General features: G+C 43.0%; 1 protein-coding gene across 1 annotated transcript; it reads left to right on the top strand.

Annotated features, from left to right (window-relative positions):
* The first annotated feature begins 27,163 nt into the window (after window positions 1-27,163).
* On the top strand, window positions 27,164-133,327 carry LOC115169388 (sterile alpha motif domain-containing protein 10-like). The gene is made up of 5 exons (XM_029724958.1): window positions 27,164-27,433; window positions 92,458-92,639; window positions 109,525-109,693; window positions 126,610-126,750; window positions 131,107-133,327. The coding sequence occupies exons 1-5, from the start codon at window positions 27,421-27,423 to the stop codon at window positions 131,127-131,129; spliced, it is 528 nt and encodes a 175-aa protein (XP_029580818.1). The 5' UTR covers window positions 27,164-27,420; the 3' UTR covers window positions 131,130-133,327.
* The last annotated feature ends 10,852 nt before the right edge of the window (window positions 133,328-144,179 follow it).

Here is a 144,179-nt window from a genome sequence, read left to right as displayed (position 1 = left end):
AAGAGATAATGACATTTGAACTTTGTGTTCATCTAGAAAACATGCTGTATTACTAGAAATACCTGTCATTAAATGTAGGCCTTTACTACCAATGAACAGCAACTTTATTATAATAGTTGGCATCAAATTGTCATTTCATATTGTAACAAAGAGAGTATGATCAGTGTCAAAGGCCCAAGATGTGATCTTGTCAACCAATCACAACAGGTTAAGGAAAGTTCCAGAGAGTGCTAGAGTTCATCACCCCTTGACTCTCAGTTTCTGCTTGAGAGTGCTGTAAAACAGTGAAGTCACCAGCAGGGGACTTCCTAACACAGGCTTCCTTAAATATTGTTGCAGATAGAGGATTTTGCAATAAATGTCCGTGGACAACTCTGCTCGGGGGGCTTCAGCGATGCATGGATTTCACCCCCAGGATAGGTCAAATTAATAAAGCTTACAGGCTAAAACATGTATTTTCATTTTCATTCATTTAATTTCTGATTTACTGAAATTGGATACCGTACTTTATTGTTGTCTCTGTATTCCCCCCCCCCCAATGTTTTAAGCAGGTTTCTCTACCAGTGGACCTTTTGAGCCAGCACCTACAGCTCCGCCAGTGCCTGCGTCTTTATCTGCTGTTCAGACTCCTCCATGGAGGAAGGCATTGAAGTTGTCGATGGTAAATATTACATGTTTTATCACATTATTTTTCCTCAACTGCTATGGTTCTGGAAGCCATGATAGAACACTGATTCAGATAATCCTTTTGACAGGTGACTTGGTTTCCTCCTCCATTCATTTTCTCTCTCTTTTGCAGTTAAATAAGCAAAGGATTTGTGGGCTCTCGTGTGTCTGCAGCAAGACCAAACTGTAACTTGGCAAGGAAGCCTGCTCAGATAAATAAAATACAGGCTATCCTGTCAAAAGCTTGGTTTGTATAACCTTAAATAACCTTAAAGCAACTAAACTCAGCAAAAAAATAAACGTCCTCTCACTGTCAACTGCGTTTATTTTCAGCAAACAAAACGTGTAAATATTTGTGTGAACATAACAAGATTCAACAACAGAGACATAAACTGAACAAGTTCCACAGACATGTGACTAACAGAAATGGAATAATTTGTCCCTGAACAAAGGGGGGATCAAAATCAAAAGTAACAGTCAGTATCTGGTGTGGCCACCAGCTGCATTAAGTACTGCAGTGCATCTCCTCCTCATTTTTCCAGTTCTTGCTGTGAGATGTTACCCCACTCTTCCACCAAGGCACCAAGTTCCCGTACATTTCTAGGGGGAATGGCCCAAGCCCTCACCCTCCGATCCAACAGGTTCCAAACGTGCTCAATGGGATTGAGATCCAGGCTCTTCGCTGGCCAAGGCAGAACACTGACTGTCTTGCAGGAAATCACACACAGAACGAGCAGTATGGCTGGTGGCATTGTCATGCTGGAGGGTCATGTCAGGATGAGCCTGCAGGAAGGGTACCACATGAGGGAGGAGGATGTCTTCCCTGTAACGCACAGTGTTGAGATTGCCTGCAATGACAACAAGCTCAGTTCGATGATGCTGTGATACACCGCCTCAGACCATGACGGAACCTCCACCTCCAAATCGATCCTGTTCCAGAGTACAGGCCTCGGTTAAAAGCTCATTCGACGATAAACGCAAATCCGACCATCACCCCTGATGAGACAAAACTGCGACTCTTCAGAGAAGAGCACTTTTTGCCAGTCCTGTCTGGTCCAGCGACGTTGGGTTTGTGCCCATAGGCAACGTTGCTGCTGGTGATGTCTGGTGAGGACCTGCCTTACAAAAGGCCTACAAGCCCTCAGTCCAGCCTCTCTCAGCCTATTGCGGACAGTCTGAGCACTGATGGAGGGATTGTGCGTTCCTGGTGTAACTCGGGCAGTTGTTGTTGCCATCCTGTACTTATCCCGCAGGTGTGATGTTCGGATGTACCGGTCCTGTGTAGGTGTTGTAATCAGCTGTCCGTCCTGTCTCCCTGTAGCGCTGTCTTAGGCATCTCACAGTACGGACATTGCAAATTATTGCCCTGGCCACATCTGCAGTCATCATGCCTCCTTGCAGCATGCCTAAGGCACGTTCACGCAGATGAGCAAGGACCCTGGGCATCTTTCTTTTGGTGTTTTTCAGAGTCAGTAGAACGGCCTCTTTACTGTCTTACGTTTTCATAACTGTGACCTTAATTGCCAACCGTCTGTAAGCTGTTAGTGTCTTGACAAATGTTCCAAAGGTGCATGTTCATTAATTGTTTATGGTTCATTGAACAAGCATGGGAAACAGTGGTTAAACCCTTTACAATGAAGATCTGTGAAGTTATTTGGATTTTTACCAATGATCTTTGAAAGACAGGGTCCTGAAAAAGGGACCCTGTGCCCCCACCCCTACACAGGGTCTGTGAGTGCCCCCACCCCTACACGGGGTCTGTGAGTGCCCCCACCCCTACATGGGGTCTGTGAGTGACCCCACCCCTAAACTGGGTCTGTGAGTGCCCCCACCCCTACACGGGATCTGTTAGTGCCCCCAACCCTACACGGGGACTGTTAGTGCCCCCACCCCTACACGGGGTCTGTGAGTGCCCCCACCCCTACACGGGGTCTGTGAGTGCCCCCATCCCTACACGGGGTCTGTTAGTGCCCCCACCCCTACACGGGGTCTGTGAGTGCCCCCACCCCTACACGGGGTCTGTGAGTGCCCCCACCCCTACACAGGGTCTGTTAGTGCCCCCACCCCTACACGGGGTCTGTGAGTGCCCCCACCCCTACACGGGGTCTGTTAGTGCCCCCACCCCAACACGGGGTCTGTTAGTGCCCCCACCCCTACACGGGGTCTGTGAGTGCCCCCACCCCTACAAGGGGTCTGTGAGTGCCCCCACCCCTACATGGGGTCTGTTAGTGCCCCCACCCCTACACAGGGTCTGGTAGTGTCCCCACCCCTACACGGGTCTGCGAGTGCCCCCAACCCTACACGGGGTCTGTGAGTGCCCCCACCCCTACACGGGGGTTTGTGAGTGCCCCCACCCCTACACGGGGTCTGTTAGTGCCCCCAACCCTACACGGGGTCTGTGAGTGCCCCCACCCCTACACGGGGTCTGTAAGTGCCCCCACCCCTACATGGGGTCTGTTAGTGCCACTCGGGGTCTGTTAGTGCCCCCAGCCCTACACGGGGTCTGTTAGTGCCCCCACCCCTAAACGGGGTCTGTGAGTGACCCCACCCCTACACTGGGTCTGTGAGTGCCCCCACCCCTACACGGGGTCTGTAAGTGCCCCCACCCCTACATGGGGTCTGTTAGTGCCACTCGGGGTCTGTTAGTGCCCCCAGCCCTACACGGGGTCTGTTAGTGCCCCCACCCCTACACGGGGTCTGTGAGTGCCCCCACCCCTAAACGGGGTCTGTGAGTGACCCCACCCCTACACTGGGTCTGTTAGTGCCCCCACCCCTACATGGGGTCTGTTAGTGCCCCCACCCCTACATGGGGTCTGTGAGTGCCCCCACCCCTACACGGGGTCTGTTAGTGCCCCCACCCCTACAAGGGGTCTGTTAGTGCCCCCACACCTACACTGGGTCTGTGAGTGCCCCCACCCCAACACGGGGTCTGTGAGTGCCCCAACCCCTACACGGGATCTGTGAGTGGCATTTTACCTACTACATCATGCACTGTTGTCATTTTAGAACTAATAGCTGGAACTTACATCAATCAAAACATGGAGAAAAACAGTTGTGTGTCATGCTTTAAACATCACATGACTGTATTCATATACATTTTTTCTTCATTTTTTTTTATTATTTCAGCATGATGTGCCTATGAAGCCTGTTCGGGTAAATATTGTAGCTTAACCTGTCAAGAGCTTGTTTGATTACATATATTTGTTTTTTAATACTGTTTACCCTCAAATTATTTTCATATTACGTTACATAATAATGTTATACCATTTCACCTTTCTCCCGGCCCCTCTCCAGCCCTGCTAAGGACCTCTGTGAAGACCACCTCACCTTTCTCCCGGCCCCTCTCCAGCCCTGCTAAGGACCTCTGTGAAGACCACCTCACCTTTCTCCCGGACCCTCTCCAGCCCTGCTAAGGACCACCTCACCTTTCTCCCGGACCCCTCTGCTACAGCCTATATGAAGACCACCACTGCCTCTGCTGTCTCTCAGGGCACCGCCAGCTCTGCTAGTCTCTGTAAATGCTCTCCTCTGCTATAGCCTCGAAGAGGAGCCTCAGTAAATAACATTTTGTCATTTCTTAACTTATATCATTACACCATTAGAACATGGCAGAAACAAAACACTGCTGACTTCTCTGCTGCCAGCCCCACCCAGGCGGCTCCCACTACAGTCCAAACTGCTTCCTGCAGTGCCAAGTCTGCTGCCACCAGTACTTGGCTTGCTTTACCCACAGCCCAATTGGCTGCCAGCCAACTCCACCCATTCAAAAAATGCGTCACTAGTTTCCATATAGACTCTGCTATACTCCAGCCCATTTTTAAATCTTATTTCTAAGAATAGGGGCTCTATTCAATCAGATCGAGCGTTAACCTGTGGTTGCTCTTGTGTGTCACAAACCACTCCCTTCCCACTGGGCACACTGGTTGAATCAACGTTGTTTCCACGTCAGTTCAATGCAATTACGTTGAACCAACGTGGAATAGACGTTGAATTGATGTCTGTCCCCAGTGGGATGTGACGTATTTATAATTATATCAGGTAATATGCAGTCCACAAGAAACCGCAACAGATAATTGATAATTTAAGATACTAACTGTATAAACAAGGTAACGGGAGTATTGTACAGTAATAAACCAACCTCATTAGAACAACAATTATTTTTTGTTAGGATTATGCTACAATAGTCGTTAATATCACTCAGGTGATATTAAATTCTTTATTTTTGGTTAGTGGTTGTTTATAAATGTTATTTCTGGTCGAGGAGGGATTCAACCAGGGGAGCTTCAGGTCCACTCTATCTCAAACACAAGAAAAAACTATACATTTCATGTTCATTGTTTTTCTGGTTATCATAAAAAATTCAGAATAATAAACACTTTTATATTATGAAGAAATTTTTTCTTTTTCCATAATTGTTTTTCTTTTTCTCATCTTTCCCTAATTTTTCCTCCCTTTACTTCTTCCCATTCTTTCTCCCTTCTTCCCCCCTTAACATACTATTGTTCCCCAGCTTTAGAGCTTGCAATACCAAGACAGTGGGTTTGATTCCCAGGACAACACAAATGTAATAAAAAATTATGCAAGTTAGACTAAGTTGCTTTGGATAAAAGTGACCTGCTAGGAAAACAAGATCCAGACCAAGGACCAGCGCATCGAGACCATGTCCAGATCAAGACCAGTTTAAATGGGGAAAAACAAGATCCAGACCAAGGACCAGCGTATCGAGACCATGTCCAGATCAAGACCAGTTTAAATGGGGAAAAACAAGATCCAGACCAAGGACCAGCGTATCGAGACCATGTCCAGATCAAGACCAGTTTAAATGGGGAAAAACAAGATCCAGACCAAGGACCAGCATATCGAGACCATGTCCAGACCAAGGACCAGTTTAGTATAGTTAGGTACACTACAGAATAGTTCAATACAGTAGAGTCCAGTAGAATACACTTTAGTATAGTTAGCTACACTACAGTATAGTTGAGTACATTAGATTCCAGTAGAGTACAGTTAAGGTAGAGTAGAGTATAGTTCAGTACAGTAGATTACAGTAGAGTTCAGTTAAGGTAGAGTATAGTTCAGTACAGTAGAGTCCAGTAGAGTACAGTTAAGGTAGAGTAGAGTATAGTTCAGTACAGTAGAGTCCAGTAGAGTACAGTTAAGGTAGAGTATAGTTCAGTACAGTACAGTACAGTAGAGTCCAGTAGAGTACAGTTAAGGTAGAGTAGAGTATAGCTCAGTACAGTACATTACAGTAGAGTTCAGTTAAGGTAGAGTATAGTTCAGTACAGTAGAGTCCAGTAGAGTACAGTTAAGGTAAAGTATAGTTCAGTACAGTACAGTACAGTACAGTAGAGTCCAGTAGAGTACAGTTAAGGTAGAGTAGAGTATAGTTCAGTACAGTAGAGTACAGTAGACTACAGTTAAGGTAGAGTATAGTTCAGTACAGTATATTACAGTAGAGTCAAGTAGAGTACAGTTAAGGTAGAGTAGAGTATAGTTCAGTACAGTACATTACAGTAGAGTCCAGTAGAGTACAGTTAAGGTAGAGTATAGTTCAGTACAGTACAGTACAGTAGAGTACAGTAGAGTACAGTTAAGGTAGAGTAGAGTATAGCTCAGTACAGTACATTACAGTAGAGTTCAGTTAAGGTAGAGTATAGTTCAGTACAGTAGAGTCCAGTAGAGTACAGTTAAGGTAAAGTATAGTTCAGTACAGTACAGTACAGTAGAGTCCAGTAGAGTACAGTTAAGGTAGAGTAGAGTATAGTGCAGTACAGTAGAGTACAGTAGAGTACAGTTAAGGTAGAGTATAGTTCAGTACAGTATATTACAGTAGAGTCAAGTAGAGTACAGTTAAGGTAGAGTAGAGTATAGTTCAGTACAGTACATTACAGTAGAGTTCAGTAGAGTACAGTTAAGGTAGAGTATAGTTCAGTACAGTACAGTACAGTACAGTAGAGTCCACAAGAGTACAGTTAAGGTAGAGTAGAGTATAGTTCAGTACAGTAGAGTCCAGTAGAGTACAGTTAAGGTAGAGTATAGTTCAGTTAAGTACAGTACAGTAAATTCCAGTAGAGTACAGTTAAGATAGAGTAGAGTATAGTTCAGTACAGTAAATTACAGTAGAGTTCAGTTAAGGTAGAGTATAGTTCAGTACAGTACAGTAGAGTACAGTAGAGTACAGTTAAGGTAGAGTAGAGTATAGTTCAGTACAGTAGAGTCCAGTAGAGTACAGTTAAGATGGAGTAAAGTATAATTCAGTACAGTAGAGTCCAGTTGAGTTCAGTTAAGGTAGAGTAGAGTATAGTTCATGACAGTAGAGTCCAGTAGAGTACAGTTAAGGTAGAGTATAGTTCAGTACAGTACATTACAGTAGAGTTCAGTAGAGTAGAGTTAAGTTAGAGTAGAGTATAGTTCAGTACAGTACATTACAGTAGAGTCCAGTAGAGTACAGTTAAGGTAGAGTATAGTTCAGTACAGTACAGTACAGTAGAGTCCAGTAGACTACAGTTAAGGTAGAGTAGAGTATAGTTCAGTACAGTACAGTAGAGTCCAGTAGAGTACAGTTAAGGTAGAGTAGAGTATAGTTCAGTACAGTACATTACAGTAGAGTCCAGTAGAGTACAGTTAAGGTAGAGTAGAGTATAGTTCAGTACAGTAGAGTCCAGTAGAGTACAGTTAATGTAGAGTATAGTTCAGTACATTACAGTAGAGTCCAGTAGAGTACAGTTAAGGTAGGATATAGTTCAGTACAGTACAGTACAGTACAGTAGAGTCCAGTAGAGTACAGTTAAGGTAGGGTAGAGTATAGTTCAGTACAGTACAGTACAGTAGAGTCCAGTAGAGTACAGTTAAGGTAGATTCGAGTATAGTTCAGTACAGTACATTACAGTAGAGTCCAGTAGAGTACAGTTAAGTTAGAGTATAGTTCAGTACATTACAGTACAGTAGAGTCCAGTAGAGTACAGTTAAGGTAGAGTAGAGTATAGTTCAGTACAGTACATTACAGTAGAGTTCAGATAAGGTAGAGTAGAGTATAGTTCAGTACAGTAGAGTTCAGTAGAGTACAGTTAAGGTAGAGTAGAGTATAGTTCAGTACAGTACATTACAGTAGAGTCCAGTAGAGTACAGTTAAGGTAGAGTATAGTTCAGTACAGTACAGTACAGTCCAGTAGAGTACAGTTAAGGTAGAGTAGAGTATAGTTCAGTACAGTACATTACAGTAGAGTACAGTTAAGGTAGAGTAGAGTATAGTTCAGTACAGTACATTACAGTAGAGTCCAGTAGAGTACAGTTAAGGTAGAGTATAGTTCAGTACAGTACAGTACAGTACAGTAGAGTCCAGTAGAGTACAGTTAAGGTAGAGTAGAGTATAGTTCAGTACAGTAGAGTCCAGTAGAGGACAGTTAAGGTAGAGTATAGTTCAGTTCAGTACAGTACAGTACAGTACAGTAGAGTCCAGTAGAGTACAGTTAAGGTAGAGTAGAGTATAGTTCAGTACAGTACATTACAGTAGAGTTCAGTTAAGGTAGAGTTTAGTTCAGTACAGTAGAATTCAGTAGAGTTCAGATAAGGTAGAGTATAGTTCAGTACAGTACAGTAGAGTCCATTAGAGTACAGTTAAGGTACAGTAGAGTATAGTTCAGTACAGTAGAGTCCAGTAGAGTACAGTTAAGGTAGAGTAAAGTATTGTTCAGTACAGTAGAGTCCAGTAGAGTTCAGTTAAGGTAGAGTAGAGTATAGTTCAGTACAGTAGAGTTGAGTAGAGTACAGTTAAGCTAGAGTATAGTTCAGTACAGTATATTACAGTAGAGTTCAGTAGAGTACAGTTAAGGTAGAGTAGAGTATAGTTCAATACAGTACATTACAGTAGAGTCCAGTAGAGCACAGTTAAGGTATAGTATAGTTCAGTACAGTAGAGTAGAGTCCAGTAGAGTACAGTTAAGGTAGAGTAGAGTATAGTTCAGTACAGTACATTACAGTAGAGTCCAGTAGAGTACAGTTAAGGTAGAGTATAGTTCAGTACAGTACAGTAGAGTACAGTAGAGTACAGTTAAGGTAGGTTAGTGTATAGTTCAGTACAGTACAGTACAGTAGAGTCCAGTAGAGTACAGTTAAGGTAGAGTAGAGTATAGTTCAGTACAGTACATTACAGTAGAGTCCAGTAGAGTACAGTTAAGGTAGAGTATAGTTCAGTACAGTACAGTACAGTAGAGTCCAGTAGAGTACAGTTAAGTTAGAGTAGAGTATAGTATAGTTCAGTACAGTACATTACAGTAGAGTTCAGTTAAGGTAGAGTTTAGTTCAGTACAGTAGAATTCAGTAGAGTTCAGTTAAGGTAGAGTAGAGTATAGTTCAGTACAGTAGAGTCCAGTAGAGTACAGTTAAGGTAGAGTAGAGTATAGTTCAGTACAGTAGAGTCCAGTAGAGTACAGTTAAGTTAGAGTATAGTTCAGTACAGTACAGTACAGTCCAGTAGAGTACAGTTAAGGTAGAGTAGAGTATAGTTCAGTACAGTAGAGTCCAGTTAAGGTAGAGTATAGTTCAGTACAGTACAGTAGAGTCCAGTAGAGTACAGTTAAGGTAGAGTATAGTTCAGTACAGTACAGTAGAGTCCAGTAGAGTACAGTTAAGGTAGAGTAGAGTATAGTTCAGTACAGTACATTACAGTATAGTTCAGTGAAGGTAGAGTATAGTTCAGTACAGTACAGTAGAGTCCAGTAAAGTACAGTTAAGGTACAGTAGAGTATATTTCAGTACAGTAGAGTCCAGTAGAGTACAGTTAAGGTAGAGTAGAGTATAGTTCAGTACAGTAGAGTCCAGTAGAGTACAGTTAAGGTAGAGTAAAGTATAGTTCAGTACAGTAGAGTCCAGTAGAGTACAGTTAAGGTAGAGTATATTTCAGTACAGTACATTACAGTAGAGTTCAGTAGAGTACAGTTAAGGTAGAGTAGAGTATAGTTCATGACAGTAGAGTCCAGTAGAGTACAGTTAAGGTAGAGTATAGTTCAGTACAGTACATTACAGTAGAGTTCAGTAGAGTAGAGTTAAGTTAGAGTAGAGTATAGTTCAGTACAGTACATTACAGTAGAGTCCAGTAGAGTACAGTTAAGGTAGAGTATAGTTCAGTACAGTACAGTACAGTAGAGTCCAGTAGAGTACAGTTAAGGTAGAGTAGAGTATAGTTCAGTACAGTACAGTAGAGTCCAGTAGAGTACAGTTAAGGTAGAGTAGAGTATAGTTCAGTACAGTACATTACAGTAGAGTCCAGTAGAGTACAGTTAAGGTAGAGTAGAGTATAGTTCAGTACAGTAGAGTCCAGTAGAGTACAGTTAATGTAGAGTATAGTTCAGTACATTACAGTAGAGTCCAGTAGAGTACAGTTAAGGTAGGGTATAGTTCAGTACAGTACAGTACAGTACAGTAGAGTCCAGTAGAGTACAGTTAAGGTAGGGTAGAGTATAGTTCAGTACAGTACAGTACAGTAGAGTCCAGTAGAGTACAGTTAAGGTAGAGTATAGTTCAGTACAGTACATTACAGTAGAGTCCAGTAGAGTACAGTTAAGTTAGAGTATAGTTCAGTACATTACAGTACAGTAGAGTCCAGTAGAGTACAGTTAAGGTAGAGTAGAGTATAGTTCAGTACAGTACATTACAGTAGAGTTCAGTTAAGGTAGAGTAGAGTATAGTTCAGTACAGTAGAGTTCAGTAGAGTACAGTTAAGGTAGAGTAGAGTATAGTTCAGTACAGTACATTACAGTAGAGTCCAGTAGAGTACAGTTAAGGTAGAGTATAGTTCAGTACAGTACAGTAGAGTCCAGTAGAGTACAGTTAAGGTAGAGTAGAGTATAGTTCAGTACAGTACAGTACAGTAGAGTACAGTTAAGGTAGAGTAGAGTATAGTTCAGTACAGTGCATTACAGTAGAGTCCAGTAGAGTACAGTTAAGGTAGAGTATAGTTCAGTACAGTACAGTACAGTACAGTAGAGTCCAGTAGAGTACAGTTAAGGTAGAGTAGAGTATAGTTCAGTACAGTAGAGTCCAGTAGAGTACAGTTAAGGTAGAGTATAGTTCAGTTCAGTACAGTACAGTACAGTACAGTAGAGTCCAGTAGAGTACAGTTAAGGTAGAGTAGAGTATAGTTCAGTACAGTACATTACAGTAGAGTTCAGTTAAGGTAGAGTTTAGTTCAGTACAGTAGAATTCAGTAGAGTTCAGATAAGGTAGAGTATAGTTCAGTACAGTACAGTAGAGTCCATTAGAGTACAGTTAAGGTACAGTAGAGTATAGTTCAGTACAGTAGAGTCCAGTAGAGTACAGTTAAGGTAGAGTAAAGTATTGTTCAGTACAGTAGAGTCCAGTAGAGTTCAGTTAAGGTAGAGTAGAGTATAGTTCAGTACAGTAGAGTTGAGTAGAGTACAGTTAAGCTAGAGTATAGTTCAGTACAGTATATTACAGTAGAGTTCAGTAGAGTACAGTTAAGGTAGAGTAGAGTATAGTTCAATACAGTACATTACAGTAGAGTCCAGTAGAGCACAGTTAAGGTATAGTATAGTTCAGTACAGTAGAGTAGAGTCCAGTAGAGTACAGTTAAGGTAGAGTAGAGTATAGGTCAGTACAGTACATTACAATAGAGTCCAGTAGAGTACAGTTAAGGTAGAGTATAGTTCAGTACAGTACAGTAGAGTACAGTAGAGTACAGTTAAGGTAGGTTAGTGTATAGTTCAGTACAGTACAGTACAGTAGAGTCCAGTAGAGTACAGTTAAGGTAGAGTAGAGTATAGTTCAGTACAGTACATTACAGTAGAGTCCAGTAGAGTACAGTTAAGGTAGAGTATAGTTCAGTACAGTACAGTACAGTAGAGTCCAGTAGAGTACAGTTAAGGTAGAGTAGAGTATAGTATAGTTCAGTACAGTACATTACAGTAGAGTTCAGTTAAGGTAGAGTTTAGTTCAGTACAGTAGAATTCAGTAGAGTTCAGTTAAGGTAGAGTAGCGTATAGTTCAGTACAGTAGAGTCCAGTAGAGTACAGTTAAGGTAGAGTAGAGTATAGTTCAGTACAGTAGAGTCCAGTAGAGTACAGTTAAGTTAGAGTATAGTTCAGTACAGTACAGTACAGTCCAGTAGAGTACAGTTAAGGTAGAGTAGAGTATAGTTCAGTACAGTAGAGTCCAGTTAAGGTAGAGTATAGTTCAGTACAGTACAGTAGAGTCCAGTAGAGTACAGTTAAGGTAGAGTATAGTTCAGTACAGTACAGTAGAGTCCAGTAGAGTACAGTTAAGGTAGAGTAGAGTATAGTTCAGTACAGTACATTACAGTATAGTTCAGTGAAGGTAGAGTATAGTTCAGTACAGTACAGTAGAGTCCAGTAAAGTACAGTTAAGGTACAGTAGAGTATATTTCAGTACAGTAGAGTCCAGTAGAGTACAGTTAAGGTAGAGTAGAGTATAGTTCAGTACAGTAGAGTCCAGTAGAGTACAGTTAAGGTAGAGTAAAGTATAGTTCAGTACAGTAGAGTCCAGTAGAGTACAGTTAAGGTAGAGTATATTTCAGTACAGTACATTACAGTAGAGTTCAGTAGAGTACAGTTAAGGTAGAGTAGAGTATAGTTCAGTACAGTGCGTTACAGTAGAGTCCAGTAGAGTACAGTTAAGGTAGAGTATAGTTCAGTACAGTAGAGTCCAGTAGAGTACAGTTAAGGTAGAGTATAGTTCAGTACAGTAGAGTCCAGTAGAGTACAGTTAAGGTAGAGTAGAGGTATAGTTCAGTACAGTACATTACAGTATAGTTCAGTGAAGGTAGAGTATAGTTCAGTACAGTACAGTAGAGTCCAGTAAAGTACAGTTAAGGTACAGTAGAGTATATTTCAGTACAGTAGAGTCCAGTAGAGTACAGTTAAGGTAGAGTAGAGTATAGTTCAGTACAGTAGAGTCCAGTAGAGTACAGTTAAGGTAGAGTAAAGTATAGTTCAGTACAGTAGAGTCCAGTAGAGTACAGTTAAGGTAGAGTAGAGTATAGTGCAGTACAGTAGAGTACAGTAGAGTACAGTTAAGGTAGAGTATAGTTCAGTACAGTATATTACAGTAGAGTCAAGTAGAGTACAGTTAAGGTAGAGTAGAGTATAGTTCAGTACAGTACATTACAGTAGAGTTCAGTAGAGTACAGTTAAGGTAGAGTATAGTTCAGTACAGTACAGTACAGTACAGTAGAGTCCACAAGAGTACAGTTAAGGTAGAGTAGAGTATAGTTCAGTACAGTAGAGTCCAGTAGAGTACAGTTAAGGTAGAGTATAGTTCAGTTAAGTACAGTACAGTAAATTCCAGTAGAGTACAGTTAAGATAGAGTAGAGTATAGTTCAGTACAGTAAATTACAGTAGAGTTCAGTTAAGGTAGAGTATAGTTCAGTACAGTACAGTAGAGTACAGTAGAGTACAGTTAAGGTAGAGTAGAGTATAGTTCAGTACAGTAGAGTCCAGTAGAGTACAGTTAAGGTGGAGTAAAGTATAATTCAGTACAGTAGAGTCCAGTTGAGTTCAGTTAAGGTAGAGTAGAGTATAGTTCATGACAGTAGAGTCCAGTAGAGTACAGTTAAGGTAGAGTATAGTTCAGTACAGTACATTACAGTAGAGTTCAGTAGAGTAGAGTTAAGTTAGAGTAGAGTATAGTTCAGTACAGTACATTACAGTAGAGTCCAGTAGAGTACAGTTAAGGTAGAGTATAGTTCAGTACAGTACAGTACAGTAGAGTCCAGTAGAGTACAGTTAAGGTAGAGTAGAGTATAGTTCAGTACAGTACAGTAGAGTCCAGTAGAGTACAGTTAAGGTAGAGTAGAGTATAGTTCAGTACAGTACATTACAGTAGAGTCCAGTAGAGTACAGTTAAGGTAGAGTAGAGTATAGTTCAGTACAGTAGAGTCCAGTAGAGTACAGTTAAGGTAGAGTATAGTTCAGTACATTACAGTAGAGTCCAGTAGAGTACAGTTAAGGTAGGATATAGTTCAGTACAGTACAGTACAGTACAGTAGAGTCCAGTAGAGTACAGTTAAGGTAGGGTAGAGTATAGTTCAGTACAGTACAGTACAGTAGAGTCCAGTAGAGTACAGTTAAGGTAGATTCGAGTATAGTTCAGTACAGTACATTACAGTAGAGTCCAGTAGAGTACAGTTAAGTTAGAGTATAGTTCAGTACATTACAGTACAGTAGAGTCCAGTAGAGTACAGTTAAGGTAGAGTAGAGTATAGTTCAGTACAGTACATTACAGTAGAGTTCAGATAAGGTAGAGTAGAGTATAGTTCAGTACAGTAGAGTTCAGTAGAGTACAGTTAAGGTAGAGTAGAGTATAGTTCAGTACAGTACATTACAGTAGAGTCCAGTAGAGTACAGTTAAGGTAGAGTATAGTTCAGTACAGTACAGTAGAGTCCAGTAGAGTACAGTTAAGGTAGAGTAGAGTATAGTTCAGTACAGTACATTACAGTAGAGTACAGTTAAGGTAGAGTAGAGTATAGTTCAGTACAGTGCATTACAGTAGAGTCCAGTAGAGTACAGTTAAGGTAGAGTATAGTTCAGTACAGTACAGTACAGTACAGTAGAGTCCAGTAGAGTACAGTTAAGGTAGAGTAGAGTATAGTTCAGTACAGTAGAGTCCAGTAGAGTACAGTTAAGGTAGAGTATAGTTCAGTTCAGTACAGTACAGTACAGTACAGTAGAGTCCAGTAGAGTACAGTTAAGGTAGAGTAGAGTATAGTTCAGTACAGTACATTACAGTAGAGTTCAGTTAAGGTAGAGTTTAGTTCAGTACAGTAGAATTCAGTAGAGTTCAGATAAGGTAGAGTATAGTTCAGTACAGTACAGTAGAGTCCATTAGAGTACAGTTAAGGTACAGTAGAGTATAGTTCAGTACAGTAGAGTCCAGTAGAGTACAGTTAAGGTAGAGTAAAGTATTGTTCAGTACAGTAGAGTCCAGTAGAGTTCAGTTAAGGTAGAGTAGAGTATAGTTCAGTACAGTAGAGTTGAGTAGAGTACAGTTAAGCTAGAGTATAGTTCAGTACAGTATATTACAGTAGAGTTCAGTAGAGTACAGTTAAGGTAGAGTAGAGTATAGTTCAATACAGTACATTACAGTAGAGTCCAGTAGAGCACAGTTAAGGTATAGTATAGTTCAGTACAGTAGAGTAGAGTCCAGTAGAGTACAGTTAAGGTAGAGTAGAGTATAGGTCAGTACAGTACATTACAATAGAGTCCAGTAGAGTACAGTTAAGGTAGAGTATAGTTCAGTACAGTACAGTAGAGTACAGTAGAGTACAGTTAAGGTAGGTTAGTGTATAGTTCAGTACAGTACAGTACAGTAGAGTCCAGTAGAGTACAGTTAAGGTAGAGTAGAGTATAGTTCAGTACAGTACATTACAGTAGAGTCCAGTAGAGTACAGTTAAGGTAGAGTATAGTTCAGTACAGTACAGTACAGTAGAGTCCAGTAGAGTACAGTTAAGTTAGAGTAGAGTATAGTATAGTTCAGTACAGTACATTACAGTAGAGTTCAGTTAAGGTAGAGTTTAGTTCAGTACAGTAGAATTCAGTAGAGTTCAGTTAAGGTAGAGTAGCGTATAGTTCAGTACAGTAGAGTCCAGTAGAGTACAGTTAAGGTAGAGTAGAGTATAGTTCAGTACAGTAGAGTCCAGTAGAGTACAGTTAAGTTAGAGTATAGTTCAGTACAGTACAGTACAGTCCAGTAGAGTACAGTTAAGGTAGAGTAGAGTATAGTTCAGTACAGTAGAGTCCAGTTAAGGTAGAGTATAGTTCAGTACAGTACAGTAGAGTCCAGTAGAGTACAGTTAAGGTAGAGTATAGTTCAGTACAGTACAGTAGAGTCCAGTAGAGTACAGTTAAGGTAGAGTAGAGTATAGTTCAGTACAGTACATTACAGTATAGTTCAGTGAAGGTAGAGTATAGTTCAGTACAGTACAGTAGAGTCCAGTAAAGTACAGTTAAGGTACAGTAGAGTATATTTCAGTACAGTAGAGTCCAGTAGAGTACAGTTAAGGTAGAGTAGAGTATAGTTCAGTACAGTAGAGTCCAGTAGAGTACAGTTAAGGTAGAGTAAAGTATAGTTCAGTACAGTAGAGTCCAGTAGAGTACAGTTAAGGTAGAGTATATTTCAGTACAGTACATTACAGTAGAGTTCAGTAGAGTACAGTTAAGGTAGAGTAGAGTATAGTTCATGACAGTAGAGTCCAGTAGAGTACAGTTAAGGTAGAGTATAGTTCAGTACAGTACATTACAGTAGAGTTCAGTAGAGTAGAGTTAAGTTAGAGTAGAGTATAGTTCAGTACAGTACATTACAGTAGAGTCCAGTAGAGTACAGTTAAGGTAGAGTATAGTTCAGTACAGTACAGTACAGTAGAGTCCAGTAGACTACAGTTAAGGTAGAGTAGAGTATAGTTCAGTACAGTACAGTAGAGTCCAGTAGAGTACAGTTAAGGTAGAGTAGAGTATAGTTCAGTACAGTACATTACAGTAGAGTCCAGTAGAGTACAGTTAAGGTAGAGTAGAGTATAGTTCAGTACAGTAGAGTCCAGTAGAGTACAGTTAATGTAGAGTATAGTTCAGTACATTACAGTAGAGTCCAGTAGAGTACAGTTAAGGTAGGATATAGTTCAGTACAGTACAGTACAGTACAGTAGAGTCCAGTAGAGTACAGTTAAGGTAGGGTAGAGTATAGTTCAGTACAGTACAGTACAGTAGAGTCCAGTAGAGTACAGTTAAGGTAGAGTAGAGTATAGTTCAGTACAGTACATTACAGTAGAGTCCAGTAGAGTACAGTTAAGTTAGAGTATAGTTCAGTACATTACAGTACAGTAGAGTCCAGTAGAGTACAGTTAAGGTAGAGTAGAGTATAGTTCAGTACAGTACATTACAGTAGAGTTCAGATAAGGTAGAGTAGAGTATAGTTCAGTACAGTAGAGTTCAGTAGAGTACAGTTAAGGTAGAGTAGAGTATAGTTCAGTACAGTACATTACAGTAGAGTCCAGTAGAGTACAGTTAAGGTAGAGTATAGTTCAGTACAGTACAGTAGAGTCCAGTAGAGTACAGTTAAGGTAGAGTAGAGTATAGTTCAGTACAGTACATTACAGTAGAGTACAGTTAAGGTAGAGTAGAGTATAGTTCAGTACAGTGCATTACAGTAGAGTCCAGTAGAGTACAGTTAAGGTAGAGTATAGTTCAGTACAGTACAGTACAGTACAGTAGAGTCCAGTAGAGTACAGTTAAGGTAGAGTAGAGTATAGTTCAGTACAGTAGAGTCCAGTAGAGGACAGTTAAGGTAGAGTATAGTTCAGTTCAGTACAGTACAGTACAGTACAGTAGAGTCCAGTAGAGTACAGTTAAGGTAGAGTAGAGTATAGTTCAGTACAGTACATTACAGTAGAGTTCAGTTAAGGTAGAGTTTAGTTCAGTACAGTAGAATTCAGTAGAGTTCAGATAAGGTAGAGTATAGTTCAGTACAGTACAGTAGAGTCCAGTAGAGTACAGTTAAGGTAGAGTAGAGTATAGTTCAGTACAGTAGAGTCCAGTAGAGTACAGTTAAGGTAGAGTAAAGTATTGTTCAGTACAGTAGAGTCCAGTAGAGTTCAGTTAAGGTAGAGTAGAGTATAGTTCAGTACAGTAGAGTTGAGTAGAGTACAGTTAAGCTAGAGTATAGTTCAGTACAGTATATTACAGTAGAGTTCAGTAGAGTACAGTTAAGGTAGAGTAGAGTATAGTTCAATACAGTACATTACAGTAGAGTCCAGTAGAGCACAGTTAAGGTATAGTATAGTTCAGTACAGTAGAGTAGAGTCCAGTAGAGTACAGTTAAGGTAGAGTAGAGTATAGGTCAGTACAGTACATTACAATAGAGTCCAGTAGAGTACAGTTAAGGTAGAGTATAGTTCAGTACAGTACAGTAGAGTCCAGTAGAGTACAGTTAAGGTAGGTTAGTGTATAGTTCAGTACAGTACAGTACAGTAGAGTCCAGTAGAGTACAGTTAAGGTAGAGTAGAGTATAGTTCAGTACAGTACATTACAGTAGAGTCCAGTAGAGTACAGTTAAGGTAGAGTATAGTTCAGTACAGTACAGTACAGTAGAGTCCAGTAGAGTACAGTTAAGTTAGAGTAGAGTATAGTATAGTTCAGTACAGTACATTACAGTAGAGTTCAGTTAAGGTAGAGTTTAGTTCAGTACAGTAGAATTCAGTAGAGTTCAGTTAAGGTAGAGTAGCGTATAGTTCAGTACAGTAGAGTCCAGTAGAGTACAGTTAAGGTAGAGTAGAGTATAGTTCAGTACAGTAGAGTCCAGTAGAGTACAGTTAAGTTAGAGTATAGTTCAGTACAGTACAGTACAGTCCAGTAGAGTACAGTTAAGGTAGAGTAGAGTATAGTTCAGTACAGTAGAGTCCAGTTAAGGTAGAGTATAGTTCAGTACAGTACAGTAGAGTCCAGTAGAGTACAGTTAAGGTAGAGTATAGTTCAGTACAGTACAGTAGAGTCCAGTAGAGTACAGTTAAGGTAGAGTAGAGTATAGTTCAGTACAGTACATTACAGTATAGTTCAGTGAAGGTAGAGTATAGTTCAGTACAGTACAGTAGAGTCCAGTAAAGTACAGTTAAGGTACAGTAGAGTATATTTCAGTACAGTAGAGTCCAGTAGAGTACAGTTAAGGTAGAGTAGAGTATAGTTCAGTACAGTAGAGTCCAGTAGAGTACAGTTAAGGTAGAGTAAAGTATAGTTCAGTACAGTAGAGTCCAGTAGAGTACAGTTAAGGTAGAGTATATTTCAGTACAGTACATTACAGTAGAGTTCAGTAGAGTACAGTTAAGGTAGAGTAGAGTATAGTTCAGTACAGTGCGTTACAGTAGAGTCCAGTAGAGTACAGTTAAGGTAGAGTATAGTTCAGTACAGTAGAGTCCAGTAGAGTACAGTTAAGGTAGAGTATAGTTCAGTACAGTAGAGTCCAGTAGAGTACAGTTAAGGTAGAGTAGAGGTATAGTTCAGTACAGTACATTACAGTATAGTTCAGTGAAGGTAGAGTATAGTTCAGTACAGTACAGTAGAGTCCAGTAAAGTACAGTTAAGGTACAGTAGAGTATATTTCAGTACAGTAGAGTCCAGTAGAGTACAGTTAAGGTAGAGTAGAGTATAGTTCAGTACAGTAGAGTCCAGTAGAGTACAGTTAAGGTAGAGTAAAGTATAGTTCAGTACAGTAGAGTCCAGTAGAGTACAGTTAAGGTAGAGTAGAGTATAGTGCAGTACAGTAGAGTACAGTAGAGTACAGTTAAGGTAGAGTATAGTTCAGTACAGTATATTACAGTAGAGTCAAGTAGAGTACAGTTAAGGTAGAGTAGAGTATAGTTCAGTACAGTACATTACAGTAGAGTTCAGTAGAGTACAGTTAAGGTAGAGTATAGTTCAGTACAGTACAGTACAGTACAGTAGAGTCCACAAGAGTACAGTTAAGGTAGAGTAGAGTATAGTTCAGTACAGTAGAGTCCAGTAGAGTACAGTTAAGGTAGAGTATAGTTCAGTTAAGTACAGTACAGTAAATTCCAGTAGAGTACAGTTAAGATAGAGTAGAGTATAGTTCAGTACAGTAAATTACAGTAGAGTTCAGTTAAGGTAGAGTATAGTTCAGTACAGTACAGTAGAGTACAGTAGAGTACAGTTAAGGTAGAGTAGAGTATAGTTCAGTACAGTAGAGTCCAGTAGAGTACAGTTAAGGTGGAGTAAAGTATAATTCAGTACAGTAGAGTCCAGTTGAGTTCAGTTAAGGTAGAGTAGAGTATAGTTCATGACAGTAGAGTCCAGTAGAGTACAGTTAAGGTAGAGTATAGTTCAGTACAGTACATTACAGTAGAGTTCAGTAGAGTAGAGTTAAGTTAGAGTAGAGTATAGTTCAGTACAGTACATTACAGTAGAGTCCAGTAGAGTACAGTTAAGGTAGAGTATAGTTCAGTACAGTACAGTACAGTAGAGTCCAGTAGACTACAGTTAAGGTAGAGTAGAGTATAGTTCAGTACAGTACAGTAGAGTCCAGTAGAGTACAGTTAAGGTAGAGTAGAGTATAGTTCAGTACAGTACATTACAGTAGAGTCCAGTAGAGTACAGTTAAGGTAGAGTAGAGTATAGTTCAGTACAGTAGAGTCCAGTAGAGTACAGTTAATGTAGAGTATAGTTCAGTACATTACAGTAGAGTCCAGTAGAGTACAGTTAAGGTAGGATATAGTTCAGTACAGTACAGTACAGTACAGTAGAGTCCAGTAGAGTACAGTTAAGGTAGGGTAGAGTATAGTTCAGTACAGTACAGTACAGTAGAGTCCAGTAGAGTACAGTTAAGGTAGATTCGAGTATAGTTCAGTACAGTACATTACAGTAGAGTCCAGTAGAGTACAGTTAAGTTAGAGTATAGTTCAGTACATTACAGTACAGTAGAGTCCAGTAGAGTACAGTTAAGGTAGAGTAGAGTATAGTTCAGTACAGTACATTACAGTAGAGTTCAGATAAGGTAGAGTAGAGTATAGTTCAGTACAGTAGAGTTCAGTAGAGTACAGTTAAGGTAGAGTAGAGTATAGTTCAGTACAGTACATTACAGTAGAGTCCAGTAGAGTACAGTTAAGGTAGAGTATAGTTCAGTACAGTACAGTAGAGTCCAGTAGAGTACAGTTAAGGTAGAGTAGAGTATAGTTCAGTACAGTACAGTAGAGTCCAGTAGAGTACAGTTAAGGTAGAGTAGAGTATAGTTCAGTACAGTGCATTACAGTAGAGTCCAGTAGAGTACAGTTAAGGTAGAGTATAGTTCAGTACAGTACAGTACAGTACAGTAGAGTCCAGTAGAGTACAGTTAAGGTAGAGTAGAGTATAGTTCAGTACAGTAGAGTCCAGTAGAGGACAGTTAAGGTAGAGTATAGTTCAGTTCAGTACAGTACAGTACAGTACAGTAGAGTCCAGTAGAGTACAGTTAAGGTAGAGTAGAGTATAGTTCAGTACAGTACATTACAGTAGAGTTCAGTTAAGGTAGAGTTTAGTTCAGTACAGTAGAATTCAGTAGAGTTCAGATAAGGTAGAGTATAGTTCAGTACAGTACAGTAGAGTCCATTAGAGTACAGTTAAGGTACAGTAGAGTATAGTTCAGTACAGTAGAGTCCAGTAGAGTACAGTTAAGGTAGAGTAAAGTATTGTTCAGTACAGTAGAGTCCAGTAGAGTTCAGTTAAGGTAGAGTAGAGTATAGTTCAGTACAGTAGAGTTGAGTAGAGTACAGTTAAGCTAGAGTATAGTTCAGTACAGTATATTACAGTAGAGTTCAGTAGAGTACAGTTAAGGTAGAGTAGAGTATAGTTCAATACAGTACATTACAGTAGAGTCCAGTAGAGCACAGTTAAGGTATAGTATAGTTCAGTACAGTAGAGTAGAGTCCAGTAGAGTACAGTTAAGGTAGAGTAGAGTATAGGTCAGTACAGTACATTACAATAGAGTCCAGTAGAGTACAGTTAAGGTAGAGTATAGTTCAGTACAGTACAGTAGAGTACAGTAGAGTACAGTTAAGGTAGGTTAGTGTATAGTTCAGTACAGTACAGTACAGTAGAGTCCAGTAGAGTACAGTTAAGGTAGAGTAGAGTATAGTTCAGTACAGTACATTACAGTAGAGTCCAGTAGAGTACAGTTAAGGTAGAGTATAGTTCAGTACAGTACAGTACAGTAGAGTCCAGTAGAGTACAGTTAAGTTAGAGTAGAGTATAGTATAGTTCAGTACAGTACATTACAGTAGAGTTCAGTTAAGGTAGAGTTTAGTTCAGTACAGTAGAATTCAGTAGAGTTCAGTTAAGGTAGAGTAGCGTATAGTTCAGTACAGTAGAGTCCAGTAGAGTACAGTTAATGTAGAGTAGAGTATAGTTCAGTACAGTAGAGTCCAGTAGAGTACAGTTAAGTTAGAGTATAGTTCAGTACAGTACAGTACAGTCCAGTAGAGTACAGTTAAGGTAGAGTAGAGTATAGTTCAGTACAGTAGAGTCCAGTTAAGGTAGAGTATAGTTCAGTACAGTACAGTAGAGTCCAGTAGAGTACAGTTAAGGTAGAGTATAGTTCAGTACAGTACAGTAGAGTCCAGTAGAGTACAGTTAAGGTAGAGTAGAGTATAGTTCAGTACAGTACATTACAGTATAGTTCAGTGAAGGTAGAGTATAGTTCAGTACAGTACAGTAGAGTCCAGTAAAGTACAGTTAAGGTACAGTAGAGTATATTTCAGTACAGTAGAGTCCAGTAGAGTACAGTTAAGGTAGAGTAGAGTATAGTTCAGTACAGTAGAGTCCAGTAGAGTACAGTTAAGGTAGAGTAAAGTATAGTTCAGTACAGTAGAGTCCAGTAGAGTACAGTTAAGGTAGAGTATATTTCAGTACAGTACATTACAGTAGAGTTCAGTAGAGTACAGTTAAGGTAGAGTAGAGTATAGTTCAGTACAGTGCGTTACAGTAGAGTCCAGTAGAGTACAGTTAAGGTAGAGTATAGTTCAGTACAGTAGAGTCCAGTAGAGTACAGTTAAGTTAGAGTAGAGTATAGTTCAGTACAGTACATTACATTACAGTAGAGTCTAGTAGAGTACAGTTAAGGTAGAGTATAGTTCAGTACAGTACAGTACAGTAGAGTCCAGTAGAGTACAGTTAAGTTAGAGTAGAGTATAGTATAGTTCAGTACAGTACATTACAGTAGAGTTCAGTTAAGGTAGAGTTTAGTTCAGTACAGTAGAATTCAGTAGAGTTCAGTTAAGGTAGAGTAGCGTATAGTTCAGTACAGTAGAGTCCAGTAGAGTACAGTTAAGGTAGAGTAGAGTATAGTTCAGTACAGTAGAGTCCAGTAGAGTACAGTTAAGTTAGAGTATAGTTCAGTACAGTACAGTAGAGTCCAGTAGAGTACAGTTAAGGTAGGGTAGAGTATAGTTCAGTACAGTGCAGTACAGTACAGTCCAGTAGAGTACAGTTACGGTAGAGTATAGTTCAGTACAGTACTGTACAGTAGAGTCCAGTAGACTACAGTTAAGGTATAGTAGAGTATAGTTCAGTACAGTACATTACAGTAGAGTTCAGTTAAGGTAGAGTTTAGTTCAGTACAGTAGAGTCCAGTAGAGTTCAGTTAAGTTAGAGTAGAGTATAGTTCAGTACAGTAGAGTCCAGTAGAGTACAGTTAAGGTAGAGTAGAGTATAGTTCAGTACAGTAGAGTCCAGTAGAGTACAGTTAAGGTAGAGTATAGTTCAGTACAGTAGAGTCCAGTAGAGTACAGTTAAGGTAGAGTAGAGGTATAGTTCAGTACAGTAGAGTCCAGTAGAGTACAGTTAAGGTAGAGTATAGGTCAGTACAGTACATTACAGTAGAGTTCAGTATTGTGTAGTTTAGTACAGTATTGTCGTGAGAATGCTAACCATAGCAATACAGAGGTAGCTATTCAAAATGGCCTTTCTCCTTTTCCAATTAAGCTACAAGAACAACTTTAAAACATTCACGATATCCTAACTTAAAATTCTTTACTTTTATCAACAAAAACGATATATATTTGCATAAAATAACTTACGAACAATAACTCTTTAACTGGTCAAGCTAGAGACACCAAACCAACTTGTACATGTTCAGGCTGTCCCATCTTCAAATTCTTAAAAACTTTAGCAACTAGACCTATGAATTTGCATACATTTTAATAAATTAACTCAACAACAATAACTCTTGAACCGTTTAAGCTAGACACCAAACCAACTTCCACATAGCTTCCAATTCTTCAAAAACTTGTATCAACTATAACTATAAAAATGTGCATAAATTAGCATAAAATAACTTACCAACAGTAATTGATCTCTCTCTCTTTTCTCCATCTCTCGCTCTCTTTTCTCCATCTCTCTCTCTCTTTTCTCCGTCTCTCTCTCTCATAAGGTCACCTTGGTGTTTGGACTAATATGACAGAGATTTACTATATTATCATACTGTATGTGACTGTCCACTTGAGGACTAATGTTTGATGTCTGATAATTCAGCCAGAGGACTTTTTAACCCTTCTGTAAGGTTATAGATTCTGAGTTCAAAGCTCATTTATTCCCACTTTGATGTTTATTTCTCTCCTCTGTGTTATATTCGGAGGGAAAACATAGCAGATAAATGAGCTTATTGACTGGAAGTCTTTTTCCTGTACTGGCTGTCTACAGGGCTCGCCTGAGTTATTCTGACGTGATAGAGCTGGCTAAGGTGGAATCTCTGTTCTTAATTCCCTCTGTGTGGATAAGTGGGGAGTGAAGAGGAGAATAGTTCCTGCACTTATCTGATTAGTTTTGACAGGTACGGCACAACACTGGCCCTAACTGGACAGGCAGGAGAGAGAGAGAAGCAGGGGGATGGATGGGAGGAAGAGGGAGAGGGAGAGAGGAGGGGAAAAGGGAGGGTGAGAGAGGGGAGCATGGGAAAGAGGGAGAGTTTAAGGATTTGGGAGTTGGCAAGATGGAGATATTGTGAAAGAGTGAAAGAGAGACAGAGGACAGAAAGAAAGTGAAAAGGAGAGAGACAGATATAAATAGCATCCTTCTGTTCCTGAGCAAGCGGACCTCATCCCTAAGGAGGAGCATGACAGAACTGAATAGCTGTATTTCTTCTTCAGAAGAGGGATGAACAAAACACTGCAATTGTCTGACATCTCTCGCTCTCTTACTCTCTCTCTCTCTCTCTCTCTCTCTCTCTCTCTGAGTAGTTGCCCCATCCCAGTTTCAATTATACCGTAGATGAGTAGAATTTGATTTACAGGCATCGTTGTTGGATTTCACTAGGGGAGAGTTGGAGGACTAAACAGGAATAAATCAATGAGATAAGACTGTGAGAATGGGTTGGCTATTTCTGCTGTCCGTAGGATTAACATCAGAACAGACAGATTTAAGTGTATGAACAACAACATCAAAACAGATGTAATCAGAATTTGCATTAGAGTGAGGCTTGGGACCAGGGTGTGAGTTGAATAAGAATGACCTCTGCCCTATCTTTCTCACAAAGCAGATACACACAGTGAGAGAGTATGGGGTGATGATGAGGGAGGAGTAGAGAAATCTATCTCTCAAATGGGTTCTGTCATCTTCTGATGCACCCCCTGAATAAATAGAGACTAGGAACACAACCCTTTCAGGAGAGGATTTGTGTTCAATATGTGTGTAGAATTAAGGAAAACAGGCACTTCCCTGAATCTGAAATCAGGCAAATCAAGTATTATTATTTTCCCAAGTAAGTTCATTGGCAACAAATTCTCATTTACAGCAATGACCTGGGGAATAGTTACAGGGGAGAGGAATGAGCCAACTGGAAGCTGGGGATGATTCGTTGACCATGATGGTATGAGGGGCAGATTGGGAATTTAGCCAGGACACCAGGGTTAACATACTCTTATGATAAGTGCCATGGGATCTTGAGTCAGGACACACGTTTAATGTCCCATCCAAAAGACAGCACCCTACACAGGGCAATGTCCTCAATCACTGCCATTAGGTATTGGGATATATATGTTTTTAGGGCAGAGGAAGAGTGCCTCCTACTGGCCCCACAAAACCAGTTCCAGAAGCATCTGGTCTCCCATCCAGGACCAACCCAGCTTAGCTTCAGAAGCAAGCTAGCTTTGGGATGCAGAGTGGTATGCTGCTGGCTGTCTCTCCTCTCTTCTCTTTTCTTCTCTTCACCATCTCCTCTTTCCTTTACTCTCCTCTCATTCACTGTGTCATATCTGTATGACAAGAAACACAACAGAGGAGTTGGCTAAAGCACAAACTGAACTGGGACCAGGCTTCTTGCCACCATCGTTGGCAGAGAAATACCATTGTCTTATCAATGGCCCACTATGCCCGTCCCGCTGCTGGCGAACCCCGATCTCTCCTTTGGTGGGGTTTGACAATGTCACAGCAATGGGTGACCATATGAGAGAAAATGACGCGATGAAAGTTGAATCTGCCGTCAGTTAGTTACAGGATAGCCCTGCCTATCTGGCTAGGCGTCTGGGAAATAATCTAGATAGTTTCACCATCCCAGGGAGAGACACACTGGGATAACAGTTTGGACCAGACAGTGATGATCACAGCACAGGAGGATCCATCTGATGTATTATTTATTTAATGGGTACATCTAATCAACGTTTTGGCACACAGTGCTTTCTTCAGGAAACTGGTCCGGTGTGTGTGCGCGCGCATGCCTGCGTCTGCTTGTGAGCGTGTGTGCTCTGGTCTCTTCCTGTCAACATGTGATGAAGCCTTGATGGGAGAGCGAGTACTTTGTTGTGTGTTTGTCTGTGAAGTCTGTAGTACTTAGATCTCTGTGCTGTACAACAAAAACCACTGATGCTCCATAGTTGGCTTCTTATATCTGAAAACCCACAGTATCAATTAGCACACTGAGTTGAGAGATTACATTAAAATAGTCCCTTTTCCACTTTCTTTCTTCGGCCTTTGTAGTCCCGTGTATCCCACTGTTTTTCATCCAACAGAAAAGACGCCCAGTGGCGTTCTAGTCATATAAAGTGACGGAGATAGTTGGTTTCAGTGTGTGGCTATTTGTTAATGGAGCTTTGCTGCAGGCCTTTTGTTTTCTCTCTGACTCAGTGCAGCTGCAGCAGTCAAGCTGAAGGCATCAGGGGCAGCAGGTAGCCTAGTGGTTAGAGCGTTGGGCCAGTAACTGCAAGGTCGCTAGATCAAATCCCTGAACTGACAAAGTAAAAATCTGTTGTTCTGCCCCTGAACGAGGCAGTTAACCCACTGTTCCTAGGTTGTCATTGTAAATAATGATTTGTTCTTTACTGACTTGCCCAGTTAAATAAAATCCGGGTCCTCTTTCACCATCCTGTTTTTCTACTATCATGCTGATTCTTTCATCAGGACTAATGGATCCAGGTGATGAACAACCATGTCCACACGTCCTCTGTATTCAGACAAATCTAGTTACTGGAACAACACAATGCCTGGAATTATCTCTGTTCCATTCATATAATTATTCTTCATCTAATCAAATGACCTCGCAATAGCCTACACTTTATAATTGTTTTATTTATTGCTATCTTGGTAATTGCAGCCATTGAGAAAGATTGAAGAGGACAGTTGTGTATCAGAATGGTCTACTCTAGGCTTCCCCCAATGGATACATATTTCTCTTATCATTGAATGAGCTATTTTTAGCATAAATTATTAGCCAATTAGGCTTCATATTTTATCCTTGGGGTCACGAATTTCCTTCTGCCATGGGCCATATTTTTCCTTGAGTGGATGGTCAGGGGGTCAGAACCATAGTAATAAATCATTTGTACACTGCAAATTGACCGGAAGAATCCCAAACAGATATAATTTCACACCTTTACATTAGGATGTGATCACATATGCCTCTATGCGTGGGAATACTCTGGAACAGATTTCCTAAATTAAAATCAATCTGAGCCGATATCCTGGTGATTTCACAGTCCAACAACGAAAAGTATCATAAAATAAACGGTCGTACGACCTTTTGTCCCTCGGCAGTCAGGTACGAAACGGGGAGGGGTAAACAACAAGAGAGTCGAAAACAAACGGTGGGACGAGACGGTGTGCTCTGTCTATCAGTGGACACCGTGCCTCATAAGCACCCAGTAGGCGAGTGACAAACCGTTCGCTCTCACACTTTGCCATCCAGCCAGATACAGACAAGCAATGGGAGACGATAACTGAGGCAACCACAAAGAGATACACACTGAGACCGACTATGGCTGTGGACGGTAAGAGCGCTGTTTTATTTGAATCGTTGGTATATTTTAGTAAAATAGAGGTAAGGGTATTTGTAACAGTCTATTTGTATTAAGCATTAGGTTACACTATCCCTCCCAGACCGGTGGTGGGGGTTCTCTTGTCAACATCAATAACATCTTTGCTTACTTAGCTTATTAGGGTGACTTTATGAGGACGTCAATAACTGGGGGACTTGTAAGATATCCTCTGTTCTTTGTAAATGTTGCATAAAGATCAACATCCGTTGTGGATAAATAACGTGGGACATTGCCATGTTAGAATTTCTAGGACGTTTGAACTGGTATATCAGTAGTTGGTCACTCACATATTGCGATTTGTTTCAGTAGCCTCAGTCCTTGAAGTTATCTTTCAGAAGAACCTTGAAGGGGTGGGTATAATTTGTGGAAAGTTCCAACAGGAATCTGTTCCAAAAACGTAAAGTACAAGGATTCCAACAAACAACACATACAAAGTAGCATGATCAATTCACCTAGTTAACTAGCTGCCGAATAGGCATCAACTCACCACATAGCTTATTCTTAATGTTTGTCCATAGGCAACCAGAGTGAGGACAGACATTTTTTGGAATAAACGTGGTGAGTGAAAAACTTAATGAAATAGCCCACTTCCTACCCGGTATCTTATTCTGCCGCTATACAACTTTGTATGTGTTGTTTGTTGGAAACCTTGTTATTTACGAAGTTTTCGGGAACAGATTCCTGTTGGAACTTTCCACAAATTATACCCACCCCTTGTCTGTGTCCTATTGGGTTTTGATGGGTGAATTTCACTGTATTAAAATAGCATTTCTGGGTTGAAAATTACAGATTACTTTCCCACAAACAGACAGCTCTCGGAGTTATTGACACGGTCACACATACACGGCTTCTGCACACCCCACGTGTGTTGGGGAATTGAACAGGGCCCGGTTTCCGATAGCTATTGAATTTAGGTTTAGGACTGTTTTTAACAATGCATCTTTCCTACAACGGCCGAAGTAACATGCGTTTCTCCAAATCACCAGGTAAAGAGACTGTTCGCTAAGTGCGTTGTTGAGGCATGTGTCAATATGAATAGGTTCCCGAAAGAAAGGCAGTTTACCCTAACATTATAATTATTCCACTATACTGATGACAGATCAGCTCCTAGAAAGATATTATCACATATTGCTGCAAATATTGCGGCGGCTTATTCTAATGTTTACTTTAGCCAACAGATCCGACCCACTTGCTTACAGTACGCCTCGATCACACGGACAATATTTTTGCGTTTTGGGACACCAGAAGTACATTCATTTCCATTGAAACGCTGCGTTTGCCTTACAACATTGGGTTGCAGAAGCAGTTCCAGTGTGTTCTCTGTGGTGCATTCTTTATCGAATGTATGCATGAAATTGTATGGGTAGATGGCTTGACAGAAATGGTAGCAGAAGGGGAATGTTGAACTTTTGTCGCACACATAAAAAGACTGTAGGTGTGATCGAGGCATTACAGCTGCACAAGGGTCGAACAGACTTCCTATGTAGACTAAGACAGAGCCGAGCCACGTTTTCTGAACCATATCTCGCGTCTGCTCTGCAATGTTTTCATCTACACAGGAAGCTTGTTCCACCCTAGTGCAGCTGTAAGCAAGAGGGTCGGATCTTCTGGGTAATACATACTTAGTAATATTGCACTAAATCAATATTTGGCAAATCATTGTGCACGTTACACATCATGAAATATTTTGAGGCAAAAATGACAGACGGTAGCCAACAATTAGCAAAATGGAACTCAATAGAATGAACATAAAATTGATTTAAATATTATTGAGTTATATAGGCCTATGTAGTAGGCTATTTATCTATTATTTGCAGTCATATTGGGTTTCATTTGAAACATATATTTATCCTTCGCTTGTTTGTCACAATTGCAAATACATTGCCAACTTTGTATTTGTAGTCAACTCCGTTGTGAAGTTATTTCCGGTTGTCATGTAAAAATCTTCCCAGCATGAAATAGTACGGAGAAGAAAAAAAAAAAAAAGAAATGAAATGAAATGTCTGCATTCACTACTGTAAGTCGCTCTGGATAAGAGCGTCTGCTAAATGACTAATATGTAATGTAAAATAGTTCCCAATCGTTCTGATTGTGTCGTGATTATGACGTCATGTTGTAACATTTCTCATGGTGTGAAAATGTTCCCGTTCAATAATTGCACGTGCGTCTCTTTATGTGGATGGCTGATCTTGTGCGTCTCTTTATGTGGATGGCTGATCTTGTGCCTCTATGTGGATGGCTGATCTTGTGCGTGTCTTTATGTGGATGGCTGATCTTGTGCCTCTATGTGGATGGCTGATCTTTTGCGTCGCTTTATGTGGATGGCTGATCTTGAGCGTCTCTTTATGTGGATGGCTGATCTTGTGCCTCTATGTGGATGGCTGATCTTTTGCGTCTCTTTATGTGGATGGCTGATCTTGTGCGTCTCTTTATGTGGATGGCTGATCTTGTGCGTCTCTTTATGTGGATGGCTGATCTTGTGCATCTCTTTATGTGGATGGCTGATCATGTGCCTCTATGTGGATGGCTGATCTTGTGCGTCTCTTTATGTGGATGGCTGATCTTGTGCGTCTCTTTACGTGGATGGCAGATCTTGTGCCTCTATGTGGATGGCTGATCTTGTGCCTCTATGTGGATGGCTGATCTTGTGCCTCTATGTGGATGGCTGATCTTGTGCGTCTCTTTTTTATGTGGATGGCTGATCTTGTGCGTCTCTTTATGTGGATGGCTGATCTTGTGCGTCTCTTTATGTGGATGGCTGATCTTGTGCGTCTCTTTATGTGGATGGCTGATCTTGTGCGAATGTTTCTTTCACACCCTCGCCCTTCATTTAGCTACACTGTAAAAAATATTGTGCCCCTTTTACTTGTAGGTAACTATCTGCATCAGATTTTTAAGTAAATCCAACAAGGAGGATCTTTTAAGTATAATAGACTTCGCTTTTAGTGTATTACAAACTCAGATATATAAAGTCCAAACAACTAACTTGATCTCAAAAATTCCTTTCATTCAACTTAATTTTATCAGGTTCAGAACATTTTTTTTTAAATTGACCTGCTTATATCCTTCAAGTCCCAGTACTAATGGTATACGTTTGATATACTTAATGTAATCAGTTACAGAACTAATATTGTAAGTTTAATTTGCTGAATTTACTCATTATCGTAATTGATATTCTATGTTTAATCTACAAATGTTTTCTTCTCAGTTACTTATGGTACACAGGTTAGTAAAATGTATTTAAATTGGGTTCCTACAACTCAAATATATACTCACAAGTTTACTTAAAAAGCTGATGCAAATAGTTACCTCAATATACTTGGGATAATTTACAAAAATATATAATTTCTATACAAGGGAATATGCAAAAATAAACAACAGTGTTCAACTTCAAACGTCAACACCTTTATTTTGAATAAAATAAATGTTTATAATTTTATAATTTTTTGCAAACTTCAACGTCAATTTGCCCCTTAAACCCTACTCCTTAGGCATTTGTGGAGAGCTCATTATTTTGTAATTTGTAACCATTCTGGGTATAACTCCACCTTGTCTCCTTAGGTAAAGTTACATCCAGATAGCTTGCACCTGACTCCAAATAATCTCAGATCTTCACAACAGCATAAAGTTTAGGTGATAGTTTGGGATTAGCACTTTGACCTCTCATCTTGTACAGTTTGGCAAGAATTATCTAGTGGTCTGTGTGCCCCTTAACAACAAAGCAATATTTTAACAGAAATGTAAATTAACGATTTGTCTTAATAGACTTTACACAAAGCACAATATGAACTTTAGCTCAAATACATAATTCAAACTGTTTTAGATTAATCAAAACATGGATTTTCAAAACATACATTGCTCATATTGTTATAAAATATATGCCAAATTGTCCATTAAACCCAACTCCATACACACTAGTGAAGCCCATATGGACATATTATTTTGACAGGTATAAGCATTCTGGGTATAACTTCACCTTGCCTCAGGTAAAGTTACAACCAGATAGCTTGCACCTGACAAATAATCTCAGATATCCATTAGTGCATAAAAAGCTGTTTTTAAACAGGAATTGACAATGTCTCTTATGACTTCACCTGACAAAGAGCATAATGTAAACTGTAGCTCCTATACCACCTAGCAACTAGCTTTTCAGTTTACTGAGTAGGGTTTAGACCACAGTTTGAGTGGCCCTTTGACAGTTGTCATAGATATCTTTAGATATCTCTGAAAACAAGTAACTTCATCTTTAGAGCATGGACCTGTGGGGAGGTACTGAGATCATCAAGTTCCAAGAATACTTTTTGGAACACCTCAAAGGTATATTTCAGTTCTTTAGGGTACCTTAGATTTAAGCGATAGATGAGGCCCATAAGCAAGGTACATGACTGTGTAACACTGCGAATACCAGCCAGGACCTCTGCTCCTTCGATGCAGATCCCATGCTCTATATTCTGGTGCAGATCCTTCACAGTGAACACTTTCATCACATGCTGAACAAGGTCCTCTCGGATCATGGTGTTGTCAGCATCCTGAGTGAAACAATGAAGAAATAACAGACTAGGCTACTAGATTAACTGTGCAACTTGAGAGGAGAGTGGGAAAGAAAGGAATATACCTCATATAAAAACCTTTAACTTGTCATGCCCTGACCATAGAGAGTATTTTATTCTCTATGTTGGTTAGGTCGGGGTGTGACTAGGGTGGGTAATCTAGGTTGTTCTATTTCTATGTTGGCCTGGTATGGTTTCCAATCAGAGGCAGCTGTTTATCGTTGTCTCTGATTGGGGATCATATTTAGGCAGACATTTCCCCACTGTGTTTTGTGGGATCTTGTTTTGTTTTTGTGTAGTTGCTTGTGAGCACTCCAGAACATCACGTTTCGTTTGTTGGTTTATTGTTTTGTATTTGCTGAAGTTTCACTTTATAACAAAGATGTGGAACGCTACGTACGCTGCGCCTTGGTCCAGTTCTTACGACGATCGTGACAGAAGATCCCACCACAACATCCTTGATGTCAAGACCAGATGGAACTCGCTCTATCTAATGATAGAGAGATTCATGCAGCAGCATTCAGCAATCCAAGCAGCAGCCTTGGACCCACGACCGAGAAAAGCAACGACCAAGGACAACCTGGACCGTCTGAAGGACGAGGACTTCCATAAGGCTGAGGAGTTGGTCCAGCTCATGAGAATCCTCTATACATCCATACTGTGTGTGTCATGTGAAGAGAATGCCACCCGTGGACAGATCAAACCCATCCTCCAAACACTGGAAGAGCACTTCACTGTGAAGCATGAAGATACAACGTTAGTGGTAACCATCAAAGAGAGGTGTGGGAGAAACTCTCCGAGTGCTATCAGGATGAGGACCTTCAAGCCTTCCTGCATGAGGCCACAGCAATGGACCCCAGATTTAAAGGGAGGCCGGTGAGTGACGCCACCTGGGACAGGCTGAGGAAGGCAGCTGTTGAGGCCAATGTGACCGGAGCAACACCAGGGCTGTCAGGGGTGCCGGAGCAGACACACAGAGCACCAGCAACATGAGTAGGAGTCTGAAGGAGAAGGAGAGGAAATGGAGGAGACAGTCCCTCCATTGTACAAAACAAGGAGTGCCTGGGAGGAGCTGTTCTCAGAGGAGGACAGGGAGTTGAGGTTGACGATCCAACAGGACACCTCGTCCATCACCCTCAGCAAGCGTTTTGACCTAGAGGTCAAGCTCTACAAAGGCCTGCCTCCCATCCCCATGGCTGAAGATCCTGTGATGTGGTGGTGGGAGAAGAGAGCTACTCTGCCCCTCCTCACAAACATTGCAACAAGCTACCTCTGTGCTCAAGCCTCCTCCACCCCTTGCGAGAGGGTATTTTTGACTGCAGGGAACACAATAAGCCAGGAGAGGTCCCGACTTCTGCCAGAGAAGGCAAATATGTTGATCTTTCTCCAGAAGAACTGCTAAGAACTGTTAGTCCTTTTGCAGCCTACCTGCATGCCCCACCCATTTTAGTCATTTAGCAGATGCTCTTATCCAGAGCGACTTACAGTAGAGTGCATACATTTTATTACATTTTTAAATACTGGCCCCCCGTGGGAATCAAACCCACAACCCTGGCGTTGCAAGTGCCATGCTCTACCAACTGAGCTACAGTGGGACCCATCGCATCCTGTGTTGTTCTATACCACTGTATTTTCTTTTGCAGGAAAATATTGTTTTTCATTTGTTTTACATTTCTATCATCACAACATTAGTCTACAATTGTGATATTTTCAAAACATTGCTCTTTCTTTTGCTGTAAATATTAATAAATAATAAATAAATAAATAATACTAAAATATATTTACATTTCAGAAAATAAAGCAATGTTAATTCTGTTCTTAATTTGTTTTCATAAAAAATAACCGTTAAAGTACCAGATGGATAAGCAGTATAGGTAAGAGTAGTAATACCGTGAAAATCTTAACGATACCCATCCCTAATGTTAACTGGATAACAGTCATTCAAGTTCTTGCTAGCTAACCAAATGACACCTGCATCTCTAGCTGTATACAGCCACTGAAAAACAATATGAGGGGAAAAAGTCAACCACTCACCCACTCCTCCAAAGGCATGACATGACATCCTCGTAGCAGCTAGCTAGCTATCTAGCTAACCTTAGGCTCCGTGTTTTTAGCTTGCTGCATAAATGGATACACTAGCATATTAGCCACGTTATGACTGACTTGTGATCATTACCCTTGCTAGTTTGATTGTGTTGTATCGGTTTTTTTGTAGCATAAACTGGAAATGTGATATTTTTGACTGATATTATTATTGTCCGTTTGTTTCCTATCTGCAAAGTAGTTAAAACGCTGTCTGTTCCACTTTAACCTTTAGGTCACCGGTTACTTTCCGTGCTAAATGTGAAATGTTTTTTGCAATGGAAAATAATAGTTGTACATTTAGATTGAGAAATGCTTAATGGTTGTGTTTTTGTATTCTTATGATTTGGACCTACTGGTTTATTATATCCAAGTTATGGACTGCTTATCCTTTAACATCATGCTGTATGTGACTGCTGTCTTTCCATCAGCCCTTGTAATGGTGTCTGGAGAAGTGTGTGTGTGTGTGTGTGTGTGTGTGTGTGTGTGTGTGTGTGTGTGTGTGTGTGTGTGTGTGTGTGTGTGTGTGTGTGTGTGTGTGTGTGCGCGCAATATGTGTGTGTGTATGTATATATCCCAAGCGATCTGCCGAAGGAAAGGCACCTCATGTGAAAATCCTGTTTTCCTATCGATTTCTCAGATTTTCAATAAAAAAAAAAAATGGTACAAAAAATACAAAAATGTGATGGTCTAAGTCCACAACAATGCTTAAACCAGATCAATATGATTGGGTGGGCCTGTCAGGGCCTGGCTCCCCAATGGGTGGGCCTGTCCACCCAGGCCCAGCCATGTCTATGCCCCTGATGCAAACAGCACGTGATGACTATTGCGCATCACAAATAGCCTACTAACCAACACTTCGGACTAAACTTTTTCTATGCCTGGTTTACATACCCATTGTTGTCTTAGGTAGCATTTACTGGTAGATATCATAAGTTGAAAGGTCTTTCCTACCCTACCGGCTACCGATGTCATTCTTCTGTGAGCTGCTCCACGCCAAAACCAGTTGAGAGCTTGTCACGACTCCCACCGAAGGTGGCGCCCGGCCTACACTGATTCCCTTTTTGTTTTCCCCCTTTCTGTTATTGTTTGCACCTGTCCTTAGTTGGGTTGATTAGCGGGGCTATATTAGCTAGTTGGCCCGCCTGCTCTTTGTGCGGGATTGTTTCCTCTGTGTGTTGCTTGGGTAAGCGCTGTCTGTATTTTGCGCTAGTGCATCGTGTTGCGCTCACTGTATTTTGTCCCCTGTGTTTGAGGCACTTTCATTTTGTGTGCGCTAAGTTCGCATGTTGGGTTGGTAGGTGTTTTGCTTTCGAGCATTAAAAGCTATAACCCTTCTCGCTGCTTCCTGCGTCTGTTTCCTCCTCCACTACGCCCGAGCCTTACAGAGCTGCACACTATTGCTGCCTGCAGATGATATTCTGCTGAAACTAGGCTGTGTGTGCGGCACCCATCTGAATATATTTCATGTGATGCCCACTGAAAAAAAGTGGGTATATGGTTTATACCTGCATTTACCCTCCACTATACCACTGGCCCTTTGTTTTTACAAAAAGTGCACTCCTACATGAGTGGGCTGGTATTACAGTTCTTTCAGAATCACAAACCTGGTCTCGAGGCCACATATTGAGTGAATAATCAGGAATATATTGTTCCTGGGACAGTAGCCTACTAGCCCTAGCTAAATAAGTAATCAGAGGAATAATCAGTTAGTCACCGGGACTTCACCCCTATAGGCCAGTGCTGTACCAGCCAGGTCCGTGTGTCTCTCCCTTTCTCTTCCTGCCTCCTGGAGCAGTTCACCTCTTCATTGATATGGCTGCTGGTAGAGGTAGGCTGCAGCAGAGAGACCGATTGTCCTATCTCTAGGTAATGACCAGTTTTACTTAAAACCTCTCTACTCAACAGCCAGTTGAATCCCGTGGCGCGTTGTTCAAATACCTTAGAAATGCTATTACTTGAATTTCTCAAACATATGACTATTTTACAGCATTTTAAAGACAAGACTCTCGTTAATCTAACCACACTGTCCGATTTCAAAAAGGCTTTACAACGAAAGCAAAAGATTAGATTATGTCAGCAGAGTACCCAGCCAGAAATAATCAGACACCCATTTTTCAAGCTAGCATATAATGTCACATAAACCCAAACCACAGCTAAATGCAGCACTAACCTTTGATGATCTTCATCAGATGACAATCTTAGGACATTATGTTATACAATACATGCATGTCTGTTCAATCAAGTTCATGTTTATATAAAAAAACAGCTTTTTACATTAGCAGATGACTAGCATGTGACTAGCATTCCCACCGAACACTTCCGGTGAATTTACTAAATTACTCACGATAAACGTTCACAAAAAACATAACAATTATTTTAAGAATTATAGATACAGAACTCCTCTATGCACTCGATATGTCCGATTTTAAAATAGCTTTTCGGTGAAAGCACATTTTGCAATATTCTAAGTAGATAGCCCGGCATCACAGGGCTAGCTATTTAGACACCCAGCAAGTTTAGCACTCACCAAAGTCAGATTTACTATAAGAAAAATGTTATTACCTTTGCTGTCTTCGTCAGAATGCACTCCCAGGACTTCTACTTCAATAACAAATGTTGGTTTTGTCCCAAATAATCCATTGTTATATCCAAATAGTTGCGTTTTGTTCGTGCGTTCAATTTTTTTGCTTTTACCTCCCTTATCTCACATCATTTGCTCACATTGTATATAGTCTTATTTTTTTTCTACTGTATTATTGACTGTATGTTGTTTACTCCATGTGTAACTCTGTGTTGTTGTATGTTGTCGAACTGCTTTGCTTTATCTTGGCCAGGTCGCAATTGTAAATGAGAACTTGTTCTCAACTTGCCTACCTGGTTAAATAAAGGTGAAATAAAAAATAAATTTAAAAAACACTATCCGAAAGGGTAAATAAGGGTTACGAGCATGACGCATTTCGTGACAAAAAAAATCTAAATATTCCATTACCGTACTTCGAAGCATGTCAACCGCTGTTTAAAATCAATTTTTATGCCATTTTTCTCGTAAAAAAGCGATAATATTCCGACCTGGGAAATCATTTTTTATTACAAAGAGAGTGAAAGTAAAAGCATGCTATCCCCTCATGCACGAGCCTCAGTCTGATGGCCCTCTGATAGAGCACTTGCCAAACGCGCTAGTGTGTTTCAGCCTGGGCCTTGAATTACGTCATTCAGCTTTTACCCGGGCTCTGAGAGCCTATGGGAGCCGTAGGAAGTGTCACGTCATGACAGAGATCCCCTGTTTTTGTTAGAGATGATCAAGGAGGGCAAGAAATGGTCAGACAGGCCACTTCCTGTAAGGAATCTTCTCAGGTTTTGGCCTGCCAAATGAGTTCTGTTATACTCACAGACACCATTCAAACAGTTTTAGAAACTTTAGGGTGTTTTCTATCCAAAGCCAATAATTATATGCATATTCTAGTTACTGGGCAGGAGTAGTAACCAGATTAAATCGGGTACATTTTTTATCCGGCCGTGCAAATACTGCCCCCTAGCCCCAACAGGTTAAGCATCCTTCATTTACGCTGCTGCAGACCCTAGAGCAGTAGTCACCAACCGGTCAATTGCCATCGACTGGTCAATCTCCAAGACATTGCTTTCCTATTACATTTTTTTTATTTGTCTCGCCATGTTGGCGGTTGGTGAACCTGATTCAGCTGCCCTTCGTGCCAGGTAGGTGAAGTGTTCCCATTTTGAACCATTTTATTTGTCTTAAGTTAAAAACTCTGCCCGGAGAGCAAATCAAGTGCACTATAGGCTTACCGCTGGCCAATCGGATGGCTCCGATTACCCTGTCTGCTATAAGGTAGCAAGCTAAAAATAAAAAAAACTACAGCAAAGCTGGTACTGTGAGATTTCAAAATGTTTAAGACCATGACTAGAGACACTGTCAACGAATATAGCAAAGAGCTTCTGTTTTTTTTGAGTGAGCTAATGTTTACCTTCTTACTCAGCAATATCAACACTTTATTAGCCATAACATTTCCACTCGCGCTACAACAAGCACTGCAGCTGTAATGAATGAGTAGGAAAGTGTATCTATAGGCTTGCATTATTATTAGCTGCTTGGGTCTTTTTCACTTTCTCTGTTCATGGGATTAACAACGTGAATTTGAGCATGACCTTGAGGTAGGCTATATGATCACACCGGTAATAGATCAGTTGTTTTATTACTTGTGAGGCACAGCTGAGTGAGCATACGTTTAATATTGACATTTTTATTTTACTGGGCTGATGGTGCCTGCATCTGATGGTCAGTCTCCCAAATTCACATATATATATTTTATTTTTTAAATGGCACGAACAATAGTGCATTGGCAGGGCAATTGGATTAAAGCCAATATGTAGTGATAATGTATTGGGCTTATAGCTTAGTGCACAAACCTCATTGCTAGGTAGGTTAATGTTGCATAGGCTTATGTTTTTTAAGTCATGTAAAAATACAATCTGAGTGGTAGATTTCGGCTTGCATTTTGACTCAAAGTAATCTTGACCCTAAAGCCATGGCATTACTCTGACAGTGTGTGTGTGCCTCTATCTTCAATGAGTGTAGCTAGTCTTGGTATAGGAAGGCTTTGTCAGCCCAGTAGTTGGAATCACAGTGTGTTGGTTAACTCTCTTGCATTCTCTGTGTGTCACTTCATTGATCCAGTCATGTGTGCCTCTGTATCTTTAATGAGTGTAGCTAGTCTTGGTATAGGAAGGCTTCGTCAGCCCAGTAGTTGGGATCACAGTGTGTTGGTTATCTCTCTGTGTGTCACTTCATTGATCCAGTCATGTCACTGATTGGCTCAGCGAGTGCTCACCTATTTCCAGTTCTGAATTAGCATTATACTGTTTTCTTTCTTTTCTGTTTTTACTTGATATCCGCCCTCATAGTTTAAGTTATGATATCTGGTTGAATCTCCAAGGACATCTGGCCGTATCGTCATGTCTCATAGGAGCAACAATACAAATGCTGACAAATCTTGAGACTATTTTCTCAATTGAACATTTCTCCCGACTGACTCTCCATGTACGAAGCAGAACATGGTGTGTATAAAGAAATCCCTTATCAGAGATAGAGCAGCACTGCTGCCCCCCCCCCCCCCCCCCCCTCCCCTATTACACACCACAAACCAGCTGGCGTGTGTGTGTCTGTTTTCATTCCAGGACAGGCCTGGGTAAGCCCAGAAGGCTGCAGGCAAAAGAGAGACTGGCTGGTGTGGAGAATGCTAAGCTGGCAACCATCCACCCATACTGGATAAATACCTAGAGGAACACACATACCCAGAGACATATACACACACACACTTGGAAAGGTTGTGTCCAGGGTTGTGGTAAATTCCATTTTTATTCAGTCAATTTAGGGGATGAATTGGACAGTTAGTACAACAGTATGAACAAGTTGTATAACCGTAGCAGGTAGATGTGACCTAGAGTCAGTGGCCATTCCGTAGTTATCCAATATAATAACCAACCCACGTATTGGGCAGATCAGTCATCTGCCCTGTGTGTGTGTGTGTGTGTGTGTGTGTGTGTGTGTGTGTGTGTGTGTGTGTGTGTGTGTGTGTGTGTGTGTGTGTGTGTGTGTGTGTGTGTGTGTGTGTGCGCGCGCGCACGTTTGCACGTGGGGAGCAGGGCCAAAAGAGGAACGAGTGTTAGCCTTGCAAAGACAAACACCTTTTTTGTTCTCCTTTTGGTTGGCGTTGCCAGCAGGAGGCCCCACTGGCCATTTGTTGGCTTTAGAGAGCTTGTGAAATGTGATACAGGAGACTACACGGGTGTGTGTGTGTGTTGCAATCTTCTTTCTGCAAATGTATGGATGGGTATGTGTTTAATGTCTTTAGTGTTAGCGACCAAATGCCACAGTTTCTGTCAAAGATGTCATAATGTCACGGATTAACTCTCCATCTCTCTGGCATCGGCCCTCTAGCACAGACAATGGCATTTGTTCAGGCTACAGTGTGTGTGTATTTAGTTACAGCATCTGTAACCTCTCTATCAGCAGGCTGGCTCATCTGTACTATGTTTAGCCTGGTTATCCAGTCTGTTCTGGCTCATCCTCTTACTACACACACACTGAACTGGTGGGTAATGGCATCTCATATGGCAATGAAATGCTGAGAGAGGGAGAGAGGGATGCTGAGAGAGGGAGGGAGAGAGGGATGCTGAGAGAGGGAGGGAGGGAGGGATGCTGAGAGAGGGAGGGAGGTAGGGATGCTGAGAGAGGGAGGGAGGGATGCTGAGAGAGGGAGGGAGGGAGGGATGCTGAGAGAGAGAGGGAGGGAGGGATGCTGAGAGAGAGAGGAGGGATGCTGAGAGAGAGAGAGAGAGAGAGAGAGAGATGCTGAGAGAGAGGGAGGGAGGGATGCTGAGAGAGAGGGAGGGAGGGATGCTGAGAGAGAGAGGGAGGGAGGGATGCTGAGAGAGAGAGGGAGGGATGCTGAGGGAGGGAGCGAGGGATGCTGAGAGCGAGAGCGTAGGGAATAGAGAGTGGTTAAAGCAAGCAGGTCACCCGTGTTAGAAGTCTGAGGACATCAGGAGATGACATGGAAACCGGCCACTAGGGACAACAGTGAGCACCATTACCTTCAAGTAGACTTTGGTTGTGGACCGGGATGGTGGATGGGTATAAGCATCTTCCTGTGGTTCCAAAGGTTGCATGTTCAAATCCAACGTTCGAAAGTCTTTTTTGATATTTTTGTTTTAAGACTATCCCAAACCTTAACCCTTACCTTAACCATTTGGAGTTCATGCCTAATCTTAAGAATTCAAAGTTAATGCCTGAACTTAACCTTGGAACGATACAGAGAAGTAACCAAACACATCTTGAGCTCTTGTTCACCCGACCTGGAGTCTGATGCTAAAGGGCTGATGCTAAAATGCCGACCCAACTATATGCCGAGGGAATTCACGTGTGTTATTATCACAGCTGTGTACATAGCGCCATAAGCAGCAACTCAAGAGGGAGCCACCAACACAGATAATAGTGAGATGCTGGATCGACGAGGTAGACTCAATGCTGCAGGACTGTTTTTGGAATACTGATTGCAATATGATCAAAGATTCATCCACCAAGTCTCAGCCAACAACATTAAGGAATATACATAGTCAGTCACCGGCTTCATTAGGAAATGTTTTGATGATGTTTTACCCACAACAACAATCAGGACATACCCTGAATCAACTGAGAAATCCTTACAATGCTGTTGTGTCTTGGCTATCATTAATGTGATGACAATTAGTTAATCAATTTGATAAAAAAATGTTTAATTATTACGATGATAAAATTAATCCTGTAACAATTAACTAATTTAGCAATCTTGGGGCACCACGGAAAAATAATTACCGTTTTCCAAATTAACTCTTAAAGATATGAATATCTCTTACATTTCAGTCATCAATCAGTCATTAATTAATTGTTGCCTTCTATCAGTCTCATTCTGAATGTCGCAAAATCTTTGGATCTTTGGATAAAGGATATCTTTGGATATTCTTTATCTAGCATAAAGGATGAATCAGCGAAATACAAATTTGCTTAATTAATTATTTATTTACTAACTAGCTAAATAATCACACAGAATTACATAAACACAAACAGAATAGCTTACACATTGATTACTACATAATGCAATGAAAGGTCCCTAGTGGACTAAACCGATATGATGGCTTGTTACACAAAATGAAAAGGGAGGGGCATGTAGGAAAGAGCAGGAGAAAAACAAAGGACTTCACTATCGTACGTACAGCTGATAACTATGCTGATGGAAATGCTAATATTTTGCACAAGAACTGCCGCTCATTCGAAAATAATTGCAATGTACATATTTACAGTTGTATGCCTTTTGTCTCTGGAATCACCGGTCCATTTTCTGGAGAGTCAGTCAACAAAGTCTCCGGTTGTCTACCAGAGGTCACCATGTCCTTTGTAGTCGTAGCTTGTTCACTTTTAGAGGGGGAGAGGAAAATCTGGTGCCTCTGATCCTCACCCAACAGGGCATTTATGAAAATGCTGAGAGCATTCAATGTGAGCAGAACGAACCCTGAAGACTTGGTGGCACATGACACGTACAATGCAAGCAGGTACGAGCTCCGCAAATCCGTTATGGACGCAAAAAATCGAATCGATGTTCGACAGATGAGCTTAACACATTCTATTCATGCTTCGAGGCAGACAATACCGAGCCATACAGGAAGACCCTCGCTGATCCGGAAGACCAGGTGCTTTCACTCTCCAAGGCTAATGTGGGCGAACGAGTGGCGCAGCAGTTTAAGGCAGTGCATCTCAGTGCTAGAGGCGTCACTACAGACCCTGGTTCGATTCCAGGCTGTATCACAACCGCCCGTAATTGGGAGTCCCATAGGGCGGCGTACAATTGGTCAAGCGTCGTCCGGTTAGGGTTTGGCTGAGGTAGGCCGCCATTGTAAATAATAATTTGTTCTTAACTGACTTGCCTAGTTAAATAAAGGTTACACACACACCAACCAAAAAGTTATTTTGTTGGCATTTACGTATGTCCCAATTACCAGTAAAACATAATCAAAACCTATTTCTTTCACTTACTTGCTGTGCTGTTTCGTTGTTCATTTGTTCAGTTGTTTCCTTCTCAACCAGGATTTCATCAAACATGTCAAGCAGGGAAGTTTCAGCTGTCTGTCTGTCCGTGGCCTCTCTTCCTCGGTGCGCACTGTCACTGTGTCCGTTTCCGTCTTGTCCAGTTTTGTTGAGCAGGCGTTTCAATGCCATGACAGAGGGTATCACGTCTGCTGCAGACGCAGTTGATTAGCTTATTTTTCCAGTCAGTTGGTCGAATGGCGCTAGGAGTGTGTTCATGTTTCCAAGTTTCAAATATGTCTCAAATGCCAATGAAATGGCAGCAGCGGTATGAGTACCAGCACATTCCTGAGCATGCAATACGATCTTCCTCAGTACGAAATCCTCGTCGACCCACTGTGCTGTCAGTCTCAACATGCTCATGTGGCTGACGTCGCTGGTCCAAATGTCAGTCGTGACGCCCATACCAAGCAACATAATGAATTCCATTATCTTGGTGTTAATGGATTTTGCCTTTAAGTTCTCGCTGACGTTTTCTTACCCTTTTTTCTTTCCCTTTCAAAAATGTTCATGTTGTTTGTCTGTAATTTTTCTAATGACTTGGTGCTGCCTGTCTTGGCCAGGACGCTCTTGAAAAAGAGATTTTAAATCTCAATGAGCCCTTCCTGGTTAAAGAAAGGTTAAATAAAAATAAAAAAATAAAAATGACTGCTCAACTTAAACTTGTTTAGTTGTTGGAAGTGTGCGCTTAGTATTTCTCTGCTTTTGTTCTGTGTAGAGCTGTATTTTTCGTGGCGTCATTACTACATCTACTAACCTTATATAGATATGCAGGTCAGCTTGGACATTGGTTTTGCACATCGGCGTTAAACTAGACAGGTCGATGTTGGCATTTTTAACAACTATCGGCTGATTTCCATATGCTCACCAATATATTGTGCATCCCTAGCAGTAACATAACAAAATGTAGAAAAAGTCAAGGGGTCAGAATATTTTCCGAATGCATATGTATAACTTAATATTATGTATCCAGAGAAACTTGGATTCAATTAAATGTTTTTTTTTTAGATTTGCCCTACAATAACTTAAGGTTACCTAACATAACCCCGGTTTTTATGAGTTTATATCTCTGCAGATGATCTGTCTATCTGGTTAAAATCACTGACACAGGTCAGGTTCCCCTCCACCCTCTGGTGGTATTGATAACTTGTTATTAAGTCTCCAGATAAACCTAGATTTAAAAGCTCCTATCTATTACTATAGATGGAATTAGGTATTTTTGCGAGGGGTCAAAATGACACCAAAGACCAATTTTAAAAGTCCATTGTCATGTGTGCTCCCTCTCCGGCCTCTAGGTCACCAGGCTGCTTGTTATGGCGCACACCTGTCACCATCGTTAAGCGCACCTGCGCATCATCAGACTCACCTGGACTCCATGACTACCCTGATAACCTTCCCTATATATGTCACTCCCTTTGGTTCCTTCCCCTGGCGGCAATGTTTGTTTCAGTTTCATGTTTGTGCATTGTTCGTGTTTCTTGTTTTGTTTTATGTTTTGTTTATTGATTAAATCACTCACTCCCTGAACTTGCTTCCTGACTCTCAGCGCACTTCGTTACATCCATATTGATATAGAAACACAAAATAATGATATTGATTTATTAAGAACAAGTTGATTGACAAACTCATGAAATATTGGAAAAATGTAATGAAACCACCTTTAGTCTATGATAAAAAATGACCCCAGTTGGTATTTTGAGGGATATTAGTAACAGAGAAAGTGTTCACATTTGATCTTCCTCTCTGGTCTTCAGGCTTGCAGGTGGTAACCTGGAACTAGGACAGACCGGAGTGGGAGGTCGGGATGACATGTCAGATCCTGCTTACCATAACTGACAGCTCCACAGTCTAGGCTACTAGGCTTCAGAGGCACTCAAGGGTTAGTTGAACTATGACTTAAAATAGTCATCTAGGCCTATATTAATCTAATCTATATTCAAACCTAGTGTCTTTGTACAACAGTAGCACTTTGGGTAGAGTTGTGTGCGGTACTCATGATACTATCAATGTAACTACATATTTTCAATAGTGTTCATTGATCTACAATGTTCTCCCTTCCCTTCTTCAGATCCTTCCTCCTCCCTTGTTGACAGAGAGAGAGTATGTGTACGGGTAGCAACATACGAAAAATGAAGGGCATAATAAATTAACTGTATAATAAATTGGCCCATAACAATTCCAGTGCTCGTCCAGTAACCAAATGATGATCATCAAATCAAATGCTATTTGTGACATGCGACGAATACAACAGGTGTAGACCTTACAGTGAAATGCTTACTTACAAGCACTTAACTAACAATGCAGTTAAAGAAAAATACAAAAGAAAATACAGAGTCAATGTGCGGGGAACTGGTTAATCGAGGTAATATGTACATGTAGGTAGAGATGTTAAAGTGACTACACATAGATAATAGGAGGTTAGCAGCAGCGTAAAAGAGGGGAAGAGGGATAATGCAAATAGTCTGGGTAGCCATTTAATTAGATGTTCAGGTGTCTTATGGTGATAGTCCCACTAAGCAAAAAAACAGATAGAATGGCATATCGCTGCAGAATGCTGTGGTAGCCATGCTGGTTAAGTGTGAATTCTAAATAAATCAAAGTGACAGTGTCACCAACAAAACACCCCCACACCATCACACGTCCTCCTGCATGCTTCACGGTGGGAACCACAGATGCAGAGATCATCTGTTCAAATTCCTTTTTAATTTGTCATATGTGCCAAGTACAACAGGTGTAGTAGACCTTACAGTGAAATGCTTACTTACGAGCCCTTACACAACAATGCCGTTTAAAAAATACAAATAAGAATAAGAAACAAAGGACAAGTAATTAAACAGCAGCAGTAAAATAACAATAGCGAGTCTATATACAGGTATTACCGGTACAGAGTCAATGTGCGGGGGCACTGCATAGTCGAGGTAATTGAGGTAATATGTATATTTAGGTAGAGTTGTTAAAGTGACTATGCATAGGTAATAATAGAGAGTAGCAGCGGCATAAAAGAGGGGGTGGGGGTGGGGGGGCAATGCAGTCTGGCTAGCCATTTGATTAGATGTTCAGGAGTCTTATGGCTTGGGGGTAGAAGCTGTTTAGAATCCTCTTGGACCTAGACTTGGCGCTCCGGTACCGCTTGTCATGCGGTAGCAGAGAGAACAGTCTATGACCAGGGTGGCTGGAGTCTTTGACAATTTTTAGGGCCTTCCTCTGACACTGCCTGGTATAGAGGTCCTGGATGGCAGGAAGCTTGGCCCCAGTGATGTACTGGGCCGTATGCACTACCCTCTGTAGTGCCTTGCGGTCGGAAGCCAAGCAGTTGCCATACCAGGCCATGATAAAACCCATCAAGATGCTCTCGATGGTGCAGCTGTAGAACCTTTTGAGGACCTGAGGACCCATGCCAAATATTTTCAGTCTCCTGAGGGGAATAGGTTTTGTCATTCCCTCTTCACAACTGTCTTGGTGTGCTTGGACCATGTTAGTTTGTTGGTGATGTGGACGCCAAGGAACTTGATGCTCTCAACCTGGTCCACTACAGCCCCATCGATGAGAATGGGTGCGGCCTCCTTTTCCTGTAGTCCACAATCATCTCCTTTGTCTTGATCACATTCAAGGAGAGGTTGTTGTCCTTGCACCACACGGTCAGATCTCTGACCTCCTCCCTATAGGCTGTCTCATTGTTGTCGGTGATCAGGCCTACCACTGTTGTGTCATCGGCAAACTTAATGATGGTGTTGGAGTTGTGCCTGCCCATGCAGTCATGAATGAACAGGGAGTACTGGAGGGGACTGAGCACGCACCCCTGAGGCCTCCGTGTTGAGGATCAGCGTGGCGGATGTGTTGTTACCTACCCTTACCACCTGGAGTTGGCCCGTCAGGAAGTCCAGGATCCAGTTGCAGAGGGAGGTGTTTTAGTCCCAGGGTCCTTAGTTTAGTGATGAGCTTTGAAGGCACTATGGTATTGAATGCTGAGCTGTAGTCAATGAATAGCATTCTCACAAAGGTTTTCCTTTAGTCCAGGTGTGAAAGGGCAGTGTGGAGTGCAATAGACATTGCATTATCTGTGGATCTGTTGGGGCGGTATGTAAATTGGATTGGGTCTAGGGTTTCTGGGATAATGGTGTTGATGTGAGCCATGACCAGCCTTTCAAAGCACTTCATGACTACAGACGTGAGTGCTATGGGTCGGTAGTCATTTAGGCAGATTACCTTCGTGTTCTTGGGCACAGGGACTATGGCGGTCTGCTTGAAACATGTTGGTATTACAGACTCAGACAGGGAGAGGTTGAAAATGTCAGTGAAGACACTTGCCAGTTGGTCAGCGCATGCTCAGAGTACACGTCCTGGTAATCCGTCTGGCCCTGTGGCCTTGTGAATGTTGATCTGTTTAACTAAAGGTCTTGCATATTGATCTTGCATATCTATGTGTGCACATTACCTTGTTTGTGTATGTGTTTATCTGATTTTGGCCACGGACTTCCATTAGGTTGGTAACTTAAGTAGTGTGTTGTGCGTGAGGGAAGAAATCTAAATTACATCCACCTAATAAGTATAACTGCCATTCCCGCTCTCTTGCTGTAGAACACCAATTAAAGGAGAGATATTGGATACGGGCCTGTGCGTTTTTTAATTCTAGAGGAGGTGAGGGGGATGAAGCAGAAGAGTAGAAGAAAGAGGAGGAGATTTGGAGCCAGAACAAAACCACTGGACCGGAACAGAGAGAGGCCTCATTGCTTCAGAAGAAATGAGTGAAATGGGAGAGAGAAGTGGAGAAGTGGAGAGAGAAGTGGAGGAGACGGTCTGATCGGAACGTCGAGAAGCTCTCCCTCATTGCCGACAATTATCCCAATCCCAACAAAGGTAATGTTTAACCACAAGACTGCCTGCACCGCTCAGAACACACGTCACTCCTATCATACGCACGGACTGATGTGTAAATGTTTCTCAGACACTCCCTCCCCTCACTGTTCTTTCTCTCTCTTCATCCTGCTCCCAGTCTTCCTCCCTGTGTCCTTAAGTTTTATTCGTCATATGTACAGGATTCACATGGTATACACCGTCCAACAAAATGCTTACTTACAGGGTCCTTCTCAACAAGGCAACAACAATAAAAAAAATAAATGGATAAGAATATGAACAAAGTAGATGGCTCAGTTGAATAGAATAACATTTTTAGCATACGTATAAAACAGAAAGGCACAATTGAAAGTACAATATTTACATATGTATCAGGAAAGGGGGGATTGGGGGCAAGTTTATAAATTGTACAGTACTAGCAATAGTAAACAAGAGTCTGGTAGCAGCAGTTCTGATGTGTATAGCATGAATGTACTGTATAGATATATGTGTGGGTGCGTGTGCATAAGTTAGGGCCTATTTGCTAAGGTGCAAAGAGTCAGTTCAGTTCAAGTGTTCAGCAGTCTGATGGCTTGTAAATAGAAACTGTCTCTGAGCCTGTTGGTGTCAGACCTCATGCTCTGATACAGTCTGATGGCTTGTAGATAGAAACTGTCTCTGAGCCTGTTGGTATCAGACCTCATGCTCTGATACAGTCTGATGGCTTGTAGATAGAAACGGTCTCTGAACCTGTTTGTATCAGACCTCATGCTCCGATATCGTCTGCCCGACGGTAAGGGAGAGAACTGCTCGTGGCTGAGGTGTGTGGGGTCCATGATGATCCTGCGGGACTTCCTCAGCACTGTTTCAAGTAGATGTGTGGGAACACGGCCCCATTGATGTACTGGGCCGTATACAACCCCTTTGTTTAGCTGACATTGAGGGATAGGTTGCTGTCCTGGCACCACGATGTCACTTACCTCCTCCCTACAGGCAGACCTGTCATCGTCGGTCAGGCCTACAACCATGGTGTCGTCAGCAAAACTTAATGGAGTTGGTGTCGTTCAAAGCCACACAGTCGTGGGTGAACAGGGAGTAAGGCAGAGGGCTGAGGACACATCTCTGGGGAGAGTCTGTGTAGAGGAGGTGTTGTTGCCTATCCTCACAGCCTGTGGTCTGCCTGTCAGGAAATGCAGGAATCAGTTGTAGAGGGACACTTCCAGACCCAGGGCTCTGAGCTTGATGGCGATCTTGAGGGAACAATAGTGTTTAGTGCTGAACTGTAGTCAATGAACAGCATTGATTTGCTAGGGCCATGTGAATAGCGATGGAAATGGCATCTTCCGTGGATCTGTAGGCAAATTGGAGTGGGTCTGGTGTGCCTTGAAGAAAGTGGAGACTACGGCCTGGAACAGGGACAAGTTGAAGATGTCTGAGAAGACGTCCACCGTTCAAGCGCACACTCTTAGGACACGGCCAGGGATGCCGTCTGGGCCGGCAGTTTTGTGAGTATTGACTCGAGAGTTTGTCCTTTTTTTTGTTACCTTTATTTAACTAGGCAAGGCAGTTAAGAAGAAATTCTTATTTAGAATGACTGCCTACCCCGGCCAAACCCGGACGATGCTGGATCAATTGTGTGCCGCACTGTGGGACTCTAGTTGACATTGCATGTCAGAGCAAAAAGCCATGAGGTTGAAGGAATTGTCCGTAGAGCTCCGAGACAGGATTGTGTTGAGGCACAGATCTGGGGAAGGGTACCAAAAAATGTCTGCAACATTGAAGGTCTCCAATAAAACAGTGGCCTCCGTCATTCTTAAATAGAAGTTTGGAACCACCAAGACTCTTCATACAGCTGGCCGCCCGGCCAAACTTAGCAATCGGGGGAGAATGACCTTGGTCAGGGAAGTGACCAAGAACCAGCTGATCGCTCTGACATAGCTCCAGAGATCCTCTGTGGAGATGGGAGAACCTTCCAGAAGGACAACCATCTTTGCAGCACTCTACCAATCAGTCCTTTATGGTAGTGGCAAGATGGAAGCCACTCCTCAGTAAAAGGCACATGACAGCCAGCTTGAAGCCAAAAGGCACCTAAAGGACTCTCACACCATGAGAAACAAGATATCTGGTCTGATGAAACCAAGATTGAACTATGTGGCCTGAATGCAAAGTGTCACGTCTGGAAGAAACCAGGCACAGCTCATCACCTGGCCAATTCCATCCCTACGGCAAAGCATGGTGGTGGCAGCATCATGCTTTGGGGATGTTTTTCAGGGGCAGAGACTTGGAGACTAGTCAGGGTCAAGGGAAAGATGAACGGATCAAAGTACAGCAATGAACCTTGAGTGGCCCGGACTTGAACCCGATTGAACATCTCTGGACAGACCTGAAAATAGTTGTGCAGCGACGCTGCCCATCCAACCTGACAGAGCTTGAGAGGATCTGCAGAGAATAATGGGAGAAACTCCCCAAATACAGGCTTGTAGTGTCATACCCAAGAAGACTTGAGGCTGTAATTGTGATATAAATGTGATATTTCAGGGTTTAAAAATACATTTTAAAAACTGTTTTTGCTTTGTCTTTATTGGGTATTGTTTGTAGATTTATGAGAGCTGTAACATAACAAAATGTAGAAAAAGTCCAGGGGTCTGAATACTTTCTGAAGGCACTGTATACTAAAGTATGTGGACACCCCTTCAAATTAGTTGATTCGGCTATTTCAGCCACTCTTGTTGGTGACATGTATAAAATCGAACACACAGCCATGCAATTTCCATAGACAAACATTGGCAGTAGAATGGCCTTACTGAAGAGCTCAGTGACTTTCAAATTGGATAGGATTCCACCTTTCCAACAAGTCAGTTTATCACATTTCTGACCTGCGAGAGCTGCCCCGGTCAACTGTAAGTGCTGTTATTGTGAAGTGGAAATATCTAGGTGCAACAACAGCTCAGCCGCAAAGTAGTAGGCCACACAAGCTCACAGAAAGGGACCGCTGAGTGCTGAAGCTCGTGTTTTCACCTGGGGTGTGGAGAGCAGAAGAAATTGACGTGTCTGTCTGACTAATAGTCCCTGGCTGACTGATAGTCACTCGTGAGTGAATTTATATAATAAACATAAAAAGGATTAAAGGGATCTAAAAATAATATGCGCAACAGATGGGATAAGATGCAGTGAATACAGTTGAAGTCGGAAGTTTACATACACCTGAGCCAAATACATTTAAACTCCGTTTTTCACAATTCCCGACATTTAATCCTAGTAAAAATTCCATGTTTTAGGATCACCACTTTATTTTAAGAATGTGAAAAGTCAGAATAATAGTAGCGAGAATAATTTATTTCAGCTTTTATTTTTTTCATCACATTCCCAATAGGTCAGAAGTTTACATACACTCAGTTAGTATTTGGTAGCATTGCCTTTAATTTGTTTAACTTGGGTCAAACGTTTCAGATAGCCTTCCACAAGCTTCCCACAATGAGTTGGGTGAAATTCGGCCCATTCCTCCTGACAGAGCTGATGTAACTGAGTCAGGTTTGTAGGCCTCCTTGCTCGCACATGCTTTTTCAGTTCTTCCCACACATTTTCTATAGGATTGAGATCAGGGCTTTGTGATGGCCACTCCAATACATTGACTTTGTTGTCCTTAAGCCATTTTGCCACAACTTTGGAAGTATGCTTGGGGTCATTGTCCATTTGGAAGACCTATTTGCGACCAAGCTTTAACTTCCTGACTGATGTGTTGAGATGTTGCTTCAATATATCCACAAATTTTCCTTTCTCATGATGCCATGTATTTTGTGAACTGCAACAGCCCCTCCTGCAGCAAAGCACCCCTACAACATGATTCTGCCACCCCCGTGCTTCACGGTTGGGATGGTGTTCTTCGGCTTGCAAGCCTTTTTCCTCCAAACATAACGATGGTCATTATGGCCAAACAGTTCTATTTTTATTTCATCAGACCAAAGGACATTTCTCCAAAGAGTACAATTGTTGTCCCCATGTGCAGTTGCAAACCGTAGTCTGGCTTTGTTATGGCGGTTTTTGGAGCAGTAGCTTCTTCCTTGCTGAGCGGCCTTTCAGGTTATGTCGATATAGGACTCGTTTTACTGTGGATATAGATACCTTTGTACCTGTTTTCTCCAGCATCTTCACAATGTCCTTTGCTGTTGTTCTGTGATTGATTTGCACTTTTCGCACCAAAGTACGTTCATCTCTAGGGACAGAACGCGTCTTCTTTCTGAGATTGATGATGGCTGCGTGGTCCCATGATGTTTATACTTGCGTACTATTGTTTGTACAGATGAACGAACCTTCAGGCATTTGGAAATTGCTCCCAAGGATGAACCAGACTTGTGGAGGTCTACAATTTCTTTTCTGAGGTCTTGGCTGATTTCTTAGGTTTTTCCCATGATGTCAAGGAAAGAGGCACTGAGTTTGAAGGTAGGCCTTGAAATACATCCACAGGTACACCTCCAATTGACTCAAATGATGTCAATTAGCCTATCAGAAGCTTCTAAAGCCATGACATCATTTTTGGAATTTTCCAAGCTGTTTAGAGGCACAGTCAACTTAGTGTATGTAAACTTCTGGCCTACTAGAATTGTGATACAGTGAATTATAAGTGAAATAATCTGTCTGTAAACAATTGTTGTAAAAATTACTTGTGTCATGCACAAAGTAGATGTCCTAACCGACTTGCCAAAACTATGGTTTTTTAACAAGAAATTTGTGGAGTGGTTGAAAAACGAGTTTTAATGACTCCAACCTAAGTGTATGTAAACTTCCGACTTCAACTGTAGTTTCTTACTTTCTCGTGTTCTTTTTTTATTTCTTGTGTGTTTTTGGTCCCACTTTAAATGAAGTGCAGCTTATATGACTTCATAAAGCTTTCATGAACACTAAATACATGTTACAAATCATCTGCTTTATTAACATTTATAAAATGTAGCATAACTGTGTGACAGAACCACCAATGTCAAATGTGACATAAACCTGTACTTCATAAAAGTTGGCATAAGCACCGCTTAAAAAAGGCGTCATGAATCCTATTAAATTGAGGCTTCATAGAGCCTTTACAACCCTGTCATGCATCTCGGTAGGGCATTGCAATGCTAGGTTAGTGGGTTTGATTCCAAGGACCACCCATACGTAAAAATGTATTCATGCATGACTGTAAGTCGCTTTGGATAAAAGTGTCTGCTAAATTGAATATATTTTACTCTAAACCATTTCTAGGATCGCCCAACCTCTTTCATAGTCAATATTGGACCTGACCTCAAGTTTCCTCAAAATGCTGTGCTGCAGGATGACACACACTCATGTATAGCAAAAAACGTTTGTGGGGCATTTTAAAATCCGTTAAAATGTTTTGCTTACTTCAGTTTTTTCCCAGATTTTGTTTTCTTGGTTTTGTTTTTCCAGGTTTCTGATTTCTCCCATTTGTTTTCTGGTTTTCATTTTTTTTACACTTAAAAAAAAATTGAAAACAGCATTACATTTTCTGTGTTCACAACATTGCTTAAACCATATTGGGATGAATATTGAGGTCTAGGAAAAATCTAGAAATCTTACATTTTTGAGTGTGTATGCTCTGCGCTGTTGTTTGGTTAGCGGGTTTTCTGTAGCACAGTAATGGCACGTGGTGATAATGTATTCCATATACAGTGATTTGCATTGTGGAGTAGAAGGCCAGCAACTTCTCCATATTATTCAGAATCCCAGAATGACAGCATATTGTATATACAGTACCAGTCAAAAGTTTGGACACACCTACTCATTCAAGGGTTTTAATTATTTCGATTTTTTTTACTATTTTCTACATTTTTGAATAATAGTGAAGACATCAACACTATGAAATAACACATATGGAATCATGTTGAAATTCCATATGTGTTAAACCAATCAAAATATATTTTATATTTAGATTCTTCAAAGTAGCCACCCTTTGCCTTGATAACAGCTTTGCACACCCTTTGCATTCTCTTTACCAGCTTCACGTGGAATGCTTTTCCAACAGTCTTGTAGGAGTTCCCACATATGCTGAGCATTTGTTGGCTGCCTTTCCTTCACTCTGCAGTCCAACTTATCCCAAACCATCTCAATTGGATTGAGGTCGGGTGATTGTGGAGGCCAGGATGCAGCACTCCATCACTCTCCTTCTTGGTCAAATAGCCCTTACACAGCCTGGAGGTGTGTTGGGTCATTGTCCTGTTGAAAAACAAATGATACTCCCCCTAAGCGTAAACCAAATGGGATGGCGTATTCTGCAGAATTCTGTGGTTGCCATGCTGGTTAAGTGTGCCTTGAATAAAAAAAAAATCACTGACAGTGTCACCAGCAAAGCACCCCCACCCATCACATCTCCTCCTCCATGCTTTGCGGTGGGAATCACACATGCGGAGATCATCCGTTCACCTGCTCTGCATCTCAAAGACACGGAAGTTGGGACCAAAAATCGCAAATTTGGACTCATCAGACCAAAGGACAGATTTCCAATGGTCTAATGTCCATTGCTCGTGTTTCTTGGCCCAAGCAAGTCTCTTCTTCTTATTGGTGTCCTTTAGTAGTGGTTTCTTTGCAGCAATTCGACAATGAAGGCCTGATTCACTGAACAGTTGATGTTGAGGTACAATTTCTGAGGCTGGTAACTCTAATGAACTTGTCCTCTGCAGCAGAGGTAACTCTGGATCATCCTTTCCTGTAGCGGTACTCATGAGAGCCAGTTTCATCATAGGGCTTGATGGTTTTTGCGACTGCACTTTAAGGTCCCAGAATGCCCGGTCCGCGGCCGTGGACCTGATGAACGGAACCTTTGTAGAGGTGAAGGCAGACGGGGGAGGCCAGGGTGCTGTAACCCCAGATAAAGTGGCAATAGAAGTTGGCGAACCCCAGGAAGCGTTGCAGCTGCACCCTGGACGTAGGCTGGGGCCAATCCACCACCACTTTCACCTTCTCGAGATCCATCTTGACGCTCCCAGCAGAGATGATATAGCCCAGAAATGGAATGGTGGAGCAATGGAACTCACACCTTTCCGCCTTAATGAATAACTGGTTCTCCAGAAGGCGCTGGAGAACCTGCCGGACATGGAGCACGTGCTCTTGGGGGGAGCGGAAGAAGACGAGGATGTCATCAATGTAGACAAAGACGAACCGGTTCAGCATGTCGCAGAGAACGTCATTTACCAGAGCCTGGAACACGGCAGGGGTGTTGGTGAGGCCAAAGGGCATGACCAAATGTTCGTAGTGGCCGCTGGCCATGTTGAAGGCAGTCTTCCACTTGTCCCCCTCTCGTATCCGCACCAGATGGTAGGTGTTGCGTAGATCCAGCTTGGAGAACACCATGGCCCCTTGGAGCGGCTCGAAGGCCGAGGAAATGAGAGGTAGCCGATAACGGTTCTTAACCGTGATGTCAGTGAGTCCCCAGTAGTCAATGCACGGGCGCAGGGTCTTGTCCTTATTCACCATGAAGAAGAACCCTGTGCCAGCGGGAGAGGAGGAAGGACGGTTAAATCCAGTAGCTAGAGAGTCCCCAATGTTTCAGGTCCTGACAGCGAGTACAGACGGCCCCGGGGCGGTGTGGTGCTAGGTAGAAGGTCAATCCCTCAGTCATAGGGGCGGTGCGGTGGAAGAGAAGTGACCTGGTACTTGCTGAACACCTCACGGAAATCCTGGTACTCCACGGGAATGGCGGAGAGATCCGGAACCACCTCAGGAAGAAGTCCCTGGGCCGGTTGAACCAACTTCAGACAATGGGCGTGGCAGAACGAACTCCAGCCCATGATGGCACCCGTAGACCAGTTGATGAGTGGGTTGTGTCACTGGAGCCAGGAGAATTCCAACACCACAGGAATCTGAGGGGACTTGATGAGCAGGGACTGAATTGGTCTCGCTGTGATTGCCTGACATACATAGGTTGATGGGAGTGGTGTTATGGGTGACCTGACCTATAGAGTGCCTGTCCAACGCTCTAACCTCCACGGGAATGGAGAGGGGCTGAGTGGAGATGTTCAGCTCGGAAGCCAGGGTGGAGTCCAAAAATCTCACATCGGCCCCCAAGTCAATGAGGGCCCGGAGAGATTTGGACTGGTTTCTCCACAGCAGAATGACATGAAGAGGTGCAGGGTGCGAGTAAGGGAAGCAGAGAAGTTCCCCATATGGCCCACCAGAGTACTCGCTCCCTGGTGAGCCTGGTCCTTTACCGGGCACGAGGACACAAAATGACAAAAAGACCCACAATACAGACAGCTCCTTGTGCTGATTCTTTGTTGCCGTTACCTGATGACAGCCCGGCTCTGCCTAGTTGCCTGGGCTCAGGAAACAGTGCCTCGACCCTCTTCGGTGACTCTTGAGGAAGGTTGGGAAACCTTGGGTGCTCTTGGCCACATTGGGGACTTCCGGGATGGCTCGGAGGCGAGGTGGAATTCCTGGACGTGTGAGTGACATCGAATTCCCTCTCCATCCGTTGTTCCCACAAACGCCCATTGATGTGGATGGTCAAAGTGATGAGGGAGTCAAGATCCGTGGGCAACTCTCGAGCCGCAAGCTTTCCTTAAAACCTGTTGAGGACAGACGTTCCGCTAGCGGAACCCCTAGCCAACAGCCAATGGCATCGCACGGCGCGAAATACAAAACCAACTAAAATACCACAATTCAATTTTCTCAAACAATGAACTATTTTACACCATTTTAAAGATAAGACTCTCGTTAATCTATCCACATTGTCCGATTTCAAAAAGGCTTTACAGCGAAAGCAAAACATTAGATTATGTCAGGAGAGTACCCTGCCAAAAAGAATCACACAGCCATTTTCAAAGCAAGCATATATGTCACAAAAACCCAAACCACAGCTAAATGCAGCACTAACCTTTGATGATCTTCATCAGATGACACTCCTAGCACATTATGTTAAAAAATACAAGCATGTTTTGTTCAATCAAGTTCATATTTATATCAAAAACCAGTTTTTTACATTAGCTTGTGATGTTCAGAACTAACATACCCACTGAAAACTTCCGGTGAATTTACTAAATTACTCATGATAAACGTTGACAAAATACATAACAATTATTTTAAGAATTATAGATACAGAACTCCTTTATGCAATCGCAATGTCCGATTTTAAAATAGCTTTTCGGCGAAAGCACATTTTGCAATATTCTGAGTACATAGCTCGGCCATCAAGGCTAGCTATTCAGACCCGCCAACGTCGGGCAGCCTAAACTCAGAATTACTATTAGAAAAATTGGATTACCTTTGCTGTTCTTCATCAGAATGCACTCCCAGGACTTCTACTTCAACAACAAATGTTGTTTTGGTTCCAAATAATCCATAGTTATATCCAAATACCTCCGTTTTGTTCGTGCGTTCAGGTCACTATCCGAAGGGTAGTGTCAAAATATTCTATTACCATACTTAGAACCATGTCAAACGCTGTTTAAAATCCATTTTTATGCTATTTTTCTCTTAAAATAGCGATAATATTCCAACCGGGCACCATTGTATTCATTCAAAGAGAGATAGAAAAACATGGCGAGTTCTCGTGACCGCGCATCTCCAGTCTCACTGTCCCCAGGCTGACCACTTACAAACTCTGCTCCTATACTTTGCCCAGAGACAGCAGACACCCCCTTCCACTTACTGGCGGCTTTAGAGAGCCAATGGAAGCCTTAGAAAGTGTCACGTTACAGCACAGATGCTGTAATTTCGATAGAGATGTAACAGAAGGACAACAAATTGTCAGACCGGGCATGGAATCTTCTTAGGTTTTGGCCTGCCATATGAGTTCTGTTATACTCATAGACACCATTCAAACAGTTTTAGAAACTTTATCGTGTTTTCTATCCAAATCTACTAATTATATGCATATTCTAGTTTCTGGGCAGGAGTAGTAACCAGATTAAATCGGGTACGTTTTTTATCCGGCCGTGAAAATACTGCCCCCTATCCCAAAGAAGTTAACCTCCTCCGAGACGCCGTGCAGGAACATGTCGAACAATGCTTCCGGGTTCCACGCACTCTCCGCTGCCAACAAGCAGAAAACCACCACATAGTTGGCCACTCTGCGAGCGTCTTGCCGGAGCTGGATTAGCTTCCGGGCAGCTTCTCTCCCGGAGAGCGGGGCATCAAAAACCTTCCTCACTTCTCCCACGAACCCCTCCAGGCTCACGCATATGGTCAGTTGCTGTTCCCATACGGCTGTAGCCCAGGTGAGAGCCCTTCCAGACATCAGCATGATGAGGTAGACTATTCTGGAGTGATGCAAGGGGAAGGAGGAGGTCTGAAGCTCAAATGAGGGCACACTAAAAATGCCTGACAGGTGTCGGCTCTCCATTAAAGCGTTCCGTAGGAGGTAACCGGGGCTCCCAGGAAGACAGAGTAGCCGGTGGGGTGGCGCTGCTAACCGCCGAATTACTGAGGGGTGGTGGGGTTACCACTGTGGCAGGCTGCCCCCCAGCCAACCCTCGGAATTGTTCCCGCAGCATGTCCAACTCCCCGTCATGGCACTCAGCCAACGTTTGGAGCCCCTCCATCAGCCCACAAAGCAATTCCTCGTGCCTACCAATGGAGGTTCCTTGGGAGGAGATGGCGTTGCGCAGCTGACCCGGGTCTGCAGCGTACGCTCAAACCGGTGTGATAGGAACGCTTATTTAGAACGTCTAGTTTCGATTGACGCAACAATAAGCATTTGAGCTGGAAACACAGTTTTCACAGAAACATTTTGCACAAACACAGTCCTGACAAAGTTAAGTCCTGAATGTGACCAGTTTATTTTTGAATGCAATGTTCAGAAATTCACATTAGTAGCTACAGCATAACACAATCATCCAAACCGTAAAATGTGGGCTACATTTGTCCTACCGCTAACTGAGGAAAGATTGACGTAACACAAGCTACCAGGTATGAAGGGAAGACCCAGATGCAGTCCACGTCGAATAAATAATGGTTTAATGTTCCAACGGCGCAAGCAGTAGACAGGTCAAGGCTGGCAGAGGTCGGTTATCCATAGGAGGGCAGAGGTACAGGTCGACAGGCAGGCTCAGGGACGGGCAGAGTGGTCAGGCAAGTGGGCTCAGAGTCAGGACAGGCAAGGGTCAAAACGGGGAGGGCAAGAAAAAGACTAGAAAAAGCAGGAGCTGAGACACAAAGGGCTTGTTGACTCAAACAAACAGGACAAACTGGCAACAGACAGACAGAGAACACAGCTATAAATACACATGGGATAATAGGGAAGATGGGCAATACCTGGATGGGGTGGAGACAATCACAAGGACAGGTGAAACAGATCAGGGTGTGACACAAGCAGTCATATTTAGATAACTCTCAGTTGACAGAAACTACAATATGAATTAGCGAACAGCAATTACTATTTATAATTAATCACATCATGGGTGAGCTCACCATTGATTGAAAATAATTGACACACTTTCTAGAAATCAAAATTAGTCCAATGATTTGGTAGTTTGTGCCGCGCCGCCATGTTTATTTTTTTGCATCAACCAAAGATAATAAGAGGAGACAAGATGAGATTGGTCTGTTTGAAGTATGCATATTGAAGGGGGTGTGTTATCTACCATCGGTCACATCTCATCATTCACTTCTGGAAGTTTGCTTGAAAAATGTGTCAAACCTCCCTCACCTCATTTTGTTATAACATTTTTGGTCCTACAGACGTTTACGTGAAACCCAGAATGCATTGAATGTCAGCAAACATGGCTCCACACACAGCTGGAATTAGCTTAGCTCATCATAATCAGTACAACCTTCAAAAAAGTATTTTACACACATAATATGTGACCATTACAATCTATGCAAGAATAGGAATGCATGATTTGTCACCATTACTTGAAAATGTAAATAGAACAGTAAATAAATAGATAATTACCACACAACATTTTCTGATAAAGATTTATTGATACAAGTGGCGCGTGCCGGCAGTCAATCACATAATCTCTCACTCCCACTCTGAGCCATTCAGTGTTGTTGTTTATCATTATTACATTTTACATTTTAGTCATTTAGCAGACGCTCTTAACCAGAGCGACTTACAGTAGTGAATGCATACATTTCATTTCATGCATATTTTTTTTTATATTTTATGTATGTAGCTAGTGAGATAAGCTGTAGCATTACCAATGTCTTTCAAAAGGAGACAACTCACAAATGCGGAAATTCTGGATATATTTTTTAAATTCTGACAATGAGTCTGATAGTCAGGAATCAGATTCTGACAGTGAGGAGCTGCCCCACAAACTTGTAGCCATTGAGAACCCTGAATCTGAGGTTCCCTTGTCCACTGACAAAGTCCCAGGTCCCTTTGAAAATGCTGGTGGTGATGTAGGCAGACCGACAGTGGATGAAGTACAGGAGTTCTGTGGTAGCTGGAAGGCCACCAGCCATTTCACCCCTCCTGGCCCTGCTGATTGCTTTGAGTCCCATTCTGGAGTGCAAAGCCCCTTGCCATTTCCCTCTGAGGCAGAGTGCTTCAAGCTGTTTCTGACAGAGAAGCAGGTGGGAGACATAGTGGAGGAGACAAATCGCTATGCCTTGGAGCTACAGGAGAAGAGAGAGACAGGAGTGAGGTGGAAACTCACTAAATGGGTGACAACCACAATTAGTCAAATGCATACCTTCCTGGTGACAGTCCTTCTCATGGGGATAGTAAAGAAGAACTCCCTAAGAGAATACTGGAGCACAGATCCTATGTTTGCAACTCCCTTCTTTGCCACCCTCTTTTCCCAAGATTGCTTCCTAGTTCTGCTGCGATGCCTGTATTTTGTCAACAATGCTACTGCCAACCTAAATGACCCGTTACACAAAACAAGAAATGTTCTGCCCAGCCTGACATCAGCATTTGGTCGGGTCTTTGTGCAATACAAGGACCTATGCATTGATGAGTCCCTGAGGTTATGGAAAGGTAGGCTGGCGTTCCGTCAATATATTCCCTCCAAAAAGCACAGGTTTGGGGTCAAGTTCTTTGTCATGTGCGACGTGAAGACAGGATTTATCCAGGACATTATAGTTTACACAGGGTCCACCACTGACATCCAACATTATGAGGGGCTTGGGGTGTCCGGGTCCACGGTCCACGGTGATGACCATGCTGGCTCCTCATCTCGGCAAGGGACACACTTTGTATGTGGACAATTGGTACAGCAGTCCCACAAACGTCCAGCATCTGCTCCTCAACAGCACAGGCGCCTGTGGCACAGTCAGGTCGAACAGGAAGGGGATGCCGGCAGTCGGATGAGAGAGGGGCGGTCAACAGCTGGCAGTAAAGTGGCATGACAAACGAGACGTCCATGTCCTCTCCACTGCCAATACAGAAACCATGTCGGCCACAGGGAAGGTGGACCACCTGACTGGAGAGAGAAGGATCAAACAAGTCTGTGTGCTTGACTATAACATCAAAATGGGGGCAGTGGATAAGGCGGACATGATAAACATCTTTGTGGAATGCACTGGGAAAACTTCCAAGTGGCACAGGAAGATATTTTTCCATTTGATCGACACTGCTGCCCTCAATGGCCACATAGTTCAGCGCCAACTGACAGGTGAGATAATTACTGAACAAGGTATTTTTACTAATTAGACTTACAATTCACATACAAATCACATGCAGTTCCTTCATGCAATTACAGTAACAACATCTCACCCACCTACCCACTGCCTCATCATCCTCTCCCTTCCCTCATCGTCCCCACGCCCTCTCCCCATATGTAAAGTAATTACCCAAAGTACTGAGAAAACCTCATGAGAGAGTTGCTGGAGGAGCACCACACCCCTCGGCACCCATCCACTGGGGGCCATCCTGCTGCAGACAATCCCCTACACCTCACTGCACTGCATTTTCCCTGCAAAGTCCCTAAAACTGCTGCTCAAGGTAGTCGCACACGGAGGCACTGCAAAGACTGCTTGTCTGGCACCAGGAGAAGGAAGCAGAGGAGGTTGACAAAGTACATGTGTTTACCTCGTGACACACCTTTATGTGTTTCACCATGCTTTGGGGAGTACCATATGGTCAAGCACTACTGAGCACATCTGCAGCAATAACTGACCTGACAGGTGACTTGACAGGTGATCTGCCATGATACTATGCCTTTAGAGGTGGGGGTGAAATGCAGTCATTAAATCACTGCATGAATATGAAATATGGGCTATGCATATTCTTAAGTTGTCAGTATTTACTAGCAGTTTTTTTCCGCTAGTGAAACAAGTTTTTGTTGTTCAACCACCACCACTTCAATAAAATGGACAACTATTACATATTGGCCTATGTGTCTTCTTGCTGTGTTTTCATCCAGTAAACTGTTAAGGAGAGTACACTAGAATACAAGAGCTGGCCTCAATCTGCAGCTCGAAGATGTCCAGCTCCAGTTATGATATTGGCAAATACTGTTTGTGTTGGGTTTGGGTTTCTAAAAGTACAGAATAAAGAGGAATTATTAGTAATTAGAATACAATATCAGGATATAACAATATTACAAAGAAGTGACATAATAACACTGCTATAAAAATAATATACTGCATTAACAAAATCACAAATATGAGTTATATAACAGTAAGAAACAGTAACTGTTGAGCTCCACAAGAGGGCAGGGCAGGCAGAACAGAGCTCTGCCAGACAGGCCAAATGAAAACAAAACATGGTCATAAGGCCAGGGTAGCTTCAAAAGATAACACAAGCTAATACTTATCTGACTCAATTAGCATTGTTTTTCAGAGATAATAGAAGAATTTAGCTTTCTACATAAGCACGATTAAAGGTTATGAAATGACTAACGTTACCTCGCATGTCCGCAGTAATAAGGAATACACACAAATATATTTTTTATTTTATTTATTTTTTATTTCACCTTTATTTAACCAGGTGGGCTAGTTGAGAACAAGTTCTCATTTACAACTGCGGCCTGGCCAAGATAAAGCAAAGCAGTTCGACCCATACAACTACACAGAGTTACACATTGAAAAAACAAACATACAGTCAATAATACAATAGAAAAAGTAAATATACAGTGTGTGCAAATGAGGCAGGATAAGGGAGGTAAAGGCAATAAATAGGCCATGGTGGCGAAATAATTACAATATAGCAATTAAACACTGGAGTGATAGATGTGCAGAAGATGAATGTGCAAGTAGGGATACTGGGGTGCAAAGGAGCAAAAACAAATAACAGTATGGGGATGAGGTAGTTGTTTGGGCTATTTCCAGATGGCCTATGTACAGGTGGAGTGATCTGTGAGCTGCTCTGACAGCTGGTGCTTAAAGCTAGTGAGGGAGATATGAGTCTCCAGCGTCAGTTATTTTTGAAATTCGTTCCAGTCATTGGCAGCAGAGAACTGAAAGGAAAGGTGTCCTAATGGAGGAGTTGGCTTTGGGGGTGACCAGTGAGATATGCCTGTTGGAGCGCATGCTATGGGTGGGTGCTGCTATCGTGACCAGTGAGCTGAGATAAGGCGGGGTTTTACCTAGCAGAGACTTGTAGATGACCTGGAGACAGTGGGTTTGGCGGCGAGTATGAAGCGAGGGCCAGCCAACGAGAGAATACAGGTAGCGGTGGTGGGTAGTATATGGGGCCGAAGTCAAGGATCGAGGATATTATGCTCCATACATACAGTGAGCTACAGTAGAAACTACATAACATGACGTACAGAAACTATTATAACGTAATAAAGCACTTACTTTGATAGGAACACACACATGTCCAAAGTTATTGTCATGTAGTAATGAAAACAACAATGAAGGCAATGTGGGCACCAGCTGGAAAATGTGAAAAGTTTGTGCAGGTCCTGTTTTGACTGGAGATGCACAAATGTCTGCATACTTGATCTGCAGAAACAATGGGGAAGTGCTATTGGAAGTTTGTCCGGCTCAGTAATGCCTAAAAAATGTATTGTCCATAAATGTGAAATGGCCTAATTTTATGTGAATTAATGAGAAGTCAGAACACGCCTCAATTCAAACTGTTGTTAGAAAATAAAACTTTTTAGAAAAATCATTTGAAATTGACAAGTTGAAACAGCCTATAAATAATAGCAGGCAGCGTGGCTTAGTTTGAGGGCAGTGCGGGTTAAATGTCCTGTTGCATAACAATCACATTTTGGAACAGTGAGCGCATTCTGAACTCATGCTGGGGCGACCGTTAGACATATTTGGAACTCACATGTGAAAGGTTAAAGATCCACAATGCAGAAATCACCTGGTTTCCCGGTTGCTAAAATGTCAGTTTATGTGCCAAAACAAGAAGTCATTGTGTAGAGAATCATTGTACCATTTAAGCTTTCCATAGCCAAAAAATATATTGTATTCATCTGACATGTATGATAGAAGTTTTCGCCATTTAAAAGTCATATTCCTATTAAGTTCAATATAGTGAGAGCTATGTTATGTCATAATGGCCGAATTTCTGCCTCCGGGAATCGATAGAAAATCGCTCAGAGATGCACAAAAACAATATAACATTCAAAATGGGTGAATCTTTCCTTTAAGTATTAAAGTAAATATAAAATAAATTGTAAACATGAAAAATAAAGTTGGAAATGTAAAAGAATATGTTGGTGAGGAAAAGTGAAATTATGGATGTTGAGATAAAAACAACTATTGAATTAATTTCACCTACACTGTGGCTTGCAGTTACTACTGTTTCATTGCTTTCACTGCCAGTTTCCATAAAGCCGCGGTTTAGAGGGTTAGTAATGTAATGGGTAATGGGTCTCCATTGGTCCACTAGACGTGGAGTGACGGTTCATCCTAATAATAATGGAACACTAGTCACTTTAATAATGCCACTTTAATAATGCCACTTTAATAATGTTTACATATCTTGCATTACTCATCTCATATGTATATACTGTATTCTATACAATCTATTGCATCTTAGCCTATGCCGGTCTGACATTGCTCATCCATATATTTATATATTCTTATTCCATTACTTAGATTTGTGTGTATTGGGTATTTTTTGTGGAATTGTTAGATTACATGTTAGATATTGCTGCACGATCGAACTAGAAGCACAAGCATTTTGCTACACTCGCAATAACATCTGCTAACCATGTGTATGTGACCAATAACATTTGATTTGATTTTACACTAATTGCACTATAATGGTGACAAACGGTTCCCACAAACTGTTAGGGCCTACATAAAGCTGTCTCAACAACAGAGCTTTCTTTTCAGCACCATGGAGTGAATCCTTACCACTGCTACACCTGGCTATCAGCGGAGCCTTGCCTGGCAGCAAAACAGTTCATTTAGCCTCATTTACTGCCTTTTTAAAAAACATAGCTGATATGGCTGACTTGCTTAAACAAATGTAGTTTCTACTGACAATTGAGATGTACAAACTATGTTATAAGGGAACGATGAGCGGATTAAGACATCAATGAGCGAGCTAAAACGGACGTAGTCAATATGACTATTTGTTCAGCACTTTGAAATGTATAGCAACAGAATTCAGAACATGGGCCGTTCTTGCAGTAATCTCCAAGTACACCAAGTCAAAACAGTAGGATAAATAAAGGGGGCATATAAGCAGGCAATAAAATCTATTACAATATTTGATGATGACATTTCTCTAAAACGGGCTATAGACTACATTTGCACCACCAAGGCAGAACAGTTGGCTAAGTTTTGAGGGGGAAAGGAACCAAATTATTAGGGTGAGGCACATGGTCTACTAACAGCTTACTACACAACATACACTTAGTAATACTTTCTTAGCTACAGTGTACATATCTCCCTGGCATATTACATAATGTATGCAGCAGCATACAAGACATTTTTTGGACTCACCTTGTTGTGCTGTGCTCACTTGAACAGCAAGGTGGCACAGCAGTCTTTCGTGGGCAAATTTTGTCAACAAAGGCAGGCATACTCTGTACAGTGCATTCGGAAAGTATTCAGACCGCTTCACCTTTTCCACATTTTGGTGTTATAGCCTTATTCTAAAATTGATTAAATAAATACAAAATACAAATCAATCTACTCTCAATACCCCATAATGACAATGCGAAAAACAGGTTTTTAGAAATATTTGATAATTTATTTTTTTTAAAACAGATACCTTATTTTCATTGCCCTTTGCTATGAGACTCAACATTGGGTTAAGGTGCATCTTGTTTCCATTTATTATCCTTGAGATGTTTCTACAACTTTATTGGAGTCCACCTATGGTAAATTCAATTGATTGGACATGATTTGGAAAGGCACACACCTGTCTATATAAGGTCCCAGAGTTGACAGTGCATGTCAGAGTAAAAACCAAGCCATGAGGTTGAAGGAATTGTCCGTAGAGCTCCAAGACAGCATTGTGTAGAGGCACAGATCTGGGAATGGTCCCAAAAAATGTCTGCAGCATTGAAGGTCCAAGAACACAGTGGATTCCATCATTCTTAAATGGAAGAAGTTTGGAACCACCAAGACTCTTCCTCGAGCTGGCCAGCCGGCCAAACTGAGCAATCGGGGGAGAAGGGCCGTGGTGAGGGAGGTGACCAAGAACCTGATGATCACTCTGACAGAGTTCCTCTGTGGAGATGGGAGAACCTTCCAGAAAGACAACAATCTCTGCAGCACTCCACCAATCAGGCCTTTATGGTAGAGTGGCCAGACGGAAACCACTCCTCAGTAAAAGGCACATGACAGCCTGCTTGGAGTTTGCCAAAAGGCACCTAAAGACTCTAGAAAAAAAAGAAAGAAAATAATACATTCTCTGCTATGATGAAACCAAGATTGAACTCTTTGGTCTGAATGCCAAGCGTCATGTCTGGAGGAAACCAGGCACCGCTCATCACCTGGCCAATACCATCCCTACGGTGAAGCATGGTGGTGGCAGCATAATGTTGTAGGGATGTTTTTCAGCGGCAGGAACTGGGAGACTAGTCAGGATTGACGGACAGATGACCAGAGTAAAGTACAGAGAGATCCTTGATTAAAAACCTGCTCCAGAGTGCTCGGGACCCCAGACTGGTGTGAAGGTCCACCTTACAACAGGACAACGATCCTAAGCCCACAGCCAAGACAATGCAGGAGTGGCTTCGGACAAGTCTCTGAATGTCCTTGAGTGGCCCAACCAGAGGCCGAACTTGAACTTGATCAAACATCTCTGGAGAGATCTGAAAATAGTTTTGCAGCGACGCTCCCCATCCAACCTGACAGAGCTTGAGAGGATCTGCAGAGAAGAATAGGAGTATCTTCCCAAATACAGGTGTGCCAAGCTTGTAGCGTCATACCCAAGAAGACTCGAGGCTGTAATCACTGCCAAAGGTGCTTCAACAAAGTGCTGAGTAAACGGTCTGAATACTTAAGTAAATGTTGTATATTCCATTTTTTATTTTAAATACATTTGCTAAAATGTCTAAACCTATTTTGGCTTTTTCATTATGGGGTGTTGTGTGTAGATTGATGAGGGGGAAAAAACACATTTTTAAATGTGGAAAAAGTGAAGGGGTCTGAATACTTTCCAAATCCACTGCATCTTCCTGGCATATTACATAATTTATGCAGCAGCATACAATACATGTTTTGACTCACCTTGATGTGTTCTGCTCACTTGAAAAGGAAGGTTGCGCTGGTTCTTTCTTGTGGGCAAATTTGGACATCAAACTTTGCCGTCAAAGTCTGGCATTCTCTGGATTCATGGTGCTTTCAAGACAACCGGGAACTCAGGGGTAAAAAAACAAGGTTTAATCATGATGTCAGTGATCTTCAGGTCTGAGCTCTAGAAAGAGACGAGAGTTCCTGAATTGGAATTCCAAGTTTGATGACTGTTCAAAACTGATTTTCCCAGTCGGAGCTAGTTTCATCCCGAGTTCCCAGTTGTCTTGAAGTCACTGAAGTCTGAGATTTCCCAGTTCCGATTTTCCAGCAGAAGTCATGCTGGATTGACAGCATGGATAATCTATTCAAACCTTTCTGACCCATGGTTTTGCATGTGAATGTTTATCCTTTGAAGCTTGGAAAAGAGACTTAAACCCAGACTTGGACCACACACCCTCTCCACTGAATAACAGGCTAGTGATTGCTTTGCAGTGTTTGCAGTTAGCCACTGATTCCTTCCAAACCCCTCATTGTTGAATTTGCGATTTCCAACTTGTTGTGTAATGTTTATTTCCATTGACCGATGAGCACCGATGTATCTATAATTTCTCTTTATATGACAACACAGATTAAAGATTCCTTCGTCCATTTTGACAACAAGCAAGTTTCAACTTGCTATTTGCATTTGGGGTTTGAACCAACAGAATGGGTCATATGGACACTGAAATACACTGATACATTATTTTACTGTAACAGAGGAGAAGTTAACCTTTCTAACCATACCCTGTTTATGTTTCAACTCCCAACATTGACGGAGAGCAGACCCTATTTAAACTGCAGTATCAATGAACATTATTTCTGGGAAATTAATGCTCGCATGGCATTGCGGCAACACGTACTTGTAGCAGAATTGTATGTGCTAGCTGTCAAGTCTGTTTTATAAATGTGTGATGAGCATAAAAAGACGCATTTATAAAACCAATTGGCAACTCCTTCTCATTCTAAGAAAAAGCATCTTCTTTTCCAGGTAGACCACTTGATTTCAATATCTAAACAAAAGTTGAGAGCATGCTGGTCAATCTGTTGGAGACAGACAGGAGTGTTTGTTCATAAAAGTTAAAAGGATCGGCTTCCCATCAACGGGACAGTTGTAAATCATTCAGCGCGTTATGTCAACATCGCAGATTTAAGTGTAACAACAAATGTCGGTACATAGAAGTGTCTTATATCGTCTGAAAGCTTAAATTCTTCTTAATATAACTGCACTGTCCAATTTACAGAAGCTATTATTGCGAAAAAATGCCATGCTATTGTTTGAGGAGAGCTCCCAACAACAAAACATTTTTTTTTCACAGCGATAGGTTTGATACATTCTCTCTGAAGGTGAAATGTGTACTTACATTCTGAAATCTTGCTCTGATTTATCATCCAAAGGGTTCCAGAGATAACATGAAGTGTCGTTTTGTTAGATAACATCCTTTTTCATATCCTGAAAAGGTCCATACAGCATGCACGATCGATTTTGTGTTTCCCCTCATTCAATTTGCAAAGAAAGGAATCTGTGAAAATCTCACCCTAAATGTTGTTTCAACGAGTCAAATCACATTCATATCTATTCCTCAGAGATGCTAGAAGGTAACAAGACTTCACTATTTCAGTAGGGGTGTAGTATATCCTATAGGACACCATATTTGGTCAGAGAGCGACGCCTTCATGGCACGCGGGCGGCCATCACTTGAACGACTGTATCTTGGTCAAATAAGCACCTATCGGGGTCAAACAAAGCTAGTGTGGGTCGAATACACCCGCAACACCCTTCCTTGCTCTGCCACGGGTCTCTCGCCCTTTGAGTGTGCCCTGGGCTATCAGCCCCCGCTCTTCGCTGAGCAAGATGTCGGCATACCTTTGTCCCAGATGTTTGTCCGCCACTGTCCTCGTACCTGGAAGAGAGCCCGGTCTGCCCTTCTCAAGTCCACCTCCAGGTATCAATGACAAACGGACCGCCACCGGACCCTGGCTCCCTGGTATCATCTTGGGCAGAAGGTATGGCTGTCCACTTGGGATCTGCCCCTCCTGGTCGAGTCCCACAAACCTTCCCCCCGGTTTATCAGCCCTTTCCCCATCTCCAAGATCATTAGCTTCTCTGCTGTTCATCTTCTGTTGCCCCGTACCCTCCATAAACATCCCACTTTTCAAAAATGTCAAAAATCAAACCCATATCTCACAGCCCTTTGTCTCCTGTTTCCAGGCCCACCCCTCTCTCTCGTTTCATCGACGGCCAACCGACGTAGACAGTGATGCGTGTCCTGAAGGTTTGACCTCGGACAGGGGATTCTAGTACCTGGTTGACCGGGAGGGTTATGGCCCAGGGGAGAGGTGCTGCGTCCACGCTAGGGCACTCATCGCTGATTTCCCAACACCGGCACCCCGGTCAACCAGGTATGCGCCCAGTTAGGACGCCAGTTGGCGCCCCTGGGGGGTACTGTCACACCCTGATATGTTTCACCTGTCTTTGTGCTTGTCTCCACCACCCACCAGGTTTCTCCCACCTCCCCTCATTTTCCCCTGTGTATTTACAGTGGCAAGAAAATGTATGTGAACCCTTTGGAATTACTTGGATTTCTGCATAAATTGGTCATATAATGTGATTTGATCTTCATCTAAGTCACAACAATAGACAAACACAGTCTGCTTAAACTAATAATACACAAACAATTATACGTTTTCATTTCTTTATTGAACACACTGTTTAAACATTCACAGTGCAGGGTGGAAAAAGTATGTGAACCCTTGGATTTAATCATTGGTTGACCCTCCTTTGGCAGCAGTAAACTCAACCAAACATTTTCTGTAGTTGCGGATCAGACCTGCACAACGGTCAAGAGGAATTTTTGACCATTCCTCTTTACAAAACTGTTTCAGTTCAGCAATATTCTTAGGATGTCTGGTGTGAACCACTCTCGAGGTCATGCCACAGCATTTTAAATTGGGTTGAGGTCAGGACTGGGCCACTCCACAAGGCATATTTTCTTCTGTTGAAGTCATTCTGTTGTTGATTTACTTCTGTGTTTTTAGTTGTTGTCCTGTTGTTTTGGGTCGTTGTCCTCAAGAGAAGTTGACCCAACTTTTGTTGCGCTTCAATTGGCGGACAGATAGCCTTACGTTCTCCTGCAAAATATCTTGATAAACTTGGGAATTAATTGTTCCGTCGATGATAGCAAGCTGTCCAGGCCCTGAGGCAGCAAAGCAGCCCCAAACCATGATGCTCCCTCCAACATACTTTACAGTTGGGATGAGATTTTGATGTTGGTGTGCTGTGCCTTTTTTTCTCCACACATCGTGTTGTGTTCCTTCCAAACAACTCAACTTTAGCTTAATCTGTCCACAGAATAGTTTGCCAGAAGCGCTGTGGAACATCCAGGTGCTCTTTTGTGAACTTCAGACATGCAGCAATGTTTTTTTGGACAGCAGTGGCTTCTTCCGTGGTGTTCTCCTGTGAATGCCATTCTTGTTAAGTGTTTTATGTTTTATGGTATGATCGGACTCATCAACAGAGATGTTAGCATGTTCCAGAGATTTCTGTAAGTCTTTAGCTGACACTCTAGGGTTCTTCTTGACCTCATTGAGCATTCTGCACTCTGCTCTTGCAGTCATCTTTGCAGGATGACCACTCCTAGGGAGAGTAGCAACTGTGCTGAACTTTCTCCATTTATAGACAATTTGTCTTACCGTGGACTGATGAACATCAAGGCTTTTGTAACCCTTTCCAGCTTTATGCAAGTCAACCATTCTTAATCTTAGGTCTTCAGAGATCTCTTTTGTTCGAGGCATGGTTCACATCAGGCAGTGCTTGTTGTGAATAGCAAACTCAAACTTTGTGAGTGTTTATTATAGGGCAGGGCAGCTCTAACCAACATCTCCAATCTCGTCTCATTGATTGGACTCCAGGTTAGCTGACTCCTGACTCCAATTAGATTTTGAAAAAGTAATTAGCCTAGGGGTTCACATACTTTTTCCAACCTACACTGTGAATGTTTAAATTATGTATTCAATATAGACAAGAAAAATACAATAATTTGTGTGTTATTAATTTAAGCACACTGTGTTTGTCTATTGTTGTGACTAAGATGAAGATGAGATCAAATTGTATGACTAATTTATGCAGAAATCCAGGTAATTCCAAAGGGTTCACATACTTTTTCTTGTTACTGTATACCTGTGTTCTCTGTTTGTCTGTTGCCAGTTCATTTTGTTTGACAAGCCTACCAGATGTTTCCCCTTGCTCCTGTCTTTTTCTAGTTCCTGTTTTCTCAGTTTTGACCATTCTGCCTGCCCTGACCCTGCCTGCCGTTCTGTACCTTGTCACATCACCCTGGATTATTGACCTCTGCCTGCCCTGACCCTGCCTGCCGTTCTGTACCTTATGGACTCTGATCTGGATTACTGACCTCTGCCTGCCCTTGACCTGTCGTTTTGCCTGTCCCTGTTCTAGTAATAAACTTTTGTTACTTCGACACTGTCTGCATCTGGGTCTTCCCTAAAACGGGATAATAAGTTTTCAAAAATGAAGATATGATTTTTAGGCCATATCACCCAACCATAGTTACCAACCCTTTAGCGCCTTCTACAACCAACAACTAGTTGGTGAAAATACTGATTCAAAGCTCTAACATACACACACTGCTCAAATAGTTTCAATGTTTAATAATAATAATTAATTGAACTGACAGAGCGTTTCATTAAAGACAGAATCTCAAATCGCTTGTTAAGCAAAATAAACAACAAGAAGTCGTTTAAAAAGAAATATAATCTACAACAGTAGCTAGACCAAGTCGGTTTGAGTGCTTCTTGAACCCTCCAGCAGATGGGCAGCCGCGGGCATGAGAGGATCTGGAAGCTCACAGTCACTGGAGGGAACTGGAATAATTGGCTCCTGACCAATTGAGCTATTTTGTGTATTTCTTTGTGCTGATCTTAACTTTTTTTGTACATAATGTTTCCACCATTGTTTCCTATGACGGAAAAGAGCTTCTGGACATCAGAACAGCAATCACTAACCTCAATTTGAATGAGGACTTCGGAGGCGAAAGACATATTGATTATCCCGGACCAGGTGCAGAACTCCGACGTTCGAAGAAGGAGACGACGCTATAGAGACTGGCGTGCTGTATACCTGACGAGACCATGTCGGAGAATGGATAAATCGCCTCTACCCTCCGTTCCATTGGCGAATGTGCAATCACTGGAGAAATGGATGAGCTCCGTTGGAGACTATCCTATCAACATGATCTGAAGGACTGTAATATCCTGAAGAAGGACATGGTAAAGAAACCTAGCTGGTTTTTCTATACATCGCCAGGACAGATAGGTGGCATCGGGGAAACTCAAGGGAAGAGGGGTTGTGTGTGTCTCTTTGTTAACAGCTGGTGCGCGATCTCTAATATTTAGGAAGTACCGAGGTTCAGCTCACCTGAGTTTGAATACCTCATGATATGCTGTAGACCAGTGGTTCCCAAACTTTTTATAGTCCCGTACCCCTTCAAACATGCAACCTCCAGCTGCGTACCCACTCTATCACTAGGGTCAGTGCACTCTCAAATGTTGATTTCTGCCGTCATTGTAAGCCTGCCATACACACACTATACGATACATTTATTAAACATGAGAATGAGTGTGAGATTTTGTCACAACCCGGCTCGTGGGAAGTGGCAAAGAGATCTTATAGGACCAGGGCACAAATAATAATATATAATGATAATCAATAATTTTGCTCTTTATTTAGCCATCTTACATATAAAACCTTCTTTGTTCATAAAAAATTGTGAATAACTCACCACAGGTTAATGAGAAGGGTGTGCTTGAAAGGATGCAAATAACTGCAATGTTGGGTTGTATTGGAGAGAGTCTCAGTCTTAAATCATTTTCCACACACAGTCTGTGCCTGTATTTAGTTTTCATGCTAGTGAGGGCCGAGAATCCACTTTCACATAGGTACGTGGTTGCAAAGGGCATCAGTGTCTTAACAGCTGAGCGCAGCCCTATCCAGAAATCTGGCACTGGCTTCTGATTTAAATACAATTTTCACAGAACCGCTTGTTGCAATGTCGATGAGGCTCTCTTGTTCAGAAATCGGTAAGTGGACTGGAGGCAGGGCATGAAAGGGATAACGAATCCAGTTGTTTGTGTCGTCCGTTTTGGTAAAGTACCTGCGTAATTGCACACCCAACTCACTCAGGTGCGTTGCTATATCACATTTGACATTGTCCGTAAGCTTGAGTTCATTTGCACACAAAAATGATGGAAAAACCTGTGTGTTATCCTGGTTAATGCAGACAGAAAAGAGCTCCAACTTCTTAATCATAGCCTCAATTTTGTCCCGCCCATTGAATATAGTTGCAGAGAGTCCCTGTAATCCTAGATTCAGATCATTCAGGCGAGAAAAAACATTACCCAGATAGGCCAGTCGTGTGAGAAACTCGTCATCATGCAAGCGGTCAGACAAGTGAAAATTATGGTCAGTAAAGAAAACTTTGACCTCGTCTCTCAATAAAAAAAAAAAATGTGTCAATACTTTTGCCCCTTGATAACCAGCACACTTCTGTATGTTGTAAAAGTGTTACATGGTCGCTGCCCATATCATTGCATAATGCAGAAAATACACGAGAGTTCAGGGGCCTTGCTTTAACAAAGTTATCCATTTTCACTGTAGTGTCCATAGCGTCTTTCAAGCTGTCAGGTATTCCCTTGGCAGCAAGAGCCTCTCGGTGGATGCTGCAGTGTACCCAAGTGGCATCGGGAGAAACTGCTTGCACGCGCGATACCACTCCACTATGTCTCCATGTCATGGCTTTTGTGCCATCAGTACAGATACCAACATATCGGCTGTACAGATACCAAAGTCCATTTGATGTCACAAAGCTGTCCAGTACTTTAAAAATATCCTCTCATGTTGTCCTGGTTTCCAGTGGTTTTCAGAAGAGGATATCTTCCTTAATTGACCCCCCATAAACGTAACAGACATATAGCAGGAGCTGTGCCAGGCCCGCCACGTCTGTTGACTCATCCAGCTGTAATGCATATAATTCACTGGCTTGTATGCGAAGTAGTAATTGTTTCAAAACATATCCTGCCATGTCACTGATGAGTCGTGAAACAGTGTTGTTTGATGAAGTCATTGTTTGTATAGTTTTTTATGCCTTTTCCCCCAGCATTGTCCCAACCATATCTGCGGCAGCAGGACGAATTAAGTCCTCCACAATAGTATGGGGCTTGCATGTCCTAGCCACTCGGTAACTCACCATATAAGACACTTCTAGCCCCTTCTTATTAATGGTATCTGTTGCTTTTATACATGTCTTACTACTCAAAAGTCATTTTTATTCTCACTCAAAAAACTCCTGTGGCTTATTTTTCAAATTGTCATTTTTAGTTTCTAAATGTCTGCGCAAGAGTGAAGGTTTCCCGTGACAGAGTAACGGTTAATGTGATTGGATGGCTACCTGTATTTTACATTGTGTTGTTATTTCACTGAACACTAGATGGTTTAATTGTATTTTTTGCAGTGAAACGAGGCTACTCAGGCGAGAAAAAAATCTCATCCAAATGTATAGCCCCGTTGGAAAATATAAATGTACTGTTTGAAAATGTGAAAAAATTATAATAATAATAATAAACCATAATAAAATAAAATGTGAATCACATTTTTATTTGGCGTACCCCAAACAGCATTGCGCACACCCCTGATTAAAGAGCATGATCATTACACACATGCACCTTGTGCTGGGGACAATAAAAGGGCCACTTTAAAATATACAGTTTTGTCAATCAACACAATGCTACAGATGTTTTCGAGTTTTGATGGTGTGTGCAATTGGCATGCTGACTGAGTGAATATCCACGCCAGCCCAGGACCTCCACATCCAGCTTCTTCACCTGCGAGATCGGCCTATCCATGGCTGCACCCAGTCATGTGAAATCCATAGGTTAGGGCATAATTAATTTATTTACATTGACCGATTTCCTTATATGAACTGTAACTCTGTAAAATCTTTTCAATTGTTGTATGATTCGTTTATATTTTTGTTAAGTATATATTTTTTGTAGCTGTGTATTTACTACCACAAACTGATGGTGGCACTAAGACCGCACTCAACAAACTTTATAGGGCCATAAACAAACAAGAAAATACTCATCCAGAAGCTGTGATCCTAGTGGCCAGTGACTTTAATGCAGGAAAAGTGAAATCAATTTTACCTCATTTCTACCAAACTCTAAACTCTAGATCACCTTTGCTCCACACACAGAGACAAAAACAAAGCTCTCCGTTACTCTCAATTTGGCAAATCTGACCATAACATCTACTCTCCTGATTCCTGCTTACAAGCAAAAACTCAAACAGGAAGTACCAGTGACGCTCAATACGGAAAAGTGGTCAGATGAAGTGGAAGCTAAGCTACAGGACTGTTTCACTAGCACAGAATGGAATATGTTCCGGGATTCATTTAATGACATTGAAGAGTTTATCACATCAGTCACCAGCTTCATGTGCATCTACTAAGTTGTCCCCACAGTGACCTACATACATACTCTCCCAACTAGAAACCATGGATTACAGGCAACATCTGCACTGAGTTAAAGGCTAGAGCTGACGCTTTCAAGGAGCGGGACACTAATCCGGGCGCTTATAAGAAATCCCGCTACACCCTCTGACGAACTATCAAACAGGCAAATTGTCAAGACCAAGATTGAATCCTACTACACTGGCTCTGACGTTCGTCGGATATGGCAGCGCTTGCAAACTATCACGAATTACAAAGGGAAAACCAGCTGTGAGCTGTCCATTGAATCTAGCCTACCAGACAAGCTATATACCTTCTATGCTCACTTCGAGGCTAGCAACACTGAACCATGCATGACAGCACCAGCTGTTCCAGAAAACTGTGTGATCACGCTCTCCGTATCCAATGGGAGTAAGTCCTTTAAAGAGGTTAACATTCACAAGGCTGCAGGACCAGACAAATTATCAGGACACGTACTTAAAGCATGCGCTGACCATCTGGCAAGTGTCTTCACTGCCATTTTCAACCTCTGCCTGTCTTAATCTGTAATACCAACATGTTTCAACCAGACCACCATAGTCCCCGTTCCCAAGAACACTAAGGTAACCTGCCTAAATGACTACCGACCCATAGCACTCACATCTGTAGCCATGAAGTGCTTTCCTTAGTAGTTGTAGTCGGTTTCCTTTGTTCTGGAAGTGTCTGTTAGAATGGATCCATCAGAGTACCACACATGGTGGGAGGGAAATGTTCTTTCCCTCTCGTCTCCATTAGACTGCATCCTTCAAAGGTACACACGCAGTGGTCCTCGGTCGAGTTTACTAGACTAAAATACTTAAACAGCTGCATACTAAATGTTCCTATGTAGTCTTTATCTTCTTAACTTGAGAGTTTGAGGGTCTTTCCATTTGTCAGCCGTGTAGTCACCGCTTCATGCTGTCTGCTCTGGTAGTTTTAAACCATTGTGCACACCAGTAGCAACTCGGCAATACACTGGTCTCAGTGGTTGATTATTCAGGGTCTAGCTAAGACCACTTTCCATACCGGCAGCAACCTGGCATGTTTTGGTCTCGGAGTGTCTGTTAGAACAAATCTTCTAGAGGTCTACCACGCGGTGTTCAACGGTCCTTGTCCTCCACTCCATTTGTTTAGAATAGATACCCTAGAGATACCTATAGTAGTGAGAGGAAATTGTCTCTCGTCTTCGGTCGAGTTTCGTAGGCTAACAGTGCATAAAAAGGAGCAGACTGAATGTTGCTGTTCTTCTTCTTCTTCTTCGAGTGAGAGTTTCAGAGGGTCTCCACGTTTTCTGGTCTGGTCTGGTAGAGATTTTCTTCTCTGTTGAAAGTTTGAGTTTCTAACCATTTCGTACCTTTCAGCTTACACATTTAGATGTAAATCTGATAACTGGGACGTATACATTTGTAGAGTTACCGTTATTTGGTTATACATCCTTAGTGATATCACAAACAACAACTGATCTGACATTTTTGTTTGTGTGTGGTATCGCTGAGTCATCATGTAGTCTAGGGTTTGTGCAGATTTAATGGATTATGTGACGTTCAGAATGAGACTGATATGAGGTAATAATAATTCATGGATGACTAAGAACATAATTGTTCTTTAAGTCCATCCCGACCAATTCCCACATTCTTTGTCTTGGGAATACTGTCTCAATGTCCAACCTTTTATGTTACAGTAGTGCAAAGTTTCTCTCTGTTGTAACAAAGGGATTTTTTACTTCCATTTCTGCAGTCGGAGAGAGTTCCTGCAAGGTATTTACGACTGTCATAAAACTGTCTCACTTCCCCCCTTCTTCTCTGTTGGGAGAGGGGGCTCTATCTGATCCTCACTCAGGATGGAAAGTCATGACAGTGTTATTTATACTGTTGCCTTCGGAAAGTATTCAGACCCCTTTGACTTTTTCCACATTTATTTACATTACAGCCTTATTCTAAAATGTATTGTTTTAGTTTTTTTCCTCATCAATCTACACACAATAGCCCATACTGTATTAAAAAAAATTGAAACATCCTCTCTCATTCTTCTCTGCAGATCCTCTCAAACTCTGTCAGGTTGGATGGGGAGTGTCGCTGCACAGCTAATTTTAGGTCTCTCCAGAGATGTTTGATCGGGTTCAAGTCCAGGCTCTGGCTGGGCCACTCAAGGACATTCAGAGACTTGTCCTGAAGCCAATCCTGCGTTGTCTTGGCTGTGTGCTTAGGGTCGTTGTCTTGTTTGAAGGTGAATCTTCTCCCCATTCTGAGGTCCTGAGTGCTCTGGAGCAAGTTTTCATCAAGGATCTCTCTGTACTTTGCTCCATTCATCTTTCCCTGACTCGTCTCCCAATCCCTGCCGCTGAAAAACATCCCCACAGCATGATGCTTCCACCACCATGCTTCAGCGTACGGATGGTGCCAGGTTTCTTCCAGACGTGTCGCTTGGAATTCAGGCCAAATAGTTCAATCTTGTATTCATCAGACCAGAGAATCTTGTTTCTCATGGTCTGAGAGGCCTTTAGGTGCCTTTTGGCAAACTCCAAGTGGACTGTCATGTGCCTTTTACTGATGACTGGCTTCCGTATGGCCACTTTACCATAAAGGACTGATTGGTGGAGTGCTGCAGAGATAGTTTTCCTTCTGGAAGGTTCTTCCATCTCCACAGAGGAACTCTCGAGCTCTGTCAGAGTGACCATCGGGTTCTTGGTCACCTCCCTGACCAAGGCCCTTCTCCCCCTATTGCTCAGTTTGGCTGGGCCGGCCAGCTCTAGGAGGAGTCTTGGTGGTTCCACACTTATTCTATTTAAGAATGATGAATTGCACTATGTTTTTTGGGACCTTTAATGCTGCAGAAATGTTTTGGTACCCTTCCCCAGATCTGTGCCTCGACACAATCCTGTCTCGGTGCTCTACGGACAATTCCTTCAACCTCATGACTTGGTTTTTGCTCTGACATGCACTGTCAGCTGTGGGACCTTATATAGATCGGTGTGTGCCTTTCCAAATCATGTCCAATCAATTGAATTTATCACAGGTGCACTCCAATCAGGTGGACAGGTGGACTCCGATGTAGAAACATCTCAAGGATGATCAATTACTTGTGTAATTAAGGTATTTCTGGAAACCTGTTCTCGCTTAGTCATTATGGGGTATTGTGTGTAGATTGATGAGCATTTAAAAACATGTAATCCATTTTTGAATAAGGCTGTAACGTAACAAAATGTGGAAAAGTCAGTGGTCTGAATACATTTCGAATGCACTGTGTGTATGGAGCATAATATATTTACTGTTTTATTCATGTTTTCAAGTACTGGTGACAAGTAATGCATTCTGATTCTTGCATAGATTGTAATGGACACATATGATGTGTTTAAAATACTTTTTGAAGGTTGTACTGATTATGATGAGCGAATCCTTAGCTATAGTGTTTGCCAGCTACAGTATGTGTGGCGCCATGTTAGTTGAGATCATACAATGCATTCTGATTGTCACATAAGCTTCTGTCAGACCAAAGATGTTATAACAAAACAAGGTGAAGGTTCACTCGACTGACTTATGGTGCTTTCAAGACAAAGTGGAACTCGGAAAAATATGAGGTCAAATCATGATGTCAGTGATCTTCAGGTTGGACAGTCAGACCTCTAGAAAGAGGCCCCGAGAGTTCTCAAGTTGGAATTCCGAGTTGGATGACCGTTCAAAACGACGGACCTCATTTTTTTCAGAGTTCCCAGCTGCGCTGAATGCACTGAAGTCGGAATGTCGGAGATATCTGAGTTCCCACTTCCAAGATCCCAGTTGTGTTGAACGTGGCATCAGATTGTAATTATGGTACCTCAGGGTTGCCAGCCAGTTTTATTTAGCTTATGAACTTTTTTGTGTTTGCCCCCCATTTATTCATAAATCCCCCATCATAAAGATTTTAGCTGCTGTTAGCTTAGCCGACACGCATCTCTTTTCAAAACAACATTACATTAGTCCCTTGTGCTCAGCAGAGATGTGGTACATTGTAAACAAGTCTAGCTGTTCGGTCGCTAACTAATGTTTTGTTTTTTGTCAGGGCAACCTGTTATTTAGAATGGTTTTTGGAAGGAGTTTGGCTGTGGATGTCCTCCGTGTGATGCTTTGATGATTAAGTTCGCATTTACATTTTACAATAGAAGGTGAAATTGAGGAATAAAGTTATGAAGATCTTTATTTCTCATCAGTACAAAACATTGTTTAGATGCTTTTCAGACAACAATACTGTTTAGACGCGATCTGCTGCTACTGTTCTGCTGCTACTGTTCCTATTTGCGATGGTACGCTGCAGGGACCATTCAGCAATGGTCACAAATATGTGATCATATACATCAAATGGTTAAGTTTACAGATGACACAATTTTTTTATTTTACCTTTATTTAACTAGGCAAGTCAGTTAAGAACAAATTCTTATTTTCAATGATGGCCTAGGAACAGTGGGTTAACTGCCTTGTTCAGGGGCAGAACGACAGATTTGTACCTTGTCAGCTCAGGGATTCGATGGTGGTAGGCCTGATCATTGACGTCGATGAGAGCATACAGGGAGGAGGTCAGAGACCTGGCAGTTGGTGCCAGGACAACAACCTCAACAACCTCAGCAATATTTGCCCATTATTTTATTTTCCGTTACTCTTTGTACAGTCGTTGCCAAAAGTTTGGAGAATGACACAAATATTAATTTCCACAAAGTTTGCTGCTTCAGTGTCTTTAGATATTTTTGTCAGATGTTACTATGGAATACTGAAGTATAATTACAAGAATTTCACAAGTGTCAAAGGCTTTTATTGACTATTACATAAAGTTGATGCAAAGAGTCAATATTTGCAGTGTTGACCCTTCTTTTTCAAGACCTCTGCAATCCACCCTGGCATGCTGTCAATTAACTTCTGGGCCACATCCTGACTGATGGCAGCCCATTCTTGCATAGTCAATGCTTGGAGTTTGTCAGAATTTGTGGGTTTTTGTTTGTCCACCTGCCTCTTGAGGATTGACACAAGTTCTCAATGGGATTAAGGTCTGGGGAGTTTCCTGGCCATGGACCCAAAATATCGATGTTTTGTTCCCCGAGCCACTTACTTATCACTTTTGTCTTATGGCAAGGTGCTCCATCATGCTGGAAAAGGCATTGTTCATCACCAAACTGTTCTTGGATGGTTGAGAGAAGTTGCTCTAGGAGCATGTGTTGGTACCATTCTTTATTCATGGTTGTGTTCTTAGGCAAAATTGTGAGTGAGCCCACTCCCTTGGCTGAGAAGCAACCCCACACATGAATGGTCTCAGGATGCTTTACTGTTGGCATGACACAGGACTGATCGTAGCGCTCACCAGGTCTTCTCCGGACAAGCTTTTTTCCGGATGCCCCAAACAATCAGAAAGGGGATTCATCAGAGAAAATGACTTTACCCCAGTTCTCAGCAGTCCAATCCTTGTACCTTTTGCAGAATATCAGTCTGTCCCTGATGTTTTTCCTAAAGAGAAGTGGCTTCTTTGCTGCCCTTCTTGACACCAGGCCATCCTCCAAAAGTCTTCGCCTCACTGTGCGTACAGATTCACTCACACCTGCCTGCTGCCATTCCTGAGCAAGCTCTGTACTGGTGGTGCCCCGATCCCGCAGCTGAATCAACTTTAGGAGACGGTCCTGGCGCTTGCTGGACTTTCTTGGGTGCCCTGAAGCCTTCTTCACAACAATTGAACTGCTCTCCTTGAAGTTCTTGATGATCCGATAAATGGTTGATTTAGGTGCAATCTTACTGGCTATGAAGCCCTTTTTGTGCAAAGCAATGATGCCGACACGTGTTTCCATGTAAATAACCATGTTTGACAGAGGAAGAACAATGATTCGAAGCACCACCCTCCTTTTGAAGCTTCCAGTCTGTTATTCGAACTCAATCAGCATGACAGAGTGATCTCCAGCCTTGTCCTCGTCAACACTCACGCCTGTGTTAACGAGAGAATCACTGATATGATGTCAGCTGGTCCTTTAGTGGCAGGGCTGAAATGCAATGGAAATGTTTTTTTGGTATTCAGTTCATTTGCATGGCAAAGAGGGACCTTGCAATTAATTGCAATTCATCTGATCACTCTTCATAACATTCTGGAGTATATGCAAATTGCCATCATACAACAAAAACTTCTAAATATGATTACATATGAACAGAATTTGCATGAGTTCTTGCCTAGGCTGCCACTAGGCTCTATGGCAACTGTAGGACTCTAATCTAGGACAAACATACTGAACTTATATACAGTACACGTATCTATAGTGGAGTTCAATACAGAATAGACCATTAGCATATACATAGCCAACCATGGTTAATTAATCAATGCATACTATCCCTGGAGAAACACACACACACACACACACACACACACACACACACACACACACACACACACACACACACACACACACACACACACACACACACACACACACACAGGTAGTAGGTCACTGTGTAGTAGTGGTTAGAGCTTGAGGACAGTCAATAAAGTATTGAATGGTGCTTTAGTCAATCCATCTCTCTGTGGTTTGAGGTGACGGCAGGGGAGCACGGTATCGATCTACACACTACATGTGACCATTACAATGAACTGGAGTCCACTCTACTTACATCACTTGCAAGCAGGTGTGTGGGTGGATACAATGGAACTTTACTGTCCATGCAATCTACAGTCCTTCCACTCGCTTACATTAAACAAGTAATGAGAATCAACTAAATTCTTTAGAGACCTGTGATTTTTAGCTGATGATTAGACCAAGGAGCGCACTGATTCTGCAGGCTATCGCTGAAGGTACTTCTCTTTAGTGTGTGTGTGTGTGTTTGTCTTTAGACTATAGTGATTACACCTACGTCAGAGCTGTGAGTGTTTACTTAGTAATAGCAAGACCACAGGAGGTTGGTAGCCCCTAAATGGGGAGGACGCGCTCGTGGTAACGGCTGGTAGCAGAATAGGTGGAATAGTATCAAACACATTAAATACATGGTTTCCTTGTGTTTGATGCCATTCCATTTGCTCTGTTCCAGCCATTGTTATGAGCCGTCCTCCCCTCAGCAGCCTCCAGACATACATTAATACATCTAGACAGCCACTCACCCAGTCACGGGAAAAAATAGACAAGCATAAAAAATGTACAAAGACAATTTTGTCTGAGCTGAGATATTATGTGCTTCTGTTTGATTTGATTATTCAATTATTTTTCTCAAAGGAGTACATGGGAACTTGGGCAAACTTTTCAGACAATTCATCTAATTAATGAATTATGCATGCATTATTTGGTATGCATATGTGATTAGGTATCTAGGGAGTTTCTGTAAAAACTTTGTGTGCTTGATGTGACAGATGGATAGAGGAATATAATAATGTATGATGAATGGATGGATAGGGGTACTCTACATGACCAAACTATGTGGACACCTGCTTGTCGAACATCTCATTCCAAAATCATGGGCATTAATATGGAGTTGGTTCCCCCTTTGCTGCTATAACAGCCTCCACTCTTCTGGAAAGGCTTTCCACTAGATGTTGGAACATTGCTGCTTGGAACAGCAGCAATGTAGTGTAGTGGTCAGCAATGTAGCCTAGTGGTTAGAGCGTTGGGCCAGTAACCGAAAGGTTGCTGGATCGAATCCCTGATGCTGCCAAGGTAAAAATCTGTTGTTCTGCCCCTGAACAAGGTAGTTAACCCACTGTTCCCTGGTAAGCTGTCATTGTAAATAAGAAATTGTTCTTAACTGATTTGCCTAGTTAAATGAAGGTTACATTAAATAATAAAATAAAATGCTTCCATTCAGCCTCAAGAGCATTGGTGAAGTCTGACACTAATGTTGGGTGATTAGGCCTGACTCACAGTCAGCCTTCCAATTCATCCCAAAGGTGTTCAGTAGGGTTGAGGTCAGGGCTCTGTGCAAGCCAGTCAAGTTCTTCCACACTGATCTCGACAAACCATTTCTTTATAGACCTCACTTTGTGCATGGGGGTATTGTCATGCTGAAACAGGAAAGGGCCTTCCCCAAACTTTTCCCACGAAGTTGGAAGCACACAATAGTCTAGAATGTCATTGTATGCTGTAGCGTTAACATTTCCCTTCACTGGAACTAAGGGGCCCAAACCATGAAAACAGACCCAGACCATTATTCCTCCTCCACCAAACTTTACAGTTGGCACTATGCATTTGGCAGGTAGCGTTTTCCTGGCATCCGCCAAATCCAGATTCGTCTTTCGGACTTTCAGATGGTGAAGCGTGATTCATCACTCCAGAGAACGGTGTCCACTGCTCCAGAGTTCAATGGCAGCGATCTTTACACCACTCCAGTTGACGCTTGGCATTGTGCATGGTGATCTAAGGCTTGTGTTTGGCTGCTTAGCCATGGAAACCCATTTCATAAAGCTCCCGAGGAACAGTTATTGTGCTGACGTTGCTTCCAGAGGCAGTTTGGATCTCAGTAGTGAGTGTTGCAGCCAAGGACAGACAATTTTTCCTCGCTTCAGCACTCGGCGGTCCCGTTCTGTGAGCTTGTGTGGCCTACCAATTTATGGCTGAGACGTTGTTGCTCCTACATGTTTCCACTTACAATAACAGCACTTACAGTTGACCGGGGCAGCTATAGCAGGGCAGACATTTGAAGAACTGACTTGATGGAGTCACGGAGCTCTTCAGTAAGGCCATTCTACTGCCAATATTTGTCTATGGAGATTGCATGGCGGTGTGCTCGATTTTATAAACCTGTCAGCAACGGGTGTGGCTGAAATAGCCGAAACCACTAATTTGAAGGGGTTTCCACATACTTGAATATAAATTGTATGAAAGAAGGTAGCTTTGATGATTGGATGGATAGATTGAATCAGACATCCAATTATGCAACACAGCTCTGTTTGGCTGTAGTCTTTGTGACCTCATAAGACATTATAAGTCTGACAGGCAACAGATGACTGAACTTAAATATACATGAACCCTGGTAAGAGTTTTCATTGATATTCAAATGTAATTTGACCCTTTTGATTTTCTTGTTGACTAGGTATTTTTGAAAGCCCTACAGAATCTAAATTCAGTTGCATAATGTGAGTTCATCAGTTGTGAGAGCGGCCAGAGGGTTTGTCTGGACACTGCTCTTATTTGGTTGGCTCAGTGAATAATTAAATAACCTATGGGGACACACGCTCAGTGAATAATTCCATAACCTATGGGGACACACACTCCTTCACCTACCTCACCACTATCAGGTTGTAGTGATACCCTGTACTGCACTGTACTGTACTGCTAAACCATTAGCATTATGCAATGACCTTATTACTCAACCCCAGTTGATTGGGATCACGTTGGACAGCATGGTCGAAACAGACCGAATGTCTCTGTATTGTGTGAGGGGTTCATGTTGTGAGGTTTGCACTGGCTTTTATGAATGAAACAAATACTGTAGGTGAAGGATAAGATTCCATGTTTATAGCTCAATCTTTGACTCTGCAAAATGGGGTGTTAAGGTCACATGGTTGTGACTGGGTTACTGATATGACTCTCAAGCATCAGTATTGCTGTCACTCCCCTCCCTGAGTAAAGTTCATTCTTCTATTCCTTTACTCTTTTATCATTTGCATCATCCGTTCGTCTATGCCCTCATCACCACATTTTCCCTTCATTACATATCTGTTTACCTTCACCCCTCCGTATTATTCCTTCACCCCTTTATCCTCTTAGTAGGTCACCATCCTGACAGTTCTCTCCAGTCACCCCTTGTTATCACCCTTTAGTTTCATACCAGGAGGAAGAGAAACAGACAGCCTGAGGCAGTTCTATGATATTCAGAGGTGAAGGAGCTAGTCAGTCCTGGATATAACATAGGGGGGAGAGAGGAGGAGAGAGGAAAGGAGAGGAGAAAGTATCTGTGCGTGTGTTATCTGAATTGTAAATGTGTGACACAGTGGGAGATAATCAATAGTTCTGGTTCCTCCGTACTATCACAGTGTACATCTCTATGGGCTTATATAAATCACCAGCTGGGACGTTCACTCTCACTGGGAACACAAGTCCTCTCCTCCTAACACTGTCTAACACTGTGCCCCCATCGGACTCATAGACACAGAGTGCCTGGAGAGACTGAGTGCTAAGGTCAAGGTCTGGCATTTTGTACACTGACCTTTCAACACTTCTCTTTACTCTACTCTGGGGTACAGATGGGCGATTATTTCACAGTTTCTGAAAGCTACAGGGCACGTATACAATCTGTGCTCAGGATTGAGGGCCAGTGATTGTGCCTTGAAAAAAGAGAGGGTTTATTTACATATTTATAGATTTCACTTGTTGCCTCCCGTCCCCTGCTCCGCTCTGGGTGATGGTCTAATTTAAGGGGTCCCATAGAGAGGGACTAAGGTAAATACCCTGGTCCTACTCCATGAACACATTTGCTGAGAGACATCATTTAGACCACAGGTAGATATAGACCTAGAGAAAATCTGGTATGTATTTTCTGCTGTCCACTCTATATTTAGCGTTTTATGTTTCATGTATTACAAAAAGTGTGAAATTACTGCAAAATGAAGTTTCGGCCACTCTCAGTTTCGGACACTCTTTTCCCCCCAGAATTAGAATGCCCTCTTTTGGAGCAAATGAGTACTGTTCAGAAGTGCTATGGTAATCTACCGTGGGATTTGGATTGGAACAACCTTCCATGGTACAAGACATAATAGCTAATTGTCTTTTAAAAACCTTGGAGATTTCAAAAGCTTTAACTGTGATATGGTTAAGGGGAGATGGTGACGTACTCAAATAGAGTCCAGGTAGTTTGACCTGGTAAAAGGTTTGTTTCTGTCTATCCCACATACAGTGCCTTCAGAAAGTATTCAGACCCCTTGACTTTTCCTACGTTTTGTTAGGTTACAGCCTTATTCTAAAATTGATTCAATTGTTTTTTTCCATAATCAATCTACACGCAATACCACATAATGACGAAGCAAAAACAGGTTTTTATACATTTTTTGCTAATTCATTAAATATGAAAAACTGAAATATCCAATTTCCATAAGTATTCAGACCCTTTACTCAGTGCTTTGTTAAAGCACCTTTGGCAGCGATTACAGCCTCGAGTCTTCTTGGGTATGACAATACAAGCTTGGCACATCTGTATTTGGGGAGTTTTTCCCATTCTTCTCTGCAGATCCTCTCAATCTCTGTCAGATTGGATGGGGAGCATCGCTATTTTCAGGTCTCTCCAGAGATGTTTGATCAGGTTCAAGAACGGGCTTTGGCTGGGCCACTCAAGGACATACAGAGACTTGTCCAGAAACCATTCCTGATTTGTCTTGGCTGTGTGCTTAGGGTCGTTGTCCTGTTGGAAGGTGAACCTTCACCCCAGTCTGAGGTCCTGAGCACTCTGGGGAAGGTTTTCATTACTTTGCTCTGTTCATCTTTGCCTCAATCCTAACTAGTATACCAGTCCCTGCCACTGAAAAACATCCCCACAGCATGATGCTGCCACCACCATGCTTCACCCTAGGGATGGTGCCAGGTTTCCTCCAGATGTGGCGCTTGGCATTCAGGCCAAAGAGTTCAATCTTGTTTTCATCATACCAGAGAATCTTGTTTCTCATGGTCTGAGAGTTTTAGGTGCCTTTTGGCAAACGCAAGGCTGGCTGTCATGTGCCTTTTACTGAGGAGTGGCTTGCGTCTGGACACTCTACCATAAAGGCTGGATTGGTGGAGTGCTGGAGAGATGATGTCCTATGCAAGGTTCTCCCATCTCCACAGAGGAACTCTGTCAGAGTGACTATGGTGTTCTTGGTCACCTCCCTGACCAAGGCCCTTCTCCCCTGATTGCTCAGTTTGGCCAGGCGGCCAGCTCTAGGAAGAGTCTTGGTGTTTTCCAAATTTCTTACATTTTAGAATGATGGAGACAGCGGTGTTATTGGGGACCTTCAATCCTGCAGAAATGTTTTGCTGCCCTTCCCCAGATCTGTGCCTCGACACAATCCTGTCTCTGAGCTCTACGGACAATTCTTTCAACCTCATGGCTTGGCTTTTGGTCTGACATGCACTGTCAACTGTGGGACCTTATATAGACATGTGTGTGCTTTTCCAAATCATGTCAAATCATTTGAATTGACCACATGTGCACTCCAATCAAGTTGTAGAAATATCTCAAGGATGATCAATGGAAACAGGATGCACCTGAGCTCAATTTCGAGTCTCATAGCAAAGGGTCTGAATACTTACGTAAATATGGTACTTCTGTTTTTATTTGTAATAAATTTGCAACATTTTCTAAAAAAATGTTTTTGCTTTGTCATTATGGGGTATTGTGTGTAGATTTTTTTAAATCAATTTTAGAATAAAGCTGTAACATAACATGTGGAAAAAGTCAAAGGGTCTGAATACTTTCAGAAGGCACTGTATGCAGTTTAGTGCTCTGCAGTGAACATCAGAGGTCATTCAAACCTAGATAGAAGACTGTAATTCAAGTGAAACATCTTTAACTTTCCTCTGTATTTCCACCCTTTTTTCCTTTCTTTTTCATTGTGCTCTCTCCTTCCTCTCCCTCCATTCATGTGGTCACTCTCCTCTCCTCCTCTAATCCCCTCCTCTCATCTCCTTCCCTCGCTCCTCTCCTCCCTCTCCCCTCTAGGTGATAATGTCTTATATTGAGAACGACGGTAGCAACTATTACAACATCACTTACTGAGGAGGTCGAGAGGGGGGAGATAGCCTAGCTCCAATCTGATCAAATATGTATAAATGTAGACAGACAGATGGCCAAGGAGATATATACTCTATCCTGCTGAATCATAGGAAAGGTACAGAGAGAGTGCTATGGCACACACAAGTATACAACTGAGACTGCGTCATAAAAGAGACCAAGAAACACACATTGGAGCCAACTTTTTAAAACTAAATTAAACACCTGATTTCCCATAAAGAGCACTAATTCTGAGCTTTTGTCAAATGTACTGCACTAGAAAGTATAGGGTGTCATCTGAGAAACATTCTCTGTTTGATTTGACTCTGCACATATCCCCTTGGGCTTTGCCCTTGACTCTGAGTCTCTCTCACCTTTCACCAATGATACATATGTCTGATGTGTAGTTTAGTGCTCTGCAGTGAACACCAGAGGTCATTCAAACCATCTTCTCTGGATAGAAGACACTCTAGCTGAGAGTGACCTGCCAATGAAACCATAAGCTCTGATGTCAGTTATAGTGTTGTGTCATTGAAGGTGGGGACAGTAGTTAATCATGTGTGGCTGATCCTAAAGGCCCAGTGCAGTCAAAAATGTGTTTTTTCAGTTTTTTATAAATATTTCCACACTATGAGGTTGGAATAATATTGTGAAAATTATGATAATGCCCTTTCAGTGTAAGACCTGTTCAAAAGACTGCCTGAAATCTCAGCCTGTTTTGGTGGGATAAATTAGTTAATAGACCAATAAGAAAGAGAGTTCCAAACCTCTCTGCCAATAATAGCAAATTTTCAGTTTTCCCTTCCCTACTCAGACCACTCCCAGACAGTCCGAGCAAAATTCTTGCTTGAGAAATTGTGTCAGGTCTGTTGTCAGGAATGGACCAAGGCGCAGCGGGAATGTGGATCCTCATATTTCTTTAATAAAAAAAACAGGCAAAGCATCCACAGGGAAAACAATAAACAATACTCACGATGACAGGAACAGTTTTGCAGGCACACAAACGCAGTGCAAAAACAACTACCCACAACCCCAAAGGAAAACACACACCTGTTTATAGGACTCCCAATCAGAGGCAACTAGAACCACCTGCCTCCAATTGAGAGTACAACAACCAATCTACACATAACACAAAAACCCCTGCCACATCCTTACCAAAACGAATACAATTGATCCCTCTGCTGGTCAGGACGTGACAGTACCCCCCCCCCACCTAAAGGTGCAGACCCCGGAATGCACCTTAACACAAAAAATCCCCAATACCCCAACAAAACCAATAAACAGAACCCCCTAAACCATAAGGGAGGGAATGGAGGGTGGCTGCCGTCAACGACGGCACTGTGCTACACCCTCCCTCCCCAACCCACCTATCCTGGAGGTGGCTCAGGTGCGGGATGTGGACCTCGCTCCACCTTCGGCGTCGCCCACTTCGGTGGCGCCGATAGCTGCACCGGGCAGACGGGCCACTCGGGCTGACCCTGGCAGACGGACCACTCTGGCGACTCCTGACAGGCGGGCAGCTCTGGCGACTCCTGACTGGCGGGCAGCTCTGGTGACTCCTGACTGGCAGGCAGCTCTGGCGACTCCTGACTGGCGGGCAGCTCTGGCGACTCCTGACTGGCGGGCAGCTCTGGCGACTCCTGACTGGCGGGCAGCTCTGGCGACTCCTGACTGGCGAGGCTGGGCTGATGCACTAGACGCCTGATGTGTGGGGCTGGTACTGGACGTGCCAGCCTGGAGACACGCACCTCCATGCTAGTGCGTATAGCGGGAAACACCGGACCGTATAGGCGCACTGGCGGTCTTGAGCGCAGGGTTGGCATCACCCCTTCAGGCTCGATGCTCACTTTGCCCTGGCACATGCGGGGTGCTGGTACAGGGCGGACTGGGCTGTGCGTTCGTATAGACGAGATAGTGCGCACCTCAGCAAAACATGGCGCCCTCCACCTCATACGCTCCTCCATGTAATCACGGGTAGCTGGCTTACGGCTCTTCCTTGGCCTAGCCAATCTACCCGTGTGCCCCCCCCAAAAAAAATCTTGGGGGTGCCTCTCAGGCTTCCTACCCAGCCGTGATCCATCATACCGCTGCCGTTGGTTCTTCTGTCCTCCTGCCTCCGCTCTTCTGAGTGCCTCCACCTGTTCCCATGGGAGGCAATCCCTTCCAGCCAGGATCTCCGCCCATGTGTAGGATCCCTTGCCGTTCAGGATATCCTCCCATGTCCATGAGTCCATAACGCTGTACTCCTGTGGCTCCTTCCTCCTCCGCTGCTTGGTCCTTTTGTGGTGGGTAGTTCTGTCAGGGCTGTCGTCAGGAATGGACCAAGGCGCAGCGGGAATGTGGATACTCATATTTCTTTAATAAAAAAACACGCAAAGCATCCACAGTGAAAACAATAAGCAATACTCACGATGACAGGAACAGTTTTGTAGGCACACAAATGCAGTGCAAAAACAACTACCCACAACCCCAAAGGAAAACACACACCTGTTTATAGGACTCCCAATCAGAGGCAACTAGAACCACCTGCCTCCAATTGAGAGTCCAACAACCAATCTACACATAACACAAAAACCCCTGCCACGTCCTGACCAAAACGAATACAATTGCTCCCTCTGCTGGTCAGGACGTGACAAATTGCCCTTTGCTAAGTAGCTATTATTGTACTTAATTGTTGCCCATAAATGATTTGATATTGAGATAAAAATGGCTGCATTGGATCCTTAATGAAGAGGCGTATATCCTGTATAGTACTGTGTATATCCTGTATAGTACTGTGTATATCCTGTATAGTCCTGTGTATCCCATTCCCTAGCCAGGAGGTTCACTTTATTAAACCATTTACAGAGCCAGTTTAGTTCACTGTGAAAGGGAGCACTAGGCTGATGAGAGCACTTTATCTGGAACACTTTCAAAGTGACTGAAATAGATTGGGTATATGGTTGGTGCTGGTAAGCTTTATCCAAAGCTGATTTTAAACCACTAAAATCTGTAGACACTTTTATGTTTCCCAACATTCCTCAGTTATTCACCAAATCATTATTCCTCCCTCCCACTCTCTCCATTGCTCTAGTCCACCTTCTCTCTCCATCTTTCTCTCTCTTCGCCCATAACCAGTAGATTTACAGTTCACTGCCAGGACTCTCCACTCTCCTTCCTCGTCTTCTCTCCCTTCCCTCTCCCTGCTAAGTTTACTGGGAAGGCCCGCTGAATGCTTCTCCTCCTGTTCTCTCCCTTCTGTCTCCTCCTCTCACCCCCTCTTATCTGCTGTTCTCTTCTGCTGTTCTCTCTGTGTTATTCAACCCCACAGCCAAACAACATAGGACAGCAGAGAGAGAGGGACCACAGAATCGACAGAGATGAGAAAGCAGAGGATGGGGGAGAGAGGGGAGAGAGGAGAAAGCAGAAGCAGACAGGAAAGACATCACTGCTCTCTTTTTTCCTTTTTTCATTTCTCCATAATGTTTCTCTGAACTCTGTATCACCTCTGCTCTACGGAACAGTCTCTGGATTTTCAGCTGTGAGCAGGTGTATCCCAGAATTGGCCTTTTGGTTCAAAACTCAAAACACTGTCTCGCTGTCACTATGATACACAGAATTAAAGAGAGAGTGGGGAGAGAGAGAGGCAGGAGAGAGAGGGTATGGTTACAGTAAGTTACAGAGTTATAGAAGTGTTGTAGTAGTCACATTGAGATTGAAGAGTTTTTGTTCAATTAATCCTGGATTTGAGTTTAATATTTTTAAACTATATTTTATTTTCCATAAGTGGTCTCTTATTATATATACAGTATGTTTTATGACTACTAAGACATGGTGCCCTTTTCCTGACATGGCCACATACAACTGAGAATGTTTTAATGGAATGGTTTTGGGGATTTTATTCAACAAGCTCTCAGTCTCACGTCAGAATTAGATGTTCATCCATGTTTCTCAAATGTCTAATCAACTAAACTGTCTGTCTGTCTGAAGCTACAATACAACAATTAGCTGCTGAAGGATGAAACAACCAACTAGCTCTCACAGTCTCACGTCAGAATTAGACGTTCATCCATGTTTCTCAAATGTCTAATCAACTAAACTGTTTGTCTGTCTGCAGCTGCGTCCAGCTTCAGTTTCTGCCGTGCATCCCTGGAGCAAACAGTGTCTGCAGAGGAGCTAGCCTACCAACTGCCTCGCCGGCCAGGGTCTAGTCTCACCTGGCATGATGGGAGGGGACAGATGAACACATACACACGCACCGTCAAACTGCTGCAGCAACCTGGCACAGAGGGCATACAGGTATAGTGGTCATAGAGTGGCTTTGGAAAATTTTCAGACCCCATGACTTTTTCAAAATGTTGTTATGTTACAGCCTTATTCTAAAATGGATTAAATTATAAAAAGTCCACAGCAATCTACAAACAATGCTCCATAATGACAAATACAGAAATCCATTATTTACATAAGTATTCAGACCCTTTGCTATGAAACTCGAAATTGAGATCAGGTACATCCTGTTTCCATTGATTATTCTTGAGATGTTTCTACAACTTGATTGGAGTCCACCTGTGGTGAATTCAATTGATTGGACATGATTTGGAAAGGCACACACCTGTCTATATAAGGTCCCACAGTTGACAGTGCACGTCAGAGCAAAAACCAAGCCATGAGGTTGAAGAAATTGTTCGTAGAGCTCAGAGACAGGATTGTGTTGAGGCACAGATCTGGGGAAGGGTACCAAAACATTTATGCAGCATTGAAGGTCCCCGCCGGCTGGCGGGCGTCGATGGCGGCTCCGGACAGGCGGGCGGCCCTGGCGGCTCCGGACAGGTGGGCGATCCTGGCGGCTCCGGACAGGCGGGCGGCCCTGGCGGCTTCGGACTGGCGGGCGGCCCTGGCGGCTCCGGACTGGCGGGCGGCTCTGGCGGCTCCGGACTGGCGGGCGGCTCTGGCGGCTCCGGACAGGCGGGCAATCCTGGCGGCTCCGGACAGGCGGGCGGCCCTGGCGGCTCCGGACAGGCGGGCGGCCCTGGCGGCTCCGGACTGGCGGGCGGCCCTGGCGGCTCCGGACTGGCGGGCGGCTCTGGCGGCTCCGGACTGGCGGGCGGCTCTGGCGGCTCCGAACTGGCGGGCGGCTCTGGCGGCTCCGGACTGGCGGGCGGCTCTGACGGCTCCGGACTGGCGGGCGGCTCTGGCAGCTCCGGACTGACCAGGATGGGGAGACCCACTGGAGACCTGGTCCGTGGAGGAGGCACAGGCTTGACCAGGATGGGGAGACCCACTGGAGGCCTGGTCCTAGGAGGAGGCACAGGACAGACCAGGATGGGGGACACACTGGAGGCCTGGTTCTAGGAGGAGGCACAGGACAGACCAGGATGGGGGGACCCACTGGAGGCCTGGTCCTAGGAGGAGGCACAGGATAAACCGGGCTGTTGGGGAGCACTGGAGTTCTAGTATGGACGCTCTTTACCCACATTCCAGGCTGAATGCCTACTTTGGCCCGGCACGGGCGGAGCGCAGGCATTGGGCGAACTGGGCCCTCCCAGCGCTCTGGAGACACAGTGCACAGCACCGGCGCAGGATAACCTGGACCGAGGAGGCGCACCGGAGACCAGACGCGCTGAGCTGGCACCATCCGCCCTGGCTCGATGCCTGCACTCGCATGGCACTTGCGGGGGGCTGGCCTATAGCGCACCGGGCTATGCACGCGCACTGGAGACACCGTGCGCTTTACCGCATAACACGGTGCCTGACCAGTACTGCGCTGCCTGCCGTAAGCACGGGGAGTTGGCCCAGAATTCCTTCCTGGTCCCGCCACACTCCCCGTGTGCCCCCCCAAAAAATGTTTTGGGGCTGCCTCTCGTGCCTGTTGCGCTCCCTCGCTTCGTACCAGCGCCTCTCAGCTCTCGCTGCCTCGATCTCCCACTGCGGGCAGCGATAATCCCCAGCTTGAGCCCATGGTCCTTTCCCGTCCAGGATTTCCTCCCAAGTCCACGAATCCTGAACGCTCCTCTCCTGGCGCTTCTCCTTCCTCCACTGCTTGGTCCGTTGTTGGTGGGTAATTCTGTAATGGCTGTCTTCGTTGTCAGATGAAACAGAGAAGTCATCGTCTGAGAAAGTGGACCAATACGCAGCAGAGTTAGTGTTCATCATTGAAGTTTAATTTACTAAAGAACACTACACAAAACAAAACAAGAAAACCGACAGTCAAACAGTCCTGTCAGGTGCAAAACACTAAACAGAAACAATTACCCACAAAACCCCAACGGAAAAACAGGCACTTATGTGTGACTCCCAATCAGCAACAACCAACAACAGCTGTGCCTGATTGGAAGCCACACGGCCAAAATCAATGAAACAGACAACATAGAAAATGAACATAGAACGCCCACCTAATGTAGCACCCTGGCCTAACCAAAATAAAGAACAAAAAACCCCTCTCTATGGCCAGGGCGTTACAGTAACCACCAAGACTCTTCCTAGAGCTGGCCGCCCGGCCAAACTGAGCAATCGGGGGAGAAGGGCCTTGGTCAGAGAGGTGACAAATAACCCAATGGTCACTGACAGAGCTCCAGAGTTCCTCTGTGGAGATGGGAGAACCTTCCATAAGGACAACCATCTCTGCACCTCTCCACCAATCAGGCCTTCATGATAGATTGGCCAGACGGAAGCCACTCCTCAGTAAAAGGCACATGACAGCCCACTTGGAGTTTGCTAAAAAGCACCTAAAGTCTCTCCGACCATGATCAACAAGATTCTCTGGTCTGATGAAACCAAGATTCAACTCTTTGGCCTGAATGCCAAGCATCACATCTGGAGGAAACCTGGCACCATCCCTAAGGTGAAGCATGGTGGTGGTGGAAGCATCATGCTGTGGAGGTGTTTTTCAGCTTCAGGGACTGGTCAGGATCGAGGAACAGATGAATGGAGCAAAGTACAGAGAGTTAAAAACCTGCTCCAGAGGGCAAGATTCACCTTCCAACAGGACAACGACCCTAAGCACATAGTTAAGACAGTGCAGGAGTGGCTTCTGGACAAGTCTCTGAATGTCCTTGAGTGGCCCAGCCAGAGCCCGGACTGGAACCCAATCAAACATCTCTGGAGAGACCTGAAAATAACTGCAGCGACGCTCCCCATCCAACCTGACAGAGCTTGAGAGAATCTGCAAAGAAGAATGGGAGAACCTCCCCAAATACAGGTGTGCCAAGCTTGTAGCGTCATACCCAAGAAGACTCAATGCTGTAATCACTGCCAAAGGTGCTTCAACAAAGTACTGAGTAAAGGGTCTGAATACTTATGTAAATGTTATATAAAAAATATTTTTTTAAGTTTTTGCTTCATCATTATGTGATATTGTGTGTAGATTAATGAGGCAAAAAACGAATCAATTTTAGAATGAAGCTGTAACGTAACAAAATGTGGGAAAAAATCAAGCGGTCTAAATACTTTGCTTTAATTTTTGTATTTTTGTAAAGATTAAATGAAGAATAGTGTGATGGGTGACAATATTAGCATATCACTTGTGATTTATATATTATCTCTTTGAATGGCAAACAGCGCATACTTTTTTTGTGTGACTTTTTCAAATCACCTCACGTAGCCCATAGGCCTATATGTTTTGATAAGGTTTGTATCACAACTAAAGTGGCCAAATAACTAAGGAAGCACATTAATCCGCTTTAAAAGGGGTGTACAGCCTAACTGGTACACACACGCAGCACGTGAGTTTCAAGTTTGGGGAAGATCATTTTCAACATAAAAATGCACATTTATAATGAAAGCATTACAAGCATAATCACATTTGTGGTCACTTTTGAGAATGGTGTTTTTCTGCTAGTGGAACATACGCACCTACTACAGTGTTCACTCCGTGCTGCGCTTATAATGTGAAAAAATAGCCTAATAGTTTATCAAAATGTTAAGCAAAACATTCTCATCTATTGTGTTAGGCTCATTGCTTAAAACAGATTTTCGATGGTAGTGATTGTATTAATTTGGGATCTATCGCATCCCACAACTGTCCCAGACTATGTTTTGGAATATTTATTTCTCGCAAAGAATAGGCCAACTTTTGAACTATGGGGGATTGACCTATGCTGTTGCTTTTGCTGTTTGTTAGGCCTACTCATCTTTTTGGCTGACAAAGTAAATGTGGACAGTTCTTCCAATATGCGCCTCGAAATTGGATAAGGAAGCACGCAGTTGCGTCCCCGACAGACATGTAAGAAAGACCCAATCACATGACTGAGAGCAATGTGAGTGAGAGGTGCTCCAGCCGGGGAGAAGTGTATTATAATGATTATATTCATCCCATGGGGCACAACGGCCACTGGCCGCAAAAGGCATGGATTTTTTAAGCGGGTGTTACGGCCACACAAAGGGGATGCAGCTGGGAAATTCAAGGCGTTATCAAGTGCTGGTCAAATTGTGAATGAGAGACTGATGAAGTGTGTACAGCCTGCGCAAAAAACAAAGCAGAGCTCATGCCTTTCATGCAACTATTTTCAAATCATCATTAGTCGCAACATGCAGCCTTAGAATGTACACTGCTCAAAAAAATAAAGGGAACACTAAAATAACACATCCTAGATCTGAATGAATGAAGTAATCTTATTAAATACTTTTTTCTTTACATAGTTGAATGTGCTGACAACAAAATCACACAAAAATAATCAATGGAAATCCAATTTATCAACCCATGGAGGTCTGGATTTGGAGTCACACTCAAAATTAAAGTGGAAAACCACACTACAGGCTGATCCAACTTTGATGTAATGTCCTTAAAACAAGTCAAAATGAGGCTCAGTAGTGTGTGTGTGGCCTCCATGTGCCTGTATGACCTCCCTACAATGCCTGGGCATGCTCCTGATGAGGTGGCGGATGGACTCCTGAGGGATCTCCTCCCAGACCTGGACTAAAGCATCCGCCAAATCCTGGACAGTCTGTGGTGCAACGTGGCGTTGGTGGATGGAGCGAGACATGATGTCCCAGATGTGCTCAATTGGATTCAGGTCTGGGGAACGGGCGGGCCAGTCCATAGCATCAATGCCTTCCTCTTGCAGGAACTGCTGACACACTCCAGCCACATCAGGTCTAGCATTGTCTTGCATTAGGAGGAACCCAGGGCCAACCGCACCAGCATATGGTCTCACAAGGGGTCTGAGGATCTCATCTCGGTACCTAATGGCAGTCAGGCTACCTCTGGCGAGCACATGGAGGGCTGTGTGGCCCCCCAAAGAAATGCCAACCCACACCATGACTGACCCACCGCCAAACCGGTCATGCTGGAGGATGTTGCAGGCAGCAAAACGTTCTCCACGGCGTCTCCAGACTGTCACGTCTGTCACGTGCTCAGTGTGAACCTGCTTTCATCTGTGAAGAGCACAGGGCGTCAGTGGCGAATTTGCCAATCTTGGTGTTCTCTGGCAAATGCCAAACGTCCTGCACGGTGTTGGGCTGTAAGCACAACCCCCACCTGTGGACGGCGGGCCCTCATACCACCCTCATGGAGTCTGTTTCTGACCGTGTGAGCAGATACATGCACATTTGTGGCCTGCTGGAGGTCATTTTGCAGGGCTCTGGCAGTGCTCCTCCTGCTCCTCCTTGCACAAAGGCGGAGGTAGCGGTCCTGCTTCTGGGTTGTTGCCCTCCTACGGCCTCCTCCACGTCTCCTGATATACTGGCCTGTCTCCTGGAAGTGCCTCCATGCTCTGGACACTACGCTGACAGACACAGCAAACCTTCTTGCCACAGCTCGCATTGATGTGTCATCCTGGATGAGCTGCACTACCTGAGCCACTTGTGTGGGTTGTAGACTCCGTCTCATGCTACAACTAGAGTGAAAGCACCGCCAGCATTCAAAAGTGACCAAAACATCAGCCAGAAAGCATAGGAACTGAGAAGTGGTCTGTGGTTACCACCTGCAGAACCACTCCTTTATTGGGGGTGTCTTGCTAATTGCCTATAATTTCCACCTGTTGTCTATTTCATTTGCACAACAGCATGTGAAATTTATTGTCAATCAGTGTTGCTTCCTAAGTGGACAGTTTGATTTCACAGAAGTGTGATTGACTTTGGAGTTACATTGTGTTGTTCAAGTGTTCCCTTTATTTTTTTGAGCAGTATATTAAAAATTACACATATAGCCCAACATTTGTATCACAACTAAAGTTACATAAATAACTCTAAATTAAGCATTCTAGGAGTAGCTGTTTCTTTGATAACCTTCCAAAGCAGAATAGCTGCATGTGCACACTCCCTCAAATCGTTTGGAGAAAATATCCTTTCTATTTTATTCAGCTATGTTCAATAGTATTCTTCATATTATAAAATAATATAAAATAATGCCATGGAATTCTAAGCAAATCTTGTCTGCTAAATTAACAAGTGTAGCCCACAGCCGTATGGCATAGCCAGATCAGGGCCTAACATAAGGACCCCGTTTGTGGTTCTATGATCAAAAGATACTTTATTCTGATTGGTCAAGAGGGTGTTCATTTTGGATCATCTGCATGCCTCAAGAGTTAATACATATCTGTTGTAGTTATCAAGAATATTTGATGAAGTTCCAACAAACAGATAGACCATCACCAACCAAGATCAATACACCGTGTCCACTTCTACATTCTGTCTGCTGACAACATATCACTGGGGTTCATTTGAGGGATCTAACTGTCCAATGGCAGGGAGAGAGAGAGAGAGGGGAGAAAGAGACAGAGAGAGCAGAACACAGCAGAACAGTGACCATATCCTCAACATCACAGCAGGACAGACAAATGAAGAACCCCAAGCCCAGGGGATCCCACACCTTCTGAGCACCTCCCCTGTCAGCCACCCTGATAGCCCTCCTGACAACCCCCCCACACCCACTGACGACATACACAAGACACAGATTGTACTCCTTATGGACTCAAACGGAAATATATACAAGAAAATAAATGTTTTCCCAAACACACAGTGTCTGAACTCTGGTGTCCAAACACCCAGTGCGCCCTAGACCTTCTGTCTGAGGACCACCTAGGTTCACCTAGCCACATAATAATACACACAGGCACGAACGAATCACTCAAGGGAGTGACTGAAAAAGCCACTTGTGTGTTGGGGAAAGTAGAAGAAGCTATCTCCACCTTGCGTGTAAATGCAAGTATTTACCGTGACTGTGCCTCAAAACCAAATGTTTACCTGGCCCCCCACTCCATCCTGGACTTGATTAGTCTTTACGAACAGGTCCCCCTATACAAGGCAGCAGTGCCCACCTTCTCCAGGACCCTAAAGGACATCGCCCTCAACCGCATTCCCAACACCTCACACAGGAGCAACAGATCAATAGACACCACGCCCAGGCCAGCGAGACACTCTTCCGGCGGGACCCAATTCGAGAGGACCTACATCCAGACCACAGCACCAAACAAGTCCACACCAACCCACCCCAACCAATCAACACTCCCCCAAGTCAACCATGCCCACAACCCATTTAGGCCCCCTCAGATCAGACCTATGCCCCTCCTGCCCACTCCATGTCCCCCACTCCTGCGAAGAGGGCCTCAACATGAAAGTCACACATATGCCCAGGCCGTGAACAGGCTAACAGGCCCAAACCCCACTCTTACACTAGCCCAAGTCATTGGCATGTACCTGATTCTAAGCAGGCTCTGCTCACACATACTGGTCTGAGGCCAAACCACACGGCTGACAACATTGGACACTTTATGGAACACAAAGCCTTCACTATCTCATCCTGGAATATCCAAGGCCGGAGGTCATCTGCCTTTGGCCTAAAGAGCAGGAACCTGGACTTCAAAGAAATCAGAATTACAGACATTGTCATCCTACAAGAAACATGGTATAAAGGATTTGAAACCTCTGGTTGCCCTCTAGATTACAGAGAGCTGGTAGTCCCATCCACTAAACTACCAGGTGTGAAATAGGCAGGGACTCAGGGGGTATGCTAATATGGTACAGAACAGACCTAACTTACTCTATTAAATTAATCAAAACAAGAACATTTTACATTTGGCTAGAAATTCAAAAGAAAATTCAAAAGGAAACATAGAAAAATGTCCTCCTGTGTGCTACCTATCCCCCCACTAGAATCCCCATACTTTAATGAAGACAGCTTCTCCATCCTGGAGGGGGAAATCAATAATTTCCAGGCGCAGGGACATGTATTAGTCTGTGGTGACCTAAATGCCAGAACTGGACAAGAACCTGACACCCTCAGCACATAGGGGGACAAACACCTACCTGGAGGTGACAGCATTCCCTCCCCCATATGCCCCCCTAGACACAACTACGACAACATAACCAGAAAAAATGGATCACAACTCCTGCAGCTCTGTCGCACGCTGGGTATGTACATAGTCAATGGTAGGCTTCGAGGGGACTCCTACGGTAGGTACACCGATAGTCTACAGTACTACTGCCAAGAGATGAGCTACTTTATCACTGACCTCAACCCAGATTCTCTCAGAGCGTTCACAGTCAGCCCACTGACACCCCTATCAGATCACAGCAAAATCACACTCTACTTGAACAGAGCAATACTCAATCATGAAGCATCAAAGCCAAAGGAACTGAATAATATTAAGAAATGCTAAAGATGGAAATAAAGTAGTGTGGAAACCTAACAAAAAACAATTAGGCAACAACAAATGCAATCCCTTTTAGACAACTTCCTGGACAAAACGTTCCACTGTAATAGTGAAGGTGTAAACTTGGCAGTAAAAAACCTAAACAGTATACTTGATCTCTCAACTTCCCTATCAAATCTAAACATTTCAAACAGAAATCCGAAGAAAATGAACAACAATGACAAATGGTTTGATGAAGAATGCAAAAACCTAAGAAACCTATCTTACCAAAACAATAGAGACCGAGAAAACCTGAGCCTAAGCCTTCACTATCGTGAATCACTAAAGAAAAAAAATATATTTAATCAAGTCAGTTAAGAACAAATTCTTATTTACAATGACAGCAGTGCAACAGATTTTTACAATGTCAGCTTGGGGATTCGATCCAGCAACCTTTCGATAATTGGCCCAATGCTCTAACCACTAGGCTACCTGCCGCCCCAAACAATACAGAAACACACTACGCAAAAAGAAGGAACAGCACGTCAGAAATCAGCTCAATGTAATTGAAGAATCCATACACTCTAACCACTCCTGGGAAAATTGAAAACACTAAACAATCAACAACACAAAGAGTTATCTATCCAAAATGGAGATGTATGGGTAAACCACTTCTCCAATCTTTTTGGCCCTATAGCAAAGAACAAACATAAAAAAATATACACGATCAAATACAAATCTTAGAAATCAACTATTAAAGACTACCAGAACCCACTGGATTCTCCAATTACATCGAATGAACTACAGGACAAAATACAAACCCTCCAATCCCAAAAAGGCCTGTGGTGTTGATGGTATCCTCAATGAAATGATAAAATATACAGACCACAAATTCCAATTGGCTATACTTAAACTCTTTAATATCATCCTTAGCTCTTGCACCTTCCCCAATATTTGGAACCAAGGCTTGATTACCTCAATCCACAAAAGTGGAGACAAATTTGACCCCAACAACTACCGTGGGATATACGTCAACAGAACCTTGGGAAAATCCTCTGCAATATCATTAACAGCCGACTAGTTCATTTCCTCAGTGAAAACAATGTACTAAGCAAATGTCAAATTGGCTTTTTACCAAATTACCGTACAACAGACCACGTATTCCCACTGCACACCCTAATTGACAAACAAACCAAAACAAAGGCAAAGTTTTTTCATGCTTTGTTGATTTCAAGAAAGCTTTTGACTGAATTTGGCATGAGGGTCTGCTGCACAAATTCATGGAAAGTGGTGTTAGGGGAAAAACATACGACATTATAAAATCCATGTACACAAACAACAAGTGTGTGGTTAAAATTAAAATTGGCAAAAAACAAACATTTCTTTCCACAGGGCGGTGGGTTGAGACAGGGATGCAGCTTAAGCCCCACCCTTTTCAACAAATATATCAACGAATTGGCAAGGGCACTAGAACAGTTTGCAGCACCCGGCCTCACCCTACTAGGATCTGAAGTCGAATGTCTACTGTTTGCTGTGTCAGTGTCCGTGTCCGTGTAGTGGAGATGAGAAATAGAGTCAATCGCAGGACACCGAACTGAGTAAAAATATACGTATTTACTCTAGGAAAAAACACATCATACAAAATCCACACAGGGATAAGCAATAACGACAAACATGAACAACAGTAAAACAATAATGCACAAAACATCATGATAACCAGAGGGTTTAAATAGGAAAATAATCATAACGAAATGGGAACCAGGTGTGAACAATCAAGACATAACAAATGGACTAAGAAACATGGATCGGTGGTAGCTAGAAAGCCGGTGACGATGACCGCCAAATGCCGCCCGAACTAGGAGAGGCACAGTACACCCCCCCCCCCCCCCCCACGGCTCCAGCAGTTCGACGACACCGGCTTCGGGGACGACCCGGAGGACGAGGCGCAGGGCGATCTGGGCGGCGACGGTGGAAATCCTGCAGCAAGGAAGGGTCCAGTATGTCTTCCGCCGACACCCAGCTTCTCTCCTCCGGACCGTACCCCTCCCAATCCACGAGGTACTGAAGACCCCTAGCCCGACGCCTGGAGACAATGATCGCTCTAACAGTATACGCCGGGGCCCCCTCGATGTCCAGAGGGGGCGGGGGAACCTCCCGTACCTCAGATTGCTGGAGAGGACCAGCTACCACCGGCCTGAGGAGAGACTCATGGAACGAGGGGTTAATACGATAATTAGTGGGAAGCCGTAACCTATAACATACCTCGTTCAGTCTCCTCAGGACTTTAAATGGCCCCACAAACCACGGACCCAGCTTCCGGCAGTGCAGGTGAAGGGGCAGGTTTCGGGTCGAGAGCCAGACCCGGTCTCCCGGTACATATACCAGAGCCTCACTACGGTGGCAATCGTCGCTCGCCTTCTGTCTCCTGATGGCCCGTTGCAGGCATACATGGGCAGCATTCCAGGTGTCTTCCGAGCGCCTAAACCAATCATCCACCGCAGGTACCTCGATCTGGCTCTGATGCCACGGTGCCAGAACCGGCTGATAACCTAGTACTCACTGAAATGGAGACAGGTTAGTGGAGGAGTGGCGTCGGGGTAGAAGATGTTTAGAAGCCTCTTGGACATAGACTTGGTGCTCGGGTACCAGAGAGAAGAGTTTATGACTGGGGTGGCTGGAGTCTTTGACAATTTTTAGGGCCTTCCTCTGACACCCCCTGGTATAGAGGTCCTGGATGACAGGAAGCTTGACCCCAGTGATGTACTGGGCCGTTCGCACTACACTCTGTAGTGCCTTGCGCTCGGAGGCCAAGGGGTTGCCATACAAGGCAGTGATGCAACCAGTCAGGATGCTCTCGATGGTGCAGGTTTAGAACCTTTTCAGGATCTGAGGACCCATAACAAATCTTTGCAGTCTCCTGAGGGGAGACGACTGTCTTGGTGTGCTTGGACCACGTTAGTTTGTTTGTGATGTGGACACCAAGGAACTTGAAGCTCTCAACCTGCTCCACTGCAGCCCCATCGATGAGAATGGGGGTGTGCTCGGTCCTCTTTTTCCTGTTGTCCACAATCGTGTCCTTTGTCTTGATCGCGTTGAGGGAGAGGTTGTTGTCCTGGCACCACACGGCCAGGTCTCTGACTTCCTCCCTATAGGCTGTCTCATTGTTGTCGGTGATCAGGCCTACCACTGTTGTGTCATTGGCAAACTTAATGATGGTGTTGGAGTCGTGCCTGGCCGTGATCACAGAGTGAACCGGGAGTACAGGAGGGGACTGAGCACGCACCCCTGAGGGGCCCCTGTGTTGAGGATCAGCGTGGTGGATATGTTGTTACCTACCCTTACCACCTGGGGGCGGCCCGTCAGGAAGTCCAGGATCCAGTTGCAGAGGGACGTGTTTAGTCCCAGGGTCCTTAGTTTATTGATGAGCTTTGAGGGCACTATGGTGTTGAACGCTGAGCTGTAGTCAATGAATAGAATTCTCACATAGACTACCATTCAAAAGTTTGGGGTCACTTAGAAATGTTTTGAAAGAAAAGCACATTTTTTCCCATTAAAATAACATCAAATTGATCAGAAATACAGTGTAGACATTGTTAATGTTGTAAGTGACTATTGTAGCTGGAAACGGCTGATTTTTAATGGAATATCTACATAGGCGTACGGAGGCCCATTATCAGCAACCATCACTCCTGTGTTCCAATGGCACGTTGTGTTAGCTAATTCAAGTTTATAATTTTAAAAGGCTAATTGATCATTCGAAAACCCTTTTGCAAATATGTTAGCACAGCTGAAAACTTTTGTTCTGATTAAAGAAGCAATACAACTGGCCTTCTTTAGACTAGTTGAGTATCTGGAGCATCAGCATTTGTGGGTTCACAGCAGCAAGATTTGTGACCTGTTGCCACAAGAAAAGGGCAACCAGTGAAGAACAAGCACCATACAACCCATATGTGTTTATTTATTTTCCCTTTTGTACTTTAACTATTTGCAGATCGTTACAACACTGTATATAGACATAATATGACATTTGAAATGTCTTTACTCTTTTGGAACTTCTGTGAGTGTAATGTTTACTGTTCATTTTTATAGTTTATTTATTATTTACTTCACTTGCTTTGGCAATGTTAACATATGTTTTGCATGCAAATTAAGCCCTTTAATTGAATTGAAATTGAGTGAGTGAGTGAGTGAGTGAGTGAGTGAGAGTGAGAGAGTGAGAGAGAGAGAGAGAGAGAGAGAGAGAGAGAGAGGATGTATTGGCATCTGATTAGTATAGTTTCCTCATTACTGACAGTCACTGACCTCCTGGGCAGCAGAAACAACATAAATAACACTTTTCCTTCAGAAAGGAACGTGAATGCATAGAGGAGAGAGAGAGTGTGTCCAGTTGTGTATATTGAGATGATGGTTGGTTTTATTCTTTATTTTTTGTAATTTCTCAGTTTGTAGACAGTTGAGACAGAAATAGGGCAGACAGAGAAAGAAAGAAGAAATAATCCCATCCAGCCCAAATGAAGTCTGCTCACATCCACTGAGATCATGGACATTTTACTGGCACTCAGTCCTTAGAGAAAGCCATTTGAGTATTACTGAGACAGGTTGCTTTGCAGGGACCCAGTCCTCTCACTCAATGGTGAAGGAGTCTGAATGAATATTGAAGTGAGCGCATGGATTCTGGAATGAGACGTGACATACTGTAAGGCTGCATGAAGCGTAATATAAAGGGAGGGATATATGAGGTGTCCTGTTGAAATAGGGACATATGAGCGATTCTGATACTATAGAAGAAGGGAGATAAGAATGGATGGAGATATATTATATTATATATGCTGGAGGAAGGGTATATGAAGGGTTATTGTGAGTGATAGAGGTAGGGGCTGTGGAGGTGTGAGGGGAAGTTAAGGATGGTGCGACACATGTCTGTCAAGGACTTTGGGGTGGAGAGAGATATTAAAGGGGTGATTGAATAATGACATGACAGTAACGGAGAGAAGAGGGAGGGAAAAGGAATGAAAAGGGAAGAGAGAGAGGAGAGACGGAGGCAGAGAAAGAGAATGAAAAGGGAAGAGAGAAAGGGTAGAGAGAGAGAGAGAGGAGAGAGGAGAGACGGAGGCAGAGAATGAGCGGAGAGAATAGAGAAGGTCAAAGATGAGGGTAGACAAAGGGAAGGGAGTGTGAAGAGAGAGTGAAAGAAGAAGAGCGACAGAGTGATAGCCAGAGGCAAAAGGGCAAGAGATGGGTTGCAGAGGGAGGAGGGGAATTGGGAGAGAGTGGTAACAGTGTTAAGAAAGCTGTGACATTGCTGTCTACCCTGCTTTGTAACACTCACACACACTCACACACACACCTCCAGGGCTTTCCTCTGCTAATTGGCTGAGCCCTTTTGATAAATGAGGGTGGGTGTGTGGGTGTGTGTCAGGGGGCAGGGGAGTGTGTCTACTGAGGTGCAGAGGGCGCGGGACTAGCAGGCTCTAGGGAGGAGGCTGAATATCTTATTGGTGGAGGTGGAGGGAGCCCTGGAATCCTCTGAGTCTGTTCTACTGATTCAGCGCCACTGGAGGACAGAGGACACACACACAGAAAGACCTGCAGTGGCAAAGACACAAACTTTCTCTTTCTCTCATACATACACCAGACAATCAGACAGACCGCTAGAAACTCAGAACTCAAGGTCGAGCTGCTGAGAGGAAAGGAGAGGAAAAAAGGTGCAGGAAGGGATATGGAGGGGAGAAGAGAGGGATGACAAGATGGAGGGAGGGGGAGAGGACAAGGAGAGTCAGAGGAGAGGGAGAGTAATGGACTTGATGGGGAATAGAGGAGGTGAAAGACATTAGAGAGCAAAATGAAAAGGAAAGGCATGAAGGAGAGGTGGGTGAAGGATAGGAACAGGGGAAGTAATATAGTCCAGAGAGAAAAGAGTGAGGACAGGGGAGAAAGATGGGAATAGATATTATTACAGGAACAAGGGGAACAAGGGAACACATCTAGGAAAAGAAATAAGCATGACAAAAGAGGGTGAGATGACAAAGAAAGATATAGAAAGAACTGATTATTGTTTGATAGAATGACTTAAGATCACACATTAACATTCCATTAGTATTCTACAATTGCTACCAATACTCATGGACCAGGCACAATACCATCAATAAAACAAGGAGCCCAGAGAGGATTGACATTATCTTTCATTTAAGATAATCATCCACAGAGGCATCTCTCTTTCACCCACCTGTCACGTATACTCCCTCTCCGGCCTCTAGGTCATCAGGCTGCTGATTTTCCTGCACACCTGTCACCATCGTCAAGCGCACCTGCGCCTCATGACCCTCACCTGGACTCCATCACCTCCTTGATTATCTTCCCTGTATCTGTCACTCCCCTTGGTTCTTTCCTCAGGTGTTATTGACTGTTTCATGTTGGTGCGTTTGTTTCGTGTTTATTTATTAAAACACTCACTCCCTGTACTTGCTTCCCGACTCTCAGCGCACTCATTACACCAGCGCTTCCCCTCTCTATCCTCTGACTGAGATAAACAGTCAAAGATGGCTTTTACATGGTTGAGATCCCACCCCTTCACACACACCTCCCCCTCCTCTCTTTCTGGTGTAATGAATGAGAGGTTCTGTGGTTTTAGAAGTAGGTATCTAGGAGTTAAGGGTGAGTGTTTACAGCACAGAGCTGGCTGAGGGGAGATGCAGCTTGATGAATGGCAATAAACCCAGAGTAGGGAAGGAAGGAGAGAGACAGGCAGAGAGACAAAAGATAAGAGAGGAGATAAAGCCTGATGGATGGTCATGGTATAAGAGGAGTGGAGAGAAGAGCAGGAGGGAAGGATACTGGACAGCATAGGGCTGGTGTGGTACACAGTGAAGGCTTCTCCTGGATGCAGCTGAAACACACTGTGTGTGTGTGTGTGTGTGTGTGTGTGTGTGTGTGTGTGTGTGTGTGTGTGTGTGTGTGTGTGTGTGTGTGTGTGTGTGTGTGTGTGTGTGTGTGTGTGTGTGTACAAGCAAATAACATCCCATCATGCTAAGAGTCATGTATAAAAATGCTGGGCAGGCCATTATTTTAGCCATTATTTTGGCTACCATGGCTATGCCCACATAGGATGACAATGGCCCCATCCACAGGGCCCGAATTGTCACTGAATGGTCTCAATCACCAGATCTCAACCCAATTGAACACCTATGGGAGATTCTGGAGCAGCGCCTGAGACAGTGTTTTCCACCACCATCAACAAAACACCAAATGATTAAATTTATCGTGGAAGAATGGAGTGGCATCCCTCCTATAGGGTTCCAGACACTTGTAGATTCTATGTCAAGGTGCATTGAAGCTGTCCTGACTTGTGGTGGCCCAACGCCCTACTAAGACACTTTATGTTGGTGTTTCCTTTATTTTGGCAGTTACCTGTATTTGGCAATATCAAATTGAGTGATGGTGGAGAGCCTTTTTAAAACTGTTTGTATGACAGATTTATGGAAATAAAGGATGTTAGCCGATTGCCTTGCTTCAACCACTGGGCCAATCACAGGCTGGATTAATGGGAGGCATGTATGAATATAATCCATGAATCCATCAGAGAGATGCTCTGGTCTGACCTTATTAACGGTCAATGGCCTTATGAATGGACATGTTAAACTTTGTAATTATGCCAGCTGAATAAAGGACTAGCAGTGTGTGTGTGTGTGTGTGTGTGTGTGTGTGTGTGTGTGTGTGTGTGTGTGTGTGTGTGTGTGTGTGTGTGTGTGTGTGAATAAAGGACTAGCAGTGTGTGTGTGTGTGTGTGTGTGTGTGTGTGTGTGTGTGTGTGTGTGTGTGTGTGTGTGTGTGTGCGTGTGTGTGTGTGTGTGTGTGTGTGTGTGTGTGTGCATGTGTGAGAGTGTTACAAAGCAGAAGCAGGGTCGACAGCAATGTCACAGCTATCTGAACAGTGTTAAGAAGGGGGGAAGAGGTGACAGACACTGTCAAATCTCACACAGCAGGGCCCACAGCCATCACACTGCTCGGAGTACTAAGGCAGCTGACCTGGAAGAGTCAAAGATAATACATAGGACACACACTCAGTCACCAGAAATAGTGTTCACAACCACTCAGTCACCAGAAAAAATGTTCACAATCACTCAGTCACCAGAAATAATGTTCACAACCACTCAGTCACCAGAAATAATGTCCACAATCACTCAGTCACCAGAAATAATGTTCACAATCACTCAGTCACCAGAAATAATGTTCACAATCACTGTCACCAGAAATAATGTTCACAATCACTCAGTCACCAGAAATAATGTTCACAACCACTCAGTCACCAGAAATAATGTTCACAATCACTCAGTCACCAGAAATAATGTTCACAATCACTCAGTCACCAGAAATAATGTCCACAATCACTCAGTCACCAGAAATAATGTTCACAATCACTCAGTCACCAGAAATAATGTTCACAATCACTCAGTCACCAGAAATAATGTTCACAACCACTCAGTCACCAGAAATAATGTTCCATGGTCTCTCACACAATGTAAACATATACTGTATACACACACACACACACACACACACACACACACACACACACACACACACACACTGTAACCCCCATACTCTGTGTGTTTCAGCTGCATCCAGGAGAAGCCTTCACTGTGTACCACACCAGCCCTACGCTGTCCAGTCTGTCCAAACCAGTGGTGCTGTGGACCCAACAGGATGTCTGCAAGTGGCTAAAGAAACACTGTCCACACAACTACCTGACCTATGTAGAAGCCTTCTCCCACCACGCTATCACAGGTAATGTGTGGCCTTCTCTCACCATATAATACCACAGCTAATGTGTGGACTTCTCCCACCATATAATACCACAGGTAATGTGTGTCCTTCTCCCACCACGCTATCACAGGTAATGTGTGGCCTTCTCCCACCATATAATACCACAGGTAATGTGTGTCCTTCTCCCACCACGCTATCACAGGTAATGTGTGGCCTTCTCCCACCATATAATACCACAGGTAATGTGTGGCCTTCTCCCACCACGCTATCACAGGTAATGTGTGGCCTTCTCCCACCACGCTATCACAGGTAATGTGTGGCCTTCTCCCACCACGCTATCACAGGTAATGTGTGGCCTTCTCCCACCATATAATACCACCATTGTTATGTTTGGAGGAAAAAGGGGGAGGCTTGCAAGCCGAAGAACACCATCCCAACCGTGAAGCACGGGGGTGGCAGCATCATGTTGTGGGGGTGCTTTACTGCAGGAGGGACTGGTGCACTTCACAAAATAGATTTCATCATGACGGAGGAAAATGATGTGGATATATTGAAGCAACATCTCAAGACATCAGTCAGGAACTTAAAGCTTGGTCGCAAATGGGTCTTCCAAATGGACAATGACCCCAAGCATACTTCCAAAGTTGTTGCAAAATGGCTTAAGGACAACAATGTCAAAGTATTGAGTGGCCAACACAAAGCCCTGACCTCAATTCCATAGAAAATTTGTGGGCAGAACTGAAAAAGTGTGTGTGAGCAAGGAGGCTTAGAAACCTGACTCAGTTACACCAGCTCTGTCAGGAAGAATGGGCCAAAATTCACCCAACTTATTGTGGGAAGCTTGTGGAAGGCTACCCGAAATGTTTGACCCAAGTTTGACTCATGCCGCGAAACATACCCTCGTAAAACTGACTGTCCTACCGATCCTTGACTTTGTCGATGTCATTTGCTAAATAGCCCCCAACACTCTACTCAGCAAACTGTATGTAGTCTATCAAAGTGCCATCCATTTTATACCCAAAGCCCCATATACACACCACTGCGACCTGTATGTTCTTGTTGGCTGGCCCTCACCTAATATCCATCGCCAAACCCACTGGCTCCAGGTCGTCTATAAGTTTTTGCTAGGTAATGCCCCGCCTTATCTCAGCTCACTGGTCACCATAGCAACACCCACCCGTAGGCGCTCCAGCAGGTTTATTGCACTGGTCATCCCCAAAGCCAACACTTCCTTCCCTTCCAGTTCTCTGCTGCCAATGACTGGAACGAATTGCAAAAATCTCATATCTCCCTCTCTAACTTTAAGCATCAGCTATCTGAGCAGCTTATCGATCACTGTACCTGTACACAGCCAATCTGTAAATATCACACCCGACTACCTCATCCCCATATTATTACTTACCCTCTTGCTCTTTTGCACCTCAGTATCTCTACTTGCACATCATCATCTGCACATCTATCACTCCAGTATTAATGCTGAATTGTAATTATTTTCACCTCTATGGCATATTTACTGCCTACTCTTCTACATTTGCACACACTGTAAATAGATTTTTAGATTTGTATTTTATTTTGTGTTATTGACTGTATGTTTGTTTATGTGTAACTCGGTGTTGTTGTTTGTGTCGAACTGCTTTGCTTTATCTTGGCCAGGTCGCAGTTGTAAATAAGAACTTTTTCTCAACTGGCCTACCTGGTTAAATAAAGGTGAAATATATATTTTTTTATTAAACAATTTAAAGGCAATGCTACCAAATACTAATTGAGTGTATGTAAGATGTCCATTAAAAATCAGCCGTTTCTAGCTACAATAGTCATTTACAACATTAACAATGTCTACCCTGTATTTCTGATCAATTTGGTGTTAGACAAAAAATGTGCTTTTCTTTCAAAAACAAGGACATTTCTAAGAGACCCCAAACTTTTGAATGGTAGTGTATATGCAGGCCTCAACCACTACCCTGAGAGCACTTGATTCAGTGTATCATGCAGCCTTCAGGTTCATTACAAATCAGAAACGTCTAACACATCATTGTGATCTCTACAGCGCTCTTGGCTGGTCGTCATTGACCTTGCATAGGCTTAAACACTGGTATTCACTGATTTATAAGGCCATATTGGGTAAAATGCTATTTTATCTCTGTTCTTTTTTAATCAGGTCGGTAAATAAATATAAATTACGATCCCATTCTCATTTGCTTTTAACTGTACCAAGAATTAGAACAGGTCATGGTAGAAATAGTTTTAGTTACTCAGCTCCGTGGTCCTGGAATTCTCTCCTGAACATTTAAAATTTGATGATCTAGTTTCGTTGGTGGAGTTTAAACACTTGATCGATGTATATATCATAGAAGAGTGTAATTGTCTTTAGCACAGCTGTTTTTTAACAAGACATTTTTTTTTACGTCATATGTAATTGTTGTACGTGTGTCTATAGTTTTGTTTAATATTGTGTTAGTTTATGTATGAAACTTTGTTCCCCCGGCTGCTATTGGACCAGGTCTCTCTTGAAAAAGAGATGTTACCTCAATGGGAAAAACCTGTATAAATAAAGGTAAAAAAACAAATAAAAAATAAATGAAGCTGGTTGAGAGAATACCAAGAGTGTGCAAAGCTGTTCCGGTTAGCATCAGAGAACAACGTCGACATACGCTGACTCGGTAAGTATGTTTACAAAGAAGTGCATTGGAGATGTTGTACCCACTGTGACTATTAAAACCTACCCTAACCAGAAACCGTGGATGGATGGCTGCATTCGCGCAAAACTGAAAGCGCATTTAACCATGGATAGAGGTCTGGGAATATGTATGAATATAAACAGTGTAGCTATTCCCTCCAAAGGCAATCAAACAAGTGAAATGCCAGTACAGGGACAAGGTGGAGTCGCAATTCAACGGCTCAGACACAAGACGTATGTGGCAGGGTCAACAGGAAATCACGGACTACAAAAACAACTCCAGCCACGTCACAGACACCGACGTCACACTTCCAGACAAACTAAACACCTTCTTTGCCCGCTTTGAGGATAATACAGTGCCACCGTCGCGGCCCCCTAACAAGGACTGCGCCCCTCGCTCTCTCCTTCTCCGTGGCTGACGTGAGTAAAACATTTAAACGTGTTAACCCCCGCAAGGCTTAACCCCCGCACGGCATCCCTAGCCGCGTCCTCAAAGCATGCGCAGACCAGCTGGCTAGTCTGTTTACGGACATATTCAATCGCTCCCTATCCCAGTTTGTGTCCCCACATGCTTCAAGATGGCTACCATTGTTCCTGTACCCAAGAAGGCAAAGATAACTGAACTAAATGACTACCGCCCCGTAGCACTCACTTCTGCCATCATGAAGTGCTTTGAGAGACTAGTCAAGGATCATATCACCTCCACCTTACCAGCCACCCTAGACCCACTTCAGCTTACATACCGCCCCAACAGGTACACAGACGACGCAATTGCCATCACACTGCACACTGCCCTATCCCATCTGGACAAAAGGAATACCTATGTATGAATGCTGTTCATTGACTACAGCTCAGCATTCAGCACCATAGTACCCTCCAAGCTCATCATCAAGCTGGAGGCCCTGGGTCTCAACCCCGCCCTGTGCAATTAGGGCCTGGACTTCCTGACAGGCCGCCCCCAGGTGGTGAAGGTAGGAAACAACATCTCCACTTCGCTGATCCTCAACACTGGGACCCCACAAGGGTTCGTGCTCAGCCCCCTCCTGTACTCCTTATTCACCCATGACTGCGTGGCCATGCACGCCTCCAACTCAATCATTGCAGACGACACAACAGTAGTGGGCTTGATTACAAACAACGACGAGACAGCCTACAGGGAAGAGATGGGGGGACACTCGGAGTGTGGTGTCAGGAAAGCAACCTCTCACTCAACGTCAACAAAACAAAGGAGATGATCGTGGACTTCAGGAAACAGCAGAGGGAGCACCCACATATCCACATCGATGGGACAGTAGTGGAGAAGGTGGAATGTTTTAAGTTCCTCGGCATACACATCACTGACAAACTGAAATGGTCCACTCACACAGACAGTGTGGTGAAGAAGGCGCAACAGCCCCTCTTCAACCTCAGGAGGCTGAAGAAATTTTGCTTGTCACCCAAAACCCTGACAAACTTTTACAGATGCACAATCGAGAGCATCCTGTCGGGCTTTATCACAGTCTGGTATGGCAACTGCACCGCCGTCAACCGCAAGGCTCTCCAGAGGGTGGTGCGGTCTGCACAACCTATCACTGGGGGCAAACTACCTGCCCTCCATAACACCTACAGCACCCAATGTCATAGGAAGGCCGAAAAGATTATCAAGGACAACAACCACCCGAGCCACTGCCTGTTCACCCCGCTATCATACAGAAGGCGAGGTCAGTACAGGTGCATCAAAGCTGACTGAAAAACAACTTCTATCTCAAGGCCAACAGAGGCTAAACAGCAATCACTAACTCGGAGAGGCTACTGCCTACATTGAGATCCAATCACTGGCCACTTTAATAAATTGATCTCTGGTCACTTTATACAATGCACACTAAATAATGCCCCTTTAATAATGTTTACATTTCTTACATTACTCATATCACATGTACTGTATATACTGTATTTTATACCATCTATTGCACCTTGCCTATGCCGCTCGGCCATCATTCATCCATATACTTACATGTACATATTCTCATTCACCCCTTTAGATGTGTGTGTATTAGGTAGTTGTTGGGGAATTGTTAGATTACTTGTTAGATATTACTGCACTGTCGGAACTAGAAGTACAAGCAATTCGCTACACTCGTGTTAACATCTGCTAACCATGTGTATGTGACAAATAAAATTTGATTTGAGCAGTCATCAAGGCAAAGGGTGGCTACTATAAAGAATCTCAAATATAAAATATATTTTGATTTGTTTAACAGTTTTTTGGTTACTACATATGTGTTATTTCATTGTTTTGACATCTTCACTATTATTCTACAATGCAACCTTGTCCGAGAAAGATTTACATGGTTATCACAACATCACGCCAGGCTAAGCCTACAGGAAACACAGCTCTTATTTTGAGTGTTTCTACAATTGCCTATGGGAGAAATGAATGGTGCAAAAATGATTGAAACCATTTCCCTGTTTGACCACTAGGTTTTATTGGTATTATTCTTGTTTCTCTAGTGGGGAGAGATTTGGATAAGCTGTTTTTGACATCACAATAGGTCAGTCCTATCAGGATCCGTGGGACGTCCCGATCCTAAACCCTAAACGTAACCTGTACCCTAACCTTAACCATAACCCTGTCCCAGCCCTAACCTTTTTATTTATTTATTTGATTTATTTCACCTTTATTTAACCAGGTAGGCTAGTTGAGAACAAGTTCTCATTTGCAACTCCGACCTGGCCAAGATAAAGCAAAGCACTTCGACACATACAACAACACAGAGTTACACATGGAATAAACAAACATACAATCAATAATACAGTAGAAAAATCTATATACAGCATGTGCAAATGAGGTAGGATAAGAGAGGTAAGGCAATAAATAGGCCATGGTGGCAAAGTAACTACAATATAGCAATTAAACACTGGAATGGTAGGATGTGTAGAAGATGAATGTGCAAGTTGAGATACTGGGGTGCAAAGGAGCAAGATAAATAAATAAATACAGTATGGTGATGAGGTTGATTGGATGGGCTATTTACAGATGGGCTATGTACAGGTGCAGTGATCTGTGAGCTGCTCTGACAGCTGGTGCTTAAAGCTAGTGAGGGAGATGGGAGTCTCCAGCTTCAGAGATTTTTGCAGTTCGTTAGTGAAGGAGAGATGGACAAAGGAAGAATTGGCTTTGGGGGTGACCAGAGAGATATACCTGCTGGAGCGTGTGCTACGGGTGGGTGTTGCTATGGTGACCAGTGAGCTGAGATAAGGCGGGGCTTTACCTAGCAGAGAATTGTAGATGACCTGGAGCCAGTGGGTTTGGCGACGAGTATGAAGCGAGGGCCAGCCAACAAGATCATACAGGTCGCAGTGGTCGGTAGTATATGGGGCTTTGGTGACAAAACGGATGGCACTGTGATAGACTGCATCCAATTTGTTGAGTAGAGTGTTGGAGGCTATTTTGTAAATGACATCGCCGAAGTCGAGGATAGGTAGGATCGTCAGTTTTGCGAGGGTATGTTTGGCAGCGTGAGTGAAGGATGCTTTGTTGCGAAATAGGAAGCCGATTCTAGATTTAATTTTGGATTGGAGATGTTTGATGTGAGTCTGGAAGGAGAGTTTACAGTCTAACCAGACACCTAGGTATTTGTAGTTGTCCACATATTCTAAGTCAGAACTGTCCAGAGTAGTGATGCTAGTTGGGTGGGCAGGTGCAGGCAGCGATCGGTTGAAGAGCATGCATTTAGTTTTACTTGCTTTTAAGAGCAGTTGGAGGCCACAGAAGGAGAGTTGTATGGCATTGAAGCTCATCTGGAGGTTAGTTAACACAGTGTCCAACGAAGGGCCAGAGGTATACAGTATGGTGTCGTCTGTGTAGAGGTGGATCAGAGAATCACCAGCAGCGAGAGCGACATCATTGATGTGTACAGAGAAGAGAGTCGGCCCGAGAATTGAACCCTGTGGCACCCCCATAGAGACTACCAGAGGTTCGGACAACAGGCCCTCCGATTTGACATACTGAACTCTATTGGAGAAGTAGTTGGTGAACCAAGCGAGGCAATCATTTGAGAAACCAAGGCTGTTGAGTCTGCCAATAAGAATGTTTTGATTGACAGAGTCGAAAGCCTTAGGCAGGTCGATGAATGCGGCTGCACAGTAATGTCTCTTATCGATGGCAGTTATGATGTCGTTTAGGACCTTGAGCGTGGCTGAGGTGCACCCATGACCAGCTCTGAAACCAAATTGCGTAGCGGAGAAGGTACGGTGAGATTCGAAATGGTCGGTAATCTGTTTGTTAACAGTCCCCTGTGGCTCGGTTGGTAGAGCATGGTGTTTGCAACGCCAGGGTTGTGGGTTTGATTCCCACGGGGGACCAGTACGGAGAAAAAATGTATTAAATGTATGCATTCACTACTGTAAGTCGCTCTGGATAAGAGCGTCTGCTAAATGACTAAAATGTAAATGTAAAATGTTAACTTGGCTTTCAAAGACCTTAGAAAGGCAGGGTAGAATAGATATTAACCCTTACCTTACCATTTTCAATTTCAAATTCAATGGGGTAGGGATGTCCAAAGGATCCCAAATAGCATGGACCCTTCACAGTAGGCATGCCCATAGCCTGTTTCCTCCTGAATCCAGTTTTGGATTAAGTTCAGTTTGATTTAGATTTCCTAAGTGAAATGCATATTTGTTCATTGTTTGTTTGTTTTTGTCAGTAATTTTTCAAGACATTCAAGTTGCATCCTAACCCCTGCTACCACCAATTTCAAGATAACTGTTGAAAAGTTTTTTTAAAAATGTGGGTGCACAAAATTGAATTTATAGCATATTGTTTACCAAGTTGTTAGTTGCTACTGGTGGTTGCCTACATGGGTTGTTAGTTGCTACTGGTGGTAGCCTACATGGGTTGTTAGTTGCTACTGGTGGTAGTCTACATGGGTTGTTAGTTGCTACTGGTGGTAGCCTACATGGGTTGTTAGTTGCTACTGGTGGTAGCCTACATGGGTTGTTAGTTGCTACTGGTGGTAGCCTACATGGGTTGTTAGTTGCTACTGGTGGTAGCCTACATGGGTTGTTAGTTGCTATTGGCGGTAGCCTACATGTGTTGTTAGTTGCTACTGGTGGTAGCCTACATGGGTTGTTAGTTGCTACTGGTGGTAGCCTACATGGGTTGTTAGTTGCTATTGGCGGTAGCCTACATGTGTTGTTAGTTGCTACTGGTGGTAGCCTACATGGGTTGTTAGTTGCTACTGGTGGTAGCCTACATGGGTTGTTAGTTGCTACTGGTGGTAGCCTACATGGGTTGGTAGTTGCTACTGGTGGTAGCCTACATGGGTTGTTGGTTGCTACTGGTGGTAGCCTACATGGGTTGGTAGTTGCTACTGGTGGTAGCCTACATGGGTTGTTAGTTGCTACTGGTGGTAGCCTACATGGGTTGTTAGTTGCTACTGGTGGTAGCCTACATGGGTTGGTAGTTGCTACTGGTGGCAGAGAAAATAGGAGAAAACTGAGGATGGATCAACAACATTGTAGTTACTCCACAATACTAACCTAATTGACAGAGTGAAAAGAAGGAAGCCTGTATATAATAACAATATTCCAAAACATGCATCCTGTTTGCAACAAGGCACTAAAGTATCACTGCATAAATTGTGGCAAAGAAATTCACTTTATGTCCTGGGGCAAATCCAACACTTCACTGAGTACTACTCTTGTAAGGTTCTGCTTTTCTTTTCTTAGTCAACCTTGTGTTCTTTTTCTTTGTGTTCTGGAACATAGCCCTGTTTCTTTGTGTTCTTGAACGTAGCCCTGTTTCTTTGTGTTCTGGAACATAGCCCTGTTTCTTTGTGTTCTGGAACGTAGCCCTGTTTCTTTGTGTTCTGGAACGTAGCCCTGTGTTCTTTGTGTTCTGGAACGTAGCCCTGTTTCTTTGTGTTCTGGAACATAGCCCTGTTTCTTTGTGTTCTGGAACGTAGCCCTGTTTCTTTGTGTTCTGGAACGTAGCCCTGTGTTCTTTGTGTTCTGGAACATAGCCCTGTTTCTTTGTGTTCTGGAACATAGCCCTGTTTCTTTGTGTTCTTGAACGTAGCCCTGTTTCTTTGTGTTCTGGAACATAGCCCTGTTTCTTTGTGTTCTGGAACGTAGCCCTGTTTCTTTGTCTTCTGGAACGTAGCCCTGTGTTCTTTGTGTTCTGGAACGTAGCCCTGTTTCTTTGTGTTCTGGAACATAGCCCTGTTTCTTTGTGTTCTGGAACGTAGCCCTGTTTCTTTGTGTTCTGGAACGTAGCCCTGTGTTCTTTGTGTTCTGGAACGTAGCCCTGTTTCTTTGTGTTCTGGAACATAGCCCTGTTTCTTTGTGTTCTGGAACGTAGCCCTGTTTCTTTGTGTTCTTGAACATAGCCCTGTTTCTTTGTGTTCTTGAACGTAGCCCTGTCTTTCATTTTTGTTCATTGATTTCACCTGTGTTAGTTACTCACCAGGTCTCATCAGTTCCCTATTTAGTTCAGTTCTTTCTGTTTGTACGGTTGTGAGGTATTGTTTGTTTTGGACTGCCTACCTGTGTTTGACAGTTGCATGCATGTGACCATGATTCCTGCCGTCTGTGAAGGCTTAATTAACATCTGCCGCGCTCTGTGCGTGAATCTATACCTTTTTCTCCCTGAGTATTCTTTACAACTCTTTATATTTTCAACCATGGTGGTGGGTGCATCTTGTTATGGGTATGCTTGTCGTCGGCAAGGACTAGGGAGTTCTTTAGGATAAAAAAAAATGGAATAGAGCTAAGCACAGTCAAAATCCTAGAGGAAAATCTGGTTCAGTCTGCTTTCCAACAAACACTGGGAGACCTTTCAGAAGGACAATAACCTGAAACACAAGGCCAAACGTAAACTGGAGTTGCTTACAACATTTAATGATCCTGAGTGGCGTACTTACAGTTTTGACTTAAATCAGTTTGAGAATCTATGGCAAGACATGAAAATGGCTGTGTAGCAATGAACAACAGAATCCGCTCGTCTGTTCCGCCCATCTCAGTCTTGCACTAACCGCACCTCCGCATGGCCCTGGTGAGATGTACGTTTTCACACTCCGTCTGTGACAGAATCATGTACAGCACGTGTCAAACTCAATGCCCGTAGCAGCTGGTTTGAGTAAAAACCGCAACAACAAAAAATCTGGAAAAAAACAATCTCAACCGACATTAAAATGACTGAAAAGAAATCGATAGTGTGTAGAAATCATCATGAACGTATATTTACAATATCTTCACTCTGTCCAGCTTGCTAATAGTCATCGAAACGAAAGCTAGACAGTCAGGGAGCATAGAAAATTCCAAAAGTGATGGTAACTATTTTTAGCTCATTTGGCGGGCGAGGAAATGTAACACATTTTAAGTGCGGCACCCCGGACCTTGAATGTGGCCCGCAGGGAAATACGTTTGACACCCCTGATGTACAGAATCTGTGTGTGTGTGATAGGCCTACCAACCCGGAGACACGGATTCGGACTCAGTCTAAGACATTTCAAACCAGACAGTACTTTATGTACAGTAGGCTACAAATGTCATATCTTAATTTGATCATTCTGTCATTCTGTCATTAAGATCCTACATCTGTAGGGAGAGGGGCCAACTGGTTTGATATTGTATGAAGCTGCCACACAGGGAATTTTATGGTCTCTTGAATTTGTAGTTAAGTGTCATTTTTGTGGCTGACATGATGGGAATGTCTCCCTTTTGCCCTCAGAACTTCTTTATCACCAATTAACTGTGTGGGTGGATTGAACAAGGATGTTTCTATAGAAACAGAAGAAAGTTCTTGGTTGTTCCACCAATTTGGTGCCTTTCGAGAAGTGTAACTTTTGATTTCACCTAATTTTAACATTCTGTCATAAAGAGCACATGTTCAACTTTGTAAACAAAAATGTTTTCCCATCTAAAAAAATGACTTTCGTAAAGTTCCTATTCAGTGCCAAATAAAGTACCAGGGTTGACTGTAACAGAATGAATGATTTCATCTTAAATCAGCCATTAATCCCCTCCTGACAGGGGGAATGGAAGACGTATAGGGACCCGCTCAGTTTTCCAGAATAATCCATGTGGCCTATATTAATAAAGGGCACTCAATTTAATATAACAGGCTTAAATTCAATATTGGTGCACAATTTCTACTTAAAATATCAAAGGACGCAAAAGGCACTGTTTTAGTGGGACACTTCTTCTATTTAGTGTTCTTTTCCCTTCTCTCTACTTCTGTCCTTCTATTTGAGGGGTATGCCCTGAAGGCCATTATTTGGCTCTGTATTAATTCTGTCGGAGGGGAATTGGATTGGAGCTCTTTTCATCTGCTTTGTCTCATTTGTACACAAAGAAACCAAGGGCAGCGCTTTTCTAGGACACCCCGTTTCTGGTGGCAGGAAGGAGAGACCCACTGGCTGAGGTGGGAGGGAGGGAGAGGGCTGTGCAGAGAGGTGTGTGTGGGCTGAAAGCACCTAAACTCAGAAAATACGTAGTTTAAAGAGGAACACAATCCCTCACATGGACATAGAGCAGGAACAATGCCCCTGACATACACACACACACACACACAGAGAGAGAGAGATGTATTATTTCTGGTGACCTTGCTGTTTGTCAAAGAAAATGTTTCCTGGAGGTACAGAGCAGCCAAACAGTGCTCTCTCTCTCTCTCTCCTTCTCTCTCTCCTTCTCCCTCTCTCTCTTAGTGTGGTGATTCAGCTCTTCAGAGGAGTGTGTGCATGCCACAGGGGTGCCCTAATTGGAGGTATTGTGTGTGCCCTCCAGCCATCCATCAGTATGTGGGTCAAGGACGTCTTGTCCTGGTCTGGCTGGTCCTGCTCTGGGGTCCCTTATAGAATGAGTGTTAGTAGAACAGTAAAAGGCTACCTGTGTTGCTTGTGTATAACGCTGACAATGGTGAGGAAGACAGGGAGCTGGTGTAAGTGATGTCATCAAGGGGATACCCAAGGCCTTGTCCAGTGTAAAGTGAGATAAGACAGAGAGAGAGGAGAGTGGTGGTTGGTTGGTGTGTTTGTTTGTTCTCCCTGGAGGAGCAGTGAGTGGCCTCCCCCTCCTATCAACTAGCCCGATAACTTCTATACTTCCTGAAATGGAGAGAAGTAGGTATGGAGGGAGGGAGAGAAGAGGAGAAGAGATGAGTTGGATGTATCTGCCAGCTCTGAGATCAGAGGCTTGTTTTTGTTTTGTATTGTCACTTGCTCGCAAGCCAGCGTGCAACTATGTGTGTGTGCCTGTGACTGTGTGTGTGTGCCTGTGACTATGTGTGTGTGCTTGTGACTATGTGTGTGTGCCTGTGACTATATGGGTGTGCCGGTGACTATGTGTGTGTGCCGGTGACTATGTGTGTGTGTGCCTGTGACTATGTGTGTGTGTGTGTGTGTGCCTGTGACTGTGTGTGTGTGTGTGTGCCTGTGACTATGTGTGTGTGTGTGTGCCTGTGACTATATGTGTGTGTGCCTGTGACTATGTGTGTGTGCCTGTGACTATATGTGTGTGCCTGTGACTATGTGTGTGTGCCTGTGACTATGTGTGTGTGCCTGTGACTATGTGTGTGTGCCTGTGGATGACTGTGTGTGCGGTTGTGTGGATGACTGTGTGTGCAGTTGTGTGGATGACTGTGTGTGTGTCTATGCTGGGTTTTTGCCCTGTGTCAATGTCCAGCGGTAAATGAAAATGGATGGATTGATTAGGAGAGCTAACAGTATGAGTAATGTGTCTAATTATCATGTAGACCTCACTCTGGGCTGCTACAGCTATGATGGATTCCCGCACTCTCTGAATGATTGAAGGACAATCCCCTACCGTTCGGAAGCGCGTGCCCACGCGTGTGTATAACGCATGTGTCATCTCTGGTCTGTGTGTTTGTCATCCCCTCTCTCTCCCTGCGTAAAGCGGGATGCTTACTGTGGTTAATGGTATGTTAAATGTGTGAGGCCCTGGGAGTCCAGCTCCTTGGTGCTCTAGTTGAGACGTCCTCAGTAAATCATCTGGCTGAAAAAACCTCATTGAGCTGTCCTGCTCGCTGTCATTAATTCAACGACTCGTGGGTAAAGCAGAGAAAACGCAGTTAACGCTTAGCTATACATCAGCAGGAATAACAGCACACACACACACACACACACACACACACACACACACACACACACACACACACACACACACACACACACACACACAGCACATGCATCTGCACTCCATTACACACACAAAGTAAAAGCACTGCCTACATAACAAATGTCACGCAGTGTGCTTAGCAAGTACCACTTCCTCCTGATTCTGGTACTGAGGCTCAAACCCAGGACCTTTGCCGTGCTAGCACACAAGACTGCCCTCCCAAAGCGTCTTGCCAGTCAGCACCACAGAAAAGCTAGCTATTTTGCAGTGCAAGTGGAGACAATTCAGGCTGAGGAGTGAGTTTCACACATCCACAGCTCAGTTTCGACTGCAGTCCCTTGGCAGGTTATTAAAAATAATGAAAATGTCAATACAGACAGACAATGAGCACATATAGAGCAACTAATGACAAGCAACACTTTTTATTTTGGATTTTATTAACCCCCCTTTTCAGAGGACACATCTTGTTTGTTTTTTTACAGCTTTTCTGCTACATATACATACATTTTACATACACATTTGACAGACATGGTACTTTTATATACAGCAATCACATAACAATAAAACATGACCAAACATAAGCTCTTTAATATCAACCCTCAGCCACTCTCAGCCCATCCCACCTATCACCATAGACCTCATTTGGCTTCCATGTGCCATATATTTTTCAATTGTGTTGTGATGTTTTACATCATTTTGAAACTTTATAATCGTATAGTATCCACAGATCCAAAGATCCCCAGATGTGAGCTAAAGATTAGAACCTTTCCTACGAGTGTTATTATATTAGTTATTGACTGACTATGGCTTTCCAAATCGCCCAACACTACTATTTGTAAAGTTAATTTTAAGTGCGTGTTGTGATTTTTTTTAACCATTCCTGAACCTGTGATCAGAAACAAGCTACATAGTGGCAATAACAGAATAAATGATCAAGTGATTCTGTCTCTTCACAGCAAAATCTACAGAGCTGAGATGGTTGTATGCCACATATATATAGCAATCTGTTGGTGGCAAGAATTTTGTATAATAATTTAAATAGAAAAACTCGGTGTTGTTTTTTACCAGTTCATAAACCATGTGCCATGGAATTGGTACATCGACAATCTCTTCCCATGTATTTTGTAACCTGTATGGTGCACCTGTCAACATTTTTTCTCCTGAAATGAAACGGGTATATTTTTCTATTTATGCCAGTTCCTTTCAACCAATTTGTATCTTTAATATATGGCAGGCAAACAAGTTCCCTACCTTCTCCCTCTTCCTCTTGCCTCCTCCATGTTTGTGGTAATGCTGCAATCAGTTGGTTGTAAGTTTGGATTGAGCAGACATTCACATGTATTTTCGATAGCTGCATATGTGACAAAACTACATTTATATTTGTAATATCATTAGTAAATATAATACAATAAAAATTAAAAAATTCATAAAGAATGTTTTTTTTTATTAATCAGTATATTTGAGTTGAAACATAGACAGATTTTAGAAAAAATGTTATCTTTTCTGGAGGATGAAACTGAATTGTAACAAACTCTGCATGACTTGTTTAAGAAAGAGGGATAATTTTAACAACATTTAATTTTTAATTAGTCATAAATGAGAATGTTTAATCTGTTAATTGGCAAAAAGGAATTTCTTTTACAAAGGATGAGCCTTTCTTAATTATCTACTGGAGAACCATTTTCGGTTTAAGTATAACTTATGTATGAGTGAAGCTTATAGTGAGAGGTTTAAAGCTTTAATATTTCCTCATTTTAGACCCCAAACTCATATGCCTGGCTTAGCATTCCAAATAAAATGAAATATTTTTGGCTCATATGATTTAAAAAAACGAGTCATCTGGAGTAGGCAGCGCCATTAGTAAGTAAACTGTGATAGGACCAAAGAGTTAATCAATGTGATTTTTCCATAATAGACAAGCATTTACCTCTTCATAGTTGCAGAATCGTATCTATTTTTTCAAACTTTCTATTGAAATTGATTGTGGTAAGCGCATTTATATTTTTTGAGATGTGTCTTTTAACGATCCAATACGTACAGTAACATGCAACAGCAATAACGACAGCAATAACATAAAAAGCAATCAAACAAAAAGACAACGTCTACACAGTTCAAGCTACAGACAACATGGAAAGCAGCTATAAACAGCTATAGATTGTGTTCACACACCTGATTGTCCTTTAGCCATGTCTTTGGGTTCTTTGTGAAAACGCGGAAGGTAGCGCAGTTACCTGTGTCTGAAGGCAGTGTGTAAGAGACATGGGAAGCTCTCACAGAGAAAGCCGTCTGACTGAAGATGCTTTTCCTTATTGGGAACTACAGTATCCATCACCTCTCATGGCAGACCTTGTGGATCTGCTGCCATGAATGTTCTGCTTGATGAAGGCACTAAGTGGAGGGGGAGCCAGGCCATATAGGATCTTGAAAACAAGACATGCGTCTGTATTTCACAAGACTTTCCCAGATCAGTAGCTCATGCTTTCATTTTATTATTTTTTATTTATTTATTTTGGACCCTTTTTCTCCCCAATTTTTGTAGGTATCCAATTGGTAGTTACAGTCTTGTCTCATCGCTGCAACTCCCGTACGGACTCGGGAGAGGCAAATGTCGAGAGCCGTGCTTCTTCTGAAACACAACCCAACCAAGCCGCTCTGCTACTTGACACAATGCCCACTTAACCCAGAATCTCTAGTGGCACAGCTAACACTGCGATGCAGTGGCTTAGACAACTGCGCAACTCGGAAAGCCAGCTCATGCTTTCTGAGGATGTTCCAATGGTGTTGGCTATTGGACTTTTTTATCAAGCACCTTGAGAGCATGTTTGTAGAAAGACTGAATTGGTTTCAATAATGTACAGCAAGCTTGGGCCCAACAACAGGTAACTGCCAAAATAAAGGAAACACCAACATAAAGTGTCTTAATAGGGCATTGGGCCACCACAGGCCAGAACAGCTTCAATGAACCGTGGCATAGAATCTACAAGTGTCTGGAAATCTATTGAAAGGAGGCGACACCATTCTCCCGAGAGAAATCCCATTATTTGGAGCTTTGTTGATGGGGTTGAGATCTGGTGACTGACACAGACACACCTACCAGCTCTCACCTCAGAATTAAACGTTCATCATGTTTCTAAAATGTCAAATATCAAAGTTGTTCCAAATGTCAAGCTTCTAAGTGTTTGATGTTATGTTTAGGCGTTACCTCCGAATGGTTTACGTAAGGGATTAAGGTTAGGGATAGGCTTAAAACAAAAAATGTCAAAAACAACTTTCTATTGCTGAATTCAAACATGAAACCTTTGGAAACAGAGGCAGATGCTTACGTCCATCTACCATGCCTTAGCAAAACCGAAACCTACCTAAAGGTAACAGCGCTCACTGTTGCCCCTAGTGGCCAGTGTCCACGTCGTCTCCCAACGTCCTCAGACATGGATGGACGTCAAACACTAACTTGTATTACGGGTGAGCTGGCTGCACACTCTTTAAACCCCCTATGCTCCTTTGGGACCCCTCTTTCAAAGGCGTTGAGATCTCTTGTTCTAGCTATGGTATCCAATGGGGTGCTCAGCCTTATGGGATGATAATTTCTTAATTAACTCAGAAGCTACACCTGTGTGGAAGCACCTGCTTTCAATATACTTTGTATCCCTCATTTGCTCCTTTATTTTGGCAGTTACCTGTAGTCAAGCAGTAGGGGAGAATGGGGTAGGTTGAGACATTTTTTACATTCAGCACCACTCCATCAAGGGAAATATAGTATTCTTTCTAACAAAGATACATACATATATTTCAGGATGTTGTGTATCCCTGGAAATAATCAGAATTCATGTAAACATGACAGTTTTGAAAACATAGCTTGTCCAAAGAAAGTGGTCTCTTGGCACAACCAGGAGTGCTGTAGCTTGAGTCGCGGGACAGGGTAAGTTGAGCCACCTACACATTTCCATACTGCATGAAAAATGATCACTACCTTTCTAAAACCATGTCTTAAGAGATAAGAGAGAGTGGAATCAATGATCCCCATGTGCTACACCTGTTCTAACATAGAGAGAGACTATCTCTCTTTCTTCCCTCCCCTCTCTCTCCAGGTCGTGCATTGCTGAGGTTATTCTAACATAGTCAGTCTCCCCCCCCCCCCCCCCAGGTCGTGCATTGCTGAGGTTGAACGGGGAGAAGTTGGAGAGGATGGGCATTGTCCAGGAGACACTGAGACAGGAGGTTCTACAGCAGGTCCTTCAGCTACAAGTCAGAGAAGAGGTCCGCAACCTGCAACTGCTCAGCAGAGGTGAGGAGAGTGTGTGTGTGTGAGCATGCGTCTGTGCACGTGTGTGTGTGTAATGTGTTCCATAAACACACTTATCCAGACATCAATAGTCAGCTACAGTCACTATGTGCTAACCTGGATTCAGCTGCTAATGACAGTCTGCTGGAGCTATAGAACACAGCAGTAGGCTGCTGTCTGTCTGTTGTTACCAACTAGACAATGTTAAAACCTCTCATCATTAGACAGTACACTGAGTATACCAAGCATTAGGAACACCTTCCTAATATTGAGTTGCATCCCAATCTTGCCCTCAGAACAGCCTCAATTAGTCGGGGCATGGACTCTACAAGGTGTCAAAAGTGTCCTACAGGGATGCTGGACCATGTCTTCCCACATTTGTGTCAAGTTGGCTGGGTGTCCTTTGGGTGGTGGACCATTCTTGATACACACGGGAAACTGTTGAGAATGAAAAACTCAGCAGCGTTGCAGTTCTTGACACAAACCGATGCACCTGGCACCTACTACCATACCCTGTTCAAAGGCACTTAAATTTTTTTGTCTTGCAAATTCACCCTCTGAATGGCACACATACACACTCATTAAAAACCCTTCTTTAACCTGTCTCCTCCCCTTCATCTACACTGATTGAAGTGGATTTAACAAGTGACATCAATAAGGGAACCTAGTTTCACCTTGATTCACCTGGTCAGTCTATGTCATGGAAAGGTGTGCTTAATGTTTTTTCTACACTCAGTGTACATGGTGAATGTCCGTAGCCAGATCTGTCCAATGCCAGATATTCTACACAGAGGGAGGTTCTACTGAGCTATCATATGGAAATGTTTTAAGAAGGTCATGGATCATTTAGCTATTTGATTTAGAATTTTAGGACCCCTGTAGGTATAAAAACACTTACTGCTATAGCCCATAGACATGCATTGAATTACACATTCATAAATGGCAAAATAGACAGTAAAAAAATAAATCATAAGGAATAAGGTTTTGAAGTATCTGTCCTATATCTAGGAGATATAAGAAAGCTCAGGAAATATTTTTGTTTTTTGGACACATTTAACCCCCTTTTTTGTTGGCACAAAGCTACCTTAATACCTACATTCATTTTTTTTTTTACCGGTACCAGGTTACCTTCAGACGAGTCCCCTGACACTTGTGAAGGTATTGGAGCAGAACAGAGAACGTGTTCGTGAGACTCTCATCTTTCCTTAACCGTTCGGATGCTACAGATGTTTTCGTGAGAAGACCGATTTTGAGGACGTCTCATGGTCTTAGAAACACCGCTGTAGCTCGGCCACCTTTCCCTGCAGATGTGGAAGGCCGACATAGGCCGATGTGGTGGATTGAGACGCAGCCCATGCAAAACAGATATATCTATCTCAAACTGACACATTTTGATGGGGATTTTTTTATTTTGTTACTTAGATTGACTCACAGGTGTGTCAATAGACTCTTAATTAATGAGAGAAAAAGAAGGGAAGAGAAGGAGAGGGAGACAGAGAGAGAGACATACAGGGGAAGAGATACAGGGGGAGAGAAGGAGCAAGACGGAAAGAGAGAGGGAGACGGAGAGAGAGACATACAGGGGAAGAGATACAGGGGGAGAGAAGGAGCAAGACGGAAAGAGAGAGGGAGACGGAGAGAGAGACATACAGGGGAAGAGATACAGGGGGAGAGAAGGAGCGAGAGGGAGACAGAGAGAGAGACATACAGGGGAAGAGATACAGGGGGAGAGAATGAGCAAGACGGAAAGAGAGAGGGAGACAGAGAGAGAGACATACAGGGGAAGAGATACAGGGGGAGAGAAGGAGCAAGACAGAGAAAGAGAGAGGGAGACAGAGAGAGAGACATACAGGGGAAGAGATACAGGGGGAGAGAAGGAGCAAGACGGAAAGAGAGAGGGAGACAGAGAGAGAGACATACAGGGGAAGAGATACAGGGGGAGAGAAGGAGCAAGACGGAAAGAGAGAGGGAGACAGAGAGAGAGATATACAGGGGAAGAGATACAGGGGGAGAGAAGGAGCAAGACGGAAAGAGAGAGGGAGACAGAGAGAGAGACATACAGGGGAAGAGATACAGGGGGAGAGAAGGAGCAAGACGGAAAGAGAGAGGGAGACAGAGAGAGAGATATACAGGGGAAGAGATACAGGGGGAGAGAAGGAGCAAGACGGAAAGAGAGAGGGAGACAGAGAGAGAGACATACAGGGGAAGAGATACAGGGGGAGAGAAGGAGCAAGACAGAGAAAGAGAGAGGGAGACGGAGAGAGAGATATACAGGGGAAGAGATACAGGGAAAGACAGTTCAACAGGCATTGACTGTGTCCTATCAGATAGCTAATTGAGTGGCCTCATAAAACACCTGATAACCAAGAGGGTGGTTGGGAGGAGAGGTGAGGGAGAGATGGGACAAAAGGGGATTAGGGATGGAGGTGAAAACGGCGTTAAGGGGAAGTAGGTGAGGGAGGGGTGATAGTGAGTGTTGGGATGAGGACAGGATAAAGTGGAGGGAGGAAAGTTGAGTGTAGGAGGTTTAACAGAGAATTTCAGCCTGGCGATTCATACACTGTAATTTCAGATTCATCTGACAGAAATGAACATGATATTTAACATTGATTGCTCTGTTACTTAAAGAGAGGTCGTTTTTAAGGTACAACGACTTGACTGAATGGATCTAGCTTGGGGTTTGTTAACACTACTGAGACATGGCTCTTTCTCTCAACTTCTTTGTTGTTTTTAGATTTGACCTCCAGTGTTTTTTAAATGTATGCCATACTCTCAGTTCTGCTTCTCTCACCTTTTCTGTCTTCCTTCTTATTCTCTCTTCTTTGAACTTCTTTTTCTCTCCAGACCGTTACCACCAAGTGTGCATGGGTAGGAGTTTGTTAACAAAAGCCCTGAGTAAACATTGTGTATTTGATTCAATGTTCATCCTCAGGCCTGCATACCTCCCTGCTTCCTGCTCCAGCCTCTGGACTCTTACAGCAGCAGCAGAGTAATCTATCTGTGGGAGGCTCAGAAATAAACTAAAAAAGAACATGACATTTTTACTCAAACACACATTTTCTCAGAAACCACTTCGTTCGCCTCTCCGCTTTCTCTCTTCTCCCTAGTCTCTGATGTGTTTATATCTGAGAGAAAGCACCTCTTTACCTGAACAATCTCAGGCCACCCCCTCAATCCCGTCTGCCTTTCTGTCTCTACCTGCTAACCCAGTCTCTCCCTGTGTCTCTGTCTCAGGGTGTGTTTCATTCCAATGCCATGTTTGATTGGGCCATGTCTTAGAGACAGGGGGGCTGTTATTCTCTCCATATCAGGGGAGGGATAACTCAAATGTCAAATGTCTCCTTTTTTGTTTTTTATTCCTCCGATATAAAATATAGTCTTCCGAGCGTCCTTTGTTGTCATTTGAGGCAGGGGCAAAAGTGTAGCTGTCACAGAAATCAACCGTTCATAGAGGTCAATGAGTTTGATATGAGAATGGTTTTAGGCACAGAGAGACTGTGAACCTGAGGTTCCACTCTACAGACTCCTGTTTCTGTGAACCTGAGGTTCCACTCTACAGACTCCTGTTTCTGTGAACCTGAGGTTCCACTCTACAGACTCCTGTTTCTGTGAACCTGAGGTTCCACTCTACAGACTCCTGTTTCTGTGAACCTGAGGTTCCACTCTACAGACTCCTGTTTCTGTGAACCTGAGGTTCCACTCTACAGACTCCTGTTTCTGTGAACCTGAGGTTCCACTCTACAGACTCCTGTTTCTGTGAACCTGAGGTTCCACTCTACAGACTCCTGTTTCTGTGAACCTGAGGTTCCACTCTACAGACTCCTGTTTCTGTGAACCTGAGGTTCCACTCTACAGACTCCTGTTTCTGTGAACCTGAGGTTCCACTCTACAGACTCCTGTTTCTGTGAACCTGAGGTTCCACTCTACAGACTCCTGTTTCTGTGAACTTGAGGTTCCACTCTACAGACTCCTGTTTCTGTGAACCTGAGGTTCCACTCTACAGACTCCTGTTTCTGTGAACCTGAGGTTCCACTCTACAGACTCCTGTTTCTGTAAACCTGAGGTTCCACTCTACAGACTCCTGTTTCTGTGAACATGAGGTTCCACTCTACAGACTCCTGTTTCAGAAAGAATTCTAAATGCAACCAGGTTGACAGAGTTTGAAGAGAGGTCATACGGAGGCAAGGGTTCTGGATGTGTGTGTGTGTGTGTTTGTGTGTGTGTGTGTGTGTGTGTTTTGGAATTGGGTATCAGGGTGTGAAAGACACCCAGTGATGCCCATCTAACCCCAACCCCACTGTTCCTTCTATCCATATCTAAATAATGAATTTGCCTCTCGATCTCTCTCCCTCCTGGCAGCCTCCTTTGGAAACCTTTCTTAGCTCATCCCTTTCTGGATCCCTTTTTCCTTCGCTGAAACAATACGTCACCAGTAGCTATGGGAGGACCTGCTCGCTCCAGATATGTGACAGCAGAACTGGGCTGTAAAAGGAGAGAACTGAAGAGGGGAGAGAAGAGTCTATTTTCTACATGACAAACAGACTGAAGGAGGATTCCCATTCAACAAGGCCAAACTGGTTTAAACGAGGAGCGACAGAGTGAGAGAGAGAGAACTGGAGAGAGAGACAATGAACTGCTGAATAAAAGAGCACAGACTGTGACATAGAGAAAAGATGTATGAACTGACGTTGACATTGTAGACAAATCAATTTGCAAGTTATATTATTATAACTACACGAGATTCCCCCTTTCTGGGTTTCTTCTTTCATTGTGGGTGCAGGGAGGAGAATTATTACTCATCAATCAATGTAGTACATTACAGTGGGTGGCTCATTCCAAGTTGGGTGGAGAGAAAATGGGACTACTGAATGTCAATGTCTCTGTATGATACTCACGTCATAACCCTGTTCACAATGTATCTTTTCCCCTCAGGATTTTCATTTTGGAATATCTATATAGTTTTGATAGATCTAATTCATACAGTATCAAGTACATCATTGCCTACATGAGCACCCTCTCCCCAAAGTATAGTCTCTTCCTTTCTTTTATAAAGTCATGACGATGTACAGAATGTCACCTCCCAGATCATCTCTTTGTACTGTCAATGAACCATGTCTACGACAAACATATATATATATATATATGAACGTTCTAGAGTAATATAGGCTGTAGAGCTGAATATAATGTAGATCTATCTATACATTTAGCTTTTTATAAACAAAGGGAATTGAGAGAACATGCTATGATTTGGTGTAAATGTTTTTGCCATAGCTGTATTTGATAAAGCAATAATCGGAACAGGATGTAGCTGGCCAGAAGGACTGGTTATTTTCTAGCAGAATGAGTCAAATGCCTACATCTCCCATGATTCAGTAATAGTATACTGTAGTTATAACTCTATTGTGTAAAAATAATACTTATCCTACATCTATTTTGTGTATTTCCCCTTAATATCAGGAGTGCAAAACGTTAGTCCTTGAGGGCTCCTATCCTGCTGGTTTTACCCTTGCTCTCTCTGTCTCTCTCTCTCTCTGTCTATCTCTCCCCCTGTGTCTCTGTCTCTGTCTGTCTCTGTCTCTCTATCTGTCTCTCTCTCTATCTGTCTCTGTCTCATTGATCCGTTATTGTAACTGATCAATAAGATATGTTCCACACACCTGGTTGCCCAAGTAATCAATTTGTCATTGAAAGGCAACAGGGTATATACTGTAGAGCTGGAACTGTTACTGTCACACTGTGAGTGCAGACATCCAAGCAGCCTACTGTTGTGCTGTACGGTGCTTCATAAACTAACTAGTAATCAGATAGAATTAGGATCCTTTGAAGAAAGAAGTATTGCCGATATATGTGGTTCTGTTTCACTCAGAAAACGGAGTTTCCCGTTTCAGAAACGATGGTAAAGGGGAGTAGGTCTTCTATGGTTGTGCACTGAACTGTCCTGAGGAACAGGCTGCCAAAGTCAGTACATTATGAAGATAGGCAGCAAAAACTGCTTCTCAAATAGAAATCCCCGATCACACAGGCGATGTCATGGCAAAGTTGGCTAGCTAAGCTCATGCGCAGAAACATGTCATTGGGTGTAGTAACATGTTCAACATTGGCTCGAATCTAGGTTGTGCCTTTAAATGAACAACAACTAAGAAATAATTTGTCTTATCTATTTTATCTCATTTAGAGCTGCTCTCTAACCCCAAACCTTGGCCTGGTCTGCTTTGCAAGCATTCCCCAGAGGTCTTGCGACGTTGTGCCTTTGGGTTTATAAACTCTGTGAGGCTACTCTCTCCATACCTCCTCCCCTCCCTCTATCCCTCCCTTCAGTTGACTTTGACTGTCTGAATGATGAAACAACTTGACTGTTAAATGGAAAATACACTAATACTTTTGTTTTTGATTTTGGAAATGCATACGGTAGATATGTACAGACACTTGCATTCTTTGTTTGTTTACTTTGTCATATCATGGATATGTTGTTTGTTTTCGATATGTTATGGAAAAGGGTTTTAAAGATATGATGTATTTACTTGCTGTACAAATATTAAGAAGAGATATGGAATATAAAGAATCTAGTTTTTAGATAAAGTAATGCATAATAATAGAATATCCATTGCTTATCATAATCTAAGTGTCACACAATTGCAGTTATACATACCTTCACTTTATCTGTATGAGACATACTGAATACACACCTTCTCGCATCCAGCGGTGCTGTGGACCCAACAGGACGTCTGCAAGTGGCTGAAGAAACACTGTCCACACAACTACCTGACCTTCTCCCACATTGTTAAAATCATAGGCAAATGAAGACTGCCTCAGTAGGAATGGGTACCTGGTAATTGGCTCCTCTTAGCTAACTAGAAATACAGTGAACTACAAAAGTATTGGGACAGTGACACATTTTGATGTTCTTTTGGCTCTGTACCTCAGAACCTGGATTTGAAATGATACAATGAGGTTAAAGTGCAGACTGTCAGATTTCATTTAGAAATTCCGTTTAGAAATTACAGCACTTTTTTTATACATAGTCCCCCCATTTAGGAGACCAAAAGAATTGGCACAAATTCACTTACTGTATGTGTGTATTAAAGTCGTAAAAAGTATTTGGTATTTGGTCCTATATTCATAGCACACAATGACTACATTGAGCATGTGACTCTACAAATTTGTTGGATGCATTTGCTGTTTTTTTGGTTGTGTTTCAGATTATATTGTGCCCAATAGAAATTAATGGTAAATAATGTATTGTGTCATTTTGGAGACACTTTAATTTAAATAAGAATAGAATATGTTTCCAAACACTTCTACATGAATGTGGATGCTACCATGATTACGGATAATCCTGAATGAATCGTGAATATTGATCGTGAATAAAATGATGTAGTCATTGTATCATTTCAAATCCAAGGTGCCGGGGTACAGAGCCAAAACAACTAAAGATGTATGGGTGCATTTCAAATCCAAGGTGCCGGGGTACAGAGCCAAAACAACTAAAGATGCATCACTATCCTAATACTTTTGGAGCTCACTGTATGTTTAAATGTATTAACAATCAGGGCTCTCCCTAGGATTTTCTGATAAGGTGATGCTGATGTAAGGGGGGAGGTCCGGAGGTCCAGTCAAATTCCCCCTCAGGAAGTTGGAGCATTTAGCATTTTTGAAAACCGTAACTGCCATTTCCTGAAGTCTAGAGTCTTAAATGATATCAAACAATGTAGCCAACAAAGAAGTGTTATGTTTGTCCCGTTATCTGGTGTTCTTTGGATATGGTCATGTTTCTTTGACAAGACCCCCTGCCCTCTTCCTTGTCCCTTTCTCTCTGCCTTCATCTCTCTCTGCCTTCATCCCTCCACAAGAACGAGGGATGCATAATGGTTAGCAGTGCTGTGTCTAGAGCAGAGAGGGACAGAAAAAGAGGATGGGAGAGATATGTACACAGAGAAGAGGAAGAGAGAGATGGAGAGTGGTAGAGAGTGAATGGATAGAATAAGTAAGACATCTAAAAAAGTATTAAAATAGATGGAGATATGGGGCTCCCGAGTGGCGCAGCGGTCTAAGGCACTGCATCGGGTGCCTGCAAGCTGACCTCGGTTGCCAGCTGGACAGTGTTTCATCCAGCACATTGGTGCGGATGGCTTTCGGATTAAGCGAGCAGTGTGTCTTGGCAGGGTCGTTTTTCAGAGGACGCATGGCTCTCGACATTCACCTCCCCCGAGTCCGTAGGGGAGTTGCAGCGATGGGACAAGACTGTAACTACCTATTGGGGAGAAAAAGGGGTAAAAGTACAAAAATATACATATAATAGATGAAGAGCAAAAAAAGAAACAGAGAAGAAGTGGGGGGAGAGAGAAAAACAGAGACTGGGATGGATATCACACCCTATCCAGACGAAGGTGCCTTCATCTGTCACTCAGTGGATGGGTCATGTAAGTGAATACCAAACAGTTCCCCCTGTCACCATCCTGTCTGCATGCCTGCATGGTTTACTGCTGGGAGACAATTACTGGGTGATATCAAGCAACTCCCTGCCTAATTACATGTAAATCCTTATCGTGTTGATGATTCTATGGTAAACAAGTCCGGTCAACAGTGTGACGGTCTCATTATGGGCAGAGGTAAAGGTGATGGAGCGTATAGCTGTGGAGCAGGTAGTTAGGGAGATAGGACTTAAAGTGTTTGTAACCTGTGATTATGTATTCATTTCTCTCTCACCTTTTCACTCTTTCTTATTCCAACACCTATGTTTTTTTCAAAAGTTGGCTTCTAGGACTCCACCTGACAGCTTTTATGAGCCATTAACCAGGCTTGTGCTTGCTCAGCAGAGACAGGGAGGAGTAAATCAATGCCTGTATTAGGGATTTATGGTCTGTCAACCAGGAGCCTGCCATAACCATTCATTAGGCTGAATTAAAACCCAGACCAGGGGAACAGCAGGAGGTAGCTTAAAATACTGGGACACTCCTCTACATCTGTGTGATGGATTGACAGCTATCACTTAGAACTGTGGTCTAATACAGGTAACTGCCAAAATAAAGGAAACACCAACATTTAGTGTCTTAATAGGTCGTTGGGACACCACAAGCCACCAGAACAGCTTCAACGCGCCTTGGAATAGAATCTACAAGTGTCTGGAACTTTATTGGAGGGATGCCACTCCATTCTTCCACGAGAGATTCCATAATTTGGTGTTTTGTTGATGGTGGTGGAAAACACTGTCTCAGGCGCCGTTCTAGAATCTCCCATAAGTGTTCAATTGGGTTGAGATCTGGTGACTGAGACAGACACACACCTACACCCTTTAAACCCCCTATGCTCCTTTGAGACCCCTCTTTCAACGTCACTGGGATCTCTTCTTCTAGCCATGGTAGCCAAAATAATGGCCAACTGGGCATTTGTATATATGACCCTAAGCACGATGAGATGTTAATTACTTAATTAACTGAGAAACCATACTTGTGTGGAAGCATCTGCTTTCAATATACTTTGTATACCTAGTTTACTCAAGTGTTTCCTTTATTTTAGCAGTTACCTGTATGTTGTAAGAGAGAAGGAAGATTGATGGATGGGGTAAAACCTCCCCATATGTTTGAGATTGAGGACTGCCAATTTCTGCTAATGAGCACTAAGATAACCTGCCTAAATTACTACAGACCCGTAGCACTCACATCTGTAGCTATGAAGTGCTTTGAAAGGCTGGTAATGGCTCACATTAACACCATTATCCCAGACCCCCTAGACGCACTCCAATTTGCATACCGTTCAAACAGATCCACAGATGATGCAATCTCTATTGCACTCCACACTGCTCTTTCCCACCTGGACAAAAGGAACACCTATGTGAGAATGCTATTCATTGACTACAGCTCAGCGTTCAACACCATAGGGCCCTCAAAGCTCATCGCTAAGCTAAGGATCCTGGGACTAAACACCTCCCTCTGCAACTGGATCCTGGACTTCCTGACAGGCCGCCCCCAGGTGGTGAGGGTAGGTAGCAACACATCTGCCACGCTGATCCTCAACACTGGAGCCCCTCAGGGGTGCGTGCTCAGTCCCCTCCTGTACTCCCTGCTCACCCAAACCTGCATGGCCAGGCACGACTCCAACATCATCATTAAGTTTGCATATGACACAACAGTGGTAGGCCTGATCACCGACAACGACGAGAGCTTATAGGGAGGAGGTCAGAGACCTGGCCGGGTGGTGACAGAATAACAACCTCTCCTTCAACATAATCAAGACAAAGGAGATGATTGTGGACTACAGGAAATGGAGGACTGAGCACGCCCCCATTCTCATCGACAGGGCTGTAGTGAAGCAGGTTGAGAGCTTCAAGTTCCTTGGTCTCCACATCACCAACAAACTAGAATGGTCCAAACACACCAAGACAGCTCTGAAGAGGGCACAACAAAACCTATTCCCCCTCAGGAGACTGAAAAGATTTGGCATGGGTCCTCAGATCCTCAAAAGTTTCTACAGCTGCAACATCGAGAGCATCCTGACTGGTTGCATCACTACCTGGTACGGCAACTGCTCGGCCTCAGACCGCAAGGCACTACAGAGGGTAGCGCGTACGGCCCAGTACATCAATGAGGCTAAGTGGCCTGCCGTCCAGGACCTTTACACCAGGCGGTGTCAGAGGAAGGCCCTAAATATTGTCAAAGACCCCAGCCACCCCAGTCATAGACTGTTCTCTCTGCTACCGGAGCGCCAAGTCTAGGACCAAAAGGCTTCTCAACAGCTTTTATCCCCAAGCCATAAGACTCCTGAACAGGTAATCAAATGGCTACCCGGACTATTTGTATTGTGTCCCACCACCCACCACCCGCCAACCCCTCTTTTACGCTGCTGATACTCTTTGTTTATCATCTATGCATAGTCACTTTAACTATACATTCATGTACATATTACCTCAATATGCCCGACTAACCGGTGCCCCCGCACATTGACTCTGTACCGTTACAACTTGTATATAGCCGCACTACTGTTATTTTCGCTGTCATTTTAGTTTTTTTATTTCTTTACTTATCTATTGTTTATCTAACACCTAGTTTTTACTTAAAAATTACACTGTTGGTTAGGGCTTGTAAGTAAGCATTTCACTGTAAGGTCTACACCTGTTGTATTCAGTGCACGTGACAAATAAACTTTGATTTGATTTAATGTGTATGGTGGGATATTCTCATCAGATGGCCTGGGGTCACCTTTGAGATATGAAAATATCTGGCAAAGTTCCATTTTGGAGTGAAAATAGCACTTCAACCTCCAAACATTAGTCATGTACACGTACATGTACACATTAGTCATGCCTTAGATAGCTCTTTTGTCCAACCCCCCACACATGTGGAGACCTCACCTGGCTTAACAGGTGCCTCCAGAGACACAACCTCTCTCATCGTCTCTCAATGCCTAGGTTTTACCTCCACTTTACTCACATCCTACAGGCCGCCCCCAGGCCGCCCCCCTTGTCTGTACATTTAGCCCTGAATCTATTGTAACATGCCCAGAAATCTGTAATATGCCCAGAAATCCTACTGGCCCCCCAACACACCTTCCAGCCGCATCTGGTCTCCCATCAAGGGACAGACCAGGACCAACCCTGCTTAGCTTCAGAAGCAAGCCAGCAGTGGGACGCAGGGGCGGCAGGTAGCCTAGTGTTTAGACAGTTGGACTAGTAACCGGAAGGTTGCAAGATCGAATCCCCGAGCTATATATCCCTATATCCCGATATCCCTCGGCCAACAGCTCTGCACTTCTCCTTCAACCAAATCCAGACAGCTGATGTTCTGAAAGAGCTGCAAAATCTGGATCCCTACAAAATATCTGGGCTAGACAATCTGGACCATACCCTACCTTCTCCACTATGCAATCTGGTTTCCGAGCTGGTCATGGGTGAACCTCAGCCATGCCTAAGATCCTAAACGATATCATAACCGCCATCGATAAAAGACAGTACTGTGCAGCCGACTCTGTCAATCACCGCATTCTTATCGGCAGACTCAACAGCCTTGGTTTCTCAAATGACTGCCTCGCCTGGTTCACCAACTACTTCTCAGTTAGAGTTCATTGTGTCAAATCGGAGGGCCTGTTGTCCGGAACTCTGGAAGTCTCTATGGGGGTGCCACAGGGTTCAATTCTCGGGCCGACTCTTTTCTCTGGAAATATCAATGATGTCGCTCTTGCTGCTGGTGATTCTCTGATCCACCTCTACGCAGACGACACCGTTCTGTATACATCTGGCCCTTCTTTGGACACTGTGTTAACAAACCTCCAAACGAGCTTCAATGCCATACAACTCTCCTTCCGTGGCCTCCAACTGCTTTTAAATGCTAGTAAAACTAAATGCATGCTCTTCAACCGATTGCTGCCCACACCCACCCGCACGACTAGCATCACTACTCTGGACGGTTCTGACTTAGAATATGTGGACAACTACAAATACCTAGGTGTCTGGTTAGACTGTAAACTCTCCTTCCAGACTCACATTAAGCATCTCCAATCCAAAATTAAATCTAGAATTGGCTTCCTATTTTGCAACAAAGCCTCCTTCACTCATGCCGCCAAACATACCCTCGTAAAACTGACCATCCTACCGATCCTTGACTTCGGCGATGTCATTTACAAAATAGCCTCTAACACTCTACTCAGTAAAGTGGATGTCATCTATCACAGTGCCATCCGTTTTGTCACCAAAGCCCCATATACTACCCACCACTGCGACTTGTATGCTCTCGTTGGCTGGCCCTCGCTACATATTCGTCGCCAAACCCACTGGCTCCAGGTCATCTATAAGTCTTTGCTAGGTAAAGCCCATCCTTATCTCAGCTCACTGGTCACCATAGCAACACCCACCCATACAACGCGATCCAGCAGGTATATTGCATTGGTCATCCCCAAAGCCAACACCCCCTTTGGCCGCCTTTCCTTATAGTTCTCTGCTGCCAATGACTGGAACGAATTGCAAAAATCTCTGAAGCTGGAGTCTTATATCTCCCTCTCTAATGTTAAGCATCAGCTGTTTGAGCAGCTTACCGATCACTGTACCTGTACACAGCCAATCTGTAAATAGCACACCCAACTACCTCCTCCCCATATAGTTTTTTGTTGTTGTTGCTCTTTTGCACCCCAGTATCTCTATTTGCACATCATCATCTACACATCTATCACTCCGGTGTTAATGCTAAATTGTAATTATTTCGCCTCTATGGCCTATATATTGCCTTACCTCCCTAATCTTACTATATTTGCACACACTGTACATAGATTTTTCTATTGTGTTATTGACTGTACGTTTGTTTACGTGTAACTCTGTATTGTTGCTTTTGTCGCACTGCTTTGCTTATCTTGGCCAGGTCGCAGTTGTAAATGAGAACTTGTTCTCAACTGGCCTACCTGATTAAATAAAGGTGAAATAAAAATAATTTAAAAAAAATGGTATTCTTCTCTGCCATATTCTAATGGAAAACACCTATGTTTGTTTCAAACGGCAACCCAAGAGATCCCAACCTGCCACTTTAGGAAGTTGTCTTTTAAAACTTTGTTGCAGGCTACTTAAGCGACTGGCATCTCGTCAATGGACAGCTGTCAACATAGCCACATTTATTGCAACAATAATAATAATAATAATATTAAACATCAATACAGGGACATTCCTGTGAATACAATGAAAATAGTAATAAAACACCAGGCAACCCCCCCCCCCCCCCAAAAAAAGCTATAATTCAGGACATAATTTATATGTGAGAAGGCAATGAGACATTAACAGACATGACTTCTAATCATTTTTCCAACTTTTTAAGTTTCACAAGTTTGAGGGATTTATAAAATTGAAACAGAATAATGAAAAAAAAAATGAAAGGAATTTTTCCACCCCATTTACATGTGTGAATATAATATTTGGCCAAGAGAATAACAATGGTAATAAAATAGTTATGATCAGAATTACAAGGATAAGGATAATGCCATTTAACCTGTTGGGGCTAGGGGGCAGTATTTGCACGGCCGGAACTGGTTACTACTCTTGCCCGGAAATGAGAATAGGCATATAATTAGTAGATTTGGATAGAAAACACTCTAAAGTTTCTAAAACTGTTTGAATGGTGTCTGTGAGTATAACAGAACTCATATGGCAGGCCAAAACCTGAGAAGATTCCATACAGGAAATGCCCTGTCTGACAATTTGTTGTCCTTCTGTTGCATCTCTATCGAAAATACAGCATCTGTGCTGTAACGTGACACTTTCTAAGGCTCCCATTGGCTCTCTAAAGCCGCCAGAAAGTGGAATGGGGTGTCTGCTGTCTCTGGGCAAAGAACAGCAGGAGAATTTGTGAGTGCTCAGCCTGGGGACAGTGACACTGGAGATGCGCGTTCACGAGAATTCTCAATTTTTTTCTTTCAGCCTTTGAATGAATAAAACATTGCCCGGTTGGAATATTATCGCTATTTTACGAGAAAAATCGCATAAAAATTGATTTTAAACAGCGTTTGACATGCTTCTAAGTACGGTAATGGAATATTTTGATTTTTTTTGTCACGAAATACGCTCGCGCGTCACCCTTCGGATAGTGACCTGAACGCACGAACAAAACGGAGCTATTTGAATATAACTATGGATTATTTGGAACCAAAACAACATTTGTTGTTGAAGTAGAAGTCCTGGGAGTGCATTCTGACGAATAACAGCAAAGGTAATCAAATTTTTCTAATAGTAATTCTGAGTTTAGTGAGTCCCAAACTTGGTGGGTGTCAAAATAGCTAGCCGTGATGGCCGAGCCATGTACTCAGAATATTGCAAAATGTGCTTTCGCCGAAAAGCTATTTTAAAATCTGATACCGCGATTTCATAAAGGAGTTCTGTATCTACCATTCTTAAAATAATTATGTATTTTGTCAACGTTTATCATGAGTAATTTAGTAAATTCACAGGAAGTTTTCGGTGGGTATGCTAGTTCTGAACATCACATGCTAATGTAAAAAGCTGTTTTTTTATATAAATATGAACTTGAACTTGATTGAACAAAACATGCATGTATTGTATAACATAATGTCCTAGGAGTGTCATCTGATGAAGATCATCAAAGGTTAGTGCTGCATTTAGCTATGGTTTTGGTTTTTGTGACATATATGCTTACTTTGAAAATGGCTGTGTGATTATTTTTGGCAGGGTACTCTCCTGACATAATCTAATGTTTTGCTTTCACTGTAAAGCCTTTTTGAAATCGGACAATGTGGTTAGATTAACGAGAGTCATGTCTTTAAATGGTGTAAAATAGTCATATGTTTGAGAAATTGAAGTTATAGCATTTTTGAGGTATTTGTATTTCGCGCCACGCGATTCCACTGGCTGTTGACTAGGGTGGGACGCAAACGTCCCACCTTGCCCAGGGAAGTTAATTTGTAAACTTGGAAAAGTGGGAACAACCTCAATATAACAAAGTGTTCTTGATAAGTCCAAGTAAAGGAAGTGGAATTGCTTTGTAAACCTTAATATATTCTCTCTGAGTAATATTAACCTTCAATTTACCAATGAACTCATCAAACGGCAGAAACTGTTGTCTAACAAATCACATACACAATGAATACCCTTGTTAACCTCTCTGGGCTAGGTGGGACGTAGAAAATGTCTTGATTCTGTCAATAGCCAAGGGAGTAGCCACCCTATCCTTTAGGAAAAGGGCAGTTCATCTGCAAATTGACTGATATTTATATCTTTACCAAAAATACAGATCCCTTTTAAATTCTCAGATTTTCTCAGATTTGCTAGTAAATCTGTGGCTAAAATAAATAAAAGAGGGGAGATTGGACAACACTGTCTAATTCTTCAAGCAAGAGAAACTAAGGGATGTTCCATTACTCATAGCCGCCAAACTTGAATATCATTATACATCATCCTTATTACTTTACAGAAATTCTCCCCAAACCTAAAAGCAGTGTTCTAAATAAAAAGTTGTGCTCTACAGTATCAAAATCCTTTAAAAAACAACATAAAGCCACGATCTTCCATTAACTCACTGTAATCTAAAACCAATCGTATTCGGTTATGAATACTCCTTCCTTTAATGAAGGCTGATTGACTTTCACTGATTATATCATCAAGGCCTTGTTTCAGCCTATTGGCATAGACATGGGGTACCTTATAGTCAGTTGCCAACAACGTGATTGGTATCCAATTGTCCAGGTAAAGAGAGTCCTTCTTTGGTTTGGGTATAAGAACCATGATAGTGTCATTTAATCCTATTCCTAGTTTGCCTACACTTCTCCAAATGAAAGAAATAAAATGCGTCAATCCATTTGGCCTTTGAACAGATGAAGGCACCCTTTGTCTTATCGTTGTATATGTCGTGCAGGCCACATTGGCATTTAGCAAGCTTGGCTTTTTCATCTTCCTTTAAATCAAGTTTATTGCTCAGCCTGTTAATATCAACAATAATATCCATCTGCTTGGAGAATCTTTTCTGAACTGGCATTTTACCAGTAATGATGTCAAGACATCGAAGTCAGAATTTAATCATTTACCATTTGTTACTATAAGAAAGAGCAGAAACGAGACAGGCTTCTCTGATAAGATCTTTAGACTGTAAACAAAATGACTCATTCTTTAAAAGAAAAGAGTTACATTTCCAGTATGCTTTAGGAGATCTCTTGTCATTGTCAAAACAAAAGTGTCACAAGGTGTATAGGAGGTGAAGTCAGGTGCAGGAGAGCAGGGTATAATGAACAGGCTCACTTTTATTATAGTTCCAAAACGAAAGCACTACATAAATCAAACGCGCTCAAAAAATGGAACATAAAAGTAAAGCGTGTAAATTAACACCACATAACATGAAACAATTACACACAAAACATGATGGGAAACAGAGGGTTAAATACAAGTAGCTTCATTGGGGAAATGAAAACCAGGTGTGTATGGAGACAAGACAAGACAAATGGACATATGAAAAATGGAGCGGCAATGGCTAGAAAGCCGGTGACGTCACTCGCCGAACGCCGCCCGAACAAGGAGAGGAGCCGACTTCGGCGGAAGTCGTGACCGAAAGAATAATGGAACAATGATCTGTCAGAGGAGCTGAAGAAATAGTACACTCACTGACAAGATTCATAAGATTGAAAGATACCAACCAATAATCAATTCTAGATTTGAATTGTCTGTCGCTTCTCCAGTGGTATGACATTCTGGCCTGTCTATATTTTAGTCTCACAAGTGTCACAACCCAGTATTGAGGCAACACTTCTCAATACTGGATATTTCATAGAGATGTAGGGTAGACAACAATCGTAGAGCAAATTAAGAAAGCTGGCAATAATTAAATGTAGCTACACACTCTAAAGCTCTGAGGCTATGACAGATGAAAGGAGGCAGGTTTTTGGTCATGTTACTTTCACTTTACAAACTATTTCAAATCAGTCCAGAAGAAGAGAAGCAGAGAAGGAAAGGTGATTAC

This window comes from Salmo trutta, chromosome 31, assembly GCF_901001165.1.
Source record: "Salmo trutta chromosome 31, fSalTru1.1, whole genome shotgun sequence".
Lineage (NCBI taxonomy): Eukaryota > Metazoa > Chordata > Actinopteri > Salmoniformes > Salmonidae > Salmo > Salmo trutta.
This window is presented reverse-complemented; position numbering and strand designations above follow the sequence as displayed.

Coding starts and splice junctions, on each gene's coding strand:
- LOC115169388 (XM_029724958.1), top strand. Junction 109,694..126,609: donor CTCCCACCACGCTATCACAG/GTAATGTGTGGC, acceptor CCCCCCCCCCAG/GTCGTGCATTGCTGAGGTTG. Junction 126,751..131,106: donor CCTGCAACTGCTCAGCAGAG/GTGAGGAGAGTG, acceptor CCCTCCTGGCAG/CCTCCTTTGGAAACCTTTCT.